At 51.7% G+C, this 141,310-nt stretch overlaps 7 protein-coding genes and 1 long non-coding RNA gene across 10 annotated transcripts in view; 2 read left to right on the top strand and 6 right to left on the bottom strand.

The window, feature by feature from the left end:
- Positions 1–37,053: 37,053 nt before the first annotated feature.
- Positions 37,054–41,340, bottom strand: LOC308187341 (uncharacterized protein). Its single transcript, XM_080609501.1, has 2 exons — positions 40,005–41,340; positions 37,054–38,819 (listed from the first exon to the last, which is right to left on the bottom strand). Exons 1-2 carry the CDS (start codon positions 40,940–40,942, stop codon positions 38,348–38,350), a joined length of 1,410 nt encoding a protein of 469 aa, XP_080465627.1. The 5' UTR covers positions 40,943–41,340; the 3' UTR covers positions 37,054–38,347.
- Positions 41,341–49,058: 7,718 nt separating this feature from the next.
- Positions 49,059–60,023, bottom strand: LOC308187338 (zinc finger CCCH domain-containing protein 11A-like). The gene is made up of 5 exons (XM_080609497.1): positions 52,683–60,023; positions 51,132–51,900; positions 50,496–50,615; positions 49,907–49,987; positions 49,059–49,491 (listed from the first exon to the last, which is right to left on the bottom strand). The coding sequence occupies exons 2-5, from the start codon at positions 51,217–51,219 to the stop codon at positions 49,370–49,372; spliced, it is 411 nt and encodes a 136-aa protein (XP_080465623.1). The 5' UTR covers positions 51,220–51,900; positions 52,683–60,023; the 3' UTR covers positions 49,059–49,369.
- Positions 60,024–60,111: 88 nt separating this feature from the next.
- LOC308187335 (small nuclear ribonucleoprotein E-like) lies at positions 60,112–62,527 on the bottom strand (the record flags this gene model as incomplete). Its single annotated transcript, XM_080609495.1, has 4 exons — positions 60,112–60,383; positions 61,006–61,084; positions 61,292–61,414; positions 62,435–62,527. The coding sequence occupies 4 exons, from the start codon at positions 62,525–62,527 to the stop codon at positions 60,328–60,330; spliced, it is 351 nt and encodes a 116-aa protein (XP_080465621.1). The 3' UTR covers positions 60,112–60,327.
- Positions 62,528–69,504: 6,977 nt separating this feature from the next.
- On the bottom strand, positions 69,505–75,721 carry LOC308187336 (zinc finger CCCH domain-containing protein 11A-like). Of its 2 annotated transcripts, XM_080609496.1 has the most exons (6): positions 74,107–75,721; positions 73,406–73,482; positions 72,520–72,712; positions 71,364–71,843; positions 70,607–70,668; positions 69,505–69,830 (listed from the first exon to the last, which is right to left on the bottom strand). In XM_080609496.1, the coding sequence occupies exons 1-4, from the start codon at positions 74,612–74,614 to the stop codon at positions 71,659–71,661; spliced, it is 963 nt and encodes a 320-aa protein (XP_080465622.1). In that variant the 5' UTR covers positions 74,615–75,721; the 3' UTR covers positions 69,505–69,830; positions 70,607–70,668; positions 71,364–71,658. The 2 variants fall into 2 exon arrangements, 1 of the variants encoding a protein (XP_080465622.1); XR_013944614.1 differs by lacking the exons at positions 70,607–70,668; positions 71,364–71,843; positions 72,520–72,712; positions 73,406–73,482; positions 74,107–75,721 and adding an exon at positions 69,945–70,529.
- An 86-nt stretch (positions 75,722–75,807) lies between these two features.
- LOC308187340 (small nuclear ribonucleoprotein E-like) lies at positions 75,808–77,288 on the top strand (the record flags this gene model as incomplete). Its single annotated transcript, XM_080609500.1, has 4 exons — positions 75,808–75,825; positions 76,183–76,305; positions 76,513–76,591; positions 77,214–77,288. The coding sequence occupies 4 exons, from the start codon at positions 75,808–75,810 to the stop codon at positions 77,267–77,269; spliced, it is 276 nt and encodes a 91-aa protein (XP_080465626.1). The 3' UTR covers positions 77,270–77,288.
- Positions 77,289–78,758: 1,470 nt separating this feature from the next.
- Positions 78,759–84,838, bottom strand: LOC308187334. The gene is made up of 2 exons (XR_013944613.1): positions 84,161–84,838; positions 78,759–79,150 (listed from the first exon to the last, which is right to left on the bottom strand). It is a non-coding gene; the product is annotated as an uncharacterized lncRNA (long non-coding RNA).
- A 9,835-nt stretch (positions 84,839–94,673) lies between these two features.
- Positions 94,674–118,635, top strand: DHRS7C (dehydrogenase/reductase 7C). 2 transcript variants are annotated; one of them, XM_080609498.1, is made up of 7 exons: positions 94,674–94,827; positions 95,291–95,446; positions 104,962–105,074; positions 106,382–106,592; positions 111,576–111,668; positions 117,767–117,922; positions 118,368–118,635. In XM_080609498.1, exons 2-7 carry the CDS (start codon positions 95,293–95,295, stop codon positions 118,574–118,576), a joined length of 936 nt encoding a protein of 311 aa, XP_080465624.1. In that variant the 5' UTR covers positions 94,674–94,827; positions 95,291–95,292; the 3' UTR covers positions 118,577–118,635. The 2 variants fall into 2 exon arrangements, with proteins under 2 accessions (XP_080465624.1, XP_080465625.1); XM_080609499.1 differs by lacking the exon at positions 94,674–94,827 and having other exon boundaries at positions 95,201–95,446.
- A 12,720-nt stretch (positions 118,636–131,355) lies between these two features.
- Positions 131,356–141,310, bottom strand: part of LOC308187342 (germ cell-specific gene 1-like protein) — a 16,888-nt gene continuing 6,933 nt past the window's right edge. The window contains exons 4-5 of the mRNA XM_080609502.1: positions 135,586–135,697; positions 131,356–131,706 (exon numbers count right to left, since the gene is read on the bottom strand). Coding sequence (XP_080465628.1) covers positions 131,451–131,706; positions 135,586–135,697 — 368 coding nt within the window. The 3' untranslated portion in view covers positions 131,356–131,450. The remainder of the gene's footprint in view (positions 131,707–135,585; positions 135,698–141,310) is intronic.

Genomic DNA, 141,310 nt, shown 5'->3' with positions numbered 1-141,310 from the left:
TGCACTGCATCACCAGTGGTTCCAGGGCACTCTCCGGACTCACTGCAGTGCATCCGCAGTGGTGCCAGTGTACTCCTTCGAGTCACTGCAGTGCATCCCCAGTGCTGCCAGTGCACTCTCTGGACTCACTGCAGTGCATCCCCAGTGGTGCCAGTGCACTCTCTGGACTCACTGCACTGCATCCCCAGTGGTGCCAGTGCACTCTCCGGAATCACTGCACTGCATCCCCAGTGGTGTCAGTGCACTCTCTGGACTCACTGCAGTGCATCCCCAGTGGTGCCCGTGCACTCTCTGGACTCACTGCACTGCATCCCCAGTGGTGCCAGTGCACTCTCTGGACTCACTGCATTGCATCCCCAGTGGTGCCAGTGCACTCTCTGCACTCACTGCACTGCATCCCCGGTGGTGCCAGTGCACTCTCTGCACTCACTGCACTGCATCCCCAGTGGTGCCTGTGCAGTCTCTGGACTCACTACAGTTCATCCCCAGTGGAGCCAGTGCACTCTCTGGACTCACTGCAGTGCATCCCCAGTGGTGCCAGTGCACTCTCTGGACTCATTGAACTGCATCCCCAGTGGTGCCAGAGCACTCTCTGGACTCACTGCAGTGCATCCCCAGTGCTGCCAGTGCACTCTCTGGACTCACTGCACTGCATCACCAGTGGTGCCAGTGCACTCTCTGGACTCAGTGCACTGCATCCCCAGTGGTGCCAGTGCACTCTCTGGACTCAGTGCACTGCATCCCCAGTGGTGCCAGTGCACTCTCTGGACTCACTGCACTGCATCCCCAGTGGTGCCAGTGCACTCTCTGGAGTCACAGCACTGCATCAACAGTGGTGCCTCTACACTCTCTGGAGTCACTGCACTGCATCCCCAGTGGTGCCAGTGCACTCTCTGGACTCACTGCAGTGCATCCCCAGTGGTGCCAGTGCACTCTCTGGACTCACTGCAGTGCATCCCCAGTAGTGCCAGTGCACTCTCTGGACTCACTGCACTGCATCCCCAGTGGTGCCAGTGCACTCTCTGGACTCACTGCACTGCATCCCCAGTGGTGCCAGTGCACTCTCTGGACTCACTGCATTGCATCCCCAGTGGTGCCAGTGCACTCTCTGGACTCACTGCACTGCATCCCCAGTGGTGCCACTGCACTCTCTGGACTCACTGCACTGCATCACCATTGGTGCCAGGGCACTCTCCGGACTCACTGCAGTGCATCCGCAGTGGTGCCAGTGCACTCTTTCGAGTCACTGCAGTGCATCCCCAGTGGTGCCAGTGCACTCTCTGGACTCACTGCAGTGCATCCCCAGTGGTGCCAGTGCACTCTCTGGACTCACTGCAGTGCATCCCCAGTAGTGCCAGTGCACTCTCTGGACTCACTGCGCTGCATCCCCAGTGGTGCCAGTGCACTCTCTGGACTCACTGCACTGCATCCCCAGTGGTGCCAGTGCACTCTCTGCACTCACTGCACTGCATCCCCAGTGGTGCCAGGGCACTCTCCGGACTCACTGCAGTGCATCCGCAGTGGTGCCAGTGCACTCTTTCGAGTCACTGCAGTGCATCCCCAGTGGTGCCAGTGCACTCTCTGGACTCACTGCAGTGCATCCCCAGTGGTGCCAGTGCACTCTCTGGACTCACTGCAGTGCATCCCCAGTGGTGCCAGTGCACTCTCTGGACTCACTGCACTGCATCCCCAGTGGTGCCAGTGCACTCTCCGGAATCACTGCACTGCATCCCCAGTGGTGTCAGTGCACTCTCTGGACTCACTGCAGTGCATCCCCAGTGGTGCCCTTGCACTCTCTGGACTCACTGCACTGCATCCCCAGTGGTGCCAGTGCACTCTCTGGACTCACTGCATTGCATCCCCAGTGGTGCCAGTGCACTCTCTGCACTCACTGCACTGCATCCCCAGTGCTGACAGTGCACTCTCTGCACTCACTGCACTGCATCCCCAGTGGTGCCTGTGCAGTCTCTGGACTCACTACAGTTCATCCCCAGTGGAGCCAGTGCACTCTCTGGACTCACTGCACTGCATCCCCAGTGGTGCCAGTGCACTCTCTGGACTCACTGCACTCCATCCCCACTGGTGCCAGTCCACTCTCTGGACTCACTGCACTGCATCCCCAGTGGTGCCAGTGCACTCTCTGGACTCACTGCAGTGCATCCCCAGTGGTGCCAGTCCACTCTCTGGACTCACTGCACTGCATCCCCAGTGGTGCCAGTGGACTCTCTGCACTCATGCACTGCATACCCAGTGGTGCCAGTGCACTCTTTGGACTCACTGCACTGCATGAACTGTGGTGCCAGTGCACTCTCTGGACTCACTGCACTGCATCCCCAGTGGTGCCAGTGTAGTCTCTGGACTCACTGTAGTGCATCCCCAGTGGTGCCAGTGCAATCTCAGGACTCACTGCACTGCAGCTCCAGTTGGTGCCAGTGCAGTCTGTGGACTCACTGCACTGCATCCCCACTGGTGCCAGTGCACTCTCTGCACTCACTGCAGTGCATCCCCAGTGGTGCCAGTGCACTCTCTGGAGTCACTGCAGTGTATCCCCAGTGGTGCCAGTGTACTCTCTGGACTCACTGAACTGCATCCCCAGTGGTGCCAGAGCACTCTCTGGACTCACTGCAGTGCATCCCCAGTGCTGCCAGTGCACTCTCTGGACTCACTGCACTGCATCGCCAGTGGTGCCACTGCACTCTCTGGACTCACTGCACTGCATCACCAGTGGTGCCAGTGCACTCTCTGGACTCAGTGCACTGCATCCCCAGTGGTGCCAGTGCACTCTCTGGACTCACTGCATTGCATCCCCAGTGGTGCCAGTGCACTCTCTGGACTCACTGCACTGCATCCCCTGTGGTGCCAGTGCACTCTCTGTACTCACTGCACTGCATCACCTGTGGTGCCAGTGCACTCTCTGGACTCACTGCACTGCATCCCCAGTGGTGCCAGTGCACTCTCTGAACTCACCGCACTGCATCCCCAGTGGTGTCAGTGCACTCTCTGGACTCACTGCACTGCATCCCCAGTGGTGCCAGTGCACTCTGTGGACTCATCGCATTGCATCCCCAGTGGTGCCAGTGCACTCTCTGGACTCACTGCACTGCATCCCCAGTGGTGCCAGTGCACTCTCTGCCCTCACTGCAGTGCATCCCCAGTGGTGCCAGTGCACTCTCTGCACTCACTGCACTGCATCCCCAGTGGTGCCAGTGCACTCTCTGCCCTCACTGCAGTGCATCCCCAGTGGTGCCAGTGCACTCTCTGCCCTCACTGCAGTGCATCCCCAGTGGTGCCAGTGCACTCTCTGGACTCACTGCACTGCATCCCCAGTGGTGCCAGTGCACTCTCTGGACTCACTGAACTGCATCCCCAGTGGTGCCAGAGCACTCTCTGGACTCACTGCAGTGCATCCCCAGTGCTGCCAGTGCACTCTCTGGACTCACTGCAGTGCATCCCCAGTAGTGCCAGTGCACTCTCTGGACTCACTGCACTGCATCCCCAGTGGTGCCAGTGCACTCTCTGGAATCACTGCAGTGCATCCCCAGTGGTGCCAGTGCACTCTCTGGAGTCACTGCACTGCATCCCCAGTGGTGCCAGTGCACTCTCTGGACTCACTGCATTGCATCCCCAGTGGTGCCAGTGCACTCTCTGGACTCACTGCACTGCATCCCCAGTGGTGCCACTGCACTCTCTGCACTCACTGCAGTGCATCCCCAGTGGTGCCAGTGCAATCTCTGGGCTCACCGGGGTGCATCCCCAGTGGTGCCAGTGCACTCTCTGGACTCACTGCACTGCATCCCCAGTGGTGCCAGTGTAGTCTCTGGACTCACTGTAGTGCATCCCCAGTGGTGCCAGTGCAATCTCAGGACTCACTGCAGTGCAGCTCCAGTTGGTGCCAGTGCAGTCTCTGGACTCACTGCACTGCATCCCCACTGGTGCCAGTGCACTCTCTGGACTCACTGCACTGCATCCCCAGTGGTGCCAGTGCACTCTCTGGAGTCACTGCAGTGTATCCCCAGTGGTGCCAGAGCACTCTCTGGACTCACTGCACTGCATCGCCAGTGGTGCCACTGCACTCTCTGGACTCACTGCACTGCATCACCAGTGGTGCCAGTGCACTCTCTGGACTCAGTGCACTGCATCCCCAGTGGTGCCAGTGCACTCTCTGGACTCACTGCATTGCATCCCCAGTGGTGCCAGTGCACTCTCTGGACTCACTGCACTGCATCCCCAGTGATGCCAGTGCACTCTCTGTACTCACTGCACTGCATCACCTGTGGTGCCAGTGCACTCTCTGGACTCACTGCACTGCATCCCCAGTGGTGCCAGTGCACTCTCTGAACTCACCGCACTGCATCCCCAGTGGTGTCAGTGCACTCTCTGGACTCACTGCACTGCATCCCCTGTGGTGCCAGTGCACTCTGTGGACTCATCGCATTGCATCCCCAGTGGTGCCAGTGCACTCTCTGGACTCACTGCACTGCATCCCCAGTGGTGCCAGTGCACTCTCTGCCCTCACTGCAGTGCATCCCCAGTGGTGCCAGTGCACTCTCTGCACTCACTGCACTGCATTCCCAGTGGTGCCAGTGCACTCTCTGCCCTCACTGCAGTGCATCCCCAGTGGTGCCAGTGCACTCTCTGCCCTCACTGCAGTGCATCCCCAGTGGTGCCAGTGCACTCTCTGGACTCACTGCACTGCATCCCCAGTGGTGCCAGTGCACTCTCTGGACTCACCGCATTGCATCCCCAGTGGTGCCAGTGCACTCTCTGGACTCACTGCACTGCATCCCCAGTGGTGCCAGTGCACTCTCTGGAGTCACTGCACTGCATCAACAGTGGTGCCTCTGCACTCTCTGGAGTCACCGCACTGCATCCCCAGTGGTGCCAGGGCACTCTCTGGACTCACTGCACTGCATCCCCAGTGGTCCCAGTGCACTCTCTGCCCTCACTGCAGTGCATCCCCAGTGGTGCCAGTGCACTCTCTGCACTCACTGCAGTGCATCCCCAGTGGTGCCAGTGCAATCTCTGGGCTCACCGGAGTGCATCCCCAGTGGTGCCAGTGCACTCTCTGGACTCACTGCACTGCATCCCCAGTGGTGCCAGTGCACTCTCTGGACTCACTGCACTGCATCCCCAGTGGTGCCAGTGCACTCTCTGCACTCACTGCACTGCATCCCCAGTGGTGCCAGTGCACTCTCTGGACTCACTGCACTGCATCCCCAGTGGTGCCAGTGCACTCTCTGGACTCACTGCAGTGCATCCGCAGTGGTGCCAGTGCACTCTCTGGACTCACTGCACTGCATCCCCTGTAGTGCCAGTGCACTCTGTGGACTCACTGCGCTGCATCCCCAGTGGTGCCAGTGCACTCTGTGGACTCACTGCACTGCATCCCCAGTGGTGCCAGTGCACTCTCTGCACTCACTGCACTGCATCCCCAGTGGTGCCAGTGCACTATCTGGACTCATTGCAGTGCATCCCCAGTGGTGCCAGTGTACTCTCTGAGTCACTGCACTGCATTCCCAGTGGTGCCAGTGCACTCTCTGGACTCACTGCAGTGCATCCCAAGTGGTGCCAGTGCACTCTCTGGACTCACTGCACTGCAACCCCAGTGGTGCCAGTGCACTCTCTGGACTCACTGCAGTGCATCCCCAGTGGTGCCAGTGCACTCTCTGGACTCACCGCACTGCATCCCCAGTGGTGCCAGTGCACTCTCTGGACTCACTGCACTGCATCCCCAAGGTGACAGTGCACTCTCTGGACTCAACTGCACTGCATCCCCAGTGGTGCCCGTGCACTCTCTGGACTCACTGCAGTGCATCCCCAGTGGTGCCAGTGCACTCTCTGGACTCACTGCATTGCATCCCCAGTGGTGCCAGTGCACTCTCTGCACTCACTGCACTGCATCCCCAGTGGTGCCAGTGCACTCTCTGGACTCACTGCACTGCATCCCCAGTGGTGCCTGTGCAGTCTCTGGACTCACTACAGTTCATCCCCAGTGGTGCCAGTGCACTCTCTGGACTCACTGCACTCCATCCCCACTGGTGCCAGTGCACTCTCGGGACTCACTGCACTCCATCCCCACTGGTGCCAGTCCACTCTCTGGAGTCACTGCACTGCATCCCCAGTGGTGCCAGTGCACTCTCTGCACTCATGCACTGCATACCCAGTGGTGCCAGTGCACTCTTTGGACTCACTGCACTGCATGAACAGTGGTGCCAGTGCACTCTCTGGACTCACTGCACTGCATCCCCAGTGGTGCCAGTGTAGTCTCTGGACTCACTGTAGTGCATCCCCAGTGGTGCCAGTGCAATCTCAGGACTCACTGCAGTGCAGCTCCAGTTGGTGCCAGTGCAGTCTCTGGACTCACTGCACTGCATCCCCACTGGTGCCAGTGCACTCTCTGGACTCACTGCAGTGCATCCCCAGTGGTGCCAGTGCACTCTCTGGAGTCACTGCAGTGTATCCCCAGTGGTGCCAGTGCACTCTCTGGACTCACTGAACTGCATCCCCAGTGGTGCCAGAGCACTCTCTGGACTCACTGCAGTGCATCCCCAGTGCTGCCAGTGCACTCTCTGGACTCACTGCAGTGCATCCCCAGTAGTGCCTTTGCACTCTCTGGACTCACTGCACTGCATCCCCAGTGGTGCCAGTGCAGTCTCTGGAATCACTGCAGTGCATCCCCAGTGGTGCCAGTGCACTCTCTGGACTCACTGCACTGCATCCCCAGTGGTGCCAGTGCACTCTCTGGACTCACTGCATTGCATCCCCAGTGGTGCCAGTGCACTCTCTGGACTCACTGCACTGCATCCCCAGTGGTGCCAGTGCAGTCTCTGGAATCACTGCAGTGCATCCCCAGTGGTGCCAGGGCACTCTCCGGACTCACTGCAGTGCATCCGTAGTGTTGCTAGTGTACTCCTTCGAGTCACTGCAGTGCATCCCCAGTGGTGCCAGTGCACTCTCTGAACTCACCGCACTGCATCCCCAGTGGTGTCCGTGCACTCTCTGGACTCAATGCACTGCATCCCCTGTGGTGCCAGTGCACTCTGTGGACTCATCGCATTGCATCCCCAGTGGTGCCAGTGCACTCTCTGGACTCACTGCACTGCATCCCCAGTGGTGCCAGTGCACTCTCTGCCCTCACTGCAGTGCATCCCCAGTGGTGCCAGTGCACTCTCTGCACTCACTGCACTGCATCCCCAGTGGTGCCAGTGCACTCTCTGCCCTCACTGCAGTGCATCCCCAGTGGTGCCAGTGCACTCTCTGCCCTCACTGCAGTGCATCCGCAGTGGTGCCAGTGCACTCTCTGGACTCACTGCACTGCATCCCCAGTGGTGCCAGTGCACTCTCTGGACTCACTGCAGTGCATCCCCATTGCTGCCAGTGCACTCTCTGGACTCACTGCAGTGCATCCCCAGTGGTGCCAGTGCACTCTCTGGACTCACAGCACTGCATCCCCAGTGGTGCCAGTGCACTCTCTGGAGTCACAGCACTGCATCAACAGTGGTGCCTCTGCACTCTCTGGAGTCACTGCACTGCATCCCCAGTGGTGCCAGTGCACTCTCTGGACTCACTGCAATGCATCCCCAGTGGTGCCAGTGCACTCTCTGGACTCACTGCAGTGCATCCCCAGTGGTGCCAGTGCACTCTCTGGACTCACTGCAGTGCATCCCAAGTGCTGCCAGTGCACTCTCTGGACTCACTGCACTGCATCCCCAGTGGTGCCAGTGCACTCTCCGGAATCACTGCAGTGCATCCCCAGTGGTGCCAGTGCACTCTCTGGACTCACTGCACTGCATCCCCACTGGTGCCAGGGCACTCTCTGGACTCACTGCAGTGCATCCCCAGTGGTGCCAGTGCACTCTCTGCCCTCACTGCAGTGCATCCCCAGTGGTGCGAGTGCACTCTCTGCACTCACTTCAGTGCATCCCCAGTGGAGCCAGTGCACTCTCTGCACTCACTGCAGTGCATCCCCAGTGGTGCCAGTGCACTCTCTGGACTCACTGCACTGCATCCCCAGTGGTGCCAGTGCACTCTCTGGACTCACTGCAATGCATCCCCAGTGGTGCCAGTGCACTCTCTGGACTCACTGCAGTGCATCCCCAGTGGTGCCAGTGCACTCTCTGGACTCACTGCAGTGCATCCCAAGTGCTGCCAGTGCACTCTCTGGACTCACTGCACTGCATCCCCAGTGGTGCCAGTGCACTCTCCGGAATCACTGCAGTGCATCCCCAGTGGTGCCAGTGCACTCTCTGGACTCACTGCACTGCATCCCCACTGGTGCCAGGGCACTCTCTGGACTCACTGCAGTGCATCCCCAGTGGTGCCAGTGCACTCTCTGCCCTCACTGCAGTGCATCCCCAGTGGTGCGAGTGCACTCTCTGCACTCACTTCAGTGCATCCCCAGTGGAGCCAGTGCACTCTCTGCACTCACTGCAGTGCATCCCCAGTGGTGCCAGTGCACTCTCTGGACTCACTGCACTGCATCCCCAGTGGTGCCAGTGCACTCTCTGGACTCACTGCAGTGCATCCCCAGTGCTGCCAGTGCACTCTCTGGACTCACTGCAGTGCATCCCCAGTGGTGCCAGTGCACTCTCTGGACTCACTGCACTGCATCCCCAGTGGTGCCAGTGCACTCTCTGGAGTCACAGCACTGCATCAACAGTGGTGCCTCTGCACTCTCTGGAGCCACTGCACTGCATCCCCAGTGGTGCCAGTGCACTCTCTGGACTCACTGCAATGCATCCCCAGTGGTGCCAGTGCACTCTCTGGACTCACTGCAGTGCATCCCCAGTGGTGCCAGTGCACTCTCTGGACTCACTGCAGTGCATCCCAAGTGCTGCCAGTGCACTCTCTGGACTCACTGCACTGCATCCCCAGTGGTGCCAGTGCACTCTCTGCCCTCACTGCAGTTCATCCCCAGTGGTGCCAGTGCACTCTCTGGAGTCACTGCAGTGTATCCCCAGTGGTGCCAGTGCACTCTCTGGACTCACCGGGGTGCATCCCCAGTGGTGCCAGTGCACTCTCTGGACTCACTGCACTGCATCCCCAGTGGTGCCAGGGCACTCTCTGGACTCACTGCAGTGCATCCCCAGTGGTGCCAGTGCACTCTCTGCCCTCACTGCAGTGCATCCCCAGTGGTGCCAGTGCACTCTCTGCACTCACTTCAGTGCATCCCCAGTGGTGCCAGTGCACTCTCTGCACTCACTGCAGTGCATCCCCAGTGGTGCCAGTGCAATCTCTGGGCTCACCGGGGTGCATCCCCAGTGGTGCCAGTGCACTCTCTGGAGTCACTGCAGTGTATCCCCAGTGGTGCCAGTGTACTCTCTGGACTCACTGAACTGCATCCCCAGTGGTGCCAGAGCACTCTCTGGACTCACTGCAGTGCATCCCCAGTGCTGCCAGTGCACTCTCTGGACTCACTGCACTGCATCGCCAGTGGTGCCACTGCACTCTCTGGACTCACTGCACTGCATCACCAGTGGTGCCAGTGCACTCTCTGGACTCAGTGCACTGCATCCCCAGTGGTGCCAGTGCACTCTCTGCACTCACTGCATTGCATCCCCAGTGGTGCCAGTGCACTCTCTGGACTCACTGCACTGCATCCCCTGTGGTGCCAGTGCACTCTCTGTACTCACTGCACTGCATCACCTGTGGTGCCAGTGCACTCTCTGGACTCACTGCACTGCATCCCCAGTGGTGCCAGTGCACTCTCTGAACTCACCGCACTGCATCCCCAGTGGTGTCAGTGCACTCTCTGGACTCACTGCACTGCATCCCCAGTGGTGCCAGTGTACTCTGTGGACTCATCGCATTGCATCCCCAGTGGTGCCAGTGCACTCTCTGGACTCACTGCACTGCATCCCCAGTGGTGCCAGTGCACTCTCTGCCCTCACTGCAGTGCATCCCCAGTGGTGCCAGTGCACTCTCTGCACTCACTGCACTGCATCCCCAGTGGTGCCAGTGCACTCTCTGCCCTCACTGCAGTGCATCCCCAGTGGTGCCAGTGCACTCTCTGCCCTCACTGCAGTGCATCCCCAGTGGTGCCAGTGCACTCTCTGGACTCACTGCACTGCATCCCCAGTGGTGCCAGTGCACTCTCTGGACTCACTGAACTGCATCCCCAGTGGTGCCAGAGCACTCTCTGGACTCACTGCAGTGCATCCCCAGTGCTGCCAGTGCACTCTCTGGACTCACTGCAGTGCATCCCCAGTAGTGCCAGTGCACTCTCTGGACTCACTGCACTGCATCCCCAGTGGTGCCAGTGCACTCTCTGGAATCACTGCAGTGCATCCCCAGTGGTGCCAGTGCACTCTCTGGAGTCACTGCACTGCATCCCCAGTGGTGCCAGTGCACTCTCTGGACTCACTGCATTGCATCCCCAGTGGTGCCAGTGCACTCTCTGGACTCACTGCACTGCATCCCCAGTGGTGCCACTGCACTCTCTGCACTCACTGCAGTGCATCCCCAGTGGTGCCAGTGCAATCTCTGGGCTCACCGGGGTGCATCCCCAGTGGTGCCAGTGCACTCTCTGGACTCACTGCACTGCATCCCCAGTGGTGCCAGTGTAGTCTCTGGACTCACTGTAGTGCATCCCCAGTGGTGCCAGTGCAATCTCAGGACTCACTGCAGTGCAGCTCCAGTTGGTGCCAGTGCAGTCTCTGGACTCACTGCACTGCATCCCCACTGGTGCCAGTGCACTCTCTGGACTCACTGCACTGCATCCCCAGTGGTGCCAGTGCACTCTCTGGAGTCACTGCAGTGTATCCCCAGTGGTGCCAGTGCACTCTCTGGACTCACTGAACTGCATCCCCAGTGGTGCCAGAGCACTCTCTGGACTCACTGCAGTGCATCCCCAGTGGTGCCAGTGCACTCTCTGGACTCACTGCACTGCATCGCCAGTGGTGCCACTGCACTCTCTGGACTCACTGCACTGCATCACCAGTGGTGCCAGTGCACTCTCTGGACTCAGTGCACTGCATCCCCAGTGGTGCCAGTGCACTCTCTGGACTCACTGCATTGCATCCCCAGTGGTGCCAGTGCACTCTCTGGACTCACTGCACTGCATCCCCAGTGATGCCAGTGCACTCTCTGTACTCACTGCACTGCATCACCTGTGGTGCCAGTGCACTCTCTGGACTCACTGCACTGCATCCCCAGTGGTGCCAGTGCACTCTCTGAACTCACCGCACTGCATCCCCAGTGGTGTCAGTGCACTCTCTGGACTCACTGCACTGCATCCCCTGTGGTGCCAGTGCACTCTGTGGACTCATCGCATTGCATCCCCAGTGGTGCCAGTACACTCTCTGGACTCACTGCACTGCATCCCCAGTGGTGCCAGTGCACTCTCTGCCCTCACTGCAGTGCATCCCCAGTGGTGCCAGTGCACTCTCTGCACTCACTGCACTGCATTCCCAGTGGTGCCAGTGCACTCTCTGCCCTCACTGCAGTGCATCCCCAGTGGTGCCAGTGCACTCTCTGCCCTCACTGCAGTGCATCCCCAGTGGTGCCAGTGCACTCTCTGGACTCACTGCACTGCATCCCCAGTGGTGCCAGTGCACTCTCTGGACTCACCGCATTGCATCCCCAGTGGTGCCAGTGCACTCTCTGGACTCACTGCACTGCATCCCCAGTGGTGCCAGTGCACTCTCTGGAGTCACTGCACTGCATCAACAGTGGTGCCTCTGCACTCTCTGGAGTCACCGCACTGCATCCCCAGTGGTGCCAGGGCACTCTCTGGACTCACTGCACTGCATCCCCAGTGGTCCCAGTGCACTCTCTGCCCTCACTGCAGTGCATCCCCAGTGGTGCCAGTGCACTCTCTGCACTCACTGCAGTGCATCCCCAGTGGTGCCAGTGCAATCTCTGGGCTCACCGGAGTGCATCCCCAGTGGTGCCAGTGCACTCTCTGGACTCACTGCACTGCATCCCCAGTGGTGCCAGTGCACTCTCTGGACTCACTGCACTGCATCCCCAGTGGTGCCAGTGCACTCTCTGCACTCACTGCACTGCATCCCCAGTGGTGCCAGTGCACTCTCTGGACTCACTGCACTGCATCCCCAGTGGTGCCAGTGCACTCTCTGGACTCACTGCAGTGCATCCGCAGTGGTGCCAGTGCACTCTCTGGACTCACTGCACTGCATCCCCTGTAGTGCCAGTGCACTCTCTGGACTCACTGCACTGCATCCCCAGTGGTGCCAGTGCACTCTGTGGACTCACTGCACTGCATCCCCAGTGGTGCCAGTGCACTCTCTGCACTCACTGCACTGCATCCCCAGTGGTGCCAGTGCACTATCTGGACTCATTGCAGTGCATCCCCAGTGGTGCCAGTGTACTCTCTGAGTCACTGCACTGCATTCCCAGTGGTGCCAGTGCACTCTCTGGACTCACTGCAGTGCATCCCAAGTGGTGCCAGTGCACTCTCTGGACTCACTGCACTGCAACCCCAGTGGTGCCAGTGCACTCTCTGGACTCACTGCAGTGCATCCCCAGTGGTGCCAGTGCACTCTCTGGACTCACCGCACTGCATCCCCAGTGGTGCCAGTGCACTCTCTGGACTCACTGCACTGCATCCCCAAGGTGACAGTGCACTCTCTGGACTCAACTGCACTGCATCCCCAGTGGTGCCCGTGCACTCTCTGGACTCACTGCAGTGCATCCCCAGTGGTGCCAGTGCACTCTCTGGACTCACTGCATTGCATCCCCAGTGGTGCCAGTGCACTCTCTGCACTCACTGCACTGCATCCCCAGTGGTGCCAGTGCACTCTCTGGACTCACTGCACTGCATCCCCAGTGGTGCCTGTGCAGTCTCTGGACTCACTACAGTTCATCCCCAGTGGTGCCAGTGCACTCTCTGGACTCACTGCACTCCATCCCCACTGGTGCCAGTGCACTCTCGGGACTCACTGCACTCCATCCCCACTGGTGCCAGTCCACTCTCTGGAGTCACTGCACTGCATCCCCAGTGGTGCCAGTGCACTCTCTGCACTCATGCACTGCATACCCAGTGGTGCCAGTGCACTCTTTGGACTCACTGCACTGCATGAACAGTGGTGCCAGTGCACTCTCTGGACTCACTGCACTGCATCCCCAGTGGTGCCAGTGTAGTCTCTGGACTCACTGTAGTGCATCCCCAGTGGTGCCAGTGCAATCTCAGGACTCACTGCAGTGCAGCTCCAGTTGGTGCCAGTGCAGTCTCTGGACTCACTGCACTGCATCCCCACTGGTGCCAGTGCACTCTCTGGACTCACTGCAGTGCATCCCCAGTGGTGCCAGTGCACTCTCTGGAGTCACTGCAGTGTATCCCCAGTGGTGCCAGTGCACTCTCTGGACTCACTGAACTGCATCCCCAGTGGTGCCAGAGCACTCTCTGGACTCACTGCAGTGCATCCCCAGTGCTGCCAGTGCACTCTCTGGACTCACTGCAGTGCATCCCCAGTAGTGCCTTTGCACTCTCTGGACTCACTGCACTGCATCCCCAGTGGTGCCAGTGCAGTCTCTGGAATCACTGCAGTGCATCCCCAGTGGTGCCAGTGCACTCTCTGGACTCACTGCACTGCATCCCCAGTGGTGCCAGTGCACTCTCTGGACTCACTGCATTGCATCCCCAGTGGTGCCAGTGCACTCTCTGGACTCACTGCACTGCATCCCCAGTGGTGCCAGAGCAGTCTCTGGAATCACTGCAGTGCATCCCCAGTGGTGCCAGGGCACTCTCCGGACTCACTGCAGTGCATCCGTAGTGTTGCTAGTGTACTCCTTCGAGTCACTGCAGTGCATCCCCAGTGGTGCCAGTGCACTCTCTGAACTCACCGCACTGCATCCCCAGTGGTGTCCGTGCACTCTCTGGACTCAATGCACTGCATCCCCTGTGGTGCCAGTGCACTCTGTGGACTCATCGCATTGCATCCCCAGTGGTGCCAGTGCACTCTCTGGACTCACTGCACTGCATCCCCAGTGGTGCCAGTGCACTCTCTGCCCTCACTGCAGTGCATCCCCAGTGGTGCCAGTGCACTCTCTGCACTCACTGCACTGCATCCCCAGTGGTGCCAGTGCACTCTCTGCCCTCACTGCAGTGCATCCCCAGTGGTGCCAGTGCACTCTCTGCCCTCACTGCAGTGCATCCGCAGTGGTGCCAGTGCACTCTCTGGACTCACTGCACTGCATCCCCAGTGGTGCCAGTGCACTCTCTGGACTCACTGCAGTGCATCCCCAGTGCTGCCAGTGCACTCTCTGGACTCACTGCAGTGCATCCCCAGTGGTGCCAGTGCACTCTCTGGACTCACAGCACTGCATCCCCAGTGGTGCCAGTGCACTCTCTGAAGTCACAGCACTGCATCAACAGTGGTGCCTCTGCACTCTCTGGAGTCACTGCACTGCATCCCCAGTGGTGCCAGTGCACTCTCTGGACTCACTGCAATGCATCCCCAGTGGTGCCAGTGCACTCTCTGGACTCACTGCAGTGCATCCCCAGTGGTGCCAGTGCACTCTCTGGACTCACTGCAGTGCATCCCAAGTGCTGCCAGTGCACTCTCTGGACTCACTGCACTGCATCCCCAGTGGTGCCAGTGCACTCTCCGGAATCACTGCAGTGCATCCCCAGTGGTGCCAGTGCACTCTCTGGACTCACTGCACTGCATCCCCACTGGTGCCAGGGCACTCTCTGGACTCACTGCAGTGCATCCCCAGTGGTGCCAGTGCACTCTCTGCCCTCACTGCAGTGCATCCCCAGTGGTGCGAGTGCACTCTCTGCACTCACTTCAGTGCATCCCCAGTGGAGCCAGTGCACTCTCTGCACTCACTGCAGTGCATCCCCAGTGGTGCCAGTGCACTCTCTGGACTCACTGCACTGCATCCCCAGTGGTGCCAGTGCACTCTCTGGACTCACTGCAGTGCATCCCCAGTGGTGCCAGTGCACTCTCTGGACTCACTGCAGTGCATCCCCAGTGGTGCCAGTGCACTCTCTGGACTCACTGCACTGCATCCCCAGTGGTGCCAGTGCACTCTCTGGAGTCACAGCACTGCATCAACAGTGTTGCCTCTGCACTCTCTGGAGCCACTGCACTGCATCCCCAGTGGTGCCAGTGCACTCTCTGGACTCACTGCAATGCATCCCCAGTGGTGCCAGTGCACTCTCTGGACTCACTGCAGTGCATCCCCAGTGGTGCCAGTGCACTCTCTGGACTCACTGCAGTGCATCCCAAGTGCTGCCAGTGCACTCTCTGGACTCACTGCACTGCATCCCCAGTGGTGCCAGTGCACTCTCTGCCCTCACTGCAGTTCATCCCCAGTGGTGCCAGTGCACTCTCTGGAGTCACTGCAGTGTATCCCCAGTGGTGCCAGTGCACTCTCTGGACTCACCGGGGTGCATCCCCAGTGGTGCCAGTGCACTCTCTGGACTCACTGCACTGCATCCCCAGTGGTGCCAGGGCACTCTCTGGACTCACTGCAGTGCATCCCCAGTGGTGCCAGTGCACTCTCTGCCCTCACTGCAGTGCATCCCCAGTGGTGCCAGTGCACTCTCTGCACTCACTTCAGTGCATCCCCAGTGGTGCCAGTGCACTCTCTGCACTCACTGCAGTGCATCCCCAGTGGTGCCAGTGCAATCTCTGGGCTCACCGGGGTGCATCCCCAGTGGTGCCAGTGCACTCTCTGGACTCACTGCACTGCATCCCCAGTGGTGCCCGTGCACTCTCTGGACTCACTGCACTGCATCCCCAGTGGTGCCAGTGGACTCTCTGCACTCACTGCAGTGCATCCCCAGTGGTGCCAGTGCAATCTCTGCACTCACTGCAGTGCATCCCCAGTGGTGCCAGTGCAATCTCTGGGCTCACCGGGGTGCATCCCCAGTGGTGCCAGTGCACTCTCTGGACTCACTGCACTGCATCCCCAGTGGTGCCCGTGCACTCTCTGCACTCACTTCAGTGCATCCCCAGTGGTGCCAGTGCACTCTCTGCACTCACTGCAGTGCATCCCCAGTGGTGCCAGTGCAATCTCTGGGCTCACCGGGGTGCATCCCCAGTGGTGCCAGTGCACTCTCTGGACTCACTGCACTGCATCCCCAGTGGTGCCAGTGCACTCTCTGGACTCACTGCACTGCATCCCCAGTGGTGCCAGTGCACTCTTTGGACTCACTGCACTGCATGAACAGTGGTGCCAGTGCACTCTCTGGACTCACTGCACTGCATCCCCGGTGGTGCCAATGTAGTCTCTGGACTCACTGTAGTGCATCCCCAGTGGTGCCAGTGCAATCTCAGGACTCACTGCAGTGCAGCTCCAGTTGGTGCCAGTGCAGTCTCTGGACTCACTGCACTGCATCCCCACTGGTGCCAGTGCACTCTCTGGACTCACTGCAGTGCATCCCCAGTGGTGCCAGTGCACTCTCTGGAGTCACTGCAGTGCATCCGCAGTGGTGCCAGTGCACTCTCTGGACTCACTGCACTGCATCCCCAGTGGTGCCAGTGCACTCTCTGGACTCACTGCAGTGCATCCCCAGTGCTGCCAGTGCACTCTCTGGACTCACTGCAGTGCATCCCCAGTGGTGCCAGTGCACTCTCTGGACTCACAGCACTGCATCCCCAGTGGTGCCAGTGCACTCTCTGGAGTCACAGCACTGCATCAACAGTGGTGCCTCTGCACTCTCTGGAGTCACTGCACTGCATCCCCAGTGGTGCCAGTGCACTCTCTGGACTCACTGCAATGCATCCCCAGTGGTGCCAGTGCACTCTCTGGACTCACTGCAGTGCATCCCCAGTGGTGCCAGTGCACTCTCTGGACTCACTGCAGTGCATCCCAAGTGCTGCCAGTGCACTCTCTGGACTCACTGCACTGCATCCCCAGTGGTGCCAGTGCACTCTCCGGAATCACTGCAGTGCATCCCCAGTGGTGCCAGTGCACTCTCTGGACTCACTGCACTGCATCCCCACTGGTGCCAGGGCACTCTCTGGACTCACTGCAGTGCATCCCCAGTGGTGCCAGTGCACTCTCTGCCCTCACTGCAGTGCATCCCCAGTGGTGCGAGTGCACTCTCTGCACTCACTTCAGTGCATCCCCAGTGGAGCCAGTGCACTCTCTGCACTCACTGCAGTGCATCCCCAGTGGTGCCAGTGCACTCTCTGGACTCACTGCACTGCATCCCCAGTGGTGCCAGTGCACTCTCTGGACTCACTGCAGTGCATCCCCAGTGCTGCCAGTGCACTCTCTGGACTCACTGCAGTGCATCCCCAGTGGTGCCAGTGCACTCTCTGGACTCACTGCACTGCATCCCCAGTGGTGCCAGTGCACTCTCTGGAGTCACAGCACTGCATCAACAGTGGTGCCTCTGCACTCTCTGGAGCCACTGCACTGCATCCCCAGTGGTGCCAGTGCACTCTCTGGACTCACTGCAATGCATCCCCAGTGGTGCCAGTGCACTCTCTGGACTCACTGCAGTGCATCCCCAGAGGTGCCAGTGCACTCTCTGGACTCACTGCAGTGCATCCCAAGTGCTGCCAGTGCACTCTCTGGACTCACTGCACTGCATCCCCAGTGGTGCCAGTGCACTCTCTGCCCTCACTGCAGTTCATCCCCAGTGGTGCCAGTGCACTCTCTGGAGTCACTGCAGTGTATCCCCAGTGGTGCCAGTGCACTCTCTGGACTCACCGGGGTGCATCCCCAGTGGTGCCAGTGCACTCTCTGGACTCACTGCACTGCATCCCCAGTGGTGCCAGGGCACTCTCTGGACTCACTGCAGTGCATCCCCAGTGGTGCCAGTGCACTCTCTGCCCTCACTGCAGTGCATCCCCAGTGGTGCCAGTGCACTCTCTGCACTCACTTCAGTGCATCCCCAGTGGTGCCAGTGCACTCTCTGCACTCACTGCAGTGCATCCCCAGTGGTGCCAGTGCAATCTCTGGGCTCACCGGGGTGCATCCCCAGTGGTGCCAGTGCACTCTCTGGACTCACTGCACTGCATCCCCAGTGGTGCCCGTGCACTCTCTGGACTCACTGCACTGCATCCCCAGTGGTGCCAGTGGACTCTCTGCACTCACTGCAGTGCATCCCCAGTGGTGCCAGTGCAATCTCTGCACTCACTGCAGTGCATCCCCAGTGGTGCCAGTGCAATCTCTGGGCTCACCGGGGTGCATCCCCAGTGGTGCCAGTGCACTCTCTGGACTCACTGCACTGCATCCCCAGTGGTGCCCGTGCACTCTCTGCACTCACTTCAGTGCATCCCCAGTGGTGCCAGTGCACTCTCTGCACTCACTGCAGTGCATCCCCAGTGGTGCCAGTGCAATCTCTGGGCTCACCGGGGTGCATCCCCAGTGGTGCCAGTGCACTCTCTGGACTCACTGCACTGCATCCCCAGTGGTGCCAGTGCACTCTCTGGACTCACTGCACTGCATCCCCAGTGGTGCCAGTGCACTCTTTGGACTCACTGCACTGCATGAACAGTGGTGCCAGTGCACTCTCTGGACTCACTGCACTGCATCCCCGGTGGTGCCAATGTAGTCTCTGGACTCACTGTAGTGCATCCCCAGTGGTGCCAGTGCAATCTCAGGACTCACTGCAGTGCAGCTCCAGTTGGTGCCAGTGCAGTCTCTGGACTCACTGCACTGCATCCCCACTGGTGCCAGTGCACTCTCTGGACTCACTGCAGTGCATCCCCAGTGGTGCCAGTGCACTCTCTGGAGTCACTGCAGTGTATCCCCAGTGGTGCCAGTGCACTCTCTGGACTCACTGCAGTGCATCCCCAGTGGTGCCAGAGCACTCTCTGGACTCACTGCAGTGCATCCCCAGTGCTGCCAGTGCACTCTCTGGACTCACTGCACTGCATCACCATTGGTGCCAGGGCACTCTCCGGACTCACTGCAGTGCATCTGCAGTGGTGCCAGTGCACTCTTTCGAGTCACTGCAGTGCATCCCCAGTGGTGCCAGTGCACTCTCTGGACTCACTGCACTGCATCCCCAGTGGTGCCAGTGCACTCTCTGGACTCACTGCAGTGCATCCCCAGTGGTGCCAGTGCACTCTCTGGACTCACTGCACTGCATCCCCAGTGGTGCCAGTGCACTCTCTGGAATCACTGCACTGCATCCCCTGTGGTGCCAGTGCACTCTCTGTACTCACTGCACTGCATCACCTGTGGTGCCAGTGCACTCTCTGGACTCACTGCACTGTATCCCCAGTGGTGCCAGTGCACTCTCTGAACTCACCGCACTGCATCCCCAGTGGTGTCAGTGCACTCTCTGGACTCACTGCACTGCATCCCCTGTGGTGCCAGTGCACTCTGTGGACTCATCGCATTGCATCCCCAGTGGTGCCAGTGCACTCTCTGGACTCACTGCAGTGCATCCCCAGTGGTGCCAGTGCACTCTCTGCCCTCACTGCAGTGCATCCCCAGTGGTGCCAGTGCACTCTCTGCACTCACTGCACTGCATCCCCAGTGGTGCCAGTGCACTCTCTGGAATCACTGCACTGCATCCCCAGTGGTGCCAGTGCACTCTCTGCCCTCACTGCAGTGCATCCCCAGTGGTGCCAGTGCACTCTCTGGACTCACTGCACTGCATCCCCAGTGGTGCCAGTGCACTCTCTGGACTCACCGCATTGCATCCCCAGTGGTGCCAGTGCACTCTCTGGACTCACTGCACTGCATCCCCAGTGGTGCCAGTGCACTCTCTGGACTCACTGCACTGCATCAACAGTGGTGCCTCTGCACTCTCTGGAGTCACCGCACTGCATCCCCAGTGGTGCCAGGGCACTCTCTGGACTCACTGCACTGCATCCCCAGTGGTCCCAGTGCACTCTCTGCCCTCACTGCAGTGCATTCCCAGTGGTGCCATTGCACTCTCTGGACTCACTGCAGTGCATCCCCAGTGGTGCCAGTGCAATCTCTGGGCTCACCGGGGTGCATCCCCAGTGGTGCCAGTGCACTCTCTGGAGTCACTGCACTGCATCCCCAGTGGTGCCAGTGCACTCTCTGGACTCACTGCAGTGCATCCCCAGTGGTGCCAGTGCATTCTCTGCACTCACTGCACTGCATCCCCAGTGGTGCCAGTGCACTCTCTGGACTCACTGCACTGCATCCCCAGTGGTGCCAGTGCACTCTCTGGACTCACTGCAGTGCATCCGCAGTGGTGCCAGTGCACTCTCTGGACTCACTGCACTGCATCCCCAGTAGTGCCAGTGCACTCTGTGGACTCACTGCACTGCATCCCCAGTGGTGCCAGTGCACTCTCTGGACTCACTGCACTGCATCCCCAGTGGTGCCAGTGCACTCTCTGCACTCACTGCACTGCATCCCCAGTGGTGACAGTGCACTATCTGGACTCATTGCAGTTCATCCCCAGTGGTGCCAGTGCACTCTCTGAGTCACTGCACTGCATTCCCAGTGGTGCCAGTGCACTCTCTGGACTCACTGCAGTGCATCCCAAGTGGTGCCAGTGCACTCTCTGGACTCACTGCACTGCAACCCCAGTGGTGCCAGTGCACTCTCTGGACTCACTGCAGTGCATCCCCAGTGGTGCCAGTGCACTCTCTGGACTCACCGCACTGCATCCCCAGTGGTGCCAGTGCACTCTCTGGACTCACTGCACTGCATCCCCAAGGTGCCAGTGCACTCTCTGGACTCAACTGCACTGCATCCCCAGTGCTGCCCGTGCACTCTCTGGACTCACTGCAGTGCATCCCCAGTGGTGCCAGTGCACTCTCTGGACTCACTGCATTGCATCCCCAGTGGTGCCAGTGCACTCTCTGGACTCACTGCACTGCATCCCCAGTGGTGCCAGTGCACTCTCTGGACTCACTGCACTGCATCCCCAGTGGTGCCTGTGCAGTCTCTGGACTCACTACAGTTCATCCCCAGTGGAGCCAGTGCACTCTCTGGACTCACTGCACTCCATCCCCACTGGTGCCAGTGCACTCTCTGGACTCACTGCACTCCATCCCCACTGGTGCCAGTCCACTCTCTGGACTCACTGCACTGCATCCCCAGTGGTGCCAGTGCACTCTCTGCACTCATGCACTGCATACCCAGTGGTGCCAGTGCACTCTTTGGACTCACTGCACTGCATGAACAGTGGTGCCAGTGCACTCTCTGGACTCACTGCACTGCATGAACAGTGGTGCCAGTGTCGTCTCTGGACTCACTGTAGTGCATCCCCAGGGGTGCCAGTGCAATCTCAGGACTCACTGCAGTGCAGCTCCAGTTGGTGCCAGTGCAGTCTCTGGACTCACTGCACTGCATCCCCACTGGTGCCAGTGCACTCTCTGGACTCACTGCAGTGCATCCCCAGTGGTGCCAGTGCACTCTCTGGAGTCACTGCAGTGTATCCCCAGTGGTGCCAGTGCACTCTCTGGACTCACCGCACTGCATCCCCAGTGGTTCCAGAGCACTCTCTGGACTCACTGCAGTGCATCCCCAGTGCTGCCAGTGCACTCTCTGGACTCACTGCAGTGCATCCCCAGTAGTGCCAGTGCACTCTCTGGACTCACTGCACTGCATCCCCAGTGGTGCCAGTGCACTCTCTGGAATCACTGCAGTGCATCCCCAGTGGTGCCAGTGCACTCTCTGGAGTCACTGCACTGCATCCCCAGTGGTGCCAGTGCACTCTCTGGACTCACTGCATTGCATCCCCAGTGGTGCCAGTGCACTCTCTGGACTCACTGCACTGCATCCCCAGTGGTGCCACTGCACTCTCTGGACTCACTGCACTGCATCACCAGTGGTGCCAGGGCACTCTCCGGACTCACTGCACTGCATCCGCAGTGGTGCCAGTGTACTCCTTCGAGTCACTGCAGTGCATCCCCAGTGGTGCCAGTGCACTCTCTGGACTCACTGCAGTGCATCCCCAGTGCTGCCAGTGCACTCTCTGGACTCACTGCAGTGCATCCCCAGTGGTGCCAGTGCACTCTCTGGACTCACTGCACTGCATCCCCAGTGGTGCCAGTGCACTCTCTGGACTCACTGCACTGCATCCCCAGTGGTGTCAGTGCACTCTCTGGACTCACTGCAGTGCATCCCCAGTGGTGCAAGTGCACTCTCTGGACTCACTGCACTGCATACCCAGTGGTGCCAGTGCACTCTCTGGACTCACTGCATTGCATCCCCAGTGGTGCCAGTGCACTCTCTGCACTCACTGCACTGCATCCCCAGTGGTGCCAGTGCACTCTCTGGAGTCACTGCACTGCATCCCCAGTGGTGCCTGTGCAGTCTCTGGACTCACTGCACTCCATCCCCAGTGGAGCCAGTGCACTCTCTGGACTCACTGCACTGCATCCCCAGTGGTGCCAGTGCACTCTCTGGAGTCACTGCACTGCATCCCCAGTGGTGCCAGTGCACTCTCTGGACTCACTGCACTGCATCCCCAGTGGTGCCAGTGGACTCTCTATACTCATGCACTGCATACCCAGTGGTGCCACTGCACTCTTTGGACTCACTGCACTGCATGAACAGTGGTGCCAGTGCACTCTCTGGACTCACTGCACTGCATCCCCAGTGGTGCCAGTGTAGTCTCTGGACTCACTGTAGTGCATCCCCAGTGGTGCCAGTGCAATCTCAGGACTCACTACAGTGCAGCTCCAGTTGGTGCCAGTGCAGTCTCTGGAATCACTGCACTGCATCCCCAGTGGTGCCAGTGCACTCTCTGGACTCACTGCAGTGCATCCCCAGTGGTGCCAGTGCACTCTCTGGAGTCACTGCAGTGTATCCCCAGTGGTGCCAGTGCACTCTCTGGACTCACTGAACTGCATCCCCAGTGGTGCCAGTGCACTCTCTGGACTCACTGCAGTGCATCCCCAGTGGTGCCAGTGCACTCTCTGGAGTCACTGCAGTGTATCCCCAGTGGTGCCAGTGCACTCTCTGGACTCACTGAACTGCATCCCCAGTGGTCCCAGTGCACTCTCTGCCCTCACTGCAGTGCATTCCCAGTGGTGCCATTGCACTCTCTGGACTCACTGCAGTGCATCCCCAGTGGTGCCAGTGCACTCTCTGGAGTCACTGCACTACATCCCCAGTGGTGCCAGTGCACTCTCTGGACTCACTGCAGTGCATCCCCAGTGGTGCCAGTGCATTCTCTGCACTCACTGCACTGCATCCCCAGTGGTGCCAGTGCACTCTCTGGACTCACTGCACTGCATCCCCAGTGGTGCCAGTGCACTCTCTGGACTCACTGCAGTGCATCCGCAGTGGTGCCAGTGCACTCTCTGGACTCACTGCACTGCATCCCCAGTAGTGCCAGTGCACTCTGTGGACTCACTGCACTGCATCCCCAGTGGTGCCAGTGCACTCTCTGGACTCACTGCACTGCATCCCCAGTGGTGCCAGTGCACTCTCTGCACTCACTGCACTGCATCCCCAGTGGTGCCAGTGCACTATCTGGACTCATTGCAGTGCATCCCCAGTGTTGCCAGTGCACTCTCTGAGTCACTGCACTGCATTCCCAGTGGTGCCAGTGCACTCTCTGGACTCACTGCAGTGCATCCCAAGTGGTGCCAGTGCACTCTCTGGACTCACTGCACTGCAACCCCAGTGGTGCCAGTGCACTCTCTGGACTCACTGCAGTGCATCCCCAGTGGTGCCAGTGCACTCTCTGGACTCACCGCACTGCATCCCCAGTGGTGCCAGTGCACTCTCTGGACTCACTGCACTGCATCCCCAAGGTGCCAGTGCACTCTCTGCACTCACTGCACTGCATCCCCAGTGTTCCCAGAGCACTCTCTGGACTCACTGCAGTGCATCCCCAGTGGTGCCAGTGCACTCTCTGGACTCACTGCAGTGCATCCCCAGTGGTGCCAGTGCACTCTCCGGACTCACTGCACTGCATCCCCAGTGTTGCCACTGCACTCTCTGGACTCACTGCACTGCATCACCATTGGTGCCAGGGCACTCTCCGGACTCACTGCAGTGCATCCGCAGTGGTGCCAGTGCACTCTTTCGAGTCACTGCACTGCATCCCCATTAGTGCCAGTGCATTCTCTGGACTCATTGCAGTGCATCCCCAGTGGTGCCAGTGCACTCTCTGGACTCAGTGCACTGCATCCCCAGTGGTGCCAGTGCACTCTCTGGACTCACTGCACTGCATCCCCAGTGCTGACAGTGCACTCTCTGGACTCACTGCACTGCATCCCCAGTGCTGACAGTGCACTCTCTGGACTCACTGCAGTGCATCCCCAGTGGTGCCAGTGCACTCTCTGGACTCACTGCACTGCATCCCCAGTGGTGCCAGTGCACTCTCCGGACTCACTGCACTGCATCCCCAGTGGTGCCAGTGCACTCTCTGGCCTCACTGCACTCCATCCCCAGTGGTGCCAGTCCACTCTCTGGACTCACTGCACTGCATCCCCAGTGGTGCCAGTGGACTCTCTGCACTCATGCCCTGCATACCCAGTGGTGCCAGTGCACTCTTTGGACTCACTGCACTGCATGAGCAGTGGTGCCAGTGCACTCTCTGGACTCACTGCAGTGCATCCCCAGTGGTGCCAGTGTTGTCTCTGGACTCACTGTATTGCATCCCCAGTGGTGCCAGTGCAATCTCAGGACTCACTGCAGTGCAGCTCCAGTTGGTGCCAGTGCAGTCTCTGGACTCACTGCACTGCATCCCCACTGGTGCCAGTGCACTCTCTGGACTCACTGCAGTGCATCCCCAGTGGTGCCAGTGCACTCTCTGGACTCACTGCAGTGTATCCCCAGTGGTGCCAGTGCACTCTCTGGACTCACAGAACTGCATCCCCAGTGGTGCCAGAGCACTCTCTGGACTCACTGCAGTGCATCCCCAGTGCTGACAGTGCACTCTCTGGACTCACTGCACTGCATCGCCAGTGGTGCCAGTGCACTCTCTGGACTCACTGCACTGCATCCCCAGTGGTGCCAGTGCACTCTCTGGACTCAGTGCACTGCATCCCCAGTGGTGCCAGTGCACTCTCTGGACTCACTGCATTGCATCCCCAGTGGTGCCAGTGCACTCTCTGGACTCACTGCACTGCATCCCCAGTGGTGCCACTGCACGCTCTGGACTCACTGCACTGCGTCACCATTGGTGCCAGGGCACTCTCCGGACTCACTGCAGTGCATCCGCAGTGGTGCCAGTGCACTCTTTCGAGTCACTGCAGTGCATCCCCAGTGGTGCCAGTGCACTCTCTGGACTCACTGCAGTGCATCCCCAGTGGTGCCAGTGCACTCTCTGGACTCACTGCAGTGCATCCCCAGTGGTGCCAGTGCACTCTCTTGACTCACTGCACTGCATCCCCAGTGGTGCCAGTGCACTCTCTCGAATCACTGCAGTGCATCCCCTGTGGTGCCAGTGCACTCTCTGTACTCACTGCACTGCATCACCTGTGGTGCCAGTGCACTATCTGGACTCACTGCACTGCATCCCCAGTGGTGCAAGTGCACTCTCTGAACTCACCGCACTGCATCCCCAGTGGTGTCAGTGCACTCTCTGGACTCACTGCACTGCATCCCCTGTGGTGCCAGTGCACTCTGTGGACTCATCGCATTGCATCCCCAGTGGTGCCAGTGCACTCTCTGGACTCACTGCACTGCATCCCCAGTGGTGCCAGTGCACTCTCTGCCCTCACTACAGTGCATCCCCAGTGGTGCCAGTGCACTCTCTGCACTCACTGCACTGCATCCCCAGTGGTGCCAGTGCACTCTCTGCCCTCACTGCAGTGCATCCCCAGTGGTGCCAGTGCACTCTCTGGACTCACTGCACTGCATCCCCAGTGGTGCCAGTGCACTCTCTGGACTCACCGCATTGCATCCCCAGTGGTGCCAGTGCACTCTCTGGACTCACTGCACTGCATCCCCAGTGGTGCCAGTGCACTCTCTGGAGTCACTGCACTGCATCCTCAGTGGTGCCAGTGCACTCTCTGGACTCACCGCACTGCATCCCCAGTGGTGCCTGGGCACTCTCTGGACTCACTGCACTGCATCCCCAGTGGTCCCAGTGCACTCTCTGCCCTCACTGCAGTGCATCCCCAGTGGTGCCAGTGCACTCTGTGCACTCACTGCAGTGCATACCCAGTGGTGCCAGTGCAATCTCTGGGCTCACCGGGGTGCATCCCCAGTGGTGCCAGTGCACTCTCTGGACTCACTGCACTGCATCCCCAGTGGTGCCAGTGCACTCTCTGGACTCACTGCAGTGCATCCCCAGTGGTGCCAGTGCACTCTCTGCACTCACTGCACTGCATCCCCAGTGGTGCCAGTGCACTCTCTGGACTCACTGCACTGCATCCCCAGTGGTGCCAGTGCACTCTCTGGACTCACTGCAGTGCATCCGCAGTGGTGCCAGTGCACTCTCTGGATTCACTGCACTGCATCCCCAGTAGTGCCAGTGCACTCTGTGGACTCACTGCGCTGCATCCCCAGTGGTGCCAGTGCACTCTCTGGACTCAGTGCACTGCATTCCCAGTGGTGCCAGTGCACTCTCTGCACTCACTGCACTGCATCCCCAGTGGTGCCAGTGCACTATCTGGACTCATTGCAGTGCATCCCCAGTGGTGCCAGTGCACTCTCTGGACTCACTGCAGTGCATCCCCAGTGGTGCCAGTGCACTCTCTAGACTCACTGGGGAGCATCCCCAGTGGTGCCAGTGCACTCTCTGGAATCACAGGGGTGCATCCCCCGTGGTGCCAGTGCACTCTCTGGACTCACTGCACTGCATCCCCAGTGGTGCCAGTGCACTCTCTGGACTCATCGGGGTGCACGCCCAGTGGTGCCAGTGCACTCTGGACTCACTGCAGTGCATCCCCAGTGGTGCCAGTGCACTCTCTGGACTCACTGCACAGCATCCCCAATGGTGCCAGTGCACTCTCTGGACTCACCGGGGAGCATCCCCAGTGGTGCCAGTGCACTCTCTGGAGCCACCGTGGTGCATCTCCACTGGTGCCAGTGCACTCTCTGGACTCACCGAGGTGCATCCCCAGTGGTGCCAGTGCACTGTCTGGACTCACTGGGTGCATCCCCAGTCGTGCCAGTGCACTCTCTGGCCTCACTGCAGTGCATCCCCAGTGGTGCCAGTGCACTCTCTGGACTCACTGCACTGCATCCCCAGTGGTGCCAGTGCACTCTCTGGATTCACCGGTGTGCATCCCCTGTGGTGCCATTGCACTCTCTGGACTCACGGCAGTGCATCCCCAGTGGTTCCAGTGCACTCTCTGGACTCACTGCAGTGCATCCCCAGTGGTGCCAGTGCACTCTCTAGACTCACCGGGGTGGATCCCCAGTGGTGCCAGTGCACTCTGTGGAGTCACCGGGGTGCATCCGCAGTGGTGCCAGTGCACTCTCTGGAGTCACTGCAGTGCATCCCCAGTGGTGTCAGTGTACTCTCTGGACTCACTGCAGTGCATCCCCAGTGGTGCCAGTGCTCTCTCTGGACTCACTGCAGTGCACCGCCAGTGGTGCCAGTGTACTCTCTGGACTCACCGGGGTGCATCCCCAGTGGTGCCAGTGCACTCTCTGGACTCACTGCACTGCATCCCCAGTGGTGCCAATGCACTCTCTGGACTCACTGCAGTGCATCCCCAGTGGAGCCAGTGCACTCTCTGGACTCACCGGGGTGCATCCCCAGTGGTGGCAGTGCACTCTCTGGAGTCACTGCACTGCATCCCCAGTGGTGCCAGTGCACTCTCTGGACTCACCGGAGTGCATCCCCAGTGGTGGCAGTGCACTCTCTGGACTCAGAGCAGTGCATCCCCAGTGGTGCCAGTGCACTCTCTGGACTCACCGGAGTGCATCCCCAGTGCTGCCAGTGCACTCTCTGGAGTCATTGCAGTGCATCCCCAGTGGTGCCAATGAACTCTCTGGAGTTCCTGCAGTGCATCCCCAGTGGTGCCAGTGCACTCTCTAGACTCACTGGGGAGCATCCCCAGTTGTGCCAGTGCACTCTCTGGACTCACCGGGGTGCATCCCCAGTGGTGCCAGTGCACTCTCTGGACTCACTGCACTGCATCCCCAGTGGTGCCAGTGCACTCTCTGGAGTCCCTGCAGTGCATCCCCAGTGGTGCCAGTGCACTCTCTAGACTCACTGCAGTGCATCCCCAGTTGTGCCAGTGCACTCTCTGGAATCACAGGGGTGCATCCCCCGTGGTGCCAGTGCACTCTCTGGGCTCACCGGGGTGCATCCCCAGTGGTTCCAGTGCACTCTGTGGACTCACTGCAGTGCATCCCCAGTGGTGCCAGTGCTCTCTCTGGACTCACTGCAGTGCATCCCCAGTAGTGCCAGTGCACTCTCTGGACTCACCGGGGTGCATCCCCAGTGGTGCCATTGCACTCTCTGGACTCACGGCAGTGCATCCCCAGTGGAGCCAGTGCACTCTCTGGACTCACCGGGGTGCATCCCCAGTCGTGCCAGTGCACTCTCTGCATTCACTGCAGTGCATCCCCAGTGGTGCCAGTGCACTCTCTGGACTCACTGCAGTGCATCCCCAGTGGTGCCAGTGTACTCTCTGGAGTCACTGCAGTGCATCCCCAGTGGTGCCAGTGCACTCTCTGGACTCACCGGGGTGCATCCCCAGTGGTGCCAGTGTACTCTCTGGAGTCACTGCAGTGCATCCCCAGTGGTGCCAGTGCACTCTCAGGACTCACCGGGGTGCATCCCCAGAAGTGCCAGTGCACTCTCTGGAGTCACTGCAGTGTATCCCCAGTGGTGCCAGTGCACTCTCTGGACTCACTGCAGTGCATCCCCAGTTGTGCCAGTGAACTCTCTGGAGTCACTGCAGTGCATCCCCAGTGGTGCCAGTGCACTCTCCGGACTCAATGCAGTGCATCCCCAGTGGTGCCAGTGCACTCTCTGGACTCACTGCAGTGCATCCCCAGTGGTGCCAGTGCACTCTCTGGAGTCACCGGGGTGCATCCCCTGTGGTGCCATTGCACTCTCTGGACTCACGGCAGTGCATCCCCAGTGGTGCCAATGCACTCTCTGGAGTCACTGCAGTGCATCCCCAGTGGAGCCAGTGCACTCTCTGGACTCACCGGGGTGCATCCCCAGTGGTGCCAGTGCACTCTCTGCATTCATCGGAGTGCATCCCCAGTGGTGCCAGTGCACTCTCTGAAGTCACTGCAGTGCATCCCCACTGGTGCCAGTGCACTCTCTGGACTCACTGCAGTGCATCCCCAGTTGTGCCAGTGAACTCTCTGGAGTCACTGCAGTGCATTTCCAGTGGTGCCAGTGTACTCTCTGGACTCACTGCAGTGGATCCCCCGTGGTGCCAGTGCACTCTGTGGAGTCACCGGGATGCATCCCCTGTGGTGCCAGTGCACTCTCTGGACTCACTGCACTGCATCCCATGTGGTGCCAGTGCACTCTCTGGACTCACTGCACTGCATCCCCAGTGGTGCCATTGCACTCTCTGGACTCACTGCACTGCATCCCCAGTGGTGCCAGTGCACTCTCTGGACTCACCGGGGTGCATCCCCAGTGGTGCCAGTGCACTCTCTGGACTCACCGGGATGCATTCCCTGTGGTGCCAGTGCACTCTCTGGAGTCACTGCCGTGCATCCCCAGTGGCGCCAGTGCACTCTCTGGAGTCACTGCAGTGCATCCCCGGTGGTGCCAGTGCACTCTCTAGACTCACCGGGGTTCATCCCCAGTGGTGCCAGTGCACTCTGTGGACTCACCCGTGTGGTTCCCCAGTGGTGCCAGTGGACTCTCTGGAGTCTCCGGAGTGCATCCCCAGTGGTGCAGGTGGACTCTCTGGAGTAACTGGAGTGCATCCAATGTAATGCCAGTGGACTCTCTGGAGTCACCGGGGTGGGTCCCCAGTGGTGCCAGTAGACTCTCTGGAGTCACCGGGGTTGGTCCCCAGTGGTGCCAGTGCACTCTCTGGAGTCACTGGCGTGGGTCCCCAGTGGTGCCAGTGCACTCTCTGGAGTCACCGGGGTGGGTCCGCATTGGTGCAAGTGGACTCTCTGGAGTCACCGGAGTGCATGCAATGTAGTGCCAGTGGACTCTCTGGAGTCACCCGGGTGGGTCCCCAGTGGTGTCAGTAATCTCTCTGGAGTCACCGGGGTGGGTCCCCAGTGGTGACAGTGGACTCTCTGGAGTCACCGGAGTGCATCCAATGTAGTGCCAGTCGACTCTCTGGAGTCACCGGGGTGGGTCCCCAGTGGTATCAGTAATCTCTCTGGAGTCACCGGGGTGGGTCCCCAGTGGTGCAACTGGACTCTGTGGAGTCACCGGGGTGGGTCCCCAGTGGTGCCAGTGGACTCTCTGGAATCACCAGAGTGGGTACCCAGTGGAGCCAGTGCACTCTCTGGAGTCACCGGTGTGGGTCCCCAGTGGTGCCAGTGGACTCTCTGGAGTCACCGGAGTGGGTCCCCAGTTGTGCCAGTGCACTCCCTGGAGTCACCGAAGTGCATCCCCAGTGGTGCAAGTGGACTCTCTGCTGTCACCGGGCTGGGTCCCCAGTGGTGCCAATGCACTCTGTGGAGTCACCGGAGTGCATCCCCAGTGGTGCACGTGGACTCTCTGGAGTCACTGGGGTGGGTCCTGTGGAGTGCAAGAGGACTCTCTGGAATCACCATGGTGAGTCCTCCGGGGTGCAAGTGGACTCTCTGGGTTCACCGGGGTCTGTCCTCCGGGTTGCCTGTGGACCCTTTGGTGGTCACAGGGGAGGGTCGTTGGAATGCCCTGGACGTGCTGGGGTTCAACTGCTTCGTCCTTTCGGGCGCCGCTGTCCCGCCTGGGGTCAGTGGAGAGGTTCCTCGAGGGCGCCCTGGTTCCCGCTGGGAGTCAACGTCCCCCCCGAGGACACACCCCAGCTGCCCCCAGGCGGGACCCCGGGGGCCCCCGAGGACCCACACAGGTGACCCCCGGCAAGGCTCTGGATGCCCCCGAGGACCCACCCAAGTGGTCCCCCACGGGACCCTGTGCACCCCCGAGGAACCAATCCCGGTGACTCCCGGCGAGACCCTGTGCGCCCCCAAGGTCCCTCCCCGCTGACCCCCGGCGGGAGCACGGGCAGCCCTGGGGCTGCCCCGTGACCCACGGCTAGCCACCGGGCGCCCCCGAGGAACCACACCTGTGACCCCCGACGGGACCCCGGACGCCGCCGAGGACCTGCCCCGGTGACCCCCGGCTAGCCCCTGGGCTCTACCGTGGATGCACCCCGGTGACCCCCGGCGGGACCCCGGGCGCCCCCGTGACTCACCCCGATGACCCATAGCAGGACCCCGGGCGCCCCCGAGGATCCTCCCTGGTGACCCTCGGCGGGACCCTGGGCGCCCACGAGGACCCACACCGGTGCCCCCTGCGGGACACCGGGCGCCCCCGAGGACCCATCTCGGTGACCCCCGGCTAGTGCCCGGGCGCCCCCGAGGACCCACCCCGGTGACCCCCGGGGTGACCCCAGGAACCCCCGAGGACCCTCCTTGGTGACCCCCGGCGGGACCCCGGGCACCCCTGAGGACCCACCCTGGTGACCCCCGGCGGGACCCCGGGCACCCCCGAGGACACACCATGGTAATCCCCGGCTAGCCCCCGGGCGCCCCCGAGGAACCAGCCCGGTGACCCCTGGCAGGACCCCGGGCGCCCCCGAGGACCCAACCCAGTGACCCCCGACGGGACCCCTGGCTCCCCCGAGGACCCACCATGGTGATCCCCGGCTAGCCCCCGGGCGCTCCCGAGGACCCACCCCGGTGACGCCCGGCGGGAACCAGGGCTCCCCCAAGGACCAACCATGGTGACCCCCGGCGGAACCCCGGGCGCCCCCGAGGACCGACTCCGGTGACCCCCGGCGGGACCCCAGGCGCCCCCGAGGACCAACCCCGGTGACCCCGGCGGGACCCCTGGCGCGCCCGAGTACCAACCCTGGTGAACCCCAGCGGGACCCCAGGCGACCCCGAGGACCCACCCCAGTGACCCCCGGCGGGACCCCGGGCGCCCCACAGGACCCACTCTGGTGACCCACGGAGGGACCCAAGGTGGCCCCGAGGACCCACCATGGTGATCCCCGGCGGGACCCCGGGCTCCCCAGAGGACCCACCATGGTGATCCCCGGCTAGCCCCCGGGCGCTCCTGAGGACCCAGCCCGGTGACCCCTGGCAGGACCCCGGGTGCCCCCGAGGACCCATCCTGTGACCCCCGACGGGACCCCGGGCTCCCCAGAGGACCCACCATGGTGATCCCCCGCTAGCTGCCGGACGCTCCCGAGGACCCAGCCCAGCGAACCCCGGAGGGACCCCGGGCGCCCCCGAGGACCAACCCCGGTGAACCCCGGCGGGACCCCAGGCGACCCCGAGGACCCACTCCGGTGACCCCCGGTGGGACCCCAGGTGGCCCCGAGGACACACCCTGGTGACCCCCAGCTAGCCCCTGGGCACCCCCGAGGACCCACCCCGGTGACCCCCGGCAGGACCCTGGGCGCCCCCGAGGACCCACCCCGGTGACCCCCGACTCGCCCCCGGGCACTCCTGCGGAACTACCCCCGGTGACCCCGGCGGGACCCCGGGCGCCTCCGAGTACCCACCCCGGTGACCCACGGCAGGACCCCGGGCTCCCCCGAGGACCCACCCCGGTGACCCCCGGCGGGACCCCGGGCGCCCCCGAGGACCAACACCGGTGAACCCCCGCGGGACCCCAGGCGACCCCGAGGAGCCACTCCGGTGATCCGCGGAGGGACCCCAGGTGGCCCCGAGGACACACCCTGGTGACCCCCAGCTAGCCCCTGGGCACCCCCGAGGACCAACCCCGGTGACCGCCGGCAGGACCCCGGGCGCCCCCGAGGACCCACCCCAGTGACCCCCGACTCGCCCCCGGGCACTCCCGCGGAACCACCCCGGTGACCCCGGCGGGACCCCGGGCGCCCGCAAGGACCCACCCCGGTGACCCCCGGCAAGCCCCCGGGCGCCTCCGAGTACCCACCCCGGTGACCCGCGGCAGGACCCCGGCCTCCCCTGAGGATCCACCCCGGTGACAACCGGCAGGACCCCGGGCGCCCCTGAGGACCCACCCTGTTGACCACTGGCGGGACACCGGACGCCAACGTGGACCCACCCTGGTGATCCCCGGCAGGACCCCAGGTGGCCCCGAGGACCCGCCCTGGTGACCCCCAGCTAGCACCCAGGGAACCGCCGAGGACCCACCCCGGTGACCCCCGGCAGGACCCCGGGCGCCCCCGAGGATCCTCCCTGGTGACCCTCGGCGGGACCCTGGGCGCCCACGAGGACCCACACCGGTGCCCCCTGCGGGACACCGGGCGCCCCCGAGGACCCATCTCGGTGACCCCCGGCTAGTGCCCGGGCGCCCCCGAGGACCCACCCCGGTGACCCCCGGGGTGACCCCAGGAACCCCCGAGGACCCTCCTCGGTGACCCCCGGCGGGACCCCGGGCACCCCCGAGGACCCACCCTGGTGACCCCGGGCTAGACCCCGGGCACCCCCGAAAACCCACCCCGGTGACCCCCGGTAGACCCCGGGCGCCCGCGAGGACTTGCCCCGGTGACACCAGTCGGGAACCCGGGTGCCCCCGAGGACCCACCCCGGATACCCCCGGCGGGACCCTGGGCGCCCCCGAGGACCCACCCCGGTGACCCCCGGCGGGACCCGGTCGCTCCCGAGGACCCACCCTGGTGACTCCCGGCGGGACCCCGGGCGCCCCTGAGGACCCACCCAGGTGAACCCCAGCGGGACCCCTTTTACCCCCGAGGACCCACCCCGGTGACCGCGGTAAGCCCCCTGGTGTCCCCGAGGACCCACCCCGGTGACCCCTGGCAAGCCCCCGGGTGCGCCCGAGGACGCACCCCGGTGACGCCCGGCGGGACGCCGGGCGGCCCCGAGGACCCACCCTGGTGAACCCTGACTATCCGCCGGGTGCCCCAGTGGACCCACCCCAGTGACCCATGGCTAGCCCCCGGGCACCCCCGAGGACCCACCACAGTGACCCCCGGCGGGACACCGGGAGCCACCGAGGACCCACCACGGTGACACCCGGCGCGACCCTGGGCGCCCCCGAGAACCCACTGCGGTGACCCCCGGTAAGCCCCCTGGTGCCCCCAAGGACCCACCCCGGTGACACCCGGCGCGACCCCGGGCGCTTCCAAGGACCCACCCCGGTGACGCTCGGTGGGACCCCGGGAGCCCCCGAGGACCCAACCCGGTGACCCCCGGCGGGACCCGGTCGCTCCCCAGGACCCACCCCGGTGACCCCCGGTGGGACCCCGGGCGCCCCTGAGGACCCACCCAGGTGAACCCCGGCGGGACCCCTTTTACCCCCGAGGACCCACCCCGGTGACCCCCGGTAAGCCCCCTGGTGCCCCCGAGGACCCACCCCGGTGACCCCTGGCAAGCCTCCGGGCGCCCCCGAGGACCCACCCCGGTGACCCCCGGCGGGACCCCGGGCGCCCCCGAGGTCCCACCCCGGTGACCCCCGGCAAGAGCCCGCGCGCCCCCGAGGACCCACCCTGGTGTCTTCCGGCGGGACCACGGGCACCCCACAGGACCCACTCTGGTGACCCACGGAGGGACCCAAGGTGGCCCCGAGGACCCACCATGGTGATCCCCGGCGGGACCCCGGGCTCCCCAGAGGACCCACCATGGTGATCCCCGGCTAGCCCCCGGGCGCCCCCGAGGACCCACCCTGGTGACCCCCAGCTAGCCCCTGGGCACCCCCGAGGACCCACCCCAGTGACCCCGGCGGGACCCCGGACGACCCTTGGACCTACCCCGGTGACCCCCGGCTAGCCCCTGGGCACCACCGCGGACCAACCCCGGTGACACCCGGCGGGACCCCGGGCGCCCCCGAGGACCCACCCTGGTGACCCCCGGCGGGACCCCAGGTGGCCCCGAGGACCCATCCTGGTGACCCCCAGCTAGCCCCCGGGCACTCCCGCGGACCCACCCCGGTGACTCCCAGCGGGACCCCGTGTGCCCCCTAGGACCCACCCCGGGGACCCCCGGCTAGCGCACGGGCGCCCCAGAGGACCCACCCCGGTGACCCCCGAATCGCCCCCAGGCACTCCCGCGGACCCACCCCGGTGACCACGGTGGGACCCCGGGCGCCCCCGAGGACCCACCTTGGTGACCCACGGCAAGCCCCCGGTCGTCTCCGAGGACCCACCCTGGTGACCCACGGCGGGAGCCCGGGCGCCCCCGAGGACACACCCGGGTGACCCCCGGCTGGACCCCGGGCACCCCCGACGACCCACCATGGTGATCCCCGGCTAGCCCCCGTGCGCCCCTGAGTACTCACCCCGCTGACCCCTGGCAGAACCCCGGGCACCCCCGAGGACCCACCCGGGTGACCCCCGGCGGGACCCCGGGCGCCCCCGAGGACCCACCATGGTGATACCCGGCTAGACCCGGGCGCTCCCGAGGCCCCAACCCAGTGACCCCCAGCGGGACCCCGGGCTCCCCAGAGGACCCACCATGGTGATCCCCCGCTAGCTGCCGGACGCTCCCGAGGACCCAGCCCAGCGAACCCCGGAGGGACCCCGGGCGCCCCCGAGGACCCACCCCGGTGACCCCTGGCGGGACCACGGGCACCCACGAGGACCCACCACAGTGACCCCCGGCAGGACCCCGGGCGCCCCTGAGGACCCACCCCGGTGACCCCCGGCAGGACCCTGGGCGCCCCCGAGGACCCACCCCGGTGACCCCCGACTCGCCCCCGGGCACTCCCGCGGAACTACCCCGGTGACCCCGGCGGGACCCCGGGCGCCTCCGAGTACCCACCCCGGTGACCCCCGGCGGGACCCCGGGCGCCCCCGAGGACCAACACCGGTGAACCCTCGCGGGACCCCAGGCGACCCCGAGGAGCCACTCCGGTGATCCGCGGAGGGACCCCAGGTGGCCCCGAGGACACACCCTGGTGACCCCCAGCTAGCCCCTGGGCACCCCCGAGGACCAACCCCGGTGACCGCCGGCAGGACCCCGGGCGCCCCCGAGGACCCACCCCAGTGACCCCCGACTCGCCCCCGGGCACTCCCGCGGAACCACCCCGGTGACCCCGGCGGGACCCCGGGCGCCCGCGAGGACCCACCCCGGTGACCCCCGGCAAGCCCCCGGGCGCCTCCGAGTACCCACCCCGGTGACCCGCGGCAGGACCCCGGCCTCCCCTGAGGATCCACCCCGGTGAAAACCGGCAGGACCCCGGGCGCCCCTGAGGACCCACCCTGTTGACCACTGGCGGGACACCGGACGCCAACGTGGACCCACCCTGGTGATCCCCGGCAGGACCCCAGGTGGCCCCGAGGACCCGCCCTGGTGACCCCCAGCTAGCACCCAGGGAACCGCCGAGGACCCACCCCGGTGACCCCCCGCGGGACCCCGGGCGCCCCCGAGGACCAACCCCGGAGACCCCCGGCAGGACCCCGGGCGCCCCCGAGGATCCTCCCTGGTGACCCTCGGCGGGACCCTGGGCGCCCACGAGGACCCACACCGGTGCCCCCTGCGGGACACCGGGCGCCCCCGAGGACCCATCTCGGTGACACCCGGCGCGACCCCGGGCGCCCCCGAGGACCCACCCCGGTGACCCCCGGGGTGACCCCAGGAACCCCCGAGGACCCTCCTCGGTGACCCCCGGCGGGACCCCGGGCACCCCCGAGGACCCACCCTGGTGACCCCGGGCTAGACCCCGGGCACCCCCGAAAACCCACCCCGGTGACCCCCGGTAGACCCCGGGCGCCCGCGAGGACTTGCCCCGGTGACACCAGTCGGGAACCCGGGTGCCCCCGAGGACCCACCCCGGATAGCCCCGGCGGGACCCTGGGCGCCCCCGAGGACCCACCCCGGTGACCCCCGGCGGGACCCGGTCGCTCCCGAGGACCCACCCTGGTGACTCCCGGCGGGACCCCGGGCGCCCCTGAGGACCCACCCAGGTGAACCCCAGCGGGACCCCTTTTACCCCCGAGGACCCACCCCGGTGACCGCGGTAAGCCCCCTGGTGTCCCCGAGGACCCACCCCGGTGACCCCTGGCAAGCCCCCGGGTGCGCCCGAGGACGCACCCCGGTGACGCCCGGCGGGACGCCGGGCGGCCCCGAGGACCCACCCTGGTGAACCCTGACTATCCGCCGGGTGCCCCAGTGGACCCACCCCAGTGACCCATGGCTAGCCCCCGGGCACCCCCGAGGACCCACCACAGTGACCCCCGGCGGGACACCGGGAGCCACCGAGGACCCACCACGGTGACACCCGGCGCGACCCTGGGCGCCCCCGAGAACCCACTGCGGTGACCCCCGGTAAGCCCCCTGGTGCCCCCAAGGACCCACCCCGGTGACACCCGGCGCGACCCCGGGCGCTTCCAAGGACCCACCCCGGTGACGCTCGGTGGGACCCCGGGAGCCCCCGAGGACCCAACCCGGTGACCCCCGGCGGGACCCGGTCGCTCCCCAGGACCCACCCCGGTGACCCCCGGTGGGACCCCGGGCGCCCCTGAGGACCCACCCAGGTGAACCCCGGCGGGACCCCTTTTACCCCCGAGGACCCACCCCGGTGACCCCCGGTAAGCCCCCTGGTGCCCCCGAGGACCCACCCCGGTGACCCCTGGCAAGCCTCCGGGCGCCCCCGAGGACCCACCCCGGTGACCCCCGGCGGGACCCCGGGCGCCCCCGAGGTCCCACCCCGGTGACCCCCGGCAAGAGCCCGCGCGCCCCCGAGGACCCACCCTGGTGTCTTCCGGCGGGACCACGGGCACCCCACAGGACCCACTCTGGTGACCCACGGAGGGACCCAAGGTGGCCCCGAGGACCCACCATGGTGATCCCCGGCGGGACCCCGGGCTCCCCAGAGGACCCACCATGGTGATCCCCGGCTAGCCCCCGGGCGCCCCCGAGGACCCACCCTGGTGACCCCCAGCTAGCCCCTGGGCACCCCCGAGGACCCACCCCAGTGACCCCGGCGGGACCCCGGACGACCCTTGGACCTACCCCGGTGACCCCCGGCTAGCCCCTGGGCACCACCGCGGACCAACCCCGGTGACACCCGGCGGGACCCCGGGCGCCCCCGAGGACCCACCCTGGTGACCCCCGGCGGGACCCCAGGTGGCCCCGAGGACCCATCCTGGTGACCCCCAGCTAGCCCCCGGGCACTCCCGCGGACCCACCCCGGTGACTCCCAGCGGGACCCCGTGTGCCCCCTAGGACCCACCCCGGGGACCCCCGGCTAGCGCACGGGCGCCCCAGAGGACCCACCCCGGTGACCCCCGAATCGCCCCCAGGCACTCCCGCGGACCCACCCCGGTGACCACGGTGGGACCCCGGGCGCCCCCGAGGACCCACCTTGGTGACCCACGGCAAGCCCCCGGTCGTCTCCGAGGACCCACCCTGGTGACCCACGGCGGGAGCCCGGGCGCCCCCGAGGACACACCCGGGTGACCCCCGGCTGGACCCCGGGCACCCCCGACGACCCACCATGGTGATCCCCGGCTAGCCCCCGTGCGCCCCTGAGTACTCACCCCGCTGACCCCTGGCAGAACCCCGGGCACCCCCGAGGACCCACCCGGGTGACCCCCGGCGGGACCCCGGGCGCCCCCGAGGACCCACCATGGTGATACCCGGCTAGACCCGGGCGCTCCCGAGGCCCCAACCCAGTGACCCCCAGCGGGACCCCGGGCTCCCCAGAGGACCCACCATGGTGATCCCCCGCTAGCTGCCGGACGCTCCCGAGGACCCAGCCCAGCGAACCCCGGAGGGACCCCGGGCGCCCCCGAGGACCCACCCCGGTGACCCCTGGCGGGACCACGGGCACCCACGAGGACCCACCACAGTGACCCCCGGCAGGACCCCGGGCGCCCCTGAGGACCCACCCCGGTGACCCCCGGCAGGACCCTGGGCGCCCCCGAGGACCCACCCCGGTGACCCCCGACTCGCCCCCGGGCACTCCCGCGGAACTACCCCGGTGACCCCGGCGGGACCCCGGGCGCCTCCGAGTACCCACCCCGGTGACCCCCGGCGGGACCCCGGGCGCCCCCGAGGACCAACACCGGTGAACCCTCGCGGGACCCCAGGCGACCCCGAGGAGCCACTCCGGTGATCCGCGGAGGGACCCCAGGTGGCCCCGAGGACACACCCTGGTGACCCCCAGCTAGCCCCTGGGCACCCCCGAGGACCAACCCCGGTGACCGCCGGCAGGACCCCGGGCGCCCCCGAGGACCCACCCCAGTGACCCCCGACTCGCCCCCGGGCACTCCCGCGGAACCACCCCGGTGACCCCGGCGGGACCCCGGGCGCCCGCGAGGACCCACCCCGGTGACCCCCGGCAAGCCCCCGGGCGCCTCCGAGTACCCACCCCGGTGACCCGCGGCAGGACCCCGGCCTCCCCTGAGGATCCACCCCGGTGAAAACCGGCAGGACCCCGGGCGCCCCTGAGGACCCACCCTGTTGACCACTGGCGGGACACCGGACGCCAACGTGGACCCACCCTGGTGATCCCCGGCAGGACCCCAGGTGGCCCCGAGGACCCGCCCTGGTGACCCCCAGCTAGCACCCAGGGAACCGCCGAGGACCCACCCCGGTGACCCCCCGCGGGACCCCGGGCGCCCCCGAGGACCAACCCCGGAGACCCCCGGCAGGACCCCGGGCGCCCCCGAGGATCCTCCCTGGTGACCCTCGGCGGGACCCTGGGCGCCCACGAGGACCCACACCGGTGCCCCCTGCGGGACACCGGGCGCCCCCGAGGACCCATCTCGGTGACACCCGGCGCGACCCCGGGCGCCCCCGAGGACCCACCCCGGTGACCCCCGGGGTGACCCCAGGAACCCCCGAGGACCCTCCTCGGTGACCCCCGGCGGGACCCCGGGCACCCCCGAGGACCCACCCTGGTGACCCCGGGCTAGACCCCGGGCACCCCCGAAAACCCACCCCGGTGACCCCCGGTAGACCCCGGGCGCCCGCGAGGACTTGCCCCGGTGACACCAGTCGGGAACCCGGGTGCCCCCGAGGACCCACCCCGGATAGCCCCGGCGGGACCCTGGGCGCCCCCGAGGACCCACCCCGGTGACCCCCGGCGGGACCCGGTCGCTCCCGAGGACCCACCCTGGTGACTCCCGGCGGGACCCCGGGCGCCCCTGAGGACCCACCCAGGTGAACCCCAGCGGGACCCCTTTTACCCCCGAGGACCCACCCCGGTGACCGCGGTAAGCCCCCTGGTGTCCCCGAGGACCCACCCCGGTGACCCCTGGCAAGCCCCCGGGTGCGCCCGAGGACGCACCCCGGTGACGCCCGGCGGGACCCCGGGCGGCCCCGAGGACCCACCCTGGTGAACCCTGACTATCCGCCGGGTGCCCCAGTGGACCCACCCCAGTGACCCATGGCTAGCCCCCGGGCACCCCCGAGGACCCACCCCAGTGACCAGCGGAAGCCCGCGGGCGCCCCCGAGGACCCACCACAGTGACCCCCGGCGGGACACCGGGAGCCACCGAGGACCCACCACGGTGACACCCGGCGCGACCCTGGGCGCCCCCGAGAACCCACTGCGGTGACCCCCGGTAAGCCCCCTGGTGCCCCCAAGGACCCACCCCGGTGACACCCGGCGCGACCCCGGGCGCTTCCAAGGACCCACCCCGGTGACGCTCGGTGTGACCCCGGGAGCCCCCGAGGACCCAACCCGGTGACCCCCGGCGGGACCCGGTCGCTCCCCAGGACCCACCCCGGTGACCCCCGGTGGGACCCCGGGCGCCCCTGAGGACCCACCCAGGTGAACCCCGGCGGGACCCCTTTTACCCCCGAGGACCCACCCCGGTGACCCCCGGTAAGCCCCCTGGTGCCCCCGAGGACCCACCCCGGTGACCCCTGGCAAGCCTCCGGGCGCCCCCGAGGACCCACCCCGGTGACCCCCGGCGGGACCCCGGGCGCCCCCGAGGTCCCACCCCGGTGACCCCCGGCAAGAGCCCGCGCGCCCCCGAGGACCCACCCTGGTGTCTTCCGGCGGGACCACGGGCGCCCCACAGGACCCACTCTGGTGACCCACGGAGGGACCCAAGGTGGCCCCGAGGACCCACCATGGTGATCCCCGGCGGGACCCCGGGCTCCCCAGAGGACCCACCATGGTGATCCCCGGCTAGCCCCCGGGCGCCCCCGAGGACCCACCCTGGTGACCCCCAGCTAGCCCCTGGGCACCCCCGAGGACCCACCCCAGTGACCCCGGCGGGACCCCGGACGACCCTTGGACCTACCCCGGTGACCCCCGGCTAGCCCCTGGGCACCACCGCGGACCAACCCCGGTGACACCCAGCGGGACCCCGGGTGCCCCCGAGGACCCACCCTGGTGACCCCCGGCGGGACCCCAGGTGGCCCCGAGGACCCATCCTGGTGACCCCCAGCTAGCCCCCGGGCACTCCCGCGGACCCACCCCGGTGACTCCCAGCGGGACCCCGTGTGCCCCCAAGGACCCACCCCGGGGACCCCCGGCTAGCGCACGGGCGCCCCAGAGGACCCACCCCGGTGACCCCCGAATCGCCCCCGGGCACTCCCGCGGACCCACCCCGGTGACCACGGTGGGACCCCGGGCGCCCCCGAGGACCCACCTTGGTGACCCACGGCAAGCCCCCAGTCGTCTCCGAGGACCCACCCTGGTGACCCACGGCGGGAGCCCGGGCGCCCCCGAGGACACACCCGGGTGACCCCCGGCTGGACCCCGGGCACCCCCGACGACCCACCATGGTGATCCCCGGCTAGCCCCCGTGCGCCCCTGAGTACTCACCCCGCTGACCCCTGGCAGAACCCCGGGCACCCCCGAGGACCCACCCGGGTGACCCCCGGCGGGACCCCGGGCGCCCCCGAGGACCCATCCCGGTGACCCCCAGAGGGACCCCGGGCTCCCCCGAGGACCAACCCCGGTGAACCCCGGAGGGACCCCAGGTGGCCCCGAGGACACACCCTGGTGACCCCCAGCTAGCCCCTGGGCACCCCCGAGGACCCACCCCGGTGACCCCCGGCAGGACCCTGGGCGCCCCCGAGGACCCACCCCGGTGACCCCCGACTCGCCCCCGGGCACTCCCGCGGAACTACCCCGGTGACCCCGGCGGGACCCAGGGCGCCTCCGAGGACCCACCCCCGGTGACCCCCGGCAAGCCCCCGGGCGCCTCCGAGTACCCACCCCGGTGACCCACGGCAGGACCCCGGGCGCCCCCGAGGACCCATCCCGGTGACCCCCAGCGGGACCCCGGGCTCCCCCGAGGACCCACCCCGGTGACCCCCAGCGGGACCCCGGGCTCCCCCGAGGACCCACCCCGGTGACCCCCGGCGGGACCCCGGGCGCCCCCGAGGACCAACACCGGTGAACCCCCGCGGGACCCCAGGCGACCCCGAGGAGCCACTCCGGTGATCCGCGGAGGGACCCCAGGTGGCCCCGAGGACACACCCTGGTGACCCCCAGCTAGCCCCTGGGCACCCCCGAGGACCAACCCCGGTGACCGCCGGCAGGACCCCGGGCGCCTCCGAGGACCCACCCCGGTGACCCCCGACTCGCCCCCGGGCACTCCCGCGGAACCACCCCGGTGACCCCAGCGGGACCCCGGGCGCCCGCGAGGACCCACCCCGGTGACCCCCGGCAAGCCCCCGGGCGCCTCCGAGTACCCACCCCGGTGACCCGCGGCAGGACCCCGGCCTCCCCTGAGGATCCACCCCGGTGACAACCGGCGGGACCCCGGGCGCCCCGAGGACCCACCCCGGTGGCCCCCGGCGGGACCCCGGGCGCCCCCGAGGACCCACCACAGTTACCCCCGGCAGGACCCCGGGCGCCCCCGAGGACCCACCACGGTGACCCCCGGCGGGACCCCGGGCACCCACGAGGACCCACCCCGCTGACCCCCGGCGGGACCCCGGGCACCCCCGAGGACCCATCCCGGTGACCCCCAGCGGGACCCCGGGCTCCCCCGAGGACCCACCCCGGTGACCCCCGGCGGGACCCCGGGCGCCCCCGAGGACCAACACCGGTGAACCCCCGCGGGATCCCAGGCGACCCCGAGGAGCCACTCCGGTGATTCGCGGAGGGACCCCAGGTGGCCCCGAGGACACACCCTGGTGACCCCCAGCTAGCCCCTGGGCACCCCCGAGGACCAACCCCGGTGACCGCCGGCAGGACCCCGGGCGCCTCCGAGGACCCACCCCGGTGACCCCCGACTCGCCCCCGGGCACTCCCGCGGAACCACCCCGGTGACCCCGGCGGGACCCCGGGCGCCCGCGAGGACCCACCCCGGTGACCCCCGGCAAGCCCCCGGGCGCCTCCGAGTACCCACCCCGGTGACCCGCGGCAGGACCCCGGCCTCCCCTGAGGATCCACCCCGGTGACAACCGGCGGGACCCCGGGCGCCCCCGAGGACCCACCCCGGTGACCCCCGACTCGCCCCCGGGCACTCCCGCGGAACCACCCCGGTGACCCCGGCGGGACCCCGGGCGCCCGCGAGGACCCACCCCGGTGACCCCCGGCAAGCCCCCGGGCGCCTCCGAGTACCCACCCCGGTGACCCGCGGCAGGACCCCGGCCTCCCCTGAGGATCCACCCCGGTGACAACCGGCGGGACCCCGGGCGCCCCCGAGGACCCACCCCGGTGACCCCCGGCGGGACCCCGGGCGCCCCCGAGGACCCACCCTGTTGACCACTGGAGGGACACCGGACGCCACCGTGGACCCACCCTGGTGATCCCCGGCAGGACCCCAGGTGGCCCCGAGGACCCACCCTGGTGACCCCCGGTAGACCCCGGGCGCCCACGAGGACTTGCCCCGGTGACCCCCGTCGGGAACCCGGGTGCCCCCGAGGACCCACCTCGGTGAACCCCGGTGGGACCCTGGGCGCCCCCGAGGACCGACCCCGGATAGCCCCAGCGGGACCCTGGGCGCCCCCGAGGACCCACCCCGGTGACCCCCGACTCGCCCCCGGGCACTCCCGCGGAACTACCCCGGTGACCCCGGCGGGACCCCGGGCGCCTCCGAGGACCCACCCCGGTGACCGCGGTAAGCCCCCTGGTGTCCTCGAGGACCCACCCCGGTGACCCCTGGCAAGCCCCCGGGCGCCCCCAAGGACCCACCCCGGTGACCCCCGGCACGCCCCCGGGCGCGCCCGAGGACGCACCCCGGTGACGCCCGGCGGGACCCCGGGCGGCCCCGAGGACCCACCCTGGTGACTCCCGGCGGGACCCCGGGCGTCACCGAGGTCCCACCCCGGTGACCCCCGGCGGGACCCCGGGCGCCCCTGAGGACCCACCCCGGTGAACCCTGGCTAGCCACCGGGTGCCCCAGTGGACCCACCCCAGTGACCCATGGCTAGCCCCCGGGCATCCCCGAGGACCCACCCCAGTGACCAGCGGAAGCCCGCGGGCGCCCCCGAGGACCCACCACAGTGACCCCCGGCGGGACACCGGGAGCCACCGAGGACCCACCCCGGTGACCCCCGGCGGGACCACGGGCGCCTCCGAAGACCCACCCCGGTGACCCTCGGTGGGACCCCGGGTGCTCCCGAGGACCCAACCCGGTGACCCCCGGCGGGACCCGGTCGCTCCCCAGGACCCACCCCTGTGACCCCCGGTGGGACCCCGGGCACCCTGAGGACCCACCCAGGTGAACCCCGGCGGGACCCCTTTGACCCCCGAGGACCCACCCCGGTGACCCCCGGTAAGCCCCCTGGTGCCCCCGAGGACCCACCCTGGTGACCCCTGGCAAGCCTCCGGGCGCCCCCGAGGACCCACCCCGGTGACCCCCGGCGGGACCCCGGGCGGCCCCGAAGACCCACCCTGGTGACTCCCGGCAGGACCCCGGGAGCCCCCGAGGTCCCACCCCGGTGACCCCCGGCAAGAGCCCGCGCGCCCCCGAGGACCCACCCTGGTGACTTCCGGCAGGACCCCGGGCGCCCCCGAGGACCCACCTCGGAGACCCCCGGCGGGACTCCGGGCACCCCCGAGGACCAACCCCGGTGACCCCGGCCTGGCCCCGGTCACCCCCGAGGACCCACCCCGGTGACCCCCAGCGGGACCCCGGGCGCCCCCAAGGACCCACCCAGGTGACCCCCGGCGGGACCTCTGGTACCCCGGAGGACCCACCCTGGTGACCCCCGCCTAGACCCTGGGCGCCCCAGAGGACCCGCCCCAGACAACCCCGGTGGGAGCCCGGGCGCCCCCGAGGACCCAACCCGGTGACCCCCGGCGGGACCCCAGGCGCCCCAGAGGACCCAACCCGGTGACCCCCGGCGGGACCCCGGTCGACCCCGAGGACCAACCCCGGTGACCACCAGCTAGCCCCCGGGTGCCCCAGAAGACCAACACCGGTGACCCCCGGCGGGACCCCGTGCGCCCCCGAGGACCTACCCCGGTGACCCTCGGCGGGACCCTAGGCGCCCCCGAGGACCCACCCCGGTGACCACCAGCTAGCCCCCGGGCACCCTGGGGACACACCCCGGTGACACCCGGCGGGAACCTGGGTGCCCCCGAGGACCCACCCCGGTGACCACCGGCAGGTCCCCAGGCGCCCCTGAAGACCTACCCCGGTGAAATCCGACGTGACCCCGGGAACCCCCGAGGACCCACCCCAGTGAACCCCAGCGGGACCCCAGGCGCCGCCGAGGACCCGCGCCGGTGACCCCCGGCAAGCACCCGGGCACCCCCGAGGACCCACCCCGGTGATCCCCGGCGGGACCCCAGGCGCCCCCGAGGACCCCCCATGGTGACCCCCGGCGAGACCCCGGGCGCCACTGAGGACCCACTCCGGTGACTCCCGGTGGAACCCTGAGCACCCCCGAGGACCCACCCAGGTGACCCCCGTCGGGACCCTGGGCACCCCCGAGGACCCATCCCAGTGACCCACTGCGGGACCCCGGGCACCCCCGAGGACCCACCCTGGTTACCCCCGGCTAGCCACCGGGCACCCCCGAGGGCCCACTCCGGTGACTCCCGGCGGGATCCCGGGCGCCCCCGAGGACCCACCCTGGTAACCCACGGAAAGCCCTCAGGCGCCCCCGAGGACCCACCCCGGTGACCCCCGGCAAGACCCCGGGTTCCCCCGAGAACCCACTCCAGTGACCCCCGGCTAGCCCTCTGGCGCCCCAGAGGACCCACCCCGGTGACCCCCGGCGGTAAACTGGGCGGCCCCAAGGACCCACCCCAATGACCCCCGGCGGGACTCCGGACGCCCCCGAGGACCCCCCCGGTGACCCACGGAATGCCCTCGGGCGCCCCCGAGGACCCACTCCGGTGACCCCTGGCAATCCCCCGGGCACCCCCGAGGACCCGCCCCGGTGACCCCCGTCGGACAACCCGGGCACCCCTTGGGACTCGCTCACCCTTGGTGACCCACGCAAAGCCCTCAATCTCCCCCGAGGACCTACCCCGGTGATCCCCGGAAAGACCCCGGGAGTCCGCGAGGACCCATCCCGGTGGCCCACGGCGGGACCCTGGGCACCCCCGAGGACCCACCCCGGTGACGCCCGGCTGGACCCCTGGCACCCGCGACGACCCACCCCGGTGACCCCCGGAAAGTCCTCGAGCGCCCCCAAGGACCCACCCCGGTGACCCCCAGCGGGACACCGGGGACCCCAGGGACCCACCCCGGTGACCCCCGGCATGACCCTGGGTGCCCCTGAGGACCCACCCCGGTGACCCCCGGCGGGACCCCGTGCACCCCCAAGGACCCACCGCAGTGACCACCGGCCTGACCCCGGGCGCCCCCGAGGACCCACCCCGGTGACCCCCGGAGGGACACCGGGCACCCCCAAGGACCCACCCCAGTGACCCCCGGTGTCACCCTGGGCACCCCCGAGGACCCACCCCGGTGACCCCGGCTAGCCCCCAGACGTCCCCGAGGACCAACCCCGGTGACCCCCCGCAAGCCCCCGGGCGCCCCCGAGGACCCACTCCGGTGACCCCCGGCGGGACACCGAGCGACCCTCAGGACCCACCCCGGTGACCCCCGGCTAGCCCTCTGGCGCTCCCGAGGACCCACTCCGGTGACCCCCGACTAGTCCCCGGGCGCCCCCGAGGACCCACCCCAGTGACCCCTAGCTAGCCCCCAGGCGGCCCCAAGGACCCACCCCGGTGACCCCCAGCGGGACCCCGGACGCCCCCGAGGACCCGCCCCGGTGACCCCCGGCGGGACCCCGGGCGCCCCTGAGGACCCAGCCCGGAGAACCCCGGGGTACCCTGGGCGCCCCCGAGGACCCACCCAGGTGAGCCCCGGCGGGACCCCGGGCACCCCCAAGGACCCACCCCGGTGACCCCGATGGGACACCGGGCGCCCCCTAGGACCCAACTTGGTGACCCCCATCAAGCCCCCGGGCTGCTCCGAGGACCCACCCCGGTGACCCCCGGCGGGACCCTGGGCGCCCCAGAGGACCCATCCCGGGGACCCCCGGCAGGACCCCGGACGCCCCCGAGGACCCACCCCGGTGACCCCCGGCGGGACCCCGGGCGCCCCCGAGGACCACACCGGTGACCCCCGGCGTGACCCCGGGAACCCCCGACGACCCACACCGGTGACCCCCGGCAAGACCCCGGGCACCCCCGAGGACACACACCGGTGACCCCCGGCAGGACCCCGGGCACCGCCACGGACCCACCCCCGTGACCCCCGGCAAGACCCCGGGCGCACCTGAGGACCCGCCCCGGTGACCCCCGGCAAGCACCCGGGCAACCCCTTGGACCCTCCCCGGTTATCCCCGGCAAGCCCCCGGTCGCGCCCGAAGACCCACCCCGGTGACCCCCAGCGGGACTCCGGACACCCCCGAGCACCCACCCCGATGACCCCCGGCAGGACCCCTGGCACCCCCGAGGACCCCCCCTGGTGACCCCCGGCAAGATCCCGGGCACCCCCGAGGACCCACCCTAGTGACCCCCGACGGGACCCCGGGCGCCCCCGAGGACCCACACCGATGACCTCCGGCGGGACCCCGGGCGCCCCCTAAGACGCACCCCGGTGACCCCCGGCAAGATCCCGGGCACCCCCGAGGACCCACCCTAGTGACCCCAGGCGGGACCCCGGGCGCCCCCGAGGACCCACCCGGGTGACCTTCGGCGGGACTCCGGGCGCCCCAGAGGACCACAGCGGTGACCCCCGGAAAGCCCCCGGGCGCCTCCGAGGACCTACCCCGGTGACCCCCGGATAGCCCCCGGGCGCCCCTGAGGACCCATCCCGGTGACCCCCGGCGTCACCCCGGGCGCCTCCAAGGACCCACCCAGGTGACCCCCAGCGGGACCCCGGGGGCCCCCAAGGACCCACCCCGGTGACCCCCGGCAAGCCCCCGGGCACCTTGGAAGACCCACCATGGTGACCCCCGGCGGGACCCCGGGCGCCCCTGAAGACCCACCCCGGTGACCCACGGCAAGCCGCCGGGAGCCCCCGAGGACCCACCCCGGAGACCCCTGGCGGGACCCGGGGCGCCCCCGAGGACCCACGCCGTTGACCCCCGGCGGGACCCGGGGCGCCCCCGAGGACCCACCCCCGTGACCCCCGGCGGGACCCCGGGCGCCCCCGAGGAAAAACCCCAGTGACCCCCGGCGGGACCCCAGGTACCCCCGAGGAAAAACCCCGGTGACCCACGGCGGGACCCCAGGCGCCCACGAGGACCCACCCCGGTGACCCCCGGCAAGCGCGCGGGTGCCTCCGAAGACCCACCCCAGTGACCCCAGGCAAGCACACGGGCGCCCCCGAGGATCCACCCCGGTGACCCCCCGGCAAGCCCACGGGCGCCCCCGAGGACCCACACTGGTGCCCCCTGGTGGGACCCCGGGCGCCCCCGAGGACCCACCCCGGTGAATCCCGGCGGGATCCTGGGCGCCCCCGAGGACCCACCCCGGTGACCCCTGGCGGGACCCCGGGCGCCACCAAGGACCCACACTGGTGACCCCCGGAGGGACCCCGGGCGCCCCCGAGGACCCACACCGGTGACTCCCGGCGGGACCCTTGGCGCCCCCGAAGACCCACCACGGTTACCCCCCGCGGGACCCCGGCCACCCCCGAGGACCCATCCCGGTGACCCCCCTGGGATCCTGGGCACCCCCAAGGACCCACCCTGGTAACCCCCGGCGGGACCCTGGGCGCCTCCGAGGAACCACCCCTGTGACCCCCGGGAAGCCCCCGGGCGCCCCCGAGGACCCACGCCGGTGACCTCCGTCGTACCCCGGGCGCTCCCCAGGACCCACCCCGGTGACCCCCGGCGGGACCCTGGGCACCCCCGAGGACCCACCCCGGTTACCCCCGCCAAGCCCCCGGGCGCCCCAGGAGACCCACCCCCATGACCCCCGGCGGGGCCCCAGGAGCTCCCGAGCTCCTGTTTTCCCGTTATCCCCCTATTTGCATACTGACACATTTTTTTCTTTGTCCTGCTACTGCACTTAACCTGAGCACCAAATCTTTCCAGTACCACCAGGGACTTTCAGCATAAAAGCATGTTTTCAAGAGAAGAAGGCAGCACCAGCAGGCTAACATGGGTGAATTGTGTTAATTATTGCTTAACCTTCCAGTTTAGGAGTAATGAAATCAAAACAAAAGCATTAATTATTACCTTCCTCTGTAGACAGTGTCACAATTCTCACCACTGTCCGGACATTTTCCTTTTCCGGAGCAGGAAAAATCATAGAATCGACGGGAGGAAGAGAAGATCTTGAAGGACCTTCTGTTCAGAGCAAGCAAAACATAAAGAAGTTTACCAAACATAACAAACAATCGCAAAGAACAGAGAACTTTAATTATTCATTACTGTCATACATACAGTGACCAGAGCATGTAAATGAGAGAGGTGAGTAATTTGCCTCTGGTTGCCCTTGGAATTCCCATCTAGAATACCAGCTGGCTGAGAATCAGGTTGCTTGATGCCCCCAGCTAAAAATGGAAGTCTCTCCCTCAAGCAGCTCCCAGCCACCATCACCTGCCATTCTGAAGGCAATAAAATCTCACTTCTTTGGCAAATAGTTGTATTCACCAAAGCATAGCCAGCTACCCGGTATTACTGGAAATTTTTTTTTTTTAAAAAAAGAACATCAAACAGGATGAAGGTGAACAGGGTAAGAAAGTAGGGAATATTAACTCACCACCGTGTCTCTTAGTTTTTTCCTTCATTTTCTGCGATTTGATTTCTTTAAGTGTTTTAATTCCAAAATTCAGACAGTCCTCTGAAAACAGAAAACAGTTAATGAGACTAAGGCTTAGAGGCACTCACTGAGGACCACAGATCCTCAGGCTTCTTAGTGCTCAGGAACTTTCAGAAGTATTTAGAATAAACCCCGTCAACACTCCTCACAAGTGAAAGAACCATAGAATCAATGGCATTTTGCCCCTCCTTTCCCCCTTCAGGTTAAAAATTGTAGTTTTAATTTTAATCCATTTACACGATATTAGATCCCTCTATCGTTAGATATGGCTTTCAACAGGCGTTGCAAGGCTGCACGTGCAGCCATTAAAACTCCATGCTGTGACCCTGTTTTGTTCTCCAAAAGGAAAGAAAAGGAGTTCATCTTTCTGACCCAATGGGCACATGATGGTATTAGGTAGAAATGAGATCATGGAAATAACCAAGTCCATTCAGCACCCCTACATTCTGTTGTGTTTTTACACCACATTGCTTTCGAGTTAATTGTCAAGTTCTTCTTCCGATTTATCCTACCACAGGTGCTGGAATACCTTGTTTAACAGTAGTAGAACTGGCTTTCCGAGTGGAAATCATCCGTAATCCATTTTGGCCTTCCTCAGCTGGTTGCTGGACGGGAGTTTTAGTTTCTTCTCCTTCCTCAGAAAGCTGGTCTGAAGGGGAAAAATCTATTCAGTTATGCATAGACCAGATTGTTCATGATTATGTAGCTCATGCAATGACACTTCAGTCCATGGTTCATATAAAAAAGCTTTTTTTCTTTTTTTTTTAATACAGATACACTGACCTGATGAACTCGTAAGTAGACTACACTAGGACAAAACATCTCGGACTCTAGATTCTCTCTGCAGCTTTAACTACTACACAACATATTACTCTTCAGACAGAAGAAAAAGGAATTTCCTTCCTAGTTTCACATAGAGCTTTACACAACAAACCAGCTAAAGCCAAGAGTGGTTCTAAGCTTTCCTCAAACATTTCAGGTTCTGTCCACTGACCGCCAGACAAAGCCACCAGCGACCTGACCAGACTGCCTGCCCTATCGCTAGTCAGACCTCAGGTCATCTGTGATTTATACATTCATTTACAGCACAAAGTCCTTCCAAGAACCAAAGATTTACACAATCATTTACAGCACAAATTCCTTCCAAGAACCAAAACATGCTCACCATCATCATTTTCATTATCATCTGCAGCATTGATTACAACTGGAGGGTGTGTAGGGCTTGGGACATTTTCAGAGTTTTCCACTTTCATCACCCTCCTTAGCTATGGAGAGGGATTGGACTGGACAGAAAGTTTGTTTTGCTGCAGTGACATCTGAGCCACTTTCAAATCATCGTCTGCGGACTCAGGCGGACTTGGCAGTGTAGCTAGAGGAAGAGGAGGATCATCAGTAATATGGCAGTTTAAAACTTTGACCACAATGCACGAAGATGGTAGGTAAGGCAGAAAACCTGCACAGACCATTAATTCAGCATCTCCTTTTGCCCATCCCGTCACTGTTTACACCATGAACAATGACTTCCCTTCAAACAACAACACATCTCCCTACCACCCAGCAGAAGATGAAACAACAGAGAGCAAACTGCAAGGCAAATATCACACAAAGCAGAGAGAAGCTGAGCATGAAAGCAGAAAAATACCAGCAGTACACCAGCAGTACACTCGGTTTAGCTGACCACCTATGACTGCAGACGTTTGCCTGCACTCACAAGTGAACGGTTACCTGATGTCTCCTACACTATTGGCACCCACTAAGTAATATTCAAAATTAATTCTTCAGTACTTAAAGAAAAAGGACCTAAACTCACTCTTGCTTGGTGGTATGAAGACTCCATCGATGTAACGTCCCTTTGTGTGATGAAAAGCACAGCTGGCTTTCTGACAGCCTACTGGCTGGTTCTCCCAGTAGCAGGGAATCTCACTGCGCTTTTTCTGAAGACAGAAAGAAAGACAAGCTCGTGATAACATACACCTAAGGTTTGCAAAGAGATGTACAGTTCCGGATCATGACCGCGATAGGGCTGTCACAATACAGTGCTGAAACATCACTCCAAAGGTCAGTTTATCACTTAAGTATAGTATTTCCGGGCATATTCACAAAGTTTGCAGAAGCTGTAACCACTGTGCACGTTTAGCTTTGTCATCATTCAGTTTGAGAAGACAGGCGCTCTCAGACATCAGTTTAGGGTGGGTTAAACTAATACACCTAGGATTATACTAGGATTATTCAGAGGGAAAAAGAACGTCTTAAATTGCCTAGGTTAACTTTATCTAGAACTACTTCTTGGAGACTTCGTTCTTCTGCACCTTTAACTTTCCCCACTGCTTCCTAGCCCAGGCAGCTAGAACAGCATTATCTGAAGGACTCCGGGACACAAGAGACCTGATAGATCATTATCAGGCCTGCTCTCAGGAGGCTAGTACAGCCTGTTTATTACCCCCCTGCTCCAGCAGGTTCTAGCAGTCTATTTAGCGGTTACTCTGCATCTGTTGAAAAAGTACTGTCGGCATCTAATAAAAGAAAATCTTGCTAAGACATACCTAAGGCACTGATTTTATTTCCCTCTCCTTCCTCCCACCCCCTCCCCTGGTAACAGAAACCAGTGTAATTCCAAAGCAAATGAATCTATCCTGCAAAAGCACAATCAGCACACCTAGAGCACTGAAAAATGCTTTTGTTGATTTATTTTGAGAACACATCTTTAGGCACTCACATCAATTTCCATGTGTCTGAATCGGCAGACATTCCTGAAACAACGACCCTCCTGCCACAGCTTGCAGACCGTCTCGTTCCCCAGAGCAGCTTCGCAGTGGCGGAAGGAACAGTTGTCTCCCTGTAACCAAAAGGAAACCAACAAGGAAAAATATAGTACAGCCCCAAAAACGTCCATGCTACTGCCTCAGGTTGCTACAATTGAATTCAGAATCTATCTGGTTATCACGTTAACCAAAGGCCAGTGTGCCTCCTCCTCCTACTCTACCCCTGCCTGAAAAAAAATGGAAAAAAAAAAAAAAGAAAAGCAAAGCAAAAGAAACCCAGCCATACCTTGGTACAGGTAGAATAGAAATACAAGTAGCAATCGTCTCCTTGTTTAGACATGCCGAAAAGTTCTGATAACAAGCTCGGGTTCTCTCCACAGGGACTTCCTCTGCTCTTGGAGAGAGCTGTCTTCACCTTTGCTTGGGCTGAAAGTCTTCTACTGGCTTGTGATCAGTGAAATCTTCTTTTTAAAAGTAACCCTAAAGAAAGTACCAACAAGTGAAAAATAATGAGTAACAAGCATTTTTCCAGCTTTCTTCTGTTCATCAAATTAGTCTCTTGAGGTGAGCAATGCCTTGAAATCAGCTGTTACGTGAACTAACACAATATTAAATTAAAGTTCTGTAAAGCTGCCAGGAGCTTTGTCAGCAAGTGTTCTCTTCCACATCCTCAATAATATGACTTGGAGCACATCTGGAAGCCTGAAAATGGAGTCACTTCTTAAAAAACCACCTGATCATACATGCAAGGCAATGATCAACTATGGCTACGAGTAACTTCTACAGAACGCAGTATGATGCATTAAATGGCATGTTCCAGTCACTGTGGGTCTTCGAGTTCACCTACCTGGACAACCTCAGCAAAGTTATCGATCTTCGAAGACTTCCAGTTAACTTCTCCTGGAGGCCGAACCAACACTGAATCCGTGAATTAATAATAAAGGGGTAGGAAGAATTTTCCTCCTCACTTTGCCAAGGGAACCTCTCATCCACACTTCAAACATCGGATGTGCTTTTAAACAGCTTATAACTAATGGAGGAAGCAAGCCCATTTGAATACTCTCTCAGACCGGAGACAGATAGGGTTAGTTAGCTCTTCAAAAAATAAAAACCAAAAAAAAACCAACAAAACAAAACAAAAACAAAAAAACCACAGCGCATTTAGAGATGAACTCGTGATTCAAAGTGGCTGCAAAAATGAGGATCCATCTTCCACAGCCGGACAATTTAACTTTTTTTTTTTTTTAATTTAAAATTCAGTACGTTCCAATCTCTGGTCTTCAACATTTCTTCACCTATTAAGAAAACACAAAAACTTTTCCCCGTCTTTATTACCTGTACAGCAAAAAACACACCATTGCATATAAATACACAAATGTGCATATGCATACACACATATGTGTTTAGACACACACGAGGAGTGAGTGATAAAAAGTTAGCGAGAGCGACAGTGGAAATCAGAATTTTTGCCTTTTTGATGCAGAGAGCGCGTAAAAACTCTCTCATTTTGAGGGAACTAGACAAAAATGGAGGATCTACAAAATATTTTGATGAGTATGCCTTTGAGGCCAATGCTTTATAACATGAGTGATCTGGGGGCCAGCACAAAAATATGCATACATATGTACATGCATACAGGATAAACATATCTATACACACAAGCGTGCACAGTATATGTTGTATGATATCCATATCGAGAACAACTCGTAGCCCTGATCAGACACGTAGAGTTGCAATCAATTAACAGCAGGAAGACAGCAGATCAAGGATACAGCAAGCTTTGAGAGGCAGGGCAATGCTCACTTTGCCAGTGGCATGGCTGCATGATACCAAGGATTTTGAATTAGTTTGATTTTTTGGAAGCAATTTGTTTTCTTTCTGCGTTGTAGCAACTACCACAGGTTTGCCATCACGTGCTCTTCCCTAATCCATATATCCGTCATCATCCATTGCTGCAAGATCATGAAAGGTTAGAAAAGATGACTTAGGTCCAGTTTAACAGCCAATGATTTTTCAATGACCAGAGCTGCAACAGATTTTTTTTAGCCACAAGCAGCTTTTTTTTTCTGATGTGAAGTCTGATATTTTGATTTATTTCTTTTTAAGACACTAAATGTCATAAAACCTGCAACCAGACCAGATAAAGTTCAAATCAGAGTGATTCCGAATCCTTTCATTAAAATGCTGCACATTTCTGTGCAAATTATTTCTGACTCTTCTGGACAAAAGCGGATGAAATAGTTCTTACAAATTAATAATAAAAGGTTGGAACCTTTTACTCACACAAACACTAGTGAATTTTCCAGGAAATATTTTTTTGGCAGGGAATTTTCCCAAATCTAAACTAAAGAGAGGAAAAGTTGGGTTCTCATATTAGTTATTGGTTTTGACTGTTGACAAAGGGAATAAAAACAGTAGTTAAGTGCAAGGGTTCCTTCTCTTCTTTAGTATTGATAGGAATCGTCACTTCTGACCTTTAGCACCTTCAGAAACACACTTAGTGCCATGCAGGTTCCTCTGCATCTACTTCTAAAAATTACTGGTGCTCCTTAGCATGGAAGTTTGACTTGAAATATTTTCCAGATTTAGCTCTTTTGAATGCCCAAGGAGCTCATCATTTTGCTTGTTGCCTTCCATTTTCCTGAACAGACCCAGAACGCTGTTCAGGACATGAATGGATCTGGTCTAAGGAATGGGAAGAAAGCAAAAACCAAGAATACCTCACAGCCCTAAATGCCATAAAAAGCAGTCTCATTTTAAAAAAGATCTCAAAAGCTTTTTTTTTTTTTTTAAACTGACATCTGCTAACATGGCAATTCAAGTGCTGAACAGAAACCAACTGAACTAGCCCCTGAAAGCCTGAATAAAAATGAGTAACTCTGGTGCACTCAGCAGGTCTGTAATAGAAGTTGGCAAGATTTTTAGATTTCTTTTTTCTCCAGGGTGCTGGTAAAGTTTTTGCGTTACGAGATTTTGCACTGTTTTTGTACAAAAGAATTTCAGATGCACTACAGTCATGGTAGCTGGGGGTCTGGAAATACATGCCAACAAGTGTCATAAACTTTGCCTTTGCTGAAGAAAGATAAATAGTACAAAGAAAATCTGTCTAGTTTGTTTTACAGGCTTGTCTTTCTCAGTATGGAACAAACTGACCTCCCTGGTCTAACTTTCCAGTTGGCTATTCTGCCTTTGTCCTGGAGAGAAGAGCAAGAAGGGAACAAAATATTTTTGCACTCCTAAAAAATGCATTAGAGAAGTATTACCACACCTACCTAAGGGTACTTTATTGTTTGTTTATAAAGCACAAAGTATTTCTCTTGGACAGTCTCTGTTGCTGGCCTGTTTTTTGCCTTCCATTTATAATAAAGATATTAAAGATGCTTACCCCGTTTTGTTTTTGTTTTTTTTTTTTTTTTTTTTTTTTAGAACAGTGTAAGCGGACAGTTGGATGACAAGCAAGAAAGAACAGCATAAACTCCTTGTTCTGACCATGCTTTTTAATCACCCAGCATCACCCTGGCTGCAAAACAGTCTCCGCTGATTTACCTGCTTGTAAAAGCACCCCACAGGCTGAAAGTGTTGTGTGCTAGGTGTCAAATTAAATTTAACGGTGCATAGGTAAACCATTCATCTTCCCATGGTCGAAGCACAGAACAGCCTCCTGCTAACACAGCTCATCCTTGCTGTAACTGCTTTTAAACCTATTTGTTGGTAAGAAAAGAGCTCAGTACACCACCTTCACAGGGCAAAAATTCACATGGAAGAGCAGAAAAACCCAGAAGTGCTTCCTGAACTTCATGTTACCAGCAGCACCATCGGATTTAAATCCTGGCCTGGCATCCAGGATGCACGGTCTGCTAGCACTGCTGCGATGTGGAAGTGCCAAGGCACAAGACAAAGAGTGTGCCAGGTATGCTGTAATGCCAGTGTGCCAGGTCAATAGAGGATATCCAAACAACAGAGGCGCTTGTCTTAATTTCTGGCGTGAAAACACTTTCACAGCATTCTTGTCACGAAGAAACCCCTCTCTATCTTCTCCAATGCTCCGGGACCTGCTGCAGCTGCAGCGGCTGCGCTGGTACAACCCGCATCTTTGACAAATCTTTTCAACAGTTCTGCTTTACCTCGGCACAGTTGAGGTCACTCCTCTTCCTCTTCCAGCTGAGGAAGCAGTTTGCGGGCTCTGCCACACGGTCGGTGCAGAAGCGAAAGCTGGGAACACAGCAGTCAAACTCTCACTGCTAGCGAAGCCACCAGGGCAGAGGGCTGACACAGACCCACCAGAGGCGAACCATACCCGCTCTCCCTCCCGGCTGCGAGGCTCGCCGCAGCAGCCCCGACCCGAAGCGCTCACAGTGCTTTGCTTGGTGATGTCACCGATGAGTCAGAGTCCCCAGATGAGGATCTGCCTTGCCACTCTTTAATGTTGGTGTTGTTTTTTGTGTGTTTGTTTGTTTGTTTTTGAAACATATGCAGGTTATGGTAAACCTTCAGGTAAACCACAGACCAACAGGGAAGAAGTCCCACACGAGGGAAGGCCGTGCTTTTCTTCCAGGCAATGGCACATGCTTTAACATGCTGCATTCGACAAAGAAGCTCTCTCCATTTTGCACAATGGCAACAGGCACGACTGCAACACACGCAGGTGTAGGCCGCACCTGCAGGTCCCAAACCCTTAACCAATTTTTAGATAGCACCAATTTTTTATGTAGTGGCTTTCCCTTAATCCATAACCCCTTTTTTCCTTTCTTTATATCAGGTGGCTCTCCTCCATTGTTCTCTCTGTCATTTTCCTCCCCAGTGTCTGAGCAGGCACTGGGAATCGTTTCCAGAGGAAGGGTACTGCTGAAGCTACAACATTTACTCTCAGGGAAAAGAGAGTATGTGAAAGAATACATACTTCCTTTCTTTTTCCTTTTTTTTTTTTTTTTTTAAATCTCTGAAATCAACGCTGCAGCAAATAACTACGGGAGTAATGATGATTCCTCATCCTCACTGTAACGTTGTAGTTAATCTCATAAAGAACCGATTTCCCCAGGCAGTGGCCATTTGAGATGGGGAGAGGCAGTAAGAGGAAGTTTTCCTTAGACTAGCTCTTCCCCCAGAACACCTCGCCATCCAGCAACAAATTCAATTCACCTGCTCCGCCTGATCAGAAAAACACGCGTCCGACTCCAGCACACACCACAGCGGTGGTTCTGACGTGGTTTGAGAATCACCTATCTGCAGAATATCTCGGGTTTGTACACTCAAATAACGCAGCCTTTTCGAAATAAGGCCAAGAGCTCACACTCCGAGTGCAGCCTAAGAGCACCAGAGCGCCAGTAGGCTAAACATTCCGATCCTGGCAACAGGACTGACCCGGGCAACAGTAAGCATCCCTTCTGCACTTTCATCATGAACATCAGCATAAGGAAACAGAGACCTCCTCGATCCAAGTTTTAAGAAGCAAACACCAAGGTCACCCAAGCAGGTTGTTTTCAGCAAACTAACGGAGAAATTAAGGTGACAGCTGGGTGCATCCAGAGTTAGTCAGATCCTGAAGGCAGTTCCTTTGGGAAATGGAGGAGCAGCGCGCCAGATGACGGCTACCTTACAGCGCACCCCTCAGAGGCACTGCTACGAAAGGAAGGCAGAAGGTTGGAACTCAAAATAACTCGCAAGGCACCCGTTAAGGGGGAAGCTTTATTCTCCTCAGCAGAACCTCCCCCCTGAAGGCAGCCCAGGGACTCTTTGCTTCCCTTGGGAGACGGCAGGGACGGGGCAGGGCGGTGGGACGGAGGGACAGAGGGCCAGATGGACGGCCAGACGGCCGGATGGATGGACAGACGGCCAGACGGACGGCCAGACGGCCCAAAAGGCCTGAGGAAGGGTTGAGGAGCGGGAGGGAAGGGCAGGGCGAGGGGAAGGGCAGCCCTGGGCCTGACAGGGCACCTTGGGCCTAAATCCGGGCAGCAGCTCCCTGTCTCACAGGGCCCAGGGGGGGTTGCCTGTAACAGGAGATGCGGGCAGGTAAATTTTACAAGCACTGCATCACAAATACCCTGCAACACCTGAACTACTCACTGGGACAGCCTCCTTCCTCACCTCCTGAAAGCTCCAGCTGGCAAACCAAGGACAAAATGACAGGCAGATGTGGAGGACCTCGTAAGATACTATTTTGTTCCCTGCGTGCCCACTGCTGGTGACACGTAATGCCTCCTGTTCCCAAATGACATCGCACATTACATCATCTTTACTACATGCTGAAAGGAACTCAGCAACTTGAACACAACTTAGAATTACCGATCCTGGCAGCAGGCTGTACAGCTGAAGCTGCTTTAGCCAATCAAGTGTGTCATGCTGCCCCTCAAAGGGTTCTTACTGGGAATGTCTGCTGTGACACTCCTGACATATTACTTCTCGGAATGGCAGAACTGCGCTGGGTAGGCCCCACAGCAAGACTCGTATTTCTGTCCTTCCCTTTCAGGAAAGGATCTCCCACCTTGAATTTATTAATTTTCATGATGGTGATACACAAATTGAAGTTTTGAAAAACTGAATGCTGATTAACAGATTTCTAGCACAGCCTGTGCATCAAAATTCATTTCTCTCCATTCAGGTAATCTTAGTTTCTGAGTTACAGTTACAGTCAATTTTTTCTTTTTTTATTTTATTTTTTTTTTTGTGATCAGAAAAACGAGGGGACTGGTTGTCCCAAGTCAGCTGGGGAACTTATCTTTGGTCGATGCATCAAGCAACTCAGCTCTCTTGGGGAAACTTAAATAGAACAGACAGATCTCCAAACGGATAAAAAAAATAAATCAAATGATAAAAAACCCAGCCGATACATCTGATACCCCAGCTTATTGAACAGCAAAAGGGTTTAATCTACAGGCTCTGTCCAAAGGAGCAAGAAGTGACAGATTTAATCCAAACCAGTTGCCCGCTCTCACTCTCTGATCTGGAGATGTTATTTGACAAGCATGCATATCAGTAACACTTGTAAACGCTGGGTTACTGCACCACAGCCCCAAATCCCTCACGGGCCCACTAAGATACTTTTACTGATTGATCCACAATAAACACTCCCAAAAAGATTCTCAAGAAGTTAAACCCTGTTTAGAAAGAATCTGAGGAACCTGTCACTGCAGCAACAAAGGCTGCAATTGTATGCAAAATCTCCAACACCCTCCTTAGCACCCTGCTAGCTCAAGGACTGTGTGGGGCTTCCGTGCCCTGAACGAGTCCACCCTGGCCACATAACGCAGATGTAATGGTCAAGAAAGCACATAGCGTTATCGAAACTTATCAGATCCACAGAAAAAAGAAAAGCCCACACTTCTGTATTTCTCCTCCTTCTCCATTCACAGAAGGAAGAGACTGAAAACAAGCAGATTTGTCTTTTACATTTACAGTTAATGTGAAAAATGTTTATTTGTGAAATACATCACGTATTGTTTCAAGCTACAAAAAACCCGCTCCCACAAAGGAAGGGCTTTTGACCTCAGCATGCAACCCCAGTTACAAATAACTTCCTATCTACCAGCGGGCCGCATTCCCCTGGCACTCGGTCACTCCGCAGCACGGCAGCCACCTTTGTTCTAAGGATGGCAAATTCTAGTTAGAAACGCTCTGTAGAAGAGTGATGTTGTCCCCTTTTAACATGATCCGGCCTGCAGTACAGAGAAGGGAAAGAGGGGATTAGAGAGAGCCCAGAATCTGAGAATAATCTCGTGTTTTCAGAAAGTATTTCGTGTGGTTGAGCAGGGTTTTGCCCACCACGCAGAGTCCTGTTCCTGCCAGCTGCCCCACACTCACAAGTCCCACGTCAGCCACCGTCCCCGTTCCAGCAGCACGCTCTCCCTGCTGAAAACCCCAGCACTGGGCGCACATCGTTGCTTCTGTCCACCTGCAGGTGGTAAATACACACTGCCGCTACCGTGGCTCCCTGCTTTGACTCAGAGATCACAGCAAGTGTGAGAATCGCCCAGGGCCACCGGCTTTAGATGCAGCTGAAAGGAGCTGTGACCAGACTCCTCCAGCCAGTGCAGACCGTCTGGTATTACACGTTTCAAAGACGAGAACTGGTCTCAGGCAGGGACAGATTCTCCTTCATTCAGCAAAATCAGCAGCTCAAAAATCATCAGGGACAGAGATGTAGCCAGTAATTGCTCACTGAACTTCAACATCAAGGCTCGTCACACGTTTGGTACCTCTCAGTGCTGCTACCTAGAAGGCTCACCCGGGCAGGTTTCAGACCGCGCGTCACTCGGGTTGCACAGACACACGACACACCCAGCTGTTTCCTTGATTTTGTCTTGGAGTGAATCTCCTCTGCGTCGTCCAGCACCAAATTCATGTACTCGTCAAAGCCCTAGAAATCAGCAACAATGGCAATTAGTTCAGCAACAACACAAACCATCATCAGCTTTGCTGACCCAGGCTGGACAATGAAGACTAATTGTTAGAGAAGTACGATTTTTTTTTTCCCTTGTGCTAGTTTTTCTTGACAAGAAAAAATAGGATTGTGAATGAAAGAAAACAAACTAACGACATAGCGCGGGGTCGTGCTGATACTCACGATGATGCAGCCTTCTATCCGCATGTTCACTTGCTCGTAAAGCCACACCTGGATCCTCGACCTCTGCAGAATGAAGGAGGAGAGTAAATTGGAACACAAACACCGCGAGCAGTTTTGTTCTCCCTCGTGTGATCAGAAATACCCGGTAACCATAGCCGCTAGAGCTCTCAAACACTCCAAGGAGCAACTCTCAGGGGCAGTTTCAATTAACAGTCTGACATTTTAGAGTGTTATATGATTGGGTGAATACTACACGTTTGCTGAAGAACACGTTTCCAGTCACGAGGGAACACTCCTGCACGCCCGGCTGCACGATCCCACTCCCGTTAACATGAGGGGGAAATGCCGGGCTGCGCAGCAGCTCCTTGTACCCACCAGCACGCCGCACAGCTCTCCATTCCCCACAAACCTGCCCCGAGCAACGGGTGGGAGCCGAAAACTCAGCGAGGGGGATCCCCGGACCCTCCCCGCTCCCCCCACCCCGCCCCAAATCCCCATCCCCACCTGTGATTCGACTAGATCTTGCTGAGAAACAAGGAAAACGGAAAGGCTCCGTGGGTAAGAACTTTTTATGAGTCGTTATTTTATGAGTCGACCCTCCCCGCTCCCCCCAACCCCCCCCAAATCCCCATCCCCATCCCTTCCCTGTGCTTTCCCCGTGCCACTCATGCTCTGCAGGTAGCAGAAGATGAGGTTCTGGGGCGCTGTGTGAAGGGCTCAGCACGGGGGCAAGAGCTCCAGGCCCGGGACAAGGCCTCAGAACAAGACCTCAAACCCTGCAACGAGGCCCCAGGGCCCCGGGACAAGGCCTGAAGGCCCGGGCTGAGACCCCTGAGGCCCGGGCTGCCCCCCACCCCCTCCCCTGTCGCTGCATATAACCAAGGCAAGTTGCCGCGTCAGGCGCGCACGACTTTGGTGGGACTACCCCCCATGCTGCCCAGCGCTGAATAAACATACCTACTTTACAGTCTCACTGATTGTGGAGTCCGTTTTTCGCAAGTCAGTTTGGCAAGCCAGGCAGGAGACGCTCTGCTCGGCTGCGGGATCGACTGCAGAGCAGATGCCCCTAGGTGCACCCCGAGTATTTTCCTCAGAGGAGTCTCCACTCTCAGCCGCTCACCATGGGAGCAGACAAGGACCTACTGAAGCTGCGGGCAAACGGTATGTTTTACAGTACAGGAAGCGCCTGCAAGTCGTACGCATGGCCGGGGCAGCTGGTAAATCGCGCAGAGACATCTGGCGTGCAGCATAGTCCCCATGTGGGAGGAGGGTACCCTACAGGCTGACCAATAGAGCGGTCACGGGAGATTTGGTGACCGATGGAGAGGTCAAGGGGTATTTGCTGACCGATAGAATCAAGGGGGATTTGCTGACTGATAGAGCAGCCGCTAGTGATCTTGGGAGTAGATCGAGCAAATGCGAGGTTACCGCTGCATCCCAGTTTTGGGAGCCAGGACGGACCTGCTAATGACTGTATACGAAGCAGGAGAAGGGTAAATGGGCCTCTCAAAATTGTGACAAGGTTATCTGGGTAATATTTGCAGCTGCTGGGGGGATACTAATTGGAGTGTTGATAATTGTATGTCTTATTTGTGGATGTCTGGGTATCTCATGTTGAAAGCATTTGTGTATGTGTTTGAGACAAAGTATTGTTGTGAAGTGAATTACTCCACAAGGAACATGGCCGGAGACGATCCAAACGAGTTTGGTTATTGTTTTAAGTGATATATTCTTGTGGTATGAGCGAGAAGTGCAAGGGGCCTCACTGTGTGTTTGCGTGATTGTGCTGTGTGAGTGAGACGCAGCATTGCTGCGAAGCGAGTGCGGCGTTCCGATCTGCAGTTCCGTATTCTCCGCGAGGGGAGCTGCCGGAGACGAACGAAATGCATGACAGACCGAAAAGAAGTGCTGTCTTATCCAAGTGTTGATTGGTGGTGCCCAATATAGGGGCCCGGCAGTGCATTTTGTAATCCTATTTCAGTCTTAAATGTTTTGAGTCTGACAAGGAGGAAGGTGGGAGCATTATCTAAATAACAGTTTAAAAGTTTTGGTATATTCGTGGTGGTGTTTGGTCAGTTTCCCAAGTATGGGGGGAGTGAGGCTGACTGATTATCAAAGGGGTAGAATGGAGAGTCACTTCTTTGGTGGTTCGGGCCTGAGCCCTGGGAATTTGGTAAGAAGGGGGAGAACGAATTTATTTAGGCTTCAATACCTTTTAAACCCCCATCTTGATGGATACACAGGAGTGATTCCTTGTTTTGTGTGGGCTTACTAACCAAGTGCGTGAGAAAAATTAGCATTTGGCTTGAAATTCGGTCTTGTTGAAATGTAAATTTTGTGGAAAAGGTGTTATTGTTTATCTAGAAGATGGAAGGCTGAGTGCTTCAGGTGTTTTTCCGAAGTCCTGCGGATTTATGATTGGAACGGGGCTCATTAATAATCTGAAACAGTAAAGTTTGTATGTGGAAAGAAGAGTTTAATCCCAGAGAATTGGGACATTTGGGAAGATTAGGAAAAGATAGTAAAAACCTGCAATAAAAAGGTTTGTTTGGAAATTGAAACAAGGGACAGTAACTAATAGAAATAAATAAATAGGAATGGGAAATCAAGGAAATGGGTAATATGCAAAACAAAGACATCCAAACAAAAGCCTCCTTGGGTGCATATTGGCACATTGGAAGGATATTGTTAGAAATGGGGGCACAGAAAGCAAGAGGACTTCCACTAAGTATTGCAATCAATGGTGGCCACTATATAAACTAAATGGCCACTTTATGGATCAATCGACTATAACAGTGTCTTGCAATTAATGTTGTTTTTGAGGAGAGAAGGAAAATAGGATGAAATGTTGTATACTGATACTTTGTTTCAGCATCTTGGAGGGAAAAGGGTATGGAATTAAGTTGGCCCCTGACTGAGCCTTTGGTGTTGGCATTAGAAAAGTACAGGCTGGAGAAAGATAAAGGAAGTGTTAAAAGGGTTGTTGAAGGTGTTAAAGGTTGTGTGGCACGTAGTATTTAACAGAACTGTTTGAAGCTGAATGAGCAGGGAAAGAGGATGTAGGAATGCTAATAGTTCTGCCTCAACCTGAGGCTGAGATCTCTAAATCACAGGTGTGAGCCCTCTGGGGCAGAGGGACCATGATGGGTCTGAGAGAGTTGTCATGGAAACAGAAAAGCAGCTAACTCTTAAAACAACCTGAGTTCATGTGTGAGCTCAGATTACCAATGGGACCGCTCAGGGAACTGTCAACGATTGCAATCCCCTAACCGACCCCGCCACTGAGACCCTAATCACCCCAGAAAGACCAAAATCTGGTTAAATCGGGAATTGAGAATCTGTCCCAACAAGGTCCAAAAGAAACCCCTATGGAATTTTTGAATTTTTGGACCAACTTTGAAATGCAATGAGGAGAAAAAAAACTAAAACAAACAGACAAAAATTTGGACCTGGCTTCAGAAAACAAACAGAGGCAATTGGCTAGCCTCTTCCTAGGGCAATCGGCCCCTGATATCAGAAAGAAATTGTCTTAGGCTGCAGGATAAACTTACAACAGTCAGAAATGACAGGGACCTGGGGCATCTACCCTAGCAGGTCCACCAGTTGAAATAAAGCTAGGAAACGAAGACAGAGGCTTGAATTTTTGTTGGTTACAGGAGCTGTGTTAATTAGTCTGTAAATGTAATAGGAGCAACTGGCCAACAGGAAAAGGCTTTTTTTTTTTTTTTTTTTTTTTTTGCAATGCTTGAAATTAAAATTGGGAAAAATGGTTGGAATTACATACTGAGAAAAACAGTCAAGTTTGGTTCATGGTACTAGATTTAAAGGGTGCCTTTTTCTGCCTGCCCGTGGCAACTGAAAGCCAGAAACTCTTTGCCTTTGAATGGGAAAAATCCTAATAGAGGACGGAAAACAGCTTACTTGGACAGTGTTACCACAGGGGTTCAAGAATAGCCCCACCATATTCAGGAAATAACTAGCCTGTGATCTTGAAGCTTGAAAGTCCCCTTTGGGAAAAGGGGACACTGTTGCAATACGAAGAAGAAAAGGAATGTGTATAACGGACTATTATGTTACTAATTTTTTTCGGCACTAATACTGTGAACCCAGCCTCCTTCCTTAGTAACAGAGTTTCCAGATTACCCATTCATGATTGCATCAAGACCATGGACACCGTATACTCCAGCTGACCAGACCTAAAGGATACACCCCTAGAAGATGCGGAGGATTGGTATATAGATGGCAGCAGCTTCGTCCGCCAGGGACTTTGCCTCACAGGATACGCGGTAACAAACATCAGCCCAAAAGGTGGATATCATCGCCTTGATAAGAGCTTTTGAGCTGGCAAACATTTGGACAGATTTGAAATATGCCTTTGGTGTGGTGCATGCACACAGGGCAATTTGGAAGGAGAGAGAGGACTTTTATCTTCCTCAATTAAACATGCAGGAGAGATACTGAAATTACTCCAAGCAGTATACCTGCCTACTAAAGTTGACATTAAAGGACATCAACTAGGGGATACTGATATTGAAGAGGGAAATAGATTGGCTGATGCAGGAGCCAAAGAGGTGGCAGAACGGGCCCCTGAGAGTCAAATTTTGGCACTAGTACCAAGAACAGAAAATCAGACATTAACAAAAGCTTTAGAAAATGAAGTAGAATATTCTAAGATGTAAATGGAAAATGTTACCTGCAGGTTTAACATCAATAAATGACGGGAGAATTATGATACCATATTAAATTGAATGGTAATTGTAGAATATAATAAAGCATGCTGGGGAGCTGGCAACTTCATATCACCCTCAGTCGAGTGGCCAAGTAGAAAAAATGAACCACTTAATCAAACAGCACATTGTGAAACTGGGACAAGATGCAAATTTGGTCTGGCCTCAGTCTCTTCCTTTAGCACTTTTGCGTATACCAAGGGCAAAGGAAGGGTTAAGCCCCTATGAAATCTTATATGGACGACCCTATGGAATACAAAGAGGGATATCCATGCAAGCTGGGGATGAAATTATGACCTCCTATATGGTGGCCTTAGGTAAACAGCTCGATGAAATTGGACAGCATGTGAGTGGGACTCGGGGTAGAGGGTTAGATGGACCAGTGCACAATCTACAACCTGGAGATTATGTGTATGTAAAGTCTCTTGCAGAGAAGACCTTGAAACCACAGTGGGAAGGACTGTCCCAGGTCACAGCGATGAGAATCAAGGAGCAGAATGCCTGGATCTATCACAACAGTGTGAAAAAGGCACCCGAGACCCCATGGAAGGTTACTCAGGTGCAACCTGGAAGGTTACATTTCTCACAGTCTTAATGGTATCATTGGTCAAGGGAACTGAACAGTGGGTGCACAATACTTATGTGAAACTCACCCAGGCAGTGAGTGATAGTTTCAACCTCTCTGACTGTTGGGTGTGCACAGTGCTGCCTAGAGGCAACCTAGAATTCCCCGTATGGGGCATACCCAGTATGAATTGGACATTGACCTTTGCGCACCCAAGAAATGGAACATGTTCATTTGGCAAGGATGATCGTGAACATCTAGGGGAGAGATTTGAACTACTCCCACACAAAAATGTTAACATATACACCAGATGCTTAAACAATAAAACCTCATGCGTAGGTACAGGTCCACTTAGTTATTTAGCCCAGGAACCTGACAACTGTAGTATGGCAGAATATGTAGGCTAACTAAAATTAGAGATTATGGTGTAGGTGTCAACGAACTCAGGATCTCACGGCCTCAATTTTCTCACGCAAATCTGCAAGCTACAAAAAGGATTCTATTGGCTATGTGTAGATGATCTTGCTAGAAAAAGCTTACCCTTAAATTGGAAGGGTCATTGTATTGGGGGCTATCTTAGCCCTCGAGGGGGTATATTCAAATAACCCCTTCGTGATGAGACCCACGAGATTCCATAGTTTCGTAAGGTGGTTGATTCCATCTCTGGGAATAAGTGAATTAGAAAAAGCTGTCATAAATATCTCAGCCACAGCTGATGCTCTTTCGGCATTACAGGAAGAAATTTCCTCCCTACACAAAGTAGTGCTTCAGAATAGGATGGGATTAGATATACTTTTAGCCAAGGAGGGAGGACTGTGTACAGTCATAAACCAAACTTGCTGTGTATATGTCAACAAAAACAGGTTGAGACTGACCTGGAGAAGATTTGGGAAAAGAATAAAATTTTGCATGCAGTAGCTCAGGATGATACATCCTGGGGATCTATAGACTTGGTAGAAAAATTAACTTCCTGGTTGCCAAACCTAACCTGGCTGAAACAGTTATCACAATAATCGTGGTCCTGGTTTTGTTCATGGTTCTTTGTGTAGTGATCCAATGTACCTTATGGTGTTTTAAGAGTACAGGAAACTCCTACAGCGAGTGGAAAAAACCAACTCAGATGTAAATTGGAGTCTAACAGATATTTTGAAAGAGTGACAGATAGAGAAACACTATATTGAACCTAGAAATAGTAAAAGAATTTACTAACTTTTTAGAAAAGGGGGGACTGAGAGAGGGAGTTAGGAGAATCTTATCAAGTAGAGATAGAGCACTGATGGCATTAAACTAGGATGCTACTTAGTGTCTTTGCTAACTATGGCACATTGTGCCAATTAACTAAAGCAAGAAGCCTTGGGCCCCTTACCAAGGTCAGTCTCCTAATAAGAGAGTGAGCCTATCTTAAGAAACTGGGAGAAACTGGTCCTGCAGATGGACAAGAGCCAAGGAGCAACTGAGTCTGTGCAAAGACAAGAGGTCAACTAGTGGTGACGAGGAAGAGTCATCAATCTTCATGCCCACGACCCCCGACGACCACCACCAGAATACACTGCGCAAGCGCAGATGGGAGGAGTTTATGGAAATGACTCATTGGAACTAATTTTAATACGAAGCAGGGACAGGTTATGAATATGTATAGGCAGATTGTGAAACTTCATGCATATGTAACTCTTTACTGCATATAACCAAGGCAAGTTGCCGCGTCAGGCACGCACGACTTTGGCGGGACTACCCCCTGTGCTGCCCAGCGCTGAATAAACATACCAACTTTACAGTCTCACTGATTGTGGAGTCCGTTTTCCGCAAGTCACCAGCAGCAGTTTCTTCCGCAGAGGTTTTCCCAGAGCCGCTTCAAAGCTTCCCTTGCGGAGCTGGGGCATCGCAGGGGGTCGTCAAAGCACACACACACACACACAGGCGTTGTTGTCCAAACAGAAAGTATTTACAACAAATTTGACAAGCGGTTTTCCTCTGCCAGCAGCAAATGCCTGAGGGCCCCTACAGCTTCACAAATCATAGCACAAAGAGCCTGAAGTTCCTCTAAAATTTAAGAAAATAATTCAAAATAGATCTGCTAGGGGAAAACGATCACTGGTGGCAGGGTACACAATACACACGAGTCTCAGCTATCTTCCGCAGGGTCAGTGCCCACGCCCAAGTGCGACACTGATGGCACCCGAACATTTGCTGTAGCAGGCAGCAGAGCCAGCAGCTCAGGGGAGCAATTTTAAAAACCAAGAGGCACTTAAACCAATCCTTAATTGACCCAGTTACTGCAGAAGAGTCCCAACTACTTGCTCCGGAGTCCTACTGTCACCAGCAAAAAGCACCAACCAAAGCTTGGGGGAACTTTGGTACAGCACAAGAGAAGGGAGTGGGGGTAGCGTAGCTGTATCGCAGAGCTGCTGCTTTTTTTGCTGTTTGGTCCACAACACTAGAATAATTATTCTGCTCCCTCCCGCCCCTACAGCTTCACCATCTGAAAAGATTACAGTCAAAACAATGGCATACAGAAATAAAAGTCAAGAGTTGACATAGTAACTCGGGGATTTGGGTATCAACTGTCTGAGAAATCAGAACACCAAAGCTTCACAATGTGCCCAACATCGAGTTGTGCCAAGGGGGGAGGAAGGAAGAAGCTTTACGTTTAAGCCTTCAGAGCATCGCTCCATCACTACGTCAATTCACAGCCACCACAGCGTGCCGATGGACATCTTTCTGTGCCAAAAGAAACAAGTGCTTTGTCCTCTTGATATCAAAGGTAGCCACCTATAGTTACGGAACCATGCACAAGACCTTAACTCTGACCAGCAGGGAAACTTAGGACAACTGAGTGCAGATCTTGCCAATTTCTACCAGTTCAAACTGTGCTTTAAGTCTCATTGCAAAGCCTCAGTTAGAAAAAGGATCACCTCAGGGTATCCAACAAGAAGAAGAGTTTTAATTTATTTATTTATTTTTAAATATACCATAGGACTATGCAGTTCAATCGTCAATCATCTTGGAAAGTTCAAGGAGGAGGTCATCCTCATCCTTCCCTGGGTCCAAGTCGAGTTCGGCTTCCAGTATGCCGTCTGAGATTTCCCAAAGTAGCATCTCAAAATCCTCGTCTACAGATAAGGGCACGTTGCCTGTGGAACTCAGCCAGCATGTCCTTGCTTCTTCTAGCTGCGAAGAAGCTGAAGTCGAGCTTGAGAACTCCATCGGCTCCACAGATTCTGCCTGGCTTCCAAGATGTGTTTCAGGTCTTAGGAGAGCAAGGAAGAGAACAATCAGTATATGCCATTTCTTAACGGGAGATCCCTTTTCTGCATACCGGCTCTTAAAACCGTAGCCAACCCCTCCTGCACTTCAATCTTACCCAGGGATTGTTATTCAATTAACCCAGGGCTACATTTAGAGCCCAATATATTAGCAGGTGCATTTTTCAGTTTGGGGGTTTATCTGTGAAGCCAGAGCACCTGGAGTCTAGCAAAGATGGTTCAATTTTTGTAGCAAGAGGCACTTTGTCACCTTTATTAATTTTCCTGTAAAAATGTTAAGAAGTCTCCATCTGCAAATATCTGTTTACTAAGTTAGTCATTTTTCCCATGGCACACTCAGCAGAGTTTGCTCCCCACTACAGGAAGCTGATCTGCATCCATCACTTCCCTCTGCTCTCCCTGCAGTCTTGTCACCTTGTATGTTTGTTCAGGTGGCATTCTTGAGGACCAAAAGACAGAGGACACTACTCATCATTTATCACCTCACAAAGAAGTAGAAGAACTTCACCTCATCCTCATTTAGGTATTCAGACAGACCAAGAAGTCACTGGAAAGCTGTACTGACTTGCAGCATTTAAAGAAAGTAAATCTAATTAAGCACTCCTGCTAGCTGCTAGAAAGTGATTTCACGTGACTTGTTCCTCTGATGGATTTGGGCTTTAATTATCTCAGAACCCTCATTTTTCCCCACATGTGACAGAATTTATGTTTCACTGGGTATATACACCAATTAAGAAAAAGAACAAGTTGTGGTCATCACCTGTTTTGGGGATTTTCTTCAAGTCTGGTGGCTGGGACATGCTCCAGCATGGCTGGAACAGCCTAGAAAGCAGCAAAACAGTATTTATGATACATGGGTAAAAGATTCCTTAATAGCTTCTTCCTCCATGCTGCTTCTCCTCTGGCATTGCGGAGCCTTAGCCAAAATACAAAACCAAGGTGCTCCTGAAGAAAGTTAATATTCACTTGGAGGTTACTAATGACCTTGTATCTTTTAAGAACACTGCGTTAATGGACAAAATCCTTCACACCAGAGAAATCACAGAATCACAGAGGACTAAGTAAATAGTGCCATTAATCTAATAAATATGGAAGGGTACTACAAGAATTCTGTAGGCAGCTACTGGATTTAAAAGGAAACAGAAGGCCTATAGAACATTTGAGTTTTCCATCTTTTCTCCTAGAGGAGGGTATAAATTTTACAAGGGATCCATTTCTGCATTAGCCCCTGTCCTTACCATAGCTGCTTTTTTGGCTGAAGGTCCCATTGTGTCAGCATCTGTTGTGGTTTAACCCGGCTGGCAGCTAAACACCACACAGCCGTTCGCTCACCCTCCCCCCTCCCTCTCTGGGATGGGGGAGATAAACGGGAAAGTGAAGCCAGTGAGTTGAGATAAAGACAGTTTATTAAGACAGGAATATAATAATAACAATAATAATAATAATAGTGATAATGATAATAGTATTAATAATAATAATGTATAAGAAAACAAGTGATGCACAATGCAATTGCTCACCACCCACTGACCGATGCCCAGCCTATCCCCGAGCAGCCGGCCCCCCACCCCGGCCAGCCACCCCTATATATTGTTTAGCATGACGTCAGATGGTATGGAATACCCCTTTGGCCGGTTTGGGTCAGCTGTCCTGGGTCTGTCCCCTCCCAGCTCCTGCTGCACCCCCAGCCTGCTCGCTGGCAGGACAGAGCGAGAAGCCGAAAAGTCCTTGGCCTGGTGTAAACACTGCTCTGCAACAATTAAAACATCAGCATGTTATCAGCGCTCTTCTCATCCTAATCCAAAACATAGCACCCTACCAGCTACTATGAGGAAAAATTAACTCTGTCCTAACTGGAACCAGGACAGCATCAAAGGCAGTCCGTGGTTTCACAGCTGCTACAGCAGAGGGAAAACTCCCAGGTGCCTTACGTTTTAGTGCCTTCTTCTTGGGGGAAGCGACTTTCTCATCCCAAGGCTTCACAAACACGTTAAAGTTGGCTAGAGTAAAAGGAAGAGAGAACTGATACAGTCTTGCTCTGCCTCATGAAAAATCCACGTTCTCTTACTCATTTCCACAGCCCTTCTACATAGTTAACTGTATTTGGCCAGCAGAATTACACTGCCATTGCCTGGATTCTCAGCAATATTTTCCACATAGTAAACTCTGTCTACCAACAATCCATACAAAGGAACAAAGAAACTGAATAGCTACAGTAAATCATAATCCAGGACAAGGGAAACTCAGACACAGAGCGATCCTAAGTGCAAGCAATACTCTAAGACATTGTATGAAGTCTAGTAAGATTCATAAATATTGACAGCTTTTGTATTTAAAGTCTTGCTCCCTCTAGGAAAGGAAAAAGCAGCAATTATAGTAAGACAAGAGAGTCTATGCAATTGTTGTACCAGCTTCCTCTCCCCTGCAATGATGTCCCACCAAATTTATTAAGTTGTTCTACAAAGTCCAAATTTGTAGAATCATATTCTAGTCTCCCATTCCTGACCTAACATCTGGCTGGCAGGAGAAGAAATGAACTAAGAAAAAGAAAATACACACTTCGCTTTGTAGCATTAAGTGGTGAAAGGCACCCAGCCAGAGTTACAACATGGGAATTGTCATCTTCTGCCTGTATTTCAGAAGACAACCTAAGTAACTCTAACCTTCAACACTTACTTTTAGCTTCCTGTTCCTGAAATTGAGCTGCCTCTTTCCCTAGTGGTACAGTAGCAAAGAAGCCAGCAGTAGATGGGATGGCAGCTGCCTCCTTCCGAAGCTTCTCTTGTTCTCTCAGTTGCCACTTCTCCCACAGTCTCTCATCGATGCTTTTCACTTGAAATTTAGTACGAGTTGCACTCTGCTGAGTGGGCTAGAAGGAAAGAAAAGTAGTGCATGAATAGGACAAAAAAATCTGTGGAGATTTCATTAAGAAAATCTGATCAGCGATCCCTCCAAAATGGTCTCGATGTGGAACAGCATATTAATGTCGTTCAGGTTACTGTCATTTTTTTCCATAAAATTTTGCCTGTAACAAGACCCATCCTTTACTATGGAAACAGTTTCACGTATCTGCAATTTCCAATATGGCAAGCTGCTTTAAACAGCTAGGGTGTTTTGCTGTACATCTATTACATACTTTTTAAGCAGCAGAAAGTCATACAAGTTCCCCTATACAGTATCCACTGACAGATTGATTTCCTTGAACACAAAACTCTGGCCTTCTCTATTAAATCACTTCCCTCAGGATTTTTACAATATCCTTCATGTCTGACAGATTAAGTCGGTAAGAACAAAAAATTCCCTCCACATTAACTGTGTAGATTTCAACTGGTGCTAATGGGGTTTCTTATTCGTCGTGGCATAAATAGACTGATTCAAAGTTTGAGGATTACAATGTTGTCTGGAAATGCTATTGGCGATATGATTTAGACTGCACTGCAGCTCCTACCAGACGCTGAAAGGTAAGAACACACTCAAGAGGGTGGCACACGGTGAGTAACAAAACTTGTCAGAATTTATCAGAAATTATATGAATGTATGCGTGTCTTCAAAAAGGACTCACCTGTACATCAGGTACAGAGTAAAGTTTAGGAGAAAGCCAGTTCAATTCCACTGTCTTCTTTTCTTCTTTTTCAGGTACTTTAAAACAAGCCCCCCAAAAAGTTTTGTCAACGGCAGAAATAAAGAAAGCTGAGTACTTCTTTTCTTCGTGTGTTTATTTCCTTGTGTCCCATGAGACAGAGAGAAAGGCTATAATGTGCAATCCATGCAGCCTTTAAGCCCTCCTTATCTCCCTCACACAATCTCATTTTACAAAGTTGATATAATCTTAACAACGAGGCCTTTGATCCTCTGTCATTTTTGACAGAAACTGGCCCCCCACATTAGGATGTTGATGCACGCTTTACAAACACATACACGTGTCAAGTTAAGCAACACATGCCAAAGAGGAAGGTGAACTTGAACTCAACACAGGGAGGACTCCATACCATGAACAGATGGCAGAAAAAAACAGAACACTAAAATTAGATTGAAAAGCCCCTCAGTGAGTTAAATTCCTAGCGGGAAATACAGAATACCATCACGTAATTAATGAAAACAGACATGGTTGCATATTCCGGCCCTTCCTTGCCTTTGAACTTTGTAGCCTTAAACTCTTTTATTCTCTGCATTGAAGGAAAAAGCAAAGCAGATCCTGAGCAAACAGAACTTGCTCAATATGGGAAACACCTCACCGGGGCAGGTATTAAAGCATCTTATTACCTGATAGCTTTGTGTTCCATAACGATTTCTGCCCTGCTGGGGCAGGTCTGGGTTGTGCTGGGGGAGCTGGCACATTTCCTCCACTCTGCTGCATCCGCAGAGCTTTCTCGCGCTTTATTTCTTCCAAGGTTTTAACACGCACTTCTCCTTCTGGCTTGACTTTACCTGACGGCTCCTTCGACTGCACTTTGCTGGGCCCGGACAGAGTGAGCACACTCTGCTTCTTGGGCTCACCCTGAATTTTTATCTTGGGATGGAATTCTCCTGCTTTTTTCTTCTCTTCTACCAAGCGATTATTCTTTTTTTCAGCCAAGGCTTCAGAGAAAGTTTTGATGCGACCTGCAGGAGTGGGTCTTGCCCCGGCGCTGGGATCTTCGGTTTTACCATGCCATTCAGCCTGGGCTTTGGCTTGAGTTTCTCGTCTCCGAAGAGCTCTCTCACGACGGATTTCCTCCAGTGTTTTCACATGGATCTCTCCCTTTGGCTTAGCAGCCTTCCCTGTCATCATCAAGAAATGAGAAACACCAACATTTAAAGAGAGTCCAACAATATTTTAAGTCTCCAAAATTTGTCACAGTACTAAGGAAAACTAATCCTGAGCGTTCCCAATAACGCATCTTAGGACAATATCCTAACATTCTCCTCCTCCTCTGAGCCACTTGTTGTCTTTTGAAGACCAGCCCTATCCAGAGAGAGTTGCTACACAGAAATGCTACTTTACTTGATTACTTTTTCAGACTGCATTTCAAACTCCTGTTCCTGGCAGTGGTTCTATTCTAATTGTATATGATGGTTCACAGAAGCAGCTTAAAACCTTGACAAGGCACAAGCGGAAAATAAACACACACCTAGAGCCAGATTTCTGGTAGTGGCTGTCAGAAGAGCTTCAGCACTCAAGCAAGAGGAATCAGTTCTTTGTTTTCATTTCGATTAATTTTTAGGGCTGTATGAAAACGGTCTGAGTTCACGGAAAGGAAGAAGGAGAAAATATATTTAATAGCCAGTTGTTACCTTTCGCAGTACTAGTCTGTTGAAAAGGTAATCCTAGGCTCTCCTTCACAGACTTGGGAACTTGAACTGCAAAACAGAAAAAGACCAAATTAGGGAGGCTGCATAAACGTTAACTTTGTGTTCACATTTGAAAACAAGACAGGAAAGGTAACTTTGAACCCCAGTGGTTAAGACCTCAGCCAACATGCAAAAAGAAACATCACAGGAAAAGGGAAAACAGAAAGCCTAAATACAAAACCCGTGAATCAAATCCAGATGCCTGTTTAGTAGCTGTACCTCTCTTTGGTGCTTTGTCAGCATTTCCCGAAACCTCCACCTTCTTCCCCAGCCTTTCAGCAAGGCTGCGCTTCACTGGAAGGGTGCTTACATCAGCCTCAGACAGAGAAAACAAGGAATATTTTAAGAACATTTCTTTGCAGGAAGATTTGAGAACAGTCAACCACAAGCTTCTATTTCTCAAGCATATTTTCATAAACTTGCCTTTCAGCTGCTAAATGGTTTTTTTGCCATTTCTGCAGTCAACACAGATCTCCACTGCAATGCATTTTCCTCTCATATGTCAAAAATATTCTTTAATGCAGTCATATATAGAAGGCAGCACCTAAATAACGATTCATAAAAAGTTCTTACCCACGGAGCCTTTCCGTTTTCCTTGTTTCTCAGCAAGATCTAGTCGAATCACAGGTGGGGATGGGGATTTGGGGCGGGGTGGGGGGAGCGGGGAGGGTCCGGGGATCCCCCTCGCTGAGTTTTCGGCTCCCACCCGTTGCTCGGGGCAGGTTTGTGGGGAATGGAGAGCTGTGCGGCGTGCTGGTGGGTACAAGGAGCTGCTGCGCAGCCCGGCATTTCCCCCTCATGTTAACGGGAGTGGGATCGTGCAGCCGGGCGTGCAGGAGTGTTCCCTCGTGACTGGAAACGTGTTCTTCAGCAAACGTGTAGTATTCACCCAATCATATAACACTCTAAAATGTCAGACTGTTAATTGAAACTGCCCCTGAGAGTTGCTCCTTGGAGTGTTTGAGAGCTCTAGCGGCTATGGTTACCGGGTATTTCTGATCACACGAGGGAGAACAAAACTGCTCGCGGTGTTTGTGTTCCAATTTACTCTCCTCCTTCATTCTGCAGAGGTCGAGGATCCAGGTGTGGCTTTACGAGCAAGTGAACATGCGGATAGAAGGCTGCATCATCGTGAGTATCAGCACGACCCCGCGCTATGTCGTTAGTTTGTTTTCTTTCATTCACAATCCTATTTTTTCTTGTCAAGAAAAACTAGCACAAGGGAAAAAAAAAATCGTACTTCTCTAACAATTAGTCTTCATTGTCCAGCCTGGGTCAGCAAAGCTGATGATGGTTTGTGTTGTTGCTGAACTAATTGCCATTGTTGCTGATTTCTAGGGCTTTGACGAGTACATGAATTTGGTGCTGGACGACGCAGAGGAGATTCACTCCAAGACAAAATCAAGGAAACAGCTGGGTGTGTCGTGTGTCTGTGCAACCCGAGTGACGCGCGGTCTGAAACCTGCCCGGGTGAGCCTTCTAGGTAGCAGCACTGAGAGGTACCAAACGTGTGACGAGCCTTGATGTTGAAGTTCAGTGAGCAATTCCTGGCTACATCTCTGTCCCTGATGATTTTTGAGCTGCTGATTTTGCTGAATGAAGGAGAATCTGTCCCTGCCTGAGACCAGTTCTCGTCTTTGAAACGTGTAATACCAGACGGTCTGCACTGGCTGGAGGAGTCTGGTCACAGCTCCTTTCAGCTGCATCTAAAGCCGGTGGCCCTGGGCGATTCTCACACTTGCTGTGATCTCTGAGTCAAAGCAGGGAGCCACGGTAGCGGCAGTGTGTATTTACCACCTGCAGGTGGACAGAAGCAACGATGTGCGCCCAGTGCTGGGGTTTTCAGCAGGGAGAGCGTGCTGCTGGAACGGGGACGGTGGCTGACGTGGGACTTGTGAGTGTGGGGCAGCTGGCAGGAACAGGACTCTGCGTGGTGGGCAAAACCCTGCTCAACCACACGAAATACTTTCTGAAAACACGAGATTATTCTCAGATTCTGGGCTCTCTCTAATCCCCTCTTTCCCTTCTCTGTACTGCAGGCCGGATCATGTTAAAAGGGGACAACATCACTCTTCTACAGAGCGTTTCTAACTAGAATTTGCCATCCTTAGAACAAAGGTGGCTGCCGTGCTGCGGAGTGACCGAGTGCCAGGGGAATGCGGCCCGCTGGTAGATAGGAAGTTATTTGTAACTGGGGTTGCATGCTGAGGTCAAAAGCCCTTCCTTTGTGGGAGCGGGTTTTTTGTAGCTTGAAACAATACGTGATGTATTTCACAAATAAACATTTTTCACATTAACTGTAAATGTAAAAGACAAATCTGCTTGTTTTCAGTCTCTTCCTTCTGTGAATGGAGAAGGAGGAGAAATACAGAAGTGTGGGCTTTTCTTTTTTCTGTGGATCTGATAAGTTTCGATAACGCTATGTGCTTTCTTGACCATTACATCTGCGTTATGTGGCCAGGGTGGACTCGTTCAGGGCACGGAAGCCCCACACAGTCCTTGAGCTAGCAGGGTGCTAAGGAGGGTGTTGGAGATTTTGCATACAATTGCAGCCTTTGTTGCTGCAGTGACAGGTTCCTCAGATTCTTTCTAAACAGGGTTTAACTTCTTGAGAATCTTTTTGGGAGTGTTTATTGTGGATCAATCAGTAAAAGTATCTTAGTGGGCCCGTGAGGGATTTGGGGCTGTGGTGCAGTAACCCAGCGTTTACAAGTGTTACTGATATGCATGCTTGTCAAATAACATCTCCAGATCAGAGTGAGAGCGGGCAACTGGTTTGGATTAAATCTGTCACTTCTTGCTCCTTTGGACAGAGCCTGTAGATTAAACCCTTTTGCTGTTCAATAAGCTGGGGTATCATATGTATCGGCTGGGTTTTTATCATTTGATTTATTTTTTTTATCCGTTTGGAGATCTGTCTGTTCTATTTAAGTTTCCCCAAGAGAGCTGAGTTGCTTGATGCATCGACCAAAGATAAGTTCCCCAGCTGACTTGGGACAACCAGTCCCCTCGTTTTTCTGATCACAAAAAAAAAAATAAAATAAAAAAAGAAAAAATTGACTGTAACTGTAACTCAGAAACTAAGATTACCTGAATGGAGAGAAATGAATTTTGATGCACAGGCTGTGCTAGAAATCTGTTAATCAGCATTCAGTTTTTCAAAACTTCAATTTGTGTATCACCATCATGAAAATTAATAAATTCAAGGTGGGAGATCCTTTCCTGAAAGGGAAGGACAGAAATACGAGTCTTGCTGTGGGGCCTACCCAGCGCAGTTCTGCCATTCCGAGAAGTAATATGTCAGGAGTGTCACAGCAGACATTCCCAGTAAGAACCCTTTGAGGGGCAGCATGACACACTTGATTGGCTAAAGCAGCTTCAGCTGTACAGCCTGCTGCCAGGATCGGTAATTCTAAGTTGTGTTCAAGTTGCTGAGTTCCTTTCAGCATGTAGTAAAGATGATGTAATGTGCGATGTCATTTGGGAACAGGAGGCATTACGTGTCACCAGCAGTGGGCACGCAGGGAACAAAATAGTATCTTACGAGGTCCTCCATGTTATAAGTGAGACCATACAAATTTCTTGGTCTATCAGAAATATTTTATTAATTAAGTAAGCAGGCACAAGCAAAACAGCGCTGGGCGGCTGGGGAGTCTCCGCTCCACCACAGCACACAACTTTCCCTTTTCAGTGTCGCCGTTTTATAGCATCCAAGTTTCGGCTTGTCAGGACTTGTTGGACCTTCTGAAGCTGCGCAGTTCGTTGTTGGGGGTCGTTGTTTTTCTTTCAATGATCATGCGTTGTGCTCGTGTTCAAGGGGGAGGGTAGTGAAGCGGGAAACAGTATTTCACAGAGTCTTTGTTTTACCAAGGATGTTTATCCAACACCCCCTCCCCACTATCTACTTGCTTAGTCTTCCCCCTTAACAAGGTCGTAAATTGCAAAACCTTATCTTCTCAGCAGATCCTCTGAATTCCTTTTAAAGACAATGAACAAACACCCGCTAATTTATCACAATCCCTCCTTTTTCTTTTTCTAACATATATTGTTCATTGATGAATTTTTGAAGCACTTGTTTGCTCAATATTAAAGTTTCTGCGTCATCCTCCTCCTGTTCAAGAGATTCATATTTCGCACGCACAAGCATAAGGTGAGCTGCCTCTAATCGGTTTTTTTACAATCGCGATTATTCGATTGAATATACATGGTACAAAAGTTAGTGTTAATATGAGCAGCAACAAAGGTCCTGCTATAGTTGATAGCAGTGTAGTGAGCCAAAGTGAGTAATTAAACCAGGATTCATACCAATTCTGGTGGGCTTCATTTTCTATTTTTCGTTTTTCTAGCCCTTCTCTCAATTTAGTCATTGTATCCCTTACTACTCCAGTATGATCTGCATATACGCAACACTCCTCTCGTAGGGCTGCACACAATCCTCCTTGTTGTAGAAAAATCAGATCTAATCCCCTACGATTTTGTCGTACAGATTTCTCTAAAGCTGATATGGATTGCTCGATACGGGCCAAATCCTCATCTACAGCAATGCGTAGAGAGGTAAATTCTTGGCTTTGTTTTACCAGAGAGGTAATTTCAGTTCCGGCTCCTGCAGCCCCCAGAATCATCAGAGTGGCTAAAGTGACAGCCGTAATAGGCTCTCTCTTCCTTAAGTGTTTTTTTTTTGCCATAGCATGTTGGATGTACATATACTCCTCAGAATGGTAAAGAATCCTAGGTATAATTACTACCTGTACACAAAAATCATGAAACGAGTTGAACAATTTTAAAGATAAGCATGGAGTTACCCCCAGAGACGAACATACCCATCTGGTGTTATCTGCTGGTATTAACCATTTTTCTTTGTCTAATTGTGTAACATTTTCTGTAATATTGCATAGATGGAACTTCTCACCAGGGACCGTGCCTACGCACCTGCCATTCCCAGTTACTTCCGTTAACGTTATTCCTACGTCCCTTCCCCAATTGCATTGTGGGGGATCGGTTTCGTTTGAACGGGTGGTTTCTCCCAGATCCCCAATGGCGTCGTAATATGAGGGCCTTATATCAAGACATAACCAGCAAGGTCTAGGCACGTCTGGATTTGGTTGATTCAACAACTGATAACTAGCATTCATGATTCTCCATATGTTATTCCCGGTCACCCCTTCATTTCTAATCCCATACTCTGGGTTTACTGATTTATTAGCAACCTCCAGTGGTTTAGGGCTATTAGGAGTTAGCATTCTAAAAGCTTGTGTAGGCTGAATCCTCAAAACACTCCCCGACAGTTTCTGATTTGGTCCCACCCGTTGGGGACTCTTAGTCTCTTCCTTCTTTATATAGATGATGCCTTCCCTATCAGTCCCCCAGCAGTAGTTATCTGCTGAACAACATGGTGATCTTCCCATCTAATCAGGCTCCATTTAAAAGGTTTGTGAGGGTGCGCAGACCCAGGAACAGTGTAAACAATCGTACCCATTACTATGTATCGCAAAAAAAAATGGCTAGGGCCCATTTTCCAGAGTTCTTTACCTGGCCACGTAATTCCCCACCGTTTCACTCTCTGCCTCGCTTGTCAGTTCGGTTGCAGCGAACTACAAGGTGCAAGTTCTTCTTGGCAGCAGCAGTGTTCTTCAGGGGAGTTTCTCAGGTAACCGCGACCTTTTTCTGATCAAACAGGGTCCCCTTTCCTCCTTTTTTTTTTTACGATACATAGACAGTTAGACCATACTTATCGAGTTCGTTTCAACGTGAGCTTTAAGTCATCAGGGCCTGCGACCGCTTCCCATTTGCTTTTCTGGATCGGTCCTTTCACGCGACTGGCATGCGTTCACCCCTTCTCAGCCGACCGGATAGCCGTCTCTGTGATAAGTAAAACAACATAGGGGCCTCCCCACCGTGGTGTTAAAGACGTTTCTTTCCATGTCTTAATTAGAACCCTATCTCCAGGTTGTATCCTATGGATTGCTATATCTAGCCACCAAGCCTTTCGCTTGCAACTCCCTCCGTTGGTTCATAAGCTGTATTAAATAAGGTTTTAATTGGATATCCTGTACCTGGGGGTGATCAGATGGCATCTCTAAATCATAAGGCATACCATACAGCCTTTCAAAAGGTGAGATTCCGACATCGGCTCGGGACTATGTCCGGATATTCAATAGTGCAAGCGGTAAACATTTCACCCAGGAGGTTTTAGTCTCTATCATAAGCTTTGTTAGTTGCTTTTAATTTCACCATTCATTTGTTCTACCTTTCCCGAACTCTGAGGATGCCAGGAAGTGTGATATTCCCATTTAATTCCCAGAGCCTTCATCGTGTCTCGGGATACCTTTGACACAAAGTGTGGGCCTCGATCAGAGTCAATTGCTTCTATTACCCCGTATCTGGGTATGATGCTTTCTAATAATATCTTTACCACGGTTTGAGCTGTGGCCCTTGCCGTAGGGAATGCTTCAACAAAGTTTGTGAGGTGGTCTACAATAACTAATAAGTATCTATATTGCCCCGTTTTTGGAAGTTCAGTAAAATCTAATTGAATCTTTGCAAAAGGTCGATGTGCTAATTCTCGTCCTCCTCCCGGGACCCTTTTTCTCATGTGTTGAGCATTTACCCTCCGACAAGTTATGCAATCATTTACGATCCTCTTTGCTATATTATAAATCCCTATACACATATAATATGTGGCAAATTGATCCACCAACGCCTGAGTACCCTAGTGCGTCTGTTCATGAAATCTCCGTAGCACCCTCATAGCTACTGATTTTGGTAACACTTCCGTCCATCAGGCAGTACCCATTTCCCTTTATCGGTTTTTTTTTTTTTTTTTTTTTTTTTTTTTGAACCCCCATTTGTGTCATCTTGTCTTCTTCTGTATTAGTGAAACAGAGTAAGGGGAGGGGAATGGGTCCATTCGACCACAGGGAGTTAGTCGGCCCGCACTTGTAGCAGTTTTTATAAGGCGGGCTTTCTTCCTCTGAACAATTGCATTCAATCCCATCAACTCCCCATTCACTCCAGCAATCATAACATGGAAATTCCTTTAAGCCTTTCCCACAGTATTAAGTATTATATTAAGCATTATTATATATTATTATATTATTAATTATTATATTAATTATTATATATTAAGTATAAGTATTAAGTATTTCCCACAGTCTGGGCAATCTTCCCTCGTTCTTATAATTCTTATACTCATTAATGCTGCCCTTTTTGCCTCCTGATCTGCTAGATTATTACCCCTAACCTGAGGGGTGAGGCCTTTTTGATGCCCTTTTATATGTACTACAGCAATTTCTTTGGGCTCTCTGATAGCTTGTAAAACCTGGGTAATCAATTCCTGATGTATTAAACCCTTTCCTTGTGAATTGATGAGCCCCCTTTCTTTCCATATTTTACCAAATGTATGTACTACCCCATAAGCATATTTTGAATCTGTATATATTGTACCGCTTTTATTTTTCAACAATTTTAGGGCCTGCAATATGGCATATAGCTCGCAAGCTTGGGCAGACCAGCTAGGGCTCAAAGGTCCAGATTCCACTATCTCAAATGTTTTCTCGTTTACTAACGCGTATCCTGATTTTTGCTTTCCCTCGACTACTCTCGAGGAACCATCCACATATATCTGTTCACCAATGGGTAATTCCACTTCCTCTAGATCAGGTCTCAATTTCGTTTGCTCTTCTATATTTCGGAGGCAATCATGTCCTAAGGACTCATTTGGTTCCCCATAAAGAAATTGAGCAGGGTTCTGTAGGGAGGTTGTTCCTAAGGTTAATTTTGGAGAGGAAATCAAAATTCCTTCATATTTTAATAATCTGGCGTCAGTGATCCATTTCTCTGCCTTCTGTTGCAGTACCCCGCATATATTGTGTAGAGATATTACTTTGATTTCCCCCCCAAAAGTGATCTTCTGTGCTTCTTCCACTAACAAGGCAGCAGCTACCACTACCTGCAAACAGTTTGGCCAACCCCGGCTAACCGGATCCAATAATTTAGACAAATAGGCCACAGGTTTGTTTGTTTTTTGTTTTTTTTTTTTTACTCCCTGCCCATTCTTGGGCCAGCACTCCGTATGCTGTGCCTTCTGCGCTGTTCACAAAAAAAAAAACAAAACAGCCTCCTTAAATCTGGTAAGCTTAACACTGGGGAGGGCGTACTAGTTCCTCCTTTAACTTCTTCAGTCGTTCCTCATCTTCTTTTGTCCATTTGAGTAATCCATCCTTATTCAACTTGTTATATAAAAATTTAACCTTTCCACTATAATCTTCTATCCATTGTCTACAGTATCCGGTCAACCCTAACAGTTGCCGTACCTGCTTTTTAGTTCGCAGGGATGCTAAAGCCAATATTCCACTGATTCTGCCTGGGTCTAACTTCTTAGTCCCCTTACTTAACTGGTGACCCAGGTACTTTATCTCTTGCTCCACAATTTGTAATTTTGCCCCTCCTTTTTCTTTTAAAGGGTACAGAGGGTACAGATTAACTCGATTCTCTGAGCCAATCCAAAGGCTTGCATATTCGCTCTCCTCTAAACAAAAAGGTTCCTTTGCACTTACATAAATGTTTAAGGCTTGGCAAACCCAGTCTTCAAACGACCCGAATATGGGCCAATAATTTGCCTACCTCCCCAAACTTCAACACAATAATGAATCATTTTTACTTTATCCTTTCCCCGCCTAAAAGGGGAATCACTCCAATTCTTAATCATTAACCCCAGTGGACTATCTGGGGGAATAGGGGGCAACCTAGCACTAGGCATTACCCCACCCATGGGACCAGAAGGCTTACTCTTCTTCTGTCCCATCTTCCGGAGTGCCTTCACACACACACAGAGCCGCTTCCCCCTGGTCGTGGCCCAGTCCCTCGCGGGATGTGGGAACCGCACTACTGAGGGGTCCGCACTCACTTCGTCCGCAATTGGACGTCTCACACAGACGCACTCCGGGATCACCAACCCCAACCGAACGGATCACCGGCCTATACTTACCCACCCCGTGGGTCTTCGTTCGGTCTTCGTGCACAAAGATTGCTTGGGGTTACAGGTTTTATTTGCTTGTGCCTAATTTTGGGTTCGTCGGTGAAGGGCTCGAGCGGGATTTCCCGTTCCCGGGGCCGCCGAAATCGGCGGGGCGCCTCCCCTAGAGGGATTCCCAGTCAATCCGCCTTCATCCGAGTCACGGCACCAAATTTGTTATAAGTGAGACCATACAAATTTCTTGGTCTATCAGAAATATTTTATTAATTAAGTAAGCAGGCACAAGCAAAACAGCGCTGGGCGGCTGGGGAGTCTCCGCTCCACCACAGCACACAACTTTCCCTTTTCAGTGTCGCCGTTTTATAGCATCCAAGTTTCGGCTTGTCAGGACTTGTTGGACCTTCTGAAGCTGCGCAGTTCGTTGTTGGGGGTCGTTGTTTTTCTTTCAATGATCATGCGTTGTGCTCGTGTTCAAGGGGGAGGGTAGTGAAGCGGGAAACAGTATTTCACAGAGTCTTTGTTTTACCAAGGATGTTTATCCAACACCCCCTCCCCACTATCTACTTGCTTAGTCTTCCCCCTTAACAAGGTCGTAAATTGCAAAACCTTATCTTCTCAGCAGATCCTCTGAATTCCTTTTAAAGACAATGAACAAACACCCGCTAATTTATCACACTCCACATCTGCCTGTCATTTTGTCCTTGGTTTGCCAGCTGGAGCTTTCAGGAGGTGAGGAAGGAGGCTGTCCCAGTGAGTAGTTCAGGTGTTGCAGGGTATTTGTGATGCAGTGCTTGTAAAATTTACCTGCCCGCATCTCCTGTTACAGGCAACCCCCCCTGGGCCCTGTGAGACAGGGAGCTGCTGCCCGGATTTAGGCCCAAGGTGCCCTGTCAGGCCCAGGGCTGCCCTTCCCCTCGCCCTGCCCTTCCCTCCCGCTCCTCAACCCTTCCTCAGGCCTTTTGGGCCGTCTGGCCGTCCGTCTGGCCGTCTGTCCATCCATCCGGCCGTCTGGCCGTCCATCTGGCCCTCTGTCCCTCCGTCCCACCGCCCTGCCCCGTCCCTGCCGTCTCCCAAGGGAAGCAAAGAGTCCCTGGGCTGCCTTCAGGGGGGAGGTTCTGCTGAGGAGAATAAAGCTTCCCCCTTAACGGGTGCCTTGCGAGTTATTTTGAGTTCCAACCTTCTGCCTTCCTTTCGTAGCAGTGCCTCTGAGGGGTGCGCTGTAAGGTAGCCGTCATCTGGCGCGCTGCTCCTCCATTTCCCAAAGGAACTGCCTTCAGGATCTGACTAACTCTGGATGCACCCAGCTGTCACCTTAATTTCTCCGTTAGTTTGCTGAAAACAACCTGCTTGGGTGACCTTGGTGTTTGCTTCTTAAAACTTGGATCGAGGAGGTCTCTGTTTCCTTATGCTGATGTTCATGATGAAAGTGCAGAAGGGATGCTTACTGTTGCCCGGGTCAGTCCTGTTGCCAGGATCGGAATGTTTAGCCTACTGGCGCTCTGGTGCTCTTAGGCTGCACTCGGAGTGTGAGCTCTGGGCCTTATTTCGAAAAGACTGCGTTATTTGAGTGTACAAACCCGAGATATTCTGCAGATAGGTGATTCTCAAACCACGTCAGAACCACCGCTGTGGTGTGTGCTGGAGTCGGACGCGTGTTTTTCTGATCAGGCGGAGCAGGTGAATTGAATTTGTTGCTGGATGGCGAGGTGTTCTGGGGGAAGAGCTAGTCTAAGGAAAACTTCCTCTTACTGCCTCTCCCCATCTCAAATGGCCACTGCCTGGGGAAATCAGTTCTTTATGAGATTAACTACAACGTTACAGTGAGGATGAGGAATCATCATTACTCCCGTAGTTATTTGCTGCAGCGTTGATTTCAGAGATTTAAAAAAAAAAAAAAAAAAGGAAAAAGAAAGGAAGTATGTATTCTTTCACATACTCTCTTTTCCCTGAGAGTAAATGTTGTAGCTTCAGCAGTACCCTTCCTCTGGAAACGATTCCCAGTGCCTGCTCAGACACTGGGGAGGAAAATGACAGAGAGAACAATGGAGGAGAGCCACCCGATATAAAGAAAGGAAAAAAGGGGTTATGGATTAAGGGAAAGCCACTACATAAAAAATTGGTGCTATCTAAAAATTGGTTAAGGGTTTGGGACCTGCAGGTGCGGCCTACACCTGCGTGTGTTGCAGTCGTGCCTGTTGCCATTGTGCAAAATGGAGAGAGCTTCTTTGTCGAATGCAGCATGTTAAAGCATGTGCCATTGCCTGGAAGAAAAGCACGGCCTTCCCTCGTGTGGGACTTCTTCCCTGTTGGTCTGTGGTTTACCTGAAGGTTTACCATAACCTGCATATGTTTCAAAAACAAACAAACAAACACACAAAAAACAACACCAACATTAAAGAGTGGCAAGGCAGATCCTCATCTGGGGACTCTGACTCATCGGTGACATCACCAAGCAAAGCACTGTGAGCGCTTCGGGTCGGGGCTGCTGCGGCGAGCCTCGCAGCCGGGAGGGAGAGCGGGTATGGTTCGCCTCTGGTGGGTCTGTGTCAGCCCTCTGCCCTGGTGGCTTCGCTAGCAGTGAGAGTTTGACTGCTGTGTTCCCAGCTTTCGCTTCTGCACCGACCGTGTGGCAGAGCCCGCAAACTGCTTCCTCAGCTGGAAGAGGAAGAGGAGTGACCTCAACTGTGCCGAGGTAAAGCAGAACTGTTGAAAAGATTTGTCAAAGATGCGGGTTGTACCAGCGCAGCCGCTGCAGCTGCAGCAGGTCCCGGAGCATTGGAGAAGATAGAGAGGGGTTTCTTCGTGACAAGAATGCTGTGAAAGTGTTTTCACGCCAGAAATTAAGACAAGCGCCTCTGTTGTTTGGATATCCTCTATTGACCTGGCACACTGGCATTACAGCATACCTGGCACACTCTTTGTCTTGTGCCTTGGCACTTCCACATCGCAGCAGTGCTAGCAGACCGTGCATCCTGGATGCCAGGCCAGGATTTAAATCCGATGGTGCTGCTGGTAACATGAAGTTCAGGAAGCACTTCTGGGTTTTTCTGCTCTTCCATGTGAATTTTTGCCCTGTGAAGGTGGTGTACTGAGCTCTTTTCTTACCAACAAATAGGTTTAAAAGCAGTTACAGCAAGGATGAGCTGTGTTAGCAGGAGGCTGTTCTGTGCTTCGACCATGGGAAGATGAATGGTTTACCTATGCACCGTTAAATTTAATTTGACACCTAGCACACAACACTTTCAGCCTGTGGGGTGCTTTTACAAGCAGGTAAATCAGCGGAGACTGTTTTGCAGCCAGGGTGATGCTGGGTGATTAAAAAGCATGGTCAGAACAAGGAGTTTATGCTGTTCTTTCTTGCTTGTCATCCAACTGTCCGCTTACACTGTTCTAAAAAAAAAAAAAAAAAAAAAAAAAAAAAAACAAAACGGGGTAAGCATCTTTAATATCTTTATTATAAATGGAAGGCAAAAAACAGGCCAGCAACAGAGACTGTCCAAGAGAAATACTTTGTGCTTTATAAACAAACAATAAAGTACCCTTAGGTAGGTGTGGTAATACTTCTCTAATGCATTTTTTAGGAGTGCAAAAATATTTTGTTCCCTTCTTGCTCTTCTCTCCAGGACAAAGGCAGAATAGCCAACTGGAAAGTTAGACCAGGGAGGTCAGTTTGTTCCATACTGAGAAAGACAAGCCTGTAAAACAAACTAGACAGATTTTCTTTGTACTATTTATCTTTCTTCAGCAAAGGCAAAGTTTATGACACTTGTTGGCATGTATTTCCAGACCCCCAGCTACCATGACTGTAGTGCATCTGAAATTCTTTTGTACAAAAACAGTGCAAAATCTCGTAACGCAAAAACTTTACCAGCACCCTGGAGAAAAAAGAAATCTAAAAATCTTGCCAACTTCTATTACAGACCTGCTGAGTGCACCAGAGTTACTCATTTTTATTCAGGCTTTCAGGGGCTAGTTCAGTTGGTTTCTGTTCAGCACTTGAATTGCCATGTTAGCAGATGTCAGTTTAAAAAAAAAAAAAAAGCTTTTGAGATCTTTTTTAAAATGAGACTGCTTTTTATGGCATTTAGGGCTGTGAGGTATTCTTGGTTTTTGCTTTCTTCCCATTCCTTAGACCAGATCCATTCATGTCCTGAACAGCGTTCTGGGTCTGTTCAGGAAAATGGAAGGCAACAAGCAAAATGATGAGCTCCTTGGGCATTCAAAAGAGCTAAATCTGGAAAATATTTCAAGTCAAACTTCCATGCTAAGGAGCACCAGTAATTTTTAGAAGTAGATGCAGAGGAACCTGCATGGCACTAAGTGTGTTTCTGAAGGTGCTAAAGGTCAGAAGTGACGATTCCTATCAATACTAAAGAAGAGAAGGAACCCTTGCACTTAACTACTGTTTTTATTCCCTTTGTCAACAGTCAAAACCAATAACTAATATGAGAACCCAACTTTTCCTCTCTTTAGTTTAGATTTGGGAAAATTCCCTGCCAAAAAAATATTTCCTGGAAAATTCACTAGTGTTTGTGTGAGTAAAAGGTTCCAACCTTTTATTATTAATTTGTAAGAACTATTTCATCCGCTTTTGTCCAGAAGAGTCAGAAATAATTTGCACAGAAATGTGCAGCATTTTAATGAAAGGATTCGGAATCACTCTGATTTGAACTTTATCTGGTCTGGTTGCAGGTTTTATGACATTTAGTGTCTTAAAAAGAAATAAATCAAAATATCAGACTTCACATCAGAAAAAAAAAGCTGCTTGTGGCTAAAAAAAATCTGTTGCAGCTCTGGTCATTGAAAAATCATTGGCTGTTAAACTGGACCTAAGTCATCTTTTCTAACCTTTCATGATCTTGCAGCAATGGATGATGACGGATATATGGATTAGGGAAGAGCACGTGATGGCAAACCTGTGGTAGTTGCTACAACGCAGAAAGAAAACAAATTGCTTCCAAAAAATCAAACTAATTCAAAATCCTTGGTATCATGCAGCCATGCCACTGGCAAAGTGAGCATTGCCCTGCCTCTCAAAGCTTGCTGTATCCTTGATCTGCTGTCTTCCTGCTGTTAATTGATTGCAACTCTACGTGTCTGATCAGGGCTACGAGTTGTTCTCGATATGGATATCATACAACATATACTGTGCACGCTTGTGTGTATAGATATGTTTATCCTGTATGCATGTACATATGTATGCATATTTTTGTGCTGGCCCCCAGATCACTCATGTTATAAAGCATTGGCCTCAAAGGCATACTCATCAAAATATTTTGTAGATCCTCCATTTTTGTCTAGTTCCCTCAAAATGAGAGAGTTTTTACGCGCTCTCTGCATCAAAAAGGCAAAAATTCTGATTTCCACTGTCGCTCTCGCTAACTTTTTATCACTCACTCCTCGTGTGTGTCTAAACACATATGTGTGTATGCATATGCACATTTGTGTATTTATATGCAATGGTGTGTTTTTTGCTGTACAGATAATAAAGACGGGGAAAAGTTTTTGTGTTTTCTTAATAGGTGAAGAAATGTTGAAGACCAGAGATTGGAACGTACTGAATTTTAAATTAAAAAAAAAAAAAAGTTAAATTGTCCGGCTGTGGAAGATGGATCCTCATTTTTGCAGCCACTTTGAATCACGAGTTCATCTCTAAATGCGCTGTGGTTTTTTTGTTTTTGTTTTGTTTTGTTGGTTTTTTTTTGGTTTTTATTTTTTGAAGAGCTAACTAACCCTATCTGTCTCCGGTCTGAGAGAGTATTCAAATGGGCTTGCTTCCTCCATTAGTTATAAGCTGTTTAAAAGCACATCCGATGTTTGAAGTGTGGATGAGAGGTTCCCTTGGCAAAGTGAGGAGGAAAATTCTTCCTACCCCTTTATTATTAATTCACGGATTCAGTGTTGGTTCGGCCTCCAGGAGAAGTTAACTGGAAGTCTTCGAAGATCGATAACTTTGCTGAGGTTGTCCAGGTAGGTGAACTCGAAGACCCACAGTGACTGGAACATGCCATTTAATGCATCATACTGCGTTCTGTAGAAGTTACTCGTAGCCATAGTTGATCATTGCCTTGCATGTATGATCAGGTGGTTTTTTAAGAAGTGACTCCATTTTCAGGCTTCCAGATGTGCTCCAAGTCATATTATTGAGGATGTGGAAGAGAACACTTGCTGACAAAGCTCCTGGCAGCTTTACAGAACTTTAATTTAATATCGTGTTAGTTCACGTAACAGCTGATTTCAAGGCATTGCTCACCTCAAGAGACTAATTTGATGAACAGAAGAAAGCTGGAAAAATGCTTGTTACTCATTATTTTTCACTTGTTGGTACTTTCTTTAGGGTTACTTTTAAAAAGAAGATTTCACTGATCACAAGCCAGTAGAAGACTTTCAGCCCAAGCAAAGGTGAAGACAGCTCTCTCCAAGAGCAGAGGAAGTCCCTGTGGAGAGAACCCGAGCTTGTTATCAGAACTTTTCGGCATGTCTAAACAAGGAGACGATTGCTACTTGTATTTCTATTCTACCTGTACCAAGGTATGGCTGGGTTTCTTTTGCTTTGCTTTTCTTTTTTTTTTTTTTTCCATTTTTTTTCAGGCAGGGGTAGAGTAGGAGGAGGAGGCACACTGGTCTTTGGTTAACGTGATAACCAGATAGATTCTGAATTCAATTGTAGCAACCTGAGGCAGTAGCATGGACGTTTTTGGGGCTGTACTATATTTTTCCTTGTTGGTTTCCTTTTGGTTACAGGGAGACAACTGTTCCTTCCGCCACTGCGAAGCTGCTCTGGGGAACGAGACGGTCTGCAAGCTGTGGCAGGAGGGTCGTTGTTTCAGGAATGTCTGCCGATTCAGACACATGGAAATTGATGTGAGTGCCTAAAGATGTGTTCTCAAAATAAATCAACAAAAGCATTTTTCAGTGCTCTAGGTGTGCTGATTGTGCTTTTGCAGGATAGATTCATTTGCTTTGGAATTACACTGGTTTCTGTTACCAGGGGAGGGGGTGGGAGGAAGGAGAGGGAAATAAAATCAGTGCCTTAGGTATGTCTTAGCAAGATTTTCTTTTATTAGATGCCGACAGTACTTTTTCAACAGATGCAGAGTAACCGCTAAATAGACTGCTAGAACCTGCTGGAGCAGGGGGGTAATAAACAGGCTGTACTAGCCTCCTGAGAGCAGGCCTGATAATGATCTATCAGGTCTCTTGTGTCCCGGAGTCCTTCAGATAATGCTGTTCTAGCTGCCTGGGCTAGGAAGCAGTGGGGAAAGTTAAAGGTGCAGAAGAACGAAGTCTCCAAGAAGTAGTTCTAGATAGAGTTAACCTAGGCAATTTAAGACGTTCTTTTTCCCTCTGAATAATCCTAGTATAATCCTAGGTGTATTAGTTTAACCCACCCTAAACTGATGTCTGAGAGCGCCTGTCTTCTCAAACTGAATGATGACAAAGCTAAACGTGCACAGTGGTTACAGCTTCTGCAAACTTTGTGAATATGCCCGGAAATACTATACTTAAGTGATAAACTGACCTTTGGAGTGATGTTTCAGCACTGTATTGTGACAGCCCTATCGCGGTCATGATCCGGAACTGTACATCTCTTTGCAAACCTTAGGTGTATGTTATCACGAGCTTGTCTTTCTTTCTGTCTTCAGAAAGGGCCCGGGGGCCTGGAGGGCGTCGGTGCCTGGGGTCTGCCGCAGGGCCCAGGAGTTTGGCTGGCATCAGAACCCGGGGTCCGCCACGGTCTTTGGGGACCCGGCAGGAGTCGGCGCCTGGGGTCCACCACGGGCTCCAGAGACCCGGCGGGAGTCAGCGCTCGGAGTCTGCCACAGGGCTCAGGGGCCCGGCGGGAGTCGTTGCTCGGGGTCCGCCGCGGGCTCTGGAGGCTCGGCAGGAGTCAGCACCTGGGATCCACAGCTGGGCCCGGGGGCCCAGCAGGAGTCAGTGCACGCGGTCCACTGTGGGCTCCAGGGACCCGGCGGGAGTCTGTGATCCAATCTGCTGCGGGGCCCGGGGCTTCTGTCTGGAGTAGGCGCCTGGGGTCTGCCACAGGGCTCCAGGGGCCCGTTGGGAGTCGGACCCCAGCATCCGCCGCAGGGCCCGGGGGCTCGGCAGGAGTCAGTGCCCAGGGTCCACCGCGGGCTCCGGGGACCTGGCAGGAGTCTGTGACCCGGGTCTGCTGTGGGGCCTGGGGCTTATTTCTGGAGTTGGCACCTGGGGTCTGCCACGGGGCCAGGGGCTTCCATCAGGAGTCGGTGCCCGGGATCCACTGCGGGTCCCAGGGGGCCAGCGGGAGTCGACACCCAGGGTTCTCAATGGGGCCCGGGGGCCCTGAGTGTGTCATCGCCCGGGATCCGTCGCTGGGTCTAGGGCCCCAGCAGGATTCGTTGCCCGGGGTCCGCTGCGGTGCCCAGGGGCCTGGCGGGAGTCGGCACTCAGGGTCCGCCATGGGGCCAGAGGGCCCAGTGGCAGTTGCCACCTGTGGTCCGCCGCGGGCTCCCAGGTACAGCGGGAGTCAGCATCAGGGGTCTTCCGTGGGAGCCGGGGGCCTGGTGGGAGTCGGCGCCCGGGGTCCTTCTTAGGGGCCGGGGGCCCAGTGGGAGTCAGCGCCCGGGTTCTGTTGCGGGCTCCGGGGTCCCGGTGGGAGTCTGCGCCTGGGGTCCGCCGCGGGGCCCGGGTGCGTAGTGGGAGTTGGTGCCCGGGGTCCACTGCAGGCTCCGGGGGCCTGGCGGGTGTCGGCGCCCAGGGTCTGCCACAGGGCCCGGGGTCCCAGCGGGAGTCATCGTCCAGGGTCCGCCGTGGGCTCTGGGGGCCTGGCGGGAGTCGGCGCCTGTGGTCTGCTGCGGGCTCCCATATGCGGAGGGTGTCAGCACCCAGCGTCCACCGTGGGGCCCGGGGGCCTGGAGGGAGTCCGTGCCCAGGGTCCGCCGCAGGGCCCGGGGGTTTGGCTGGCGTCAGCACCTGGGGTCCGCCATGGGCTCCGGGGGCCCGGCGGGAGTCTGTGACCCAGGTCTGCCATGGGGCCAGGGGCTTCTGTCAGGAGTCAGAGCCCGGGGTCCGCGGCAGGGCCCGGGGGGCTGGCGGGAGTCGGCGCCCGGGGTCCGCCGCCATGCCCGGGGACCCGGCAGGCATCGGCACCCATGGTCCACAACGGGGCCCAGGGGCCCGGAGTGTGTCATCGCCCTGGTCTGCAGCGAGGCCCAGGGGCCCTGAAGGATTTGTCGCCCGGGGTCTGCTGTGGTGCCTGAGGGCCTGGCGGGAGTCGGCACCCGGGGTCTGCCGCAGGGCCCGGGGGCCTGGCGGGAGTTGGCGTCCGTGGTCCGCTGCGGGGCTCAGGGACCCGGCAGGTGTCAGCCCCCGTGGTCCACTGCAGGGCCTGGGGTCTCGGCAGCAGTCAGCGCCCGTGGTCCGGCATGGGGCCAGGGGGCCCAGTGGGAGTTGCCACCTGTGGTCCACCGTGGCCTCCTGGGTACAGTGGGAGTCGGTGCCCAGGGTTCGCCACGGGCTCCGAGGTCCCGGCGGGAGTCGGCGCCTGGGGTCTGCTATGGCACCTGGGGTCCCTGCGGGTGTCGGCGCCTGGCGTCCGCCATGGGGCCCGGGGGCGCGGCGGTAGTCGGCGCTCGGGGTCTGCCGCAGGGCCCAGGGGCCTGGCAGGTGTCAGCGCCGGGGGTTCGCCACGGGCTCCAGGGGCCCTGTGCAAATCAGCGCCTGAGGTCCGCTGCGGGGTCTGGGGGCCCAGCGGGAGTCGCCGCCCGGTGAGGATTGGACTATAGGATTTAAAGTACCAATTACACAGCACAAACAGGAGTACTGAATCTGCTTGTCAAAATTTACATTCGTAAGACTGTGATAAAAAGTTTTGAAAAACCAAAAAAGGAATGATTTACTGTAAATCATTTTTTCCTGTAGAATCCCAAAGATAAACCTGGAACTGAGACTGTCAGATTAAATACTGCCCCTCTGCAGGAAATCACCTACTTAATTGATATGGCCCTGAAATTGCCGGAAAAAGAGATGCAACTGCCTTGCAAATAGCAAGGTTGGAAAGCAGACTGTGCCACTTGGAATTACAGTACTTTCAGCACCCTGCTGTCTGGCAGCAGCTCTTAGCTTAGTGTTATGCACTAACTCCCAAAGCCAGCTTGCTCAGAGACCTTTTCCCAGCACATACATATTGCGGAACAGTGATTACTTCAAATCACAAATTCTTCATGGCACTTTTTTTTTTCTTTTTTTTTTTTTTTTTGGCATATTGTTATCATGGAGTTTATACAAATGTTTTTCCGTATAAAGTTAGTTGAAAAGTTAGTTGAAGGCCAGTGACAAGAGACTGAGATAGGCTCAGTTTCCTGTGTACAACTCCTATGAACAACTGCAACCCACGGGAAGACAGAAAGATAAATGCTTCATTGTACAGTTGAACTGATATTGTACTAAAAACTTTTACATGACTGTCCAGCCTATTAGCTAATAGGTCAGGCATGTGAATCACACTGTAGATGCTATATTTACTTTTGAAGACCGTCTGTCACAGCTGTAGCCTATACATAGCCATTCTCATAGAGGGCAAGCAGCCTCAACATATGCGATCTTCTATAAAAATGCTGAAGGACTTTAATTAAGCTTGTAATACAAAATTTTGTTCAAAAGAAAACTTTATCCATACCAGGATTCTACCTGCCATAGTAAGTGATTTTTTTCTATATCTTTTAAAACAGAAAACATTTATATTATGTATTTTACCCGAAATTAGGATAAAAAGCTTTTTATTTGTTTTCCCACAATAGAAACATAATTAAAAGCTTAGTGTTATATTTTATACTATGTTTTGCCTAAGGGCAATATTTGTACTAAAATTTTGTTATGTTTTTGCCAACAGAGAGTCATTTTGAATAAAAGAAAACTATATTTGTTTAGAAAATGCAATGAGTAAAACGAATAATAATAAAAAAGAACTTATTAAAATAGCTTAATAAGAAACTGCTGATTGGAAAACAAGCTTCCTACTGCTTCAAGCCTTTAGCATGTTGTGATTTCTGGCTATTCTATACATAAAAATAATTGCTTTTGTAGAGAAGAATAATTTGAAAAATAATGAATGCACATTATAATTACTGTTACTTTCATATGTACTCTTGTTTTCCACAGATATGGGTATTCTTGCTGTACTTGCCCTACCATTGGTTATTCTAGGGATCAGTGGAATTATTTATATTTACCAGTCAGTCATATGGCTACTGTCCCGGTCAGCAGTACAAAACAAGGTGGTGGTGATCACAGATGCCATCTCTCGACTAGGCAATGGTGAGTTGTCTCTGTTCTTCTCAGTGTCAGAGAACACAAATGGGCAGAGATCCTCTTCTACAAGATTTCATGTGCATTCATTACCTTGAGCTGGCTGCAGAAGTTAGGAAATATGATTATAAATAAAGCCTATCATTTTTAAATGTACATTTTTAGTCTCAGCCACAGGAACTGCTGTTGGACTTTTAGGAACTGCAGAGCTTTATGTTTATTTAATTCAATAGAATAAAAGGTTTTATAAGCACACTGAGTGCTATTTTTAGCATGTTGCTTCTCTGAGGTCTTATGTCATAGGTTGCCACTGCAGGGTAGCAGCGATCAGTATAAACAGGTGTCATATTACTCTGTTACATGTTCCTTTTCAGCCCTTAAAAGCTTCTAGACTACCTGCTCCCTTCCACTTGTATACGGAAGTGCTCAGCCCTCTCTCCCTATTCATATCACTTTACCCCTCTATAACCTATGTTACTCCTCTTCGCTTGATATTCTTCAGTACCTCCAACTGGGATGTCTGACTATGTGTGAATGGTGGGTTCACTGAAAGGAAGAAAAGGGTATGTCATAATATATGTTTATATAAATGGGTTGACCAAGTGAGCAGTCACTTACTGTTTCTTCCTGGTCTGTATTTCCTTCTTACACAGTCCTATGAGATTAAAAGCACTGGGTCATACATTGCTTATGCACAGTTCTGCTGCAGACTTTACTTGAAGGGCAGTAGATGCAAGTACGTCCTAAGTCAAACATAGCTTGGGGTTACATTTTGGCCTTTTCTAAGTATGCCAGAGAACTTACATTCCCAAGCAGGGAAGAGTTGTTGGAAAGGCATGCTCCTGCATAATTATTCTTAGGCAAGCAGAACAGTGACCTGTGACAGAAATATAAACTATGCTAATAAGGAGTGGTGTTCATCAGGGCCTGTTGAGACAAGGCATGAGATAAAGTTGGACCTCAACATACCACCTAGCCTTTCCCCTTTCCTGAAAACTACAGTTTCAGTTAAAGATAATATTAGCATACATTTTATCTGGTTGGTTATATTTAAGTATTTTTGTTTAGAGAGGCACAATTTAGACTTATGGCCAGCATATGAGTCTCTGGGTGAAAGGTGTGAGGCAGAGGCTGGATGGTTCCTTGGCAGTGTAATATATGAACTGTTTCCAATTGTCTGCTAGTTTTATCATAAACTGGCAGCCTCACTTTCAGAGATCAAAAGGAAACCATAGGTATTTTGGGGGGTTTGGTCTTTTTTTTTTTTTTTTTCATTTAATAACGGTTAAATCTTCCAAAGCAGATACAATTACTATTAGCAGAAAAAGGATGCAGAAACTTCCTGGTCACACAAAAAATTGGCTGAATATGAGCCAGCAGTGTGCTCAGGTGGCCAAGAAGGCCAACAGCATCCTGGCTTGTATAAGAAACAGTGTGGCCAGCAGGACTAGGGAAGTGATTGTCCCCCTGTACTCGGCTCTGGTGAGGCTGCACCTCGAGTACTGTGTTCAGTTTTGAGCCCCTCACTACAAGAAGGACATCAAGGTGCTCGAGCAAATCCAGAGAAGGGCAACGAAGCTGGTGAAAGGTCTGGAGAACAAGTCTGATGAGGAGGGGCTGAGGGAGCTGGGGTTGTTCAGCCTGGAGAAGAGGAGGTTCAGGGGCGACCTTATCGCACTCTATAGGTACCTTAAAGGAGGCTGTAGCGAGGTGGGGACTGGTCTATTCTCCCATGTGCCTGGTGACAGGACAAGGGGGAATGGGCTAAAGTTGTGCCAGAGGAGGTTTAGGTTGGATATTAGGAAGAAATTCTTTACTGAAAGGGTTGTTAGGCTTTGGAATGGGCTGCCCAGGGAAGTGGTTGAGTCACCATCCCTGGAGGTCTTTAAAAGACATTTAGATGTAGCCCTTAGTGATATGGTTTAGTGGAGGACTTGTTAGTGTTAGGTCAGAGGTTGGACTGGGTGATCTTGGAGGTCTCTTCCAACCTAGATGATTCTGTGATTCTGTGATTCTGTGAAATCTGCAACAGAAATGATATATGTGGATATTTAAATTAAATTACTAGGTAATAAAGAAGGTGAGGGGCTCAAGTTCAGTTTAACACTGCTTACTAACCTTCTAAATGGTAGGAAAGGAATGGTGTTCTCACCTGTTTCTACTCAGAGTGAATGAATTTGCTTTAAACTGTGGTATTCCACATCTTCGAATAAAATTTGGCTAATACTGAAATCAGCAGGTTCTGCTTCATTTCTGCAGAAAGATACAACTGTTGCGAAAGGAAGAAAGTTGTGTTTTGTAATAAATAACTGAAAACTGATTTATTTTACTAGATATTTTTCTCAAATGAGAACCCACTTATGATGTCTTTCGTCTCTTCTACTTCATTTATGCCTAAATACCATTGAACATTTACAATTCTAGCAGTCTATACAAATTGTTATGCTTTGCTGTGGTTCAACTTGGCACACATCTAAACACCACACAGCTGTTCACTCACTCCTTTCCCCCAGTGGGATGGGGGAGAGAATCAAAAAAAGGTAAAAATGCAAGATAAAGGCAGTTTAAAGGGAAAAGAAAAAGAAAAAGAAAAAGAAAAAGAAAAAGAAAAAGAAAAAGAAAAAGAAAAAGAAAAAGAAAGAAAAAGAAAAAGAAAAAGAAAAAGAAAAAGAAAAAGAAAAAGAAAAAGAAAAAGAAAAAGAAAAAGAAAAAGAAAAAGAAAAAGAAAAAGAAAAAGAAAAAGAAAAAGAAAAAGAAAAAGAAAAAAGAAAAAGAAAAAGAAAAAGAAAAAGAAAAAGAAAGAAGAAAAAGAAAAAGAAAAAGAAAAAAGAAAAAGAAAAAGAAAAAGAAAAAGAAAAAGAAAAAGAAAAAGAAAAAGAAAAAGAAAAAGAAAAAGAAAAAGAAAAAGAAAAAGAAAAAGAAAAAGAAAAAAGAAAAAGAAAAAGAAAAAGAAAAAGAAAAAGAAAAAGAAAAAGAGAAAGAGAAAGAGAAAGAGAAAGAGAAAAAGAAAAAGAAAAAGAAAAAAGGAAAAAGAAAAAAGAAAAAAAAGAAGAAGAAGAAGAAGAAGAAAGAAGAAGAAGAAGAAGAAGAAGAAGAAGAAAGAAGAAAGAAGAAAGAAAGAAGAAGAAGAAGAAGAAAAAGAAGAAGAAAAAGAAGAAGAAAAAGAAGAAGAAAAAGAAGAAGAAAAAGAAGAAGAAAAAGAAGAAGAAGAAGAAAAAGAAGAAGAAAAAGAAGAAGAAAAAGAAAAAGAAAAAGAAAAAGAAAAAGAAAAAGAAAAAGAAAAAGAAAAAGAAAAAGAAAAAGAAAAAGAAAAAGAAAAAGAAAAAGAAAAAGAAAAAGAAAAAGAAAAAGAAAAAGAAAAAGAAAAAGAAAAAGAAAAAGAGAAAGAGAAAGAGAAAGAGAAAGAGAAAGAGAAAGAGAAAGAGAAAGAGAAAAAGAAAAAGAAAAAGAAAAAGAAAAAGAAAAAGAAAAAGAAAAAGAAAAAGAAAAAGAAAAAGAAAAAGAAAAAGAAAAAGAAAAAGAAAAAGAAAAAGAAAAAGAAAAAGAAAAAGAGAAAAAGAAAAGGAAAAGGAAAAGGAAAAGGAAAAGGAAAAGGACAAGGACAAGGACAAGGACAAGGACAAGGACAAGGACAAGGACAAGGACAAGTAAAAGAAAAAGAAAAAGAAAAAGAAAAAGAAAAGGAAAAAGAAAAAGAAAAAGAAAAAGAGAAAAGGAAAAGGAAAAGGAAAAGGAAAAGGAAAAGGAAAAGGAAAAGGAAAAGGAAAAGGAAAAGGAAAAGGAAAAGGAAAAGGAAAAGGAAAAGGAAAAGGAAAAGGAAAAGGAAAAGGAAAAGGAACGGGAAAAGGAACGGGAACAGGAAAAGGAACAGGAAAAGGAACAGGAACAGGAAAAGGAAAAGGAACAGGAACAGGAAAAGGAAAAGGAAAAGGAAAAGGAAAAAAGAAGAATTAAAAAACTCAAGTGGTGCACAATGCAATTGGTCACCGCCACCCAACCAAATCCCAGACATTCCCCAATTAATGGCAGTCCACGCAGCCAACCCCCTCCAGTTCTATTGTTCAGCATGATGTCATGTGGCAAGAGATACCCTTTTGGCCAGTTTGGGTCCTGGCTGTGTCCCCTCTAAGCTTCTCATGCACGTCCAGCCTACTCACTAGCAAAGCAGCAGGAGAAGCAGAAGAGTCCTTGATTTGGTGTAAGCACTGTTCAGCAACAACTAAAACATCGGTGTGTTCTAAATGTTATTTTCAACCTAAACCCAAACCATAGCACCATACCAGCTGCTAGGAAGAAAATTAACCCTATCTCAGCCAAAACTAAGACGTGTTTATGGACTGAGATTATATGTACAGATACATAGGACGCAGTTCATAAATACTGTGGCTTTATTTTTAAAGAGGTTTGTGTATGTACTGAGAATCAATTGGATGTGAGAAGACGCATGCCTAGGAGGCTCAACAAGAACAATACTGAACAAAATGCAGCATGCTCAGCTAATACTACTGAATGTGCCTGGACTTCTTGAAAAAGAAAAAGGGATGGAAACTGTGTTACTTAAGGTCCCTCCCTGGCTAGAGATGTCCCTGTGCAGTTGTGAGCATGGGGGTATGCCTGGGTAGGTAACTGTTAGAGTGGCTGTGCCTGACTTTAAGGGACAAACTTGAAAACTGAGTCTTCAGGAGGAAATGGATGTGCCATGAGGATAATTCTTCACTTGACTATTATCTTTATGATAGTTGAGGAGGAGCAAGAGATTGAAATTCCCCAGACTAGCTCTGATTTTATCTGTGAGCAAGACTGGTAGGTTACATGTGAAACAACCCTGTGTGCTGTATATAAAGGGAAACAGGAAAAAACTTGATGAAATCACTTGATGTTGAACTTGGCTTTTCAATGTGCAGCAGGGTCTGTTGTTCTCTTTCTAAGCCAGTGGGTTTACTTCTGTGACTTCTTGATCACAGAATGGCCTGGGTTGAAAAGGACCTTAAAGATCATGTAGTTTTAACCCCCCTGCTCTGGGCAGGGTTCTCAACCACTAGAGCAGGCTGCCCAGAGCCACATCCAGCCTGGCCTTGAATGCCTCCAGGGATGGGGCATCCACAACCTCTCTGGGCAACCTGTTCCAGTGCCTCACCACCCTCTGAGTGAAAAATTTTCTCCTAATTTCTAACCTAAATCTCCCCTGTCTTAGTTTAAAACCATTCCCCCTTGTCCTATCACTACCAACACATGTAAACAGGCATTCCCCCTCCTGTTTATGCGCTCCCTTCAAGTACTGGAAGGCTGCAATGAGGTCTCCCCAGAGCCTTCTCTTCTCTTGATGTCAGTGTTCCTCACCCACAGCTTATTTGGAAGCTGTGGCAGAAGACCTGGACAGAGTTCTCTTAACTGGGCCAGCAGATGTTAGATTATTACCGCTTATCATTTATTAGCTCTTATAACTTTATTACCTTTATTTCCATTTATAAGATTATTATCACCTTGGGATTTTTTTGTTAGTTTCTGGGTTTGGTGGTTTCTGTTACTGACTTTGAAATGTCATTTACCATTACTTGAACAGTCTGGAAAAGCACATATGTGCACTAGAAATGGTATGCTGTTTGTTTGTTAGTTTGTTTGTGGGGAAGGGAGGAGAATTACATTATTTTATATGTATACCTGCCTTCTTAAAAATAAAAATAAAAATAAAAATAAAAATAAAAATAAAAATAAAAATAAAAATAAAAATAAAAATAAAAATAAAAATAAAAATAAAAATAAAAATAAAAATAAAAATAAAAATAAAAATAAAAATAAAGACTGTAGTGGGCCCCTAAACAAATGCTTGTGTGGGAAGATAAGTATATTATTTATTTGTAAATTACTGTAGCATTTTTTAGAATAAGCCATTGCAGAGGCTAGAAGAATCATAGAATCTTAGACTGGTTTGGACTGGAAGGGGCCTTAAAGATCATCTAATTCCAACCTGCCCCCTGGCATAGGCAGGGACACCTTTCACTACACCAAGTTGCACAAAGCCCCATCCAAACTGCCCTTTAATATTTTGGGAATGGGCCATTCACAGCTTCTCTGGGAAACCTCTTCTTTCTCTTTCTCTCAATATTTTTAAGATTTTTAAAATTTTAGTGCTTATTTTAAGATAATATTAACATGAATTTTCTCTGGTTGGCTATATTTCAGTACTTTTGTTTACAGAGGCACAATTTAGAGTGCTCCAGCTGAGTTTGGGCATCTCGAAGAATCATAGCACACTTGAAAGTTTCACAGAATCAGATAACAGTTTAGGTTGACAGGGACACCTGGAGGTCAACTGTGCCAACAGAACTGCTCAAGCATGGATACTGATAGCATCTTGCCCAGGATAAACATTAAACATTCTTTCCCATGCTGCATGCTGAAACATTTTGGGGATGGGCCATTCACAGATTCTCCAGGAAACCTACTCTTCTGGTCTGTAGTTCCTCAGGTCCTCCTTTCTGCCCTTTTTAGAAATGGGAGTGATGTTTCTCTTGTTCTAGTCACCAGAGACTTAACCTGACTTCCATGACTTTTCAGATATGACGGAGAGTGGCTTATCAACTACAGCAGCCAGTTCCCTCAGAACGCTGGGATGCATGTCCTCAGGCCCAATAGGCTTGTACCTGTTCTCTTTCATCAGGTGGTCTCGTACTTGCTCTTTGCTTACAGTGGGAGGGGACTTTGCTCCCTCAGCCCCTGCCTGGAGGTACAGGGACATGAGAGTGGTGGGAAGTCTGACTGACAGTGAACACTGAGGCAAAGTTGTTGAGTACCACAGCCTTCTCTATGTCTGTTGTTACCAGTTCTACCTTCTCGTTTATCAGAGGAAGTACACTCTCCTTGGCCTTTCTTTATCTCTTGCCAAGCTCAGATCCATCCATGCCTTGGCTTTCCTGGTCCCATCCTTGCACATGCAGACGGCATCCCTTGTACTCTTCCCAGGCAACATGTCCCTGCTTCTATTGCCAGCGTATTTCCTTCTTCCACCTCAATTTGACTAGCAGGTCCTTGCTCAGCCACTCCTTCCTCCCTTTCCTGCCTGATGTGTTACACACAGGGATGGAGAGCTATCGCTCTCTCAGACAAATGTCCTTAAAGAGCTGACAGCTCTAGTCAGTTCCTCTGTTCCAACAGTGTCTCATCCACTAGTTCTTTAGATACCTGAAAGTTCACTCTTTGGAAGTTCAGGGTCCTGACTTTGCTCTTTGCCACGTCCATATTCCTTGAGATCACAAACTCAACCATGACCTTTTTGCCTCAGTCTTCACCAACAGGAGCTCCAGCCACATGGCCCAGGGCCCAGAAGGCAAAGTCAGGGACTGGAAGAATGCTGAACTGCCCACTGTAGGAGAAGATGAGGTTTGAGACCAGCTAAGGAACCTAAAGGTGCACAAGTCCATGGGACCTGATGAGATGCATCCACGGGTCCAGAGGGAACTGGTGGATGTAGCTGCTAAGCTACAATCCATCAAATTCGAGAAGTCGTGTCAGTCCAGTGGAGTTCCCACTGACTAGAATAGGGGAAACATAACCCACGTTTTTTAAAAGTGTAAAAAGGAAGACGCGGGGAATTACAGGCCGGTCAGTCTCACCTCTGTGCCCAGCAAGATCATGGAGCACCACTCAACCAGGGTGTGGTCACTGTAGCCCAGACTGACTCAATCTTAACCTCTTTAATGAGTTCATCTGCATTGGTGGGCACCAGGCCCAGTAACGTTGCTCCTCTGATTGGATTGTCTGATACCTTGACCAGGAAGTTACCCTTGAATCCAAGAGTCTCCTGGATTGCTTACAACCTACTATGTAGCTTTCCCAGCAGGCATCCGGGAGGTTGAAATCCCCCATTGTGATGAAAGCCTGTGAGCATGACACTTCTTGTAGCTGAAGCAAGATGGCCTCATCAACAGGCTCCTCTTGATCAGGTGGCCTGTAGTAGACCCCAACCACAAGGTGTTTGGCCCTTAGTTTTAACCCACAAGCTCTCAACCTGTCCATAGCTGTTTGTCAGAGGCATCTCTTTGCAATCAATCCATTCCCTAACATAGAGAGCAACATCCCGTCCCTCCTTCCCTGCCTGTCTCTTCTGAAAGGCTTGTAACACTCAATTGGTCTGTTCCAGTTGTGTGATTTGTCCCATCATGTTTCCTTGATAGCACTTAGATCATAGTTTTCAAATTACACCGTGGTTTCCAACCCCTCTTCTCTCTTTCCTGTGCTGCATGCATTGGTGTAGAGGCACTTCAGCTGGGCTATCAATTGCATCACCTTTTCAGAGGAACGCTTCCTAATTGCTTTGAGACAGCTAACTACAAGATATTATAGTAACAAGGTAGCTCCCTACAAGATAGTATCCCTACAAGATGCCTATGAGATATCTGTGGTCAATGTTTTTTCTCTCATGCAACTGGCAGGGCAGTGAGGAATATAATTCTTCCTCCACCACCTAGAGAAGAAAACAGATGAGGCAGAAACTGTCAAAATGCTTCAGCGTGGTATTTCATAATCTGGATTGAGTTAATCACATAGCTCCATGAAGACATAAAGTAATGACTTGGCTGCAGTGTTGTAGCCAGTGCCAAGGTGGCAGAAATAATAATACTGACTGCCTGTTCTTCTGTATCCTCACTTTAAGAAAAGTACAATTATATCTCACTTGAACAGTGGTGGATCCCTAATCCAGAATATCTGACTGTATGGAGAAAAAACAGTTCCAGTCCAGCATACCCAGAAACTTCTCAGTGGCCTTCTTAGGAAGGCTTGAGGGAGTCTGTGTTAACCAGAGGTAGCTCAGGATGGTCTCCATAACCTCCACTGGCTCCTGGGAAGGTCATAGGATGGATCACATATGAAAGGAAGGGTCTGTGTAAGAAAGGTCTCTCTCCAACTGATGTTTCATCTCATCTGTGGGACAGTGGCTGGTGAGTTTCTCTGCATAATAACTCTATCTCAAAGTTGTGGATATGTTTCGTGGAACTATGAGTTTCATGAAGATAGCATACAGAAGTAGCTTTGCTATATTCTGGGATTAGTTGGTATCTTCTTTATATTGCTGTGGGCAACATGAAGTTTTACAAAAGAGTTTGTACTCTAAAAAATGTATTTTTTATGTATTTTTCTTTATAGTAAGTGTGTTTCTAGATGGAGAGAGTTAAAGAAGAAAGACAATTAAAACATTTTTCTTCTAACTTAGACCCTTCATCCATTAACTGTCGCATTGTTATTTTGATTACATGCCATGATTAAAAAGTACCAATGTGTCATATCATTAATTGTGATAAATTTAACATAGTAAAAATATTCCTTACATTTAATTTATTAATCATATACATTGTTGCCATTTGGCACTTTCTTTTTTTCTCATATATATTTTTATTCTCTCAAAATTCATGAATTTTAAAGAAATGATTCAGCATCATTAGCAAAAACAGGACCCCATTTCAACTAAAATGAGCATTATCAAATTGCTATTATTGTTATTTTTTCTGAATGTATTTCTCCCCTAGAATGTTCTCGGGTGTTTCACGCAGGAGGAGCAAGGCTTGTGTTGTGTGGCAGGACGTGGGAGAAGTTGGAAGCCTTGTATGATGCTTTAATTAGTGTGGCAGACCCCAGCATGGTAAGTGCTTCCTCACTGTGCTTTGAAAATTGAGAAGTTGAGGTAAACACCTTCTTCGGGTACATAAAGTGCTTTTAAATACGCTAAAATGAGGTATACATGAAGCTTGCATCACTGTTAATAAAGATTTTGATTGTCCACGTAATACACCCAACAGATTCCAGAGAGAGAAACAGAACTAAACACCTCTGAAGATCTTCAGAGCATGATGCCAAAAATAAGTCAGAAATCATGCTCTCCCAAATCAAGATAATTGCTAATGAACGGCCCTGCATTTTGAACAAAGACCTGCCCCAAACCAGACAACTAGAAATGCTAGGTAGAGGGATCTGCCTCATTCAAATGTAAGAGATCCAAAATTCTTCATTTAATTGCACAAACCATCCACAGTTTTTCACATAGTAAGAGTGCTCAAGAAAGGGGAGATGGGTCTAAAGGTTGAATTTAATCTCCACTACTCTGGGAGAATTCCCAGCTAGCAAGCTATGGGAGCACACTAAGAGTTCCTTTTTCTCATTACCACTGGGTCACCATGTAAGTAGACATGCGAGACCTGTAAAGTCTGCCCATGCTGCCAAAGGTAGTTCTTTGGAAGGTGTTTATTGATGTTCATGGAAAAGCTTTCCTTCCATGATCAACAGATGCCTAACTCATTCCTGGGCATAGGTGTTCCTGAAGACATCAAACATTCTATAGTCCCTGGTCACCAGACCAAGAGATACTTGCATTTTGCCCTTTTTCTGCAGTGAGTTTCACTTGTTTGCTACATAAAAGTCATCTTTGCAAGCAATCATACAAGTGTATCAGTTTGGGTATCGTATAGTTAAACAAACCATTCCTACTGTCTACATTCCCCCTGTAAATTCAATCCCTTCATGTAAATGTAAATCATCTTTCAAAGCACTATATCCTAGATTGATTCTGTGGTCAGCAAATTTCTCCAGAGGGCTGCTTATGAAAAGATCATCATTTGAAGTGTTAGGAGTCACCCTAGTGGGTACCTATGTGCCTTCACTGATTACAAAACAGAGAGACAAAACTCAGTGGGATAGAATCAATCCAACCTATCCTTCCCATGATGTTCTACTTTATGCACCTACATCTGAATATCAGAGTACATGAATACTTACTCCTGAGCTACACTCTTTCTAGAATGGGTTAATAAGAAAAAAAATCAAGGTTTTTATGAGAGTGGTAAAAGCACTTTCTTTGGATATAGTGGTAAATTATTAAGAATTTCTTTTTAAGCAAATAGAAATACATTTTTATATAACAGGAATCCTTGAAATAATTCTTTTCTTTGTTAGACTTATACACCAAAGCTCATTCTTCTGGATATCTCAGACATAGACTGCATTCAAGATGTAGCTAGGGAAATCCTGGATTGCTATGGCTGTGTGGATGTACTGATCAACAATGCAAGTATGAAGGTAAAAGGAGCAGTGCAGAGCATTTCTTTGGAACTTGATAAAAAGATAATGGATGCCAACTATTTTGGACCTGTAACATTAACCAAAGGTATTTTAATTTTTTTTTTTACAATTTTCCTGTTACTACTTAAAGCTTGAGATCCAAGTCACTGGCTTCGCTATAATCCAGAACAAATCTGTGAAAATCAGTGGACTGAAATTGAGGTGATGAGATCAAAATCAGACTGCCTGAGCTTGGAAATAGATGTTGTCCGAGTGCTAAATAAGCAGGCATTTGAAAGTCACACACACATATATATGTATATATTAATGTCTACTTATTATGTTTTGTTTATGGTGATTCTTTTAGTTATGTGCTTGCTACCTTTGTTACAAAGACAACTATTTTCAAAGTGCTTGCAAGGATACAGATAGGCTGACAAATAAAAAACATTAATGTACCTAAATCTGCATGTAGACTCCAAGTTCAGTCTAGAAGACACCCAGTGAATGGAGCAGACCTCAACAAATTATGCCCAGACACAAATAACTTCAGTATTTAACTTCTCTGTTGTTTCAGGGGAGGTATTGAAATGCTTAGAACTGAGCAAGTGCTTGATCCTGAAAAGTGCAGAATTAAGTCCTTAAAATATTAACATGTCATCATGGCACTCTGAAGAGCTACAAAGCTTTGTTATTATGTCTTTGTCCATTTCCATTATGTCTTTGTCCATTTCCTTTTTTTTTTCTGTTTTTTTTCCTTATCTTTTACTCCTATCCTTTGTAGTCCCAAGACCTTCAAAAAATCATTTCAATAATCTTGTTCAGTGTATTGCTGAGATCTCAGCACTGGGGAAAACACTAAAGAAACAATTGGCTTCCTGCTCTGTTTGTTTCCCTAGGTATTCCATTCCATTCCATTCCATTCCATTCCATTCCATTCCATTCCATTCCATTCCATTCCATTCCATTCCATTCCATTCCATTCCATTCCATTCCACTCCATATTCCATTCCATTCCACTCCATATTCCATTCTTGTTTCCTTAGGTATTCTGTTTTTGAATCAGATGTGGAATAGGTTCAATAGAAAAATGTACATCAGCTCTTCAGTACCTGTCTTTACCTTCGTCTCAGCTGCATCTGTCTTGCTTCTCTAACTCATGATGTGACAACACATTTTCCTTTCCTCTCTTTTTATACACAAACATAGCCACTACATTAACTATTTTAACAAAACTCATTCAGTCACCCTGTTATTTCAGGTGGACTTTCTAATAGGAATTTTAGACACTACATGACCACTGTCTGCTTAGTAGGATACCAGCTTTCAATCTTTCCAAGAGTATTTTTCTGCTTTTTTCCAGCCTGTATGCTGATTTGCACTAGGAATGAGCTGAAACTGCCTTCTATTTCTTCTTCAATTTTTGTTTTGATTTGGTTTTCATTTTGCTAAATCCAGAACAATTGAAAAATGTATTTTCTGTCCATTAAAGCTCTTCCTTATGAATTAAAAAATCTCTGAGATTCTGTCTCCAGCCATTTTTTAATCTCATATAATGAAATATGTTGAAGCTTTAACTCAAAAATTTAAGCCAAGACGGAATCCTGTTGACAGCAATAAGTTCTAATGGCCCTGAGAAACCTCACCTGAAGCCCTCCTCTCACCCTCTGCCTATAAGCCCAGAATATTCATTTCAGCTGAGGCCTGGGCCTTCAGTGCTTACTTGGGATTTGTTGTACACATACCTGTCTGTGGTCTGCCTTCTGGATGAGCCTTAGACCTAGTTCATGGCTTGTCTTGCCTGGGACTGCCAATGGACTGTGTTATGAGCACCCAGCTCTGGCCACCACAGTCCTATGGGACTGTTTTCTGTCAATGACAGTCTACCCTGGGGTCGGTTTTGGCTCCCACTTTGTCTTTCTATATAGGACAGCTGGCCCTCACTGCTCCCGAATAAGATCAGTCAAAAGTTATTTAAAGCATTTTTGCCTTTTTTGAGTTGTTTATCATTCCAGAGAAGTCTGATTTTTCTTGGGAAGTCTAAAATTCCACAAGGTTTCAAACTCTTTGCCCTTCTTCCTTGTCTTAGTACCACAGCATTTACAGTAACTCAGTAGCTTCAGTTCCACAATATTAAAACAAAATTATTCTTGACCACCTTCACAGTAAAGAATTTTTTCCTTATACCTACTCTGAACCTGCTGTGGCACAGCTTTGTGATATTCCTGCACATCCTGTCATCAGTTATCAGGGAGGAGACCAGCACCTCCACCTCCACTTGTTCTCCTCAGGAACTTGTAGAAAGTAAAGAGGTCAGCTCTTGGACTTTTCTACAGAGCAAACAAAACAAGTGTCCTCTGCCTCTCCTTATAAGACATCTTCTAGTCTTTTTACCAGGTTTGTTGCCCTCTTCTGGATGCTTTCAAGGACTATCTTCAATTTCCAGCTACCAGATTTTGTGATATTTGTGATTGCAGTATGGAGAAAACCTTCATTCAAACCTACATTCAAAACTTTATCACTCACTGAGGCAATCAGTTCTGGTGCAGGTCTGTTTCACAGCAGAGCAAGGGACAGAAGTTTGCAATGTGTTTCCTGAGCCAGGAAAACCACAGGGGAGCACAGATGCAGGCAGCTCTTGCAAGAGTGGCTGATGAGATGTGGGAGGGGGCCAGCAGTAATGGCAGCCATCCCTACTCCCACAAAAGGCAGCCCTAGTAATTGCCAGTGACCTGGATCACCGAGAAAAGGACAGGCAAACAGGGCGTGTTGTGTCACCCAGGGTGTGGCACAGTAGTTTGCATGGCAATTTCCACATGAAAGCATACAGGGCGGGTGCTGTCACTCTGCCACTTTCAATGGCAGTTGTAACCTGCTGGCAAAGAGCTTCAGTCATAGTATCCAACTAGCAGAAAGCTATGTCCTCTGTGACCTCTGTAGCCATAGTAACCAACACAGCTATCCAGACGGAGCTCCCAAGGCAACATGCACAGCCATCCAGGTCTCAGGCTGCAGGGTGTGTCCAAGTTTTCTGTCAGTATCTGACAACAGCAGTGAATACACCTGTGGGAGTTGTGCCCAGATAGAAGAACTGCTCAGTGTGGTGATAGAGCTTTATGAGGAGGTAAGCAGGCAGAGGAATACCAGGGAGTCAGAGAAGGAAATGACTGTTGGAATCATACACTACCATCCCTGAGACACAATTGTCAGCCAGCCACAACACAAGAAATGAAGGATCCCCTTCCCTCTCACCAACAGGCAGGAAGGGATCTTTGGTAACAGAGGAAAACTGCCACCAAAACCTCATCCCTGGATATTGGGAGAGCAGATTTAAGGCTGCTCAGGGAACTAGTTGGTGAGGATCGTTGGGAAACAGCTTTTGAAGGTGTTGAGGCCCATCAGTGCTGATCGCTTTTTAAATACAACCTCTTAAGAGCACAGGAACATGCAATTCCAAAATGTTGTTAAGTCAAGCAGATAGGGCAAAAGGCCAGTTTGACTTAGCAGGGATCTTCTTCTAGAGCTTAGGTGTAAAAGGAAGTGTATGGCTAAGACTATGGAAGTGAGCTTGGGCAACATGAGCGGACTACAGAGATGTTGTTCACCACTGTAGGGAGAAAATTCATGTAGCCAAAGCTCAATTAGAGTTGAAGCTGGACATTGCTGTGGGGGACAATAAAAAGGGCTTTATTAAATACATTAATATCAAAAGGAGGATCAGAGATAACATTGGTCTGCTACAAACTTATTTTCCTTTTATGACAAGGTTACTCACCTAGTTGAACATGAGAAGCTACTTGACATAAGCTTTCGGGATTTCAGCAAGGCTTTCAGTACTGTTTCTCACAGTATCCCTCTGGACAAAATGTCCAGCATATGGCTAGACAAATACATAATATGACGAATGAAAAATTGACTGATGGGTCAGGCTCAAAGGGTTATAGTAAATAGGGTTACATCAGGCTGGTAGCCAATCACTAGTGAGCTTCCCCAGAGCTCCATTTTGGGCCCAGTTCTCTTTAATATATTCATAAATTCATTTCATAAATTCATAACATGCAGGACTCAAAAGTATACTAAGTTTGCTGATGATATTAAATGAGGAGGAGTACCGACTCACTTGAAGACAGAGGGGCCTTGCCAAGAGTTCTTGACAAGTTAGAGGTCTGGACAATAACCAACTGCATGAAGATCAACAAGACTAAGTGTCAGATTCTGCACATGGAACAGGGTAACCCTGGATATATATACAGATTAGGGGAAAAGAAGATGGAGAGCAGCGGTCTGGAAAGGGATCTGGGAGTTCTGGTCAACAGCAAATTAAATTTGTGTCAGCTGTGTGCCCTGACAACCAAAAAGGCCAATCATATTCATCATGCATCATACCCACCCATGCGTCATACCCAGCATTGCTAGCTGGTCGAGGGAAGTGATTGTCCTGTTCTACTCTGCACTGGTGAGACCTTACCTCACCAGCTGCATACAGTTTGGGGCACCACCATATAAGGACATAAAACTATCAGAGAGCATCCAAAAGGGGGCTACAAAATGGTGAAGGGTCTAGAGGGAAAGAGGTATGAGAAGCAGCTGAAGTCATTTGGTTCACTCATCCTGGAGAAGAGGAAATTTAGGGGAGATCTCACTGCGGCCCACAGCTTCCTCACAAGGAGGAGTGGAGGGAAGGCACCAATCTCTTCTCTCTTGTGACCAGTGATAGGACCCAAGGGAACAGCATGAAACTGCATCAGGGGAGGTTCAGGCTGGGTATTAGGAAAAAAGTTCTTCAATGAGAAGGTGGTCAGACACCAAAAGAGGCTCCCCAAGGAAGTGGTCACAGCACCAAGACTGTCAGAGTTTAAGAAGCATTTGGACAACACACTCAGAAATTTGATTTTTTTGGTTTGATTTTTGGGTGACCCTCTGTGGAGTCAGGAGTTGGATCCTTGTGGGCCATTCCAACTCAGGATGTTCTATGATTCTATAATTCGTTAAAATGTTGCTATCCTTAATGCAGCTGTCACTTTTTTTTTCACTAAATATATTGAGCTGTTTTACTTTCTTGCCTTTTTCTTTCTATTTATTTTTTCAGCCATTCTTCCCAATATGATCTCAAGAAGAACTGGCCAAATTGTTCTAATTAATAGTATCCAAGGAAAAATAGGAATCCCATTTCGTGCAGCTTGTAAGTTATACATTCATATAACATAAATTTAAAAATATACATTTATAAAATATTAATTCTAATGTATAAATTGTGAATATTCCATGAATATTTAGTTATTAAAAATGTTAATTTGCAGCCTTATTCAGTAAGAATAAGAAGTGGAACTCAAGAAGAAACAGTTAAAGTACTGTGAAGCTTAATTTCTGCCTAAGATGCCTGAGGATAGGAAGGTATCAAATGTGACAGCAAGGTTTTTTAAGTTCTTGGGAGGGATTCAGGGGACAATGAACCTGTAGTTCTAATATCTTGTGGTGGCTTCACACTGATAGGCGGCTAAGTTCCACCACACAACTCTCTCACTCCCCTCCTGAAAAGAATAGGGGGAGAAAATGTGATTGAAAAAGGCTCATGGATTGAAATGAGAAACAGTTCACTTAAAGGAGAGGGAAGGGAAAAAAATGAAAGGAAAGGAAAAAATAAAAAATCAAAGGCCACATGGAAGGAAAAGGAGAAAACAATTTTTCTGTACTTCCTATCAGCAAGTGATGTTCAGCCACATTTTAGGAATCAGGGCCTCAATATATATAGTGGTTGTTCAGAAAACCAACACTTTCGTAATGAGAGTCCCTCCCTTCCTCTTCTCCTTCCTCAGCTTTTATGCTGAGCATGATGCCATACAGTGTGGAATAACCTTTTCACCAGTTTAGGTCTGCTGTCCTGGCAATGTCCCTTCTCCACTTCTTGCCCACCCCCAGCTTACTGGTCTTTAGGTGTGAGGTTGGGGGTTGGAGACACAGTCTTTATGCTGTGCCAGCTTTGCTCAGCAGTTGCCAAAACGTTGGTGCAGTATCAATACCGTTGTAGCTGCAAGTGCAAAGCACAGCACCACATGGTCTGCTGTGGGGAGAGTTAACTCCATCCTAGCCAAACCTAGTACATATCTGCACTGGGTATTTTAGTAGAAACCAGTAAAGAAGAAAGTAACTGTATAAATATAACGTAATGGTGGAGATTAACTACTGCTTTGTATAGAGAGCTCATGACTCATGCACTTACTGGAGTTCTCTACAGGAGATTAAAAGGAGATGTATTTATTGTATTCTGTTTGGCTTTCCATAAAATTTTCAGGAAGGTGTTTTACTCAAAGGTCTTAATGAAACTAAGCTGTCTTGAATTATGATGAAAAGTCTTATCATTCATAAAATACAAAGATAGAAAATATAAGATAGATGTAAATAGACAGTTTTCACTGAGACATGAGGTCAGAGCAGGTGATAGACTGAAACAGAAGTCCCACAAGACCTTGGGATTGTGACACATGCTAGGATTCATGAAAGCAAAATACAATGACAGAAACAGTAAGAAAAAGAATAGAGAAAAAAAAAATCCTGTCATAATGCCTTTGTATAAATCTATACAGCGCCCACATATTGAACATTGCGGGCAATTCTGGTGCCTCCATCTCAAAGGAATTATGATCACAGAATTACTGAGTGCACCCTCAGAAAGTTTGCCAATGACAACAGACTGTGTGGTGCTGGAGGATGCCATCCAGCAGGATCAAGCCCAAGTACAAGGGTCCTGCACTTGGGTTGGGGCAATCCTAAGCACAAATACAGGCTGGGTAGGGAATTAATTGAAAGCAGCACATGAGAAAAAGGACCTGGGGGTGCTGGTGGATGAGAAGCTCGGCATGAGTTGGCAATGTGCAATTGCAGCCTGGAAAGTCAACTGTGTCCTGGGCTGCACCAAAAGAAGTGTGGCCAGCAGGTCAAGGGAGGTGATTCTCCTCTTCTCTGCTCTCCTAAGACCCCATCTGGAGTACTGTGTTCAGCTCTAGGATCCACGGCACAAGAAGGACACAGATGTGTCAGCGGCGTTCCAGTGTTTAAAGGGGACCTACAGGAAAGATGAGGAAAGAGTCATTATCAGGGAGTGTAGCGATAGCACAAAGAGATACTGGTTTTGAACTAGAAGAAGGTAGAACTCAAATTATTCTATGATTCCGTGATTCCTGATGTTAGTGTGGTGGTTTTACTTGGCTGAGCAGCTGACCTCCACCACAACTGCTTTCTCACTCCCCCTCCTCAAAGGGAAAGGGGGAGAAAATATGATGAAAAGATCTCAAGGGTTGAGATAAGGACAGGGAGATTACTCAACAATTATCGTCACACGGAAAACAGACTCAGGACTGGGAGATTAATGTGATACCTATTACTAACAAGCTAGAGCAGTGAGAAACTGGAAAAAAAAAAAAAAACTTAAAACCACCTTTCCCCCATCCACACTCTTCTACATCCTCCTGCCAAGCAATGCAGGGGAACAGGGAGTGGGGGCTGGGGTCAGTCCATGACGTTTCATCTCCACCACTCCTTCATAGTCACTCTATTCCCCTGCTCCAGCATGTGGTCTCTCCCATGGGATGCCATCCTTCCCAAACTGATCCTGCCTGGGCTTCCCACAGGCAGCAGCTCTTCAAGAACTGCTTCAACATGGGTCCCCCATGAGCGGCAGCTCCCCCCAGATCCCCTGCTCATGCATGGTCTCCTCTCCATGGGCTGCAGCTCCCGCCCAGGGCCTGCTCCTGCAGGGGCTCTCCATAGGCTACAGCCTCCTTCAGGCCAGATACACCTGCTCCACTATGGTCTCCTCCATGGTCTGCAACATGGAAATCTTCTCCACCGTGGTACACCATGGGCTGCAGGGCGACAGCCTGCTCCACCATGATCCTCTCCACAGCCTGCAGGGGAACTTCTACTCTGATGCCTGGAGCACCTCCTCCCCCCCCTCCTTCTTCACAGACCTTGGTGTCTGCAGAGCTGTTCCTCACTCCTCACTCTCCCAGCTGCTGTTCTGCAGCAGGTTTTTAACTTTTCTTAAATTTTCTCTCACAGCCGCACAACCAACATTGCTTATTGGCTTGGCTCTGGCCAGCAGTGGGTCCCTTTGGAGCCAGCTGAAACTGACTCTTATCTAACTCTTCTCACAGAGGCCATTCCTACAGACCACCAACCCCACCCCACCCACAAAAAAAAAAAAAAAAAAAAAAAACCTTGCCACATTAACCCAATATAGTACCATGGCACAAAGTCCTGGAGGGAAGAGGAGCCCAAAAAGTCTGGTTAATATTCAAGGACCACCTTCTCCAAACTCAGGAGAGATGCATCCCAACAAAGAGGGATTGGAATTAGATGATCTTTAAGGTCCCTTCCAACACAAGTCATACTACGATTCTATGGTTCTATGGTTCTATGACAGGCAGGAGAGATGAGAAGGAGCTTTCGCCCTCTAGGTCAATGGATGAACATGGAGCTCCTGACCAAACTCAAGCAGAAAAAGGAGGCCTACAGAGGGTGGAAGCAAGGAGAGATATCCTGGGAGGGATCCAGAGATATTGCCTGGGCAGCCAGGGGTCAGGTTAGGAAAGCCAAAGCCCTTTTAGAATTAAATTTGGCCAGAGACATCAAGGGCAAGAAGAAAGGCTTCTATAGGTACGTCAGCGATAAAAGGAAGGCTAGAGAAATTGTGGGCCCTCTCCGGAAGGAAACGGGAGATCTGGTCACCCAGGATATGGAGAAGGCTGAGGTACTCCATGACCTTTTTGCCTCAGTCTTCACCAACAGGAGCTCCAGCCACATAGCCCAGGGCCCAGAAGGCAAAGTCAGGGACTGGAAGAATGCTGAACTGCCCACTGTAGGAGAAGATGAGGTTTGAGACCAGCTAAGGAACCTAAAGGTGCACAAGTCCATGGGACCTGATGAGATGCATCCACGGGTCCAGAGGGAACTGGTGGATGTAGCTGCTAAGCTACAATCCATCAAATTCGAGAAGTCGTGTCAGTCCAGTGGAGTTCCCACTGACTAGAATAGGGGAAACATAACCCACGTTTTTTAAAAGTGTAAAAAGGAAGACGCGGGGAATTACAGGCCGGTCAGTCTCACCTCTGTGCCCAGCAAGATCATGGAGCACCACTCAACCAGGGTGTGGTCACTGTAGCCCAGACTGACTCAATCTTAACCTCTTTAATGAGTTCATCTGCATTGGTGGGCACCAGGCCCAGTAACGTTGCTCCTCTGATTGGATTGTCTGATACCTTGACCAGGAAGTTACCCTTGAATCCAAGAGTCTCCTGGATTGCTTACAACCTACTATGTAGCTTTCCCAGCAGGCATCCGGGAGGTTGAAATCCCCCATTGTGATGAAAGCCTGTGAGCATGACACTTCTTGTAGCTGAAGCAAGATGGCCTCATCAACAGGCTCCTCTTGATCAGGTGGCCTGTAGTAGACCCCAACCACAAGGTGTTTGGCCCTTAGTTTTAACCCACAAGCTCTCAACCTGTCCATAGCTGTTTGTCAGAGGCATCTCTTTGCAATCAATCCATTCCCTAACATAGAGAGCAACATCCCGTCCCTCCTTCCCTGCCTGTCTCTTCTGAAAGGCTTGTAACACTCAATTGGTCTGTTCCAGTTGTGTGATTTGTCCCATCATGTTTCCTTGATAGCACTTAGATCATAGTTTTCAAATTACACCGTGGTTTCCAACCCCTCTTCTCTCTTTCCTGTGCTGCATGCATTGGTGTAGAGGCACTTCAGCTGGGCTATCAATTGCATCACCTTTTCAGAGGAACGCTTCCTAATTCCCCTGGGGCAATTCACAGATATTTTCCTGCTGCTTCCTTAAGTATCAGTGTTCCCAGGTTCTTCTCTGTCACTCAGAAGTACATTCCCTTCCCCTGCTGAATTTGGTTTAAAACTGTTAATAAGTCCAGCCAGCTTGCTGCCCAGAACACTCTTGCACCCCCTGGTTAGGTGAACCCTATCCAGTGTCAACATGCGCATCTCTCGAAAGTGTGCCTCATATCATAGAACCGAAAACCTTGAGCATGGCACCAAACATGCAGCCAGTCATTCACCTGATCCATTCAATCCTTCTTCCTCAATCCTGTTCTCCAACTGGGAGGAAAGAGAACACCAACTGCACACTTGATCCCTTCAACATCCTTCTAAGGGACATTAAATCCCTTTTGATATTTCAGAGTTTCCTTGTTGCAGCTTTGTTCTACATTCGTACATGAATACTAATGGGTGGTAGTCTTCTGTTTTTACGAGGCTTGGTAGTGTCTTCCTGATATACCAATTACAAAAGTAGTGTAGTAGTAAGTATAAGAACTGCAAAAACGGCTCAGAAAAGAAACAACACATTGATGGAACATGTGAAATGGTTTCCATCTAGGAAACAGCCAATTGTTTCAGGATATGCTCTAGATGTATAAAATCATGAGTATCTAAAAGAGAAACTTTTTACAATGTCTCTACCTATATCTATTTTGCATGAAATGGAACTGACAGAAGTAGAATTTCAAAACAAATGAAGGGAGTTTCATGCCATTCCTGAAGCTCACATGACATTTTTTAGATTGTATTCTGGACAGATGGATTTCCAGCACAAACCAAGTCAAAAACAGGATGAATGAGTGCTTTGCAGCTCTTAGCACAAAGTTGTAGTTTTTGGTCAGGATTCATAGACTATTACCCTTACTTAATACCATTGTCAATAAAAAGGGGCCAACAGCAACTGAGAAAAAAATCCATGGCAATCATTTACTTTAAAATTAACTTTGATAATAAAAACCTCTGTCATTCCTGCTGGAGAGCCAAGGCCTAATTTGTTTGCGAAACACTAGTAGACCTGCATTCCAGGAACGATTATGTATCTCACTGTATTTTATTGATGTGTCACAAACAGCAGCATCATATGATGTGGAGACTCATCTGTTTCAGCTGTCTGTCTACCAAAGACGGTTTCAAACTGTAGAGATGATAGAGGTACTATTCTTGAACCAAGAACTTAATGTTTCTAACTGGGAGAACCAGACACATACTCTTTCATATGCATAGGGAGACTCATACATATACTGGACGTATTTGTCCTATACAAATAATTTGCTTTCAACATGTCATATGAAAATTTCACTGGCTGAAATCATTCACCACTCTTATGTCTTTTGGCTAATCATTCCCTGATCAGTTTTCTAAACATCGATGCTTTATGGAACACTATCATATATTCATATCAATACATCCAAACACCCTTATATTTCTTTTCTTTCTTTTAGATGCTGCTTCTAAACATGCTGCTGTAGGCTTTTTTGATTGTCTTAGAGCTGAAATGGAAGAATTTGATATTTCTGTCAGCACTGTGAATCCAACATTCATCTATTCATACCATCATCAACCAGTATCTGGCAATTGGGAGGCATCAATTTGGAAACGTAAGGAACAGATTTTGAAAGAGGCCCATATGGCAGTATGGAAGCTTTTCCCAGGAAGAAGAAGGGAGCACAAGGAATAGAATGGAAATAACAGAAAAGATATACAGGTTAGAGGAGCAAAAGAAAAGAGAGATTGGAGAAGAGGAGCATGGTGAAAAAAAGGAGGAACACGTAAAGGGACAACATCATGTGAGAAAAGAAATACAGCAGTGCATACAGGTAGAGGTGGGCATGATCCCAAGGAACACTTCAGTTGCACTCAAGTTGTTCATTCCCTTACGGAAGATCTTAGAGTGTATGGTCAGGAAATATGAAAGAGGGGAAGAGAAGAAATTGAAAGTGTATAGGAACTTAAGTAACTTAACTGATGCACCAACTGTATATCCTTTCACCACCATTGCCTCAGGTGTGCCTGCCTGTCATTCCTCTTTGTTTTATCTTACAGTCTTTTTCAGAAAGGTGGAATATGGTGTGCATCCAGTGGAGGTGGCAGAAGAAGTCTTGCGCACAGTGAATAGTAAGAAGCAGGAGGTACTTATGGCCAACCCTATCCCCAGAGCAGCAGTTTACATTCGCACCTTCTTCCCTGAGCTGTTCTTTGCCATTGTTGCCTCAGGGATTAGGGAAAAGATGAAGACAGAAGAGGACATTTGATTTTGTTCATCTCTTGTCCCTGCTTATGACCTGAATAAAATTTATGTTTCAAATGTCAATACGTTCTGTTACTATTATGGGTGGAGTAGAGCAAGAGACTGCTTCCATAAACCAGTCAATGTTTCACTTAATGATTCACTTAATGGGTCACTTAATGATTCTGGAGGCAATGTTAAAGCACATGCAGGACAAGGAGGTGCTCTGAGACTGCCAGCACAGCTTCAACAAGGGCCAATGAAGAATCATAGAATCATAGAATCATAGAATCATAGAATCATGGAATGGTTTGTGCTGGAAGGGACCATAAAGGTCATCAAATTTCAACGGCCTGCCACGGGTGGATACATCTTCCACTAGACCAGGGTGCTCAAAGTCCCATCTAACCTGGCTTTAAACACTTCCAGAGACGGGGCATCCACAGAGTCTCTGGGAAAGCTGTTCCAGTGCCTCGCCACCCTTAAAGGCACTCACATGAGTAAGTGAGTCTCACTAAATGATTCCCTGCCATTGTCACCCATTCATCCATGGAAATTCCACTCTTCTGGATTTAGTGAATATGAGAAGATACATTGCACCAGTGCGAGGAAAACGTCTTCATCACTGTTTTAAGAAGTGATTCCCAATCTAAACTGGCAGAGCAAAACCTGGGGAACCTGCAACAACTTATCAGAATAGTCTGCCAGTGCTAGGACTGATGGGGCCTTACAGGAACAAAAGGTTGGGGAATGAGGGAGATGTGGGAGACAGAGGAGAAAAGGGGAAAAAAAAAAAAAAAAAAGATGGCATTAGGGCCCCGATTTGAGAGACAGATTTTGCTTTTCAGCTGTACACATGCCACTGAATATTTTGCAAAGGAGGCATAAAAATAATGCAAAATCTCACTGTATTTATATTCCCTGTGTATAGTCAAAGGGTCAAATTCTGCCCCAAGATTTGAAATGAAGCATTTACTAGGAAGAAATACTCATTCTCATATCACAGCGCAGGATTTAACCCATTCCACAAAGATGCATTCTACTGATCTACTCTTTCATAACAGTATATGTGTTCCCTAGTTTTTAGTAAAATTTTTCAACAAAGAAAAGAAAAAAAAAATAAAAAAAGAACCACAACCCCAACTGCATGCAAAGTACAAGCTAAAATTAACAGCTTGGTTGTTATTTCCCGTCACCTTGTATTTGATTCCCAGATGTACTGTCCCAGCAGACAGACACTGGGGAGTTTAGAAGTTACATCAGCGTCAGAGTAAAGAACATCTGCCCGATGTCTAATCTAAATCTACCCTTTTTTAGTTTAAAACCATTACTCCTTGTCCCATCACTATACTCCCTGATGAAGAGTCCCTCCCCAGCTTTCCTGTAGGCCCCCTTTAGGCATTGGAAAGTCACTATAGGGTCTTCCTGGAGTCATTTCTTTTCCAGGCTGAACAACCCCAGCTCCTTCAGCCTCCCTTCAGAGGAGAGGTGCTCCAGCCCCTTGATCATATCTGTGGTCTTCCTGTGGACTTGTTCGAATATGTCCATGTCCTCTGCGTGTTGGAGGCCCCAGAGCTGAACTCTGTACTCGAGGTGGGGTCTCACAAGAGCAGAGTAGAAGGGGAGAATCACCTCCCTTGACCTGCTGGCCACACTTCTTTTGATTGCAATTACACATTGACAGCTCATGTTGAGCTTCTCATCCACCCGCACCCCCAGGTCCTTCTCCTCAGGGCTGCTTGCAATCCATTCTCCACCCAGCCTGCATTTGTGCTGGGATTGCCCCAACTCAGGTGCAGGACCCTTGGACTTGGCCTTGTTGAACTTAATGAAGTTCACACAGGCCCACCTCTCAAGCCCGTCAAGGTCCCTCTGGATGGAACCCCTTCCCTCCTGCGTGTCAGCCGCACCACACAACTCGGTGTCATTAGCAAACTTGCTGAGGGTGCACATGATCCCATGGTCCATGTCACCTACAAAAATGTTAAACATTGCCAGTCCCAACACTGACCTCTGAGGAACACCACTCATTACTGATCTCCACTGGACACTGAGCCATTGACCGCAACTCGCTGAGTGAGATCATCCAGCCAGTTCCTTACCCACTGAGAGGTCCATCCGTCAAATCCATGTATCTCTAATATAGAGACAAGGATGTCATGTGGGGCAGAGGCAAATGCCTTGCACAAGCCCAGGTGGATGATGTCAGTTGCTCTTACAGAAAGGTCCACCAATGCTTTAACCCCCTACTAGATGTCCACCAGATTTGTCAAGCACGATCTGCCCTTTGTGAAGCCATGTTGGCTGTCACTAGTCGTCTCCTTATTTTCCACGTGCATTAGACTAATTTCCAGGAGGATCTGCTCCATGATCTTGCTGGGCACAGAGGTGAGACTGACCGGCCTGTAATTCCCCGCGTCTTCCTTTTTACACTTTTAAAAAACGTGGGTTATGTTTCCCCTATTCTAGTCAGTGGGAACTCCACTGGACTGACACGACTTCTCGAATTTGATGGATTGTAGCTTAGCAGCTACATCCACCAGTTCCCTCTGGACCCGTGGATGCATCTCATCAGGTCCCATGGACTTGTGCACCTTTAGGTTCCTTAGCTGGTCTCAAACCTCATCTTCTCCTACAGTGGGCAGTTCAGCATTCTTCCAGTCCCTGACTTTGCCTTCTGGGCCCTGGGCTATGTGGCTGGAGCTCCTGTTGGTGAAGACTGAGGCAAAAAGGTCATGGAGTACCTCAGCCTTCTCCATATCCTGGGTGACCAGATCTCCCGTTTCCTTCCGGAGAGGGCCCACAATTTCTCTAGCCTTCCTTTTATCGCTGACGTACCTATAGAAGTCTTTCTTCTTGCCCTTGATGTCTCTGGCCAAATTTAATTCTAAAAGGGCTTTGGCTTTCCTAACCTGATCCCTGGCTGCCCAGGCAATATCTCTGGATCCCTCCCAGGATATCTCTCTTTGCTTCCACCCTCTGTAGGCCTCCTTTTTCTGCTTGAGTTTGGTCAGGAGCTCCATGTTCATCCATTGACCTAGAGGGCGAAAGCTCCTTCTCATCTCTCCTGCCTGTCATAGAACCATAGAACCATAGAATCGTAGTATGACTTGTGTTGGAAGGGACCTTAAAGATCATCTAATTCCAATCCCTCTTTGTTGGGATGCATCTCTCCTGAGTTTGGAGAAGGTGATCCTTGAATATTAAAAAAAGACCAGGACTTGTCTTTTTTTTTTTTTTTAAGATGGAGAGGCCAGAGATGCATGCAGCATTCAACATAGATAAACACTTTGGATTCACAAGCAGACATACAGATGCTTCCTGGATTATTAGCATGTGTTCTTTTTTTGCATGTCTTGTGCAAATTCCAAGTTTCGAGATGCTTTTCTAGCAGCCACTGAATATTGAGTTCCCTTGTCCACTGTGCTGCGTGAGGTGGTTACTCAACATATCCAATATGAGCATGTACATTAGTCATGTTAAATGTGTGAATTCCATAGATCCCCGAAGTTCTCTCACTCCTAGTCATTAGACTTCTCTTTCTACCATATTTTTTCCAGTTCATGCTCAGTGCTAACTTCTTCTTTCTCTTACCCCGTGAGATTAACCAGACTGTAAAGAAAGATAATGCAAGGGTCATAAGTTTCACATCTAAGAGCTTAAATTTTGTCTCACAAACCCTTCTCTGGCCTTCCTTATGCCATCAGCACTCAGAGATCATGAAAAACCACCTGCTGTTTTGCAGGTACTGACAAAAACTAGAGCGAATGACCTCAAGTTGCTCCAGGAGATGTTCAGGTTGGAAATTAGGAGACATTTCTTCTCAGAAAGAGTAGCCAGGCATTGGAACGGGTTGCCCAGAGAGGTGGTGAAGTCACCATTCCTGGGGGTGTTTAAGGAAAGGTTGGACCTAGTACTTAGGGACCTGGTTTAGTGGGTGATATTGGTTGGTAGGGTGTTGGTTGGACCAGATGATCTTGGAGGTCTTTTACAACTTTAATGATCCTATGGTTTCATGATTCTATGAAAATGCCTTGTTTGCATTATTACCTAAAGCATGAAACCAAAGCGTACTTACTGCTACAACAAGACCAGTTAGAATCATAGGAGGATCATAGAATCATAGATTTATAAAATCATTAGGATTTGGATGATGGAATAAAGTGCAACCTCAGCAAGTTTGCTGATGACACAAAGCCCAGAGGAGTGGCTGGTACCCCAGAGGGCTGTGCTGCCATTCAGAGAGACCTCGACAGGCTGGAGGATTGGTCTGAGAGGAACCTCATGAGGTTCAACAAGGGCAAGTGCAGGGTCCTGCACCTAGGGAGGAATAACTCCAAACACCAGTAAAGGCCGGGAGGTGACCTGCTGGACTGCAGCTCTGCAGAGTGGGACCTGGCAGTCCTGGTGGACAGCAGGCTGACCAGGAGGGAGGCAGCAATGTGCCCTTGTGGCCAAAAAGGCCAAGGGGATGCTGGGTTGCATTTGGAAGAGTGCTGCTAGCAGCTCAAAGGAGGTGATCATCTCCCTCTGCTTGGCCCTGGTGAGGCCATGCATGGAGTATTGTGTCCAGTTCTAGGCTCCCCAATACAAGAGGGACATAGAACTACTGGGGTGTGTTCAGAGGATGGCTCCTAAGATGATTAGAGGACTGGAGCACCTGTCGCACAAGGATAGGCTGAGAGAACTGGGCCTGTTTAGCCTGCAGAAGAGGAGACCAAGGGGAGATCTCATTAATGTATATATAAATACCTGAGGGGAGGGTGTTTAGAGGATGAATCCAGTCTCTTTTCAGTCATGCCCAGTGGCAGGACAAGAGGCAATGGGCACAAACTTAAGCACAGGAGGTTCTGGCTAAATATGAGGGGGCACTTCTTTACTGGGAGGGTGATGGAGCACTACAACAGATTACCCAGAGAGGTTGTGGAGTCTCCTTCTCTGGAGATATTCAAAACCCCACCTGGATGCCATCCTGTGCAATGTGCTCTAGGTGATCCTGCTCTGCAGGAGGGGTTGGACTAGATGATCCTCAGAGGTCCCTTCCGCCCCCACCCATTCTGTGATTCTGTGATTCTGTGATTCTGATTCTGTGATTCTGTGAACTGTTTCCAGCTGAACTCTGTGGGGTTTCTTCTACTCCCCATCCTAGGCTTCCAGGTCTGAAGGCAGAGTACTCTGAGGATAAGTGGTCTGGCTAGTAAAGACAGATGTAAATAAGACATAAAGAACCTCAGCCTTTTCCTTGTCCTTAGTAGTCTTATTCCACCCCGTGTCCACTAAAGGATGGAGATTCTCCTTGGCCCTCCTCTTGCTGTTAATATATTTACAAAAACATTTTTTGTTATCCTTAACCATAGTGGCTAGGTCAACACCAGCTGCACTAATCTACCTCTTCCTATCAGTAAGAATCACCAAATGTGAAAGGAAAATCTTAGTGCAAGGAAATACATAGTCATCATTTGGTGGGGAGATTAACCTTTTCTCATATCACTGGTTCAGTTGCTCTGTCCTCAATAAACAAGCATCAGAAACTTCACTCAGAGAAGCAGTTCACAGTTAGTCAGAAGTAGTGACTGGACCTCCAGCTATTTTCTGTTGGAGATATGGGTTTTTATTTTGGGTTGAATGACTATTTCTTAACTGTGAAGTCAAACATTCACTTTATGTATAATTTTCTTCCTCCTCAGCAGAACTCTGTCCCCTCAAATGGTCATTTGCTGTGTTCTCAGTTGTACTTGTCTTAGTGTCTGAGCAATAACCAAACTCTTCTCAGCTCCACAAAAACAAGATAACCGGGTAATTTCTCTAGAAAAGGATCAGGGCATCACAGCTAGACATGTATCAACATTGCACTACTTTGCTGTGAAAATGGTTGGAATTACCATTAAATAAGTTGAATAATCTTTCTGTTCCATTTTGTACTTCCCAGTTATTAGAAGAAATTCTTCATTGATTTTGAACACTTGACTTTAAAAATGTGGAAGAGGCACAACTGAAAGAATTGAAAGAATTATTTGAAAGAATTCAAATATTCAAGAATATTTGAACAATATATTTTAAACTACAAAGCAGAAGAAAGCTATATCTGAACTATTTTCAAATACCTAAAATGCACTGCCTAGAGGATAGAACTAAACTGTTCTCCATTTCTCTTGTAGTAGACAACGCACTAGAATTACTAAGGAGATTTACAGGGCAAGAAATTTCTGCTAAGAATAGTTAAGCATCAAGGATAAATTGCCACAGAAATTTTAGAATGCCTGTCTTTGGAGACTTTAAAGAACAGATTAATGAAACATCTGTAAAAAAGCAATGTAGCTTTAGTTTATCCTGTCTGGAGGGAAAGAAGGATTAGCTGACCCTTTAAATAGGTCACACTTTTCACTAATCCTGTGCTTTTTTGTTTTTATTCTGGTAATGAGAACAAGGATTCTCCACTGATATTTATGAACTCCCCCCACCCACCCCCAGGGAAATCACATATTTAATATTTTTTATTTCATTTCTCCGGTACATATAGGGGCCTACAAGAAAGCAAAAGCAGAAGAGGGACTTTATCAGAGAGTATAGTAATAGGACAAGGGGAAGTGGCTTCAAACTGAAAGAGGATAGATTTAGATTAGATATTAGGAAGAAATTAATTCTTCGTGGTGAGTGTGGTGAGGCACTAGAACAGGTTACCCAGAGAAGTTATGGATGCCCCATCCCTGGAAGTTTTAAGGCCAGGTTAAATGGACTTTGAGCAACCTGGTCCTGTGGAAGGTCTCCGCATGGAAGGGGTTGGAACTAGATGATCTTTAAGGTCCTTTCCAACCCAAACCATTCTATAATTCTATGATTCTCCATATCTGCCTCGCTGTCTATATATCCATGGTATATTGCATATAAAAATATGATGATATAAAAAAATATATTGAGTGATGAGTTTATAAAAAGGTATTTTCTATGTGCCTCACTTAGCAATATTTTATCCTATTTAAACTCCTTAATAATACTAACTTTAATAAATGAGGATAAAAATGAGGAACTACAGGCTGGCCAGTCTCACCTCTGTGCCCAGCAAGATCATGGAGCAGATCCTCCTGGAAATTAGTCTAAGGCACATGGAAAATAAGGAGATGACTGGTGACAGCCAACATGGCTTCACAAAGGGCAGATCGTGCTTGACAAATCTGGTGGACATCTAGTAGGGGGTTAAAGCATTGGTGGACCTTTCTGTAAGAGCAACTGACATCATCCACCTGGGCTTGTGCAAGGCATTTGCCTCTGCCCCACATGACACCCTTGTCTCTATATTAGAGATACATGGATTTGACGGATGGACCTCTCAGTGGATAAGGAACTGGCTGGATGATCTCACTCAGCGAGTTGCGGTCAATGGCTCAGTGTCCAGTGGAGATCAGTAATGAGTGGTGTTCCTCAGAGGTCAGTGTTGGGACTGGCAATATTTAACATTTTTGTAGGTGACATGGACCATGGGATCATGTGCACCCTCAGCAAGTTTGCTAATGACACCGAGCTGTTTTATGCAGTCAGCATGTAGCAGGGAAGGAATGTCATCCAGAATGACAGGCTTGACAGGCTTGAGGACAGGTGGGCCTGTGTGAACTTCATGAAGTTCAACAAGGCCAAGTCCAAGGGTCCTGCACCATCCCAAGCACAAGTGCAGGCTGGGTGGAGAATGGATTGCAAGCAGCCCTGAGGAGAAGGACCTGGGGGTGCGGGTGGATGAGAAGCTCAACATGAGCTGGCAACGTGCAATTGTATCCCAGAAAGCCAACTGTATCCTGGGCTGCATCAAAAGGACCATGGCCAGCAGGTCAAATTTTCTTTTTTTTAATTGTTGTTGTTGTTTGTTTTTTTTGTTTGTTTGTTTGTTTGTTTCTGAAGTATGCACTCACAGAGGTGCAACCAAAGTCACTTATTGGCTCAGCTCTGGCCAGGGGTGGATCCCTTTGGACTTGGCTGGAACTGGCCCTTATCTAATGTGGGGACTCCTCAAAGAGGCCACTCCTGCAGCTCCTCGCTACCAGAACTATGTCACATAAACAAAATAAAGTTGGCCAATAAAATTGACATTTCTAGACAAAAATGCCCTTGAAGTAAGGAAGAGTTTAAAAGAATTCTGAGACTGGAAAGTCTTAGCAGTTAGGAGACTTTTGCCTTATTTTAGATATTTGCCCTGGAGACAGCCCACCTAGAGCTAACTTCTTATATTCCCTTTGTGAGGTAATGTAGAAGGGGAGTGTCTGTTCTTTTACGGGTACCTAGTCAAGGACCTCATTCCTAGGCAACAAGGGATAATAAGAAAGGCTGTGGTGATGGTAAACAAATCACAGTTAGTTTATCACATTAACTTATGAAAGCATATGAGTATGTAGGAATGTTTATTCCAGCAGGGTTATCTGATGGGGAACTTCCAAAGTGGGAGACAGTTACAAGAAACAGTCCTCCCAATCACACTGATTGTTTACTAATTGTAACTCCTAACAAGTTACAGGTGCTACTTCCAGGAAGGTTGAACCTGGTAAGATTGTGAACCAAGGGGCCCCATACTGGGAGGGCGCAGAAACTACAGAGCTCTGAAAACTCATGGGGTGTGCAGGGGAAGGGGGAACAGGGGGAACAAAGAGCAGGGATAGGTAGAAAAGAGTATAAAGGGCTGGTCACGTGTAAAAATGGGCCTGTCATAATGCTTGGCTGGCTGAGCCCTGTGCCTGATCACCCCTATCTTTTTACTAATTTTACTCATTAAATCTTTTTGTAACTTTCTCTGTGTATTCACTCTCTCTCTCCACAAGCGTGTGTGTGTGTGCTGCAAGGCAGGCCCGGGATCTGGGTAGTGATGCTGGACAGACAGGAGGACAATACCAGGTATTTGGAGCATCCACAAATATGTGTGTGCTTGGGAACATGTAAAGTGCTGTGTGTCTGTGCCTTCACTAGGGAACTTCTATCTCTACTGGCCAGAAAGGAGGAAGGGGTCTCTGCTGTCTGTGTCTGTTTTCCATGAGTCCTCTATGTAAGTGCTGCTGAAGACAGCCCTTGGCTGGGGCAGCCTGTGGGACCAGTTATGTCGGTGTCTTGTCTCTGCCTGTGTGTCTCTGGGATATGCGCTCAGCTTTGCTACCAGTTGAACCTGCAAAAAGAAAAGTGGCTTCCATGTCCCCAAGCCTGGGCAGAGACCCTGTGTCCTCAGGCACTGGGCTGGATTCCAGTGGTGGGACAGGAGAGGTCCTGGGCCAGACTGGCTGGAGGAGTTTCATCACTCTTTACCTCACTTAACGCCCTTCTTAATCAATGGGAAGAAATAGGTGCCTGTAGCCTGTGATTTATCTGATGTAAACTTTAGGATTACATGAATTGCATCATTGATATGTCTGTTTCTCTCATTAATTTCTGCTGTACTCTAGGTAACCAGCACAGCTGTTGCTCTGTGTATCTGTGCCTCTGAATTTTACTTATAAGTCACACCCATGACACTTAATTGTGTCAAATGATCTGAAATAAAATGACCACAGTATTTCATGGTACAAAAGCCTGACTGACATTCTTTCCAGTCTGGCTGCCTTCTATGATGGAGTGACTGTATAAGTTGATAAGGGAAGACCGACTGATTGTCATCTACTTGGACTTCTGTAAGGCTTTTGACACAGTCCCACGTGACATCCTAATCTCTAAATTGGAAAAATTTGGATTTGAAGGGTGGACCATCCAGTGGATAAGGAATTTGCTCAATGGCTGCACCCAGAGAGTAGTAGTCAATGGTTCTACGTCCAGGTGGAGGCTGGTGACAAGCAGTGTCCCTCGGGGTTCTGTCTGGGGACCGGTACTTTTCAATATCTTCATCAATGACATAGATGGTGGGATTGAGTCCATCCTCAGCAAGTTTGCAGACAAAATAGAATCATAGAGTCATAGAAACACAAGGTTGGAAAGGACCAACAAGATCATCTAGTCCAACCATCCTCCTATCACCAGTACTACCCACTAACCTACTAAATTATATCTTGTAGTACCTTGTCCAGGCACTTCTTGAACACCACAAGGGACGGTGACTCCACCACCTCCCTGGGCAGGCCATACCAGTACACGACCGCTCTTTGAGAGAAAAAGGTTTTCCTGATATCTAATCTAAATCTCCCCAGGTGCAACTTGTGGCCATTTTCTCAAGTCCTATCATTAGTTATCTGAGAAAAGAGGCCAACTCCGTCCTCATCACAACCTCCCTTCAGGAAGTTGCAGAGTGCAATGAGGTCTCCCCTGAGCCTCCTCTTCTCCAGACTAAACAATCCTAGCTCCTTCAGCTGCTCCTCATAAGACTTGTGCTCCAGACCCCTCACCAGTTTTGTTGCCTTTCTCTGGACATGCTCCAGGGCCTCAATGTCTTTCTTGTAGTGAGGGGCCCAAAACTGAACACAGTACTTGATGTGCGGCCTCACCAAAGCTGAGTACAGGGGGATGATCACCTCCCTGGTTCTGCTGACTACACTATTTCTGATACAAGCCAGAATGCCATTGGCCTTCTTGGCCACCTGGGCACACTGCCGGCTCATGTTCAGCTGAGCATTGATCAGCACTCCCAGATCCCTTTCCTCTTCAACATGAAGCTGAGTGGTGCAGCTGATACCAAAGAAGGAAGAGATGCCATTCAACAGGACCTGAACAGACTTGAGAAGTGGGCGCCTGTGGACCTCATGAGGTTCAACAAGTCCAAGTACAAGATGCTGTACCCGTGTCAGGGCAATCTCAGATGGGAGGACAGACTGGGAGAAGAACTCATTGAGAGCAGCCCTATGGGGAGAGACTTGTGTGTTCTGGTGGACGAAAGGCTCAACATGAGCCAGCAGTGTGCACTTGCAGCCCAGAAGGCCAATTCAATCCTGGGCTGCATCAAAAGAGGTGTGATCAGCAGGTCAAAGGAGGTAATTGTCCCCCTCTACTCTGCACTCATGAGGCCCAACCTGCTGTAATGCATCCAGGTTTGGGGTCCCCAGCACAAAAAAGGTGTGGACCTGTTCATGTGAGTCTAGAGGAGGGCCACAAAGATGATCAGAGGGCTGGAGCACCTCTCCTATGAAGAAAGGCTGAGAGAGCTGGGCATGTTCAGCCTGGAGAAGACAAGGCTCTGGGGAGACCCCATTGCAGCCTTTCAGTACTTAAAGGGGTTTTATAAAAAGGATGGAGAAGGACTCTGTACTTGCATAGATAATGATATGACAAGGGGGAATGGCCTTAAACTAAAAGAGGTTAGATTTAGATTAGACATTAGGAGGAAATTCTTCACTGTAAAAGTAGTGAGACACTGGAACAGGTTGCCTAGAGTTGTGGGTGCCCCACCCCTCTAAGCATTGAACGCCAGGCTGGATGGGGCCTTGGCCAACCTCATTAGTGGGTGGCATCCATGCCTATGGCAGGGAGGGTGGAGATAGGTGGTTTTTAAGGTCCCTTCCAACCTAAGGCATTCTGTGATCCTTTAGCAAGTTCCAGAGAACTTTCTGCAATAATTTGCCAGCTGGCTGGACACAGTCTACCCCATTCACTGTTCAGAGATGCCATCTTGGGTTTGTTTTGTTTGTTTTAAAGTGTCCATAAGTGCTTAGAAGTTGGGAATAGGTTAAATGCTAAATTAATGACAAGGAGAATGAAATGGCATTGTTCTTTCTAAAATTCATGTGAATTAAGTGATGGTGCACATGACCATGAATTAGCAGTTATAAAGCTAGCAGACTGCATATAACTTATCTTAACTCCACAGGACATAATGATACTCTTAAGTTCTACACACTGAGATGCTGTTTTAATACAGGAGCCAACAGTTGACTATAGGAAAATATAGGCTGGTAAAAAGGATTTTATTATACTGGGAATAGAGAGCAAAACTTGAACCTTGAAAAATGAAGGCTCATTTGGTATATGAAGTATACAGAAAGAAGTATTCAGTATTAAGGAGAACAGAAAAAATGACTTTTCCTAGGGGGTCTCATTGGGAAGATTCACATAACAATGAAGAAAAATTCATGCCCAGTGTAATTGGTACATATGATTCTGTATCACAGGGAAGCTCCATGATGAACCCAAAGTGGAGCAGCTGGGTATTCCTGATCTATGAGGACTAAAACCAATTCTACTTTCCCATCCTTAATGTGATTGTAGGTCATTCTTAGACCAATCAAATTTTCTGACTCTTTCTGACTCTGTTGTCAGAAAGATTTATAAAGAATTACATTGGTGAGTTGTGTGACGCCTACAACCTTCCAAATTTCCATTTATCTTCCCAGCTTTTTTAAATGAGTACTAATTACATTGAAAACCCCTTCCTCATATTGGCCTTTCTTTCACTTCACAGCAAAACCTACCTATATGCTTCAGGTGGAAACTCATGAATCATAAGCTGTAATACACCGATTTTCCTGGAAAGATTATACTCTTAATAACAAACTTTTACAAGCCATGCGGCCATGCACAACATATGAGCTGCTTTATTTGCTGCCCTGCTGTTGGTGGAGTTTCAGGTGTTGTGGGTTTTTTGTTTGTTTGTTTGTTGGTTTGGGGTTGTGGGTTTGTTGTTGTTTTGTGTCAATAAAAAAATAGGAGAAATCCATAGTGCTCTGAAATACTAACAAACTCACATACCTTATATTAGCATTTAGACTGCTTAAAAATCAGAGCAGTGGAGAACTTGTATCATTGTTTTTTTTTTTTTCTGAACTACAACACCTGGATCTGCTTTTCCCACACTAAGACTTCCTTGAAACATCCATGGGAATATCTTTTTTATTATTATCATTATTAAGAAAAATATTTAATGCAACACAAATGTACATTTTATTAGTTAATACTATTTCATTCTGATCTAATATTATGATTCACAGGGTGTCTTGAGATATGGTTCAAATTTACAGAACTGAAATAGTGGCCAGGTGATGCAAGTCTTTTACTGGGTGTGCAGGGTCCTCTGTAGTGTTGTGAAAAGAGTTCACATACACATTGCAAGCTTTCTCTGGAGCTGCGTGATCTGGAAACTTGTATTTAATCTTTAAGCTCCTTTCCAGTGTTTTTCTTTTGTGCTTGAATTCCAAAATAGTTTTTGTATATTTGTTAATAGTGGTGACAGCTGCAGCCATACAGCAAGCGAAGGAAGCCCATGCGAGGCTATAAACAAAAAGATTTATTAGAAATTAGCAGAACATTTTCATATCCAAGATCTTCAAGTTTATTTTTGAAAATAATGCACACAAGTGAATGCATTGGTTTATATTATGGAAAGAGGAGCATGGTCAGGGAGGAAGAAAGACCTTTGGTTAATGACCATCCACATAACCGACTTACAGAGTGGACCTCTCTATAACGCTTGTAACATTCACATTTAATATTCTTGTTTAATGAAACCCTAACTCTAATTCCTCTGTTTACTCTGTTTAGAGTTCAATATCAGTAAGAGGAATTGAGTAAAAATGAGAATGCTTAAAAAAAAATTGAAAGGTGCAGTTACTGAGTCTAAAAATCTCACAGGTGCCACTGAGAAATAATGTGATCCAGTTATCCAGAAATATTAAAAAGATGGTACAATTTACTAAAGATGCAGGATATGTCTGCACCACTGAGTGGGCAACACATGCCAGAGGTGTAAAATTAGCATGAAAAAGTATGGTCACAGTAGAATGAATTGGAGTTTACAGTGGAGAAACTTACCAGAGTCCTTCTTAACATGGCAAGGTCAGGATAATCAAATGAAATGTGTCCATCAGTGGAGAAATCAGTTTAAGAAACTCTTGTTAATTTACCCTTTGCCTCATAGCTGTTTGTTCCCATATCCTTGCTGTAGTTCAATGAACTCATTTATGTTTTTTTTAAATAACTCTTTCCTTCTTTATTTCTTTTTTCTTTTTGAGTGTTATTTTTAGCCAAGATTGGTTTCCAGGGTAATCAGACATCCAGATGTGTTGAGAGAGTTTGAGAGCAGTGGATTATGGCACGTAGATATGTAGGACCTCTAGAAACAGGAAGAAGGGGGAGCAGCTTAAGCTATATTTTCTCCTGAAGTCAGCCAAACTATACCCTGAATTACTGTCTCAAATCTGAGGATAAGTGGAAGTGTTCTTGTAACAAAGAAATAGCAAGAATAGGGAAAAGCCAGCAGAAGCAGACAGAATGCTTCATCATTCAAACCAAGCGCAGATGGGACAGCAGACCTACCTATGGTTATATGTAACCTATGGCTTAGGACAACCATGTTAGAGAGGAATTGAAGATGGCAGCAACGACACCAAGTTTTAGCCCCTGAGATTAGATGAAGGTGGCAGATCTGCAGTAGGCCTGACTCATGTAGCAGGCGTTTTGGCTGAATAATTGAAGCACTGTAGCTTTAGTAGTCAAATTTATATAACTGATACTTCATGTTTCATGCACAGCTTTTGTTAAAGATGCTCTTCCTAATCAATCTGTTAGAGCCCTTTGAAGGACCCAGTGAAATAAAGGGAACAAACTGATTTCAAGAAAACTTTTAAAAAGGCCTCTTACCAAAGACTGAATGAAATTAAGCTCTTATGAACAGGTGCTCCTATAGACCAATGCTGTGTTAAAATATACAAAACAAAGGACAGGAGTAATTTTTTTCTTTTGACTATGCAAAGAAGTTATCAGTGGGATTCTTCAAGGTTTTCACCAGAACTTTTGCTTTTCCATAAACAGTGTGGAAAAGAAACATCTACTAAGGAGAACCAAGGAAGGACATGAGCAAAGTCATGTCACTGAGAGAGGCAGAGGATAAAGAGGAGTTTGGCTGCAGTGGAAATTTAGCTTCAAGAAGTTAATTCAGTTTGAACTCTGCTCAGAGACCAATGGTGAAGGGGAGATCAATCAGGTCAACTGGAAAAAGAGTAACTATTAAAGAAGTAACTAGTCATTCCTCTGGAAAAAATAAATACAGATAGAAGCTCATCTGGATTATTATTTTCCTATCACTGCAGAGTATCCCATTTGAGGTATGTTTTAGGAATTTAGAACAGGGCAACTCTTTAGAGAGAAAATGATGTAAGGATGCCTTGATGTGAGAAACACAAGGAGACCAAAAGACTCACCAATAACAGAAATATCTTCCAACCTCCAGGAAAGCTACCAAAGCATAGAAAGAGAAATATGAAGAGATTTATTGAAAAGACATTCAGGGCCACCAGAGACTGAGCCTACCCGTCACTACCAATTCCTGTGCTTTGAAGGAAAAAGGTCTTCATGCCTTCTGAGCCAGGTGGAAGAAAAATTGTGGCCACATCAACTGGATGTGGAGAGGGGGAATCTGTATCAGGTGGAAGATCCATGACAGAAGATAAAGAGTTCTTGTAGGCATAGCTGCTCCCCTGAGTCTGGTGGTTGAGATGAAAAGCTGCTGCCATTGGCCTGATTCCCTGTTTTCCTCGGCTGTTAGGAAGGTGATGTTAAGAAGTTCCCAGTGGTAAAGGAGTAAAGTCTTTTCCTGTGACATTGCCTGTCCATGTCCCTGTCATGGTCTTGGTGACATTGTTGGCCACAAGTGGATGCCAGGGTGATTAGAAATGGAGTGTTAGTTATAATCATGAATGCCCATGTTTTGACATCTGTCCTCTTTCCTTGCATAAATAGTGTTAGAAACCTTCCCCTTTTACTTTCATGTTTACTTTGTTTTCTTTTTTTTTAAAAAAAAAAAAACAACTTTTGACTTTCCCATGCAGTCATTGGGAGAGTACTTATGGAAGGCTGGAGATAAAGGGTTATGCAATAATAAGGGAGGTCTAAATGTAGGTTATCAGAAGAGAGACAATATTACACATGGAAGGAGATAAGAGGAAAGAAACCAAGCAAGACAACTGGAGGGAGGAAGTGAGGCACCTCTATGTATGGTTTTATTTTCTTCTTAGATTATCAAACAGGGTGACATAGCTACCATTTAGGCTGAATAAAGGAAAGAATGTGAATCTTGATAGAAAAGAGGAGCATGTCAATGATTAGAAAAAAAATACAACAGAGACACCATCTTCCGCAATGTCTTTCTGTATGCAGGTACTGATGGCTTGGAAAGTCTTGTGATGGTACAAGCATTTCTTTGGGCATTCAGTGGTCCAGGCTACACAGAGTAACTAGAAGGCAGCTGTGAAATCCTCAGCTGCTCAGTATGTGCCATATGGTGAAAGTGCAGGTGCTCAGGAGGGGGAAAGCTGACTGTAGTGGCAGAAGTGGTAGATGTGATAATGTTGGTGATAGTAGCAGCTCAGCTGTCAGAACTGATATGTAGACAATCAGCCTGAGCTCTGCTATAGTGACCCAAATGATTGGGCCTGATGGACATCTGAGTTAACCAAATACAGTTGTTCCTATTTTTCTCAGTTATGGCTGGGAAAATGATGGCTGTTTCCAGCTAGTGTCATCTGAACATTCAAATGCTCATTATTGATCAAATTTGAATGGATTTTCAAAGGCACAATAAAGACATCCCTATAGAAAAAATCCATTTAATAGTCCTCTTTTTTAATAAATTCACTAGACCTCCCCAGAAAATGATGCAATTACTTACAGGGTCAAAAAAAATGTATTTTTACCCAAGTCTGTTCTTAAAAATTTGAATAATTTTGACTGAAATGTTCCAAATACAACAACCTGAGGCATACACATCCTAAAGAAATGTTAATCCTAAATGGATAAGGCCAGCAGAGTTTTAAGTAACTTATACAAGGCAGTCTTCCTGAGAAACAAAGGTACCAAACCTGGGTCTTATAAAAATTGGTAATCTGATGTGTGTGGAAGAGAACCTCTGCTTCATGCAGAACAGTCAGAGGCCTATGTACTGTCTAAAGGATGATAAATGCAAAATTCACATGCTTATACATTTTATGTAATAATCTAAGACTACTGAATTTGGACAAAAACAGCTAAATATTGAACTGCGTTCCCAGGACTGAAATAAGTTAGATTCATTCATTATAGTAGATATAAATTCCTTGAATATAGGATGAAGTGACTGAAATGTAATGGAAGAACCAAATGTAAACCAATAAGTACCAAAAGGACCAGCCATAATCCCATGTGTGAGGTCTCCAGTCTTCAGGACCAAGATTTACAGTCATTTGAAATACAGTTGTGTACATCATGTGAGCAACCATGCCCAGAAGACCTAAAAAATATAATGAAAGAATATTAGAAACTGATGACATTCTTCTTTGTCAATTTATTGCAGTTGTCCATTGAACTCCTAAAGAATATTTTACAAAGAATCTGTAAGACACTGAAAAATACTAGACGTCATCTAGGTGTATTTATGTCTCATCAAGTTACCAGTACAACCACTAGTACAATCCTTTTACACCTATTTTGTATGCTTTGAGAATCTATGGGAGCAGTGGGACATGCAGTCCTTAGATTTTGAAAAACAAGAAGGTTATTTGTTATCACCATCTGAAAACCTGGTACTTAGTAATTCAGCCCTAAGCAGGAATCAGCCATAACAACCATCCCTGGTGGGATGAGTCCTGTGGCTGGTGTGTTGCAATAGATGGTTACAGGCTCTTCAGGAGGGACAGGCAGGGTAGGCGAGGTGGCGGGGTGGCGATGTATGTGAAGAATGGGCTGGACTGTGTGGAACTTCAAGTTGGCGATGGCAAAGTTGAGAGCCTCTGGGTAAGGATTAAGGGACAAACAAATAAAGGGGATGTCGTTGTGGGAGTCTATTACAGACCACTTGGCCAGGACGACAACGCTGATGAATTATTCTTTGCAGAACTAAGAGATGCCTCGAGATCGACTCCCCTTGTCCTTATGGGGGATTTCAACTTGACAGACGTCAACTGGGGTCACCACACGGCTGACACGAGCAAGTCCAGGAGGTTCATAAAGCACCTCAATGATAACTTCTTGGTGCAGGTGCTAAGAGAGCCAACCAATAAAGGTGCCCTCCTAGATCTGTTGCTGGAGAACAGAGAGGGTCTTGTGGGAGACGTGGCAACTGGCAGCCGTCTCGGTCATAATGACCATGAAGTGGTTGAGTTTAGAATTTATGGTGACAGAAGGAAAACTGTCACCAAAACTTCAACCCTGGATACGGGGAAAGCAGACTTCAGGCTGCTCAGGGAACTAGTCAGCAAGGTCCCCTGGGAAACTGCTTTTGAAGGCATTGGCGTCCATCAGTGCTGGTCGATCTTTAAGCACTGCCTCCTAAAAGCTCAAGATCAGGCAATTCCAAAATATCGGAAGTCAGGCAAGCGGGGCAGAAGGCCGGCCTGGCTGACCAGGGATCTTCTACTGGAGCTAAGGCGAAAAAAGAAAATGTACGGCTGCTGGAAGGAGGGTCAGGCGACGAGGAAGGAATAAAGGGATGCTGTTCCTGTTTGTAGGGAGAAAATTCGTGTGGCCAAAGCCCAACTAGAGTTGAAACCGGCCATGTCTGTGGGAGACAATAAAAAAGTTTTTTTTAGATATGTGAACAGAAAAAGGAGAACCAAAGAAAACATAGGTCTGCTACTAGATGGGGAAGGTCTCCTCACAGACAATGACATAGGCAAAGCAGAGACGTTTAGTGCCTTCTTTGCCTCTGTCTTCAACGCTGATGATGGGCTTCGGGACCCAGGGTACCCTGAGCTGGAGGACCATGATGGTGGGAATGACAAACTCCCAACCGACCCTGAACGTGTGCAGGATTTGCTGCTGCACCTGGATCCATACAAGTCCATGGGTCCGGATGGGATTCATCCCAGGGTGCTTAAAGAGCTGGCAGATGTCATTGTGGGACCTCTCAATTATTTTTGAACGATCTTGGGAATCTGGTGAGGAATCTGGTTCCCATTGGACTGGAAGCTGGCAAATGTTGTGCCAATTTTCAAGAAGGGTAAGAAAGAAGACCCTAGCAATTACAGGCCTGTCAGTCTCACGTCAGTGCCTGGTAAAATTATGGAGAGTATCATCCTTGAAGTTATTGAAGCGCACCTGAGGGACAATGCAGTCATTGGTCCCAGCCAACATGGGTTCATGAGGGGTAGGTCCTGCCTAACAAATTTGATTTCCTTTTATGATAAGATCACCCATCTAGTCGATCAAGGGAAACCAGCTGATGTGATCTTTTTGGACTTCAGCAAAGCTTTTGACACGGTTTCCCATAGGATCCTATTGGACAAAATGTCCAGCATACAGCTAAACAAAAACATCATACGATGGGTGAGCAATTGGCTGACGGGCAGGGCTCAAAGGGTTGTTGTAAATGGGGCCACATCTGGCTGGTGGATGGTCACTAGTGGGGTCCCTCAAGGCTCCATTTTAGGGCCAGTCCTCTTCAAAGTTTTTATAAATGATATGGATGTAGGACTAGAAGGTGTTCTGAGCAAATTTGCCAACGACACCAAACTTGGAGGAGTTGTGGACTCGGATGAGGGTGTAAAGGCCTTGCAGAGAGATCTGGACAGATTGGAGAGCTGGGCGATCACCAACCACATGAAGTTTAACAAAAGCAAGTGCCGGGTCCTGCACCTGTGACGGGGCAACCCTGGCTATACGTACAGACTGGGCGATGAGACGCTGGAGAGCAGCCCTGCAGAGAGGGGTCTGGGGGTTGTGGCTGACAGCAAGTTGAGTATGAGCCAGCAGTGTGCCCTGGCAGCCAGGAGGGCCAACCGTATCATGGGATGCATCGAGCACGGCATTGCTAGTTGGTCGAGGGAAGTGATTGTCCCGCTCTACTCTGTGCTGGTGAGGCCTCACCTCGAGTACTGTGTGCAGTTCTGGGCACCACAGTGCAAAAAGGACGTTAAACTGTTGGAGAGTGTCCAGAGGAGGGCGACGAAGATGGTGAAGAGCCTAGAGGGGAAGAGATATGAGGAACGGCTGAGGTCACTGGGCCTGTTCAGCCTGGAGAAGAGGAGGCTGAGGGGGGACCTCATCATGGTCTACAATTTCCTCACGAGGGGGAGTGGAGAGGCAGGTGACCTATTCTGTGTTATCACCAGTGACAGGACCCGCGGGAACGGTGTTAAGCTGAGGCAGGGGAAGTTTAGGCTTGACATCAGGAAGAGGTTCTTCACCGAGAGGGTGGTTGCACGCTGGAACAGGCTCCCCAGGGAAGTAGTCGCTGCACCGAGCCTGTCTGAATTTAAGAAGAGATTGGACTGTGCACTTAGTCACATGGTCTAAACTTTTGGGCAGACCTGTGCGGTGCCAGGAGTTGGACTTGATGATCCTTACGGGTCCCTTCCAACTGGGGATATTCTATGATTCTATAACAACAAAGTCTCACTCAGTTGCATTTCATAGGTCACTTTTCCCTCATTTTCCTGTCTTTCAGTGGAAAGATTTTCAAAGGCACAAGCATTACCTTTGTAATGCTTGTACCTTTGTAATGCTTGTACCTGCGCTTTTGCAGTACATTAAATGCAACAAGATTTATCAACATTATTGAGGTGAATGAAAAATTGAAGAGCACTAAATGACTATTAAAAAATATTAAAAGGCTCAATTGTGAAAGTAGCATATTTAATAATTTAATTTTCAAAATTCCTACAAGGTCTCTTCATAAGCCTAAGGGTGTCTGGTGTCCATTAACATTTTATTTTCCAGCAGTGAACTTCCCTATGAAATTCTGTTTTGTTTTTTTTTTTTGTTCCTAGCTACATTTACAAATCCATAATGATCTTGAAATTATCAAACATCCCACTGTCTAACATACATGAGCTTCTCAGAGCAGACAGTCCCCCACCAAACTCACAAGACCCAATTTGTTAGGTGTTCCCAAAGTAGATCTTTTTCATGAATTCTTACAAAACAAAGCGATTACTAGTGCACAGAGGCTCTCAGTCTAGTTCATAAAAAGTGAGGACTAACCATGATCTGTCTTCAGTAGTCACTAGGAAGTGCCCTTCCCTGAAACACTGGTACTTCTTGAAACACCATCAATAGGCAATCAAGACAGCCCTTCTATGCAGTATAAATCCAGAGGGCTTCATAGTGCGAAACACAACTTCAGTAGTTAGCTGACACCCTGATACCACATTCCTTAATAAACTGTATGAAGAAAGATGTTCAGCTGTAGATGTGGGGATTAGAGGACTGAGGCCAGTTATTGAATCATTAAGGTTGGAAAAGACCTCCAAAATCATCTGGTCCAACCATAAGAGTTGTTCATTTCTCACCAGAAAGATGACATATCATAGTCATTTCTGAGTTACAACAAATATCTCTCCTAAATCCTCCAGTCTGGCTGCCTAGAGATGTATAAACTGGAGTGTGAACATGAGATCTTTCACTGGAGTTCCCTCCTTTTAGCTCTTGTATAAGAATAAAATTTCACACTATGACTCTTTTTTTAAGTCAACATATTCTACATCAGTTAGAACATGCATTATACATTTTATACAGTCTGAGCTAAAGACTGAGGGAACTCAAACACTGGCACACAATGGTTAAATACTGTAACTCTTTTCTTAAAATGTGTGTTTTCAAAATAGTTAGAATTATGTAGCTACAATTTCCAGTAGCTGAATTTTAATTTACATTTTTGTGCTAGAATAAAGAACGTGTCATTATAAGAAACTGCATCTTCATTTCAGATTAGAGTGAAGGAAACTTTAAACACTTTCTTTGATAAGGCAACTAGATTCGGTTTATATTTACAAGAGATTTATATATAAGTTAAACAACTAAGACGTGTTCTTCAACTTTGTATTGTCTCAAGAAATGTTTAAAATCAAGGAACACCTGAAGTAAACAGTATCCAGTAAAATCTTGCTGTGTAAGCCTCCTCCTGACCTTTTCTCAGTGCAACAAGGGATAATAAGAAAGGAAGGAAGCTATACACAAGAACATATAGGAACACAAACCTGACTGACAAATTATATGGGAGGCAGTGATAGAAACCAAACCTGGTCAGTCAGATTCATTGATAAGGGCATGTGAGAATATGAAAACATTTATTCCAGCAAGAATATCTGATGGAGGAGATTGTCAACTGGGAAACTAATAGAAAAGGTGGAAACCAGAAAACAAAGTATACCAAGACACAGACCTGACAAAGCAAATATGGAGACAATGACAAGAAACAAACCTCTCAGTCACTCTAACTGATTAGCTACCAAGAAACTACAGGTGCCACTTCAAGAAGGTCAACTGGGACTTTGCAACTGATGTTCCTTTAGACCAAGGGGCTCTGGACTGGGAGGGGTGTGGGATTGGTAAAGCTCTGCAAACACATGAGGGTATGTGCATGGGAAGGAGAACCAGTGAGTAGCAAAAGGGTGGGGGGTGGTGCAGACTGTAGTCGGGCTGTGTGTGAAATTGGGTCAGTCAAGTGCACTTGTCTGGCAGAGCCCTGCATCTGATCACCACAGTCTGTCCTACCTTCTTTTCATATTAAAGCTTTTTCTTATGTATCTCTCTGTGTATTTACACTCTCTATGCTGTCTGTATGTGGTCTGCAAAGACTAAGTGCCAGCTACAGGGGAGGTCTGTATGTGTGAGTGAAATTTGGTGCCAGCTATTGGTGTCAGGCCAGGAGATCAGGCATCCCTGTCCGTGGTGCTAGCTACGGAAGTGAGTGTCAGTCCTAATGTCAGTAGCTGGAGGCGCCATAGCTCTCTGCTTCTAGGGAGGGTCCTACAGACTTTGAGCCCCAGGTGCCAGCTACTGGGGGGACCAGTGTGAATGAACCGAGTGCCAGCAACTGGAGTCAGAGCAAGGGTATGGATGCCCCTGACCTGTGGTGCCAGCTACTGGAGCCTGTGGGGGTCCTTCACTACCAGGCACTGAAGCA

Source organism: Anser brachyrhynchus, assembly GCF_964034855.1.
Source record: "Anser brachyrhynchus genome assembly, contig: SCAFFOLD_175, whole genome shotgun sequence".
Lineage (NCBI taxonomy): Eukaryota > Metazoa > Chordata > Aves > Anseriformes > Anatidae > Anser > Anser brachyrhynchus.
This window is presented reverse-complemented; position numbering and strand designations above follow the sequence as displayed.

Excerpts from the sequence above, each read along its gene's own strand:
- LOC308187341 (XM_080609501.1), bottom strand. The coding sequence starts at position 40,942 with ATGGTGGGTCCTCTGGGGAGCCCGGGGTCCCGCCGGGGATCACCATGG. Across the intron at positions 38,820-40,004 it reads ACCGGGGTGGGTCCTCGGGG|GCGCCCGGGGTCCCGCCGGG; the intron begins GTAAAAGGGGTC and ends GGGTACTCGGAG.
- LOC308187338 (XM_080609497.1), bottom strand. The coding sequence starts at position 51,219 with ATGAAAGTGGAAAACTCTGAAAATGTCCCAAGCCCTACACACCCTCCA. Across the intron at positions 50,616-51,131 it reads TGATAATGAAAATGATGATG|ACCAGCTTTCTGAGGAAGGA; the intron begins GTGAGCATGTTT and ends TTTCCCCTTCAG. Across the intron at positions 49,988-50,495 it reads TTCTACTACTGTTAAACAAG|AGGACTGTCTGAATTTTGGA; the intron begins GTATTCCAGCAC and ends TTCTGTTTTCAG.
- LOC308187336 (XM_080609496.1), bottom strand. The coding sequence starts at position 74,614 with ATGATGACAGGGAAGGCTGCTAAGCCAAAGGGAGAGATCCATGTGAAA. Across the intron at positions 73,483-74,106 it reads ATGGAACACAAAGCTATCAG|TACCTGAAAAAGAAGAAAAG; the intron begins GTAATAAGATGC and ends CTTGTTTTAAAG. Across the intron at positions 71,844-72,519 it reads TCAGGAACAGGAAGCTAAAA|CCAACTTTAACGTGTTTGTG; the intron begins GTAAGTGTTGAA and ends CTTTTACTCTAG.
- DHRS7C (XM_080609498.1), top strand. The coding sequence starts at position 95,293 with ATGGGTATTCTTGCTGTACTTGCCCTACCATTGGTTATTCTAGGGATC. Across the intron at positions 105,075-106,381 it reads GTGTGGCAGACCCCAGCATG|ACTTATACACCAAAGCTCAT; the intron begins GTAAGTGCTTCC and ends TTTCTTTGTTAG. Across the intron at positions 106,593-111,575 it reads ACCTGTAACATTAACCAAAG|CCATTCTTCCCAATATGATC; the intron begins GTATTTTAATTT and ends TTATTTTTTCAG.